The 108,726-nt window shown below is 41.6% G+C and overlaps 1 protein-coding gene across 4 annotated transcripts; it reads right to left on the bottom strand.

Annotated features, from left to right (window-relative positions):
- Positions 1 to 7,023: 7,023 nt before the first annotated feature.
- tmem255a (transmembrane protein 255A) lies at positions 7,024 to 84,886 on the bottom strand. 4 transcript variants are annotated; one of them, XM_072595502.1, is made up of 9 exons: positions 83,949 to 84,886; positions 83,611 to 83,753; positions 80,064 to 80,126; positions 63,925 to 64,014; positions 49,207 to 49,287; positions 34,940 to 35,028; positions 26,178 to 26,337; positions 17,489 to 17,632; positions 7,024 to 9,673 (listed from the first exon to the last, which is right to left on the bottom strand). In XM_072595502.1, the coding sequence occupies exons 1-9, from the start codon at positions 84,001 to 84,003 to the stop codon at positions 9,521 to 9,523; spliced, it is 978 nt and encodes a 325-aa protein (XP_072451603.1). In that variant the 5' UTR covers positions 84,004 to 84,886; the 3' UTR covers positions 7,024 to 9,520. The 4 variants fall into 4 exon arrangements, with proteins under 4 accessions (XP_072451603.1, XP_072451602.1, XP_072451604.1 ...); XM_072595501.1 differs by having other exon boundaries at positions 17,489 to 17,635; positions 83,949 to 84,880; XM_072595503.1 differs by lacking the exon at positions 83,949 to 84,886 and adding an exon at positions 83,824 to 83,871 and having other exon boundaries at positions 17,489 to 17,635.
- Between the last annotated feature and the right edge of the window lie 23,840 nt (positions 84,887 to 108,726).

Raw genomic sequence — 108,726 nt, 5'->3', positions numbered from 1 at the left:
GTTGGTGACTGCACATTTTCAGACTTAACCTCTACAATCTGCAGCATTGGCCATATAATTTGGTTTAACCCCAAGTCGAGTTTCTGATCAGAAGTGTGTGCCATTATTAGGAACGTCTACTTCCACCTTTTAACTCTGCCCCGGCTCAGTTTGCGTGCTGTTGAAATCCTCAAGAATCATGGTTCGTTACTTGCAGCCTTCATTATTTCAATGGTCAGCTTTTCATGTTCTGCCCTCTTTGAAGGGGTTGTTTGAAACTCTGATGATTGTGTCTGACCTTGCACCAAGCAACAATCACTCGTGTACTTGCTGATTTACATTTACCCCAATCAGTATCTTGTTTTTAAAAATTCTCAACCTTATTTTCATATCCCCTCATGGCCTTGCCCCTCTCTATCTCTAATCTCCTACAGCCTTCAGGGCCTGTTTCCACACTGTCAAGTAATCTAATCTAATCTCTATGCTTGCCTAATTCTGGCCTCGTGCTAGCCCCAATTTTGATACTTTTACTGTTAGTGGTCACACATTTAGTTACTGGCCCTAATCTTTGAAATACTTCTCCTACACCTCTCTATTTTGCTTCCTTTCTTTAAGGCACGGCTTCAAACTTACCTCTTGAGCAAGCTCTTGGCCATCTGATGTGACTCAATGTCATACTTTGTTTTACGATGCTTCTCTGAAGTGCCTTTGATTGTTTTATTACATTAAACATGTGATACAAAGTGGATACATTGGTAGCCCTCATTGACATTCTTTCGTTGTATCTGACAATGCAACTGTTCTTCCACTGATAAAACAGTTTTTACTCTATTTCACAGACCTCATGAATTAAAATATTGAATTACAAATTGACTTTGTGCTACCCAGAACTTAATTGTTCATGACATCCTTGCCATTGAAAAAGATGCTTTGATAATCATACAGACTTTTTTCCCAGTCAGGGCTAAATGAGGCTATCAGATGGACTAAATTTCGATCCTAATGTAGCTGTACAAATGCAATGCACATCATTTTCAACTTGAGATCTCAAATTTTATACTGAAAACCTGCGTGTAATCAACTCAGAAAATTGGAGAGATAATTAACCCTATTAATTTTGGCACTTGTTTCAAGGATACATTCACATTTCTTGCTAGAATAAATCAGTTACAACTGAATGCGAGATTGTAATCTCCTTTCTACAAATATCCTCAAATTGGATTCAGAATATTCAGAGGTCAGAAGAGATGTGCATTCTAGCTAGATTGTGCTAGACTAAACAAACAGGGTAATGAGTTCACAGTTTAAGGAACATCAGAATTGGGATAGCCCATTTAGCCTATCCAACCTGTTCCACTATTTGCTGAGTCATAGATTCATAGAGATGTACAGCATGAAAACAGACCCTTCTGTCCAACCCATCCATGCCGACCAGATATCCCAACCCAATCTAGTCCCACCTGCCAGCACTTGGCCCATATCCCTCCAAACCCTTCTTATTCATATACCAATCCAAATGCCTCTTAAATGTTGCAATTGTACCAGCCTCCACCACTTCCTCTGGCAGCTCATTCCATACACGTATCACTCACTGCATGAAAAAGTTGCCCCTTAGGTCTCTTTTATATCTTTCCCCTCTCAGCCTAAACCTATGCCCTCTAGTTCTGGACTCCCTGACCCCAGGGAAAATACTTTGCCTATTTACCCTATCCATGCCCCTCATAATTTTGTAAACCTCTATAAGGTCACCCCTCAGCCTCTGACACTCCAGGGGAAACAGCCCCAGCCTGTTCAGCCTCTCCCTGTAGCTCAAATCCTCCAACCCTGGCAACAGCCTTCTAAATCTTTTCTGAACCCTTTCAGGTTTCACAACATCTTTCCGATAGGAAGGAGACCAGAATTGCATGCAATATTCCAACAGTGGCCTAACCAATGTCCTATACAGCCAAAACATGACCTCCCAACTCCTATACTCAATACTCTGACAAATAAAGGAAAGCATTCCAAATGCCGCCTTCACTATCCTGTGACTCCACTTTCAAGGAGCTATAAACCTGCACTCCAAGGTCTCTTTGTTCAGCAACACTCCCGAGGACCTTACCATTAAGTGTATAAGTCCTGCTAAGATTTGCTTTCCCAATATGCAGCACCTCGCATTTTTCTGAATTAAACTCCATCTGCCACTTCTCAGCCCATTGGCCCATCTGGTCAAGATCCTGTTGTAATCTGAGGTAACCCTCTTCGCCGTCCACTACACCTCCAATTTTGGTGTCATCTGCAAACTTACTAACTGTACCTCTTATTCTCGCATCCAAATCATTTATGTAAATGACAAAAAGTAGAGGGCCCAGCACCTATCCTTGTGGCACTTCACTGGTCACAGGCCTCCAGTCTGAAAAACAACCCTCCACCGCCACCCTCTGTCTTCTACCTTTGAGCCAGTTCTGTATCCAAATGGCTAGTTCTCCCTGTATTCCATGAGATCTAACCTTGCTAATCAGTGATCCATGGGGAACCTTATCGAACACCTTACTGAAGTCCAAATAGATCACATCCACTGCTCTGCCCCCCTCAATCTTCTTTGTTACTTCTTCAAAAAACTCAATCAATTTGGGAGACATGATTTCCCATGCAGAAAGCCATGTTGACTATCCCGAATCAGTCCTTGCCTTTCCAAATACATGTACATTCTGTTCCTCAGGATTCCCTCCAACAACTTGCCCACCACTGAAGTCAGGCTCACCGATCTATAGTTCCCTGGCTTGTCTTTACCGCCCTTTTTAAACAGTGGCACCACGTTTGCCAACCTCCAGTCTTCCGCCACCTCACCTGTGACTATCGATGATACAAAAATCTCAGCAAGAGGCCCAGCAATCACTTCTCTAGCTTCCCACAGAGTTCTCGGGTACACCTGATCAAGTCCTGGAGATTTATCCACTTTTAACCGTTTCAAGACATCCAGCACTTCCTCCTTTGTAATCTGGACATTTTGCAAGATGTGACCATCTATTTTCCTACAGTCTATATCTTCCATATCCTTTTCCACAGTAAATACTGATGCAAAATATTCACTTAGTATCTCCCCCCTTTATCTGTGGCTCCACACAAAGGCCACCTTGCTGATCTTTGAGGGGCCGTATTCTCTCCCTAGTTACCCTTTTGTCCTTAATATATTTGTAAAAACCCTTTGGATTCTCCTTAATTCTATTTGCCAAAGCTATCTCATGTCCCCGTTTTGCCCTCCCGATTTCCCTCTTAAGTATACTCCTACTTTCTTTATACTCTTCTAAGGATTCACTCGATCTATCCTGTCTATGCCTGACATATGCTTCCTTCTTTTTCTTAACCAAACCCTCAATTTCTTTAGTCATCCAGCATTCCCTATACCTACCAGCCTTCCATTTCACCCTAACAGGAATATACTTTCTCTGGACTCTCATTATCTCATTTCTGAAGGCTTCCCATTTTCCAGCCGTCCCTTTACCTGCGAACATCTACAACATTTGTTGTAGCTTTTGAAAGTTCTTGCCTAATTCCGTCAAAATTGGCCTTTCTCCAATTTCGAACTTCTCCATAGCTGATCTGCAGCATAACGCCATATACAGTACCCATCTTCACTCCATATTCTTTAGCCTTTGATTCACAAAAATCTGTCACTTTCAGTTTTGAAATTAATTGATTTAGCAGCAGTTGCTATTTGCAGAGGAGGACAAAATTGCCACCAGCTTGTGTTAAGAAGAGTTTCCTGAGAGACTGTGCTCAATTTAAAAAAAAATTGTGCATCCTAAATCCAGAAATAGTTCGTCTTTATCTACTCTGACAATCTGTATTAAATTGTGTGGCCAATGCTGCAGATTGTGGAAGTTAAGTCTGAAAATGTGCAGTCACCCATCCAGCAATGACTATAAAAGGCAGAAGCATTGCACGCATTTCTTCACCACAGAATATCACCAATTGGTTTCCAGAATGCTACCCTGTTAGCCTTAGAAACTTTGATATCATCACCCAGTATATTTCAAAATTCTAGGAAATCCTATTCTAGTTTGTGGAATCGTTCCTGTCATTCAACATTTTGTGCATTCTTTCCTGAGGTGTGGTGACCAGAACTGTGCACAGTACATCAAATGTGGTATAACTAGGGCTTCATATAACTGAAGGCATGACTTCTAATACATGGTATTCAAAGCAAAGAGAAGGGTTTCAACCCAGCGTTTTGGAGAAGAGAATATTAAGATCCTTTGTCTATTATAGCCTTTTCAAGGAGGTAATCCAGTGGTTCAGTCAAACGTGATTCCACCTGGTCCAGTCTACTTCAGTGGCAGCTTTGAAACAAGTTTTCACTGATTTTACAGAAGGAGAACTAGCATGAGCTGTAACCATTAGATTTTAAAACAAAACTGCTCGAGTTTAAGAAGAATATGCACTAAAATATTTGATGGATCACGGAATCACAAAAGCGTTATGGTGCAGGAGGCCATTCAATGCATTGTGTCTGCACAGACTCTTTAAAATGAGCATCATTATCTCGTGCCAATCGCCTACCTTTCTCCCATATCCCTGCACATTATTTCTATCCAAATAATCATCCAATACCCTCTTGAATGTATCAGTTGAATGTGCCTCCACCAGACTTCCACACAGTGCATTCTATACCTTAACTAGTTGCGGTGTGAAAAAAAGACTTTTCTCACGTCACATTTGCTCCTCTTGCACATCATTTTAAATCTAGTCCTTTCCTTCCTGTTCCTTTTATGAGCAGGAACAGTTTCTCTCTATCCAGCCCACTCATGATTTTGACATTTTTAAAAAAATTAGAATTCCTCTCTCCAAACAGAACAGTCCCAACCTCTTCAATGTACCCTCATAAATAGTTCTATGGATGAGAAATTTCACTCTTGAAAATTGCTTCTGGACTCTCCCCAATGCTTTCACTTCCTTCCTGTAATGTGGTCCCAGAACTGTACTCATAACTCCAGTTGAGGTTTAATAAGTGTCTTACACAAATTTAACATCTCCTTGCCCTTATACTTTATGCTCCTATTAATAAAGCCAAAGATACCATATGCTTTCTTAACTGCTCTCTCCACCTATCCTGCCACCTTCAATGATCTGTGCACATGTACAGATCGTTAATACAAGCACATCAGGTAAAGCAAGGGTCCCAATAACAATCCCTGGTGAACTCCACAACAAATGTTCCTCCAGCCCCAAAAACGCGCATTGGCCATTTCTTTGTTTCCGATTACTCAGTCAATTTTGTATCCATGTTGCTACTATCCCTTTTATTCCATGATGTATAAATTTTCTCATGTCTGTCTGTGGCAATGTAACAACTGCCTTCGGGAAGTTAAAGAACATCACATCAATGTGTTACCCTCATTATGTCCCCAAAGATAATTATAATTATTTCTGGAAGCTTACCCATCACTGAAGGTAAACTGATTGGTCTATAATTTCTGGGTTTATTCTCTTTCTTGAACATGGCCATAATGATTGTAATTCTCCTGTCTTCTGATACCTCCATGGCGTCTAGGGAAGAATTATGGTCAGTGTCCCTGCGAGTAACACTCACACTTCCTTCAATATTCTTAGGTGTGTCTTGTCTGATCCTGATGCCTTGTCAACTTTAAGTACCAACAGTCCATTCAAGACTTCTTCCTTAACAATGCTGAACTCCTCTAGTGAGAGTTACTTTTTTTGTCACAGAGTCCTGCTCTTGTCATCATGGTCTGGTTAGCATCCACCTCTGGCAAAGAAAGACGCAAAGAACAAATTAACACCTGAGCTATGCCCCTACCTCTATGTGGAAATCCCCTTTTTGAGCTTTAATCAGCCCTACTCCCCTTTTGATTACCTTTAATATTTATATGCCCACAGAAGATTTTGGAGCACCCCTATATGTTGGCTGCCAGTCATTTCTCAGTTTCTCTTGCTTTTTTTAATCTAGTCTCTGAATTATCTGTATTCCTCTTTGTTCTCAATTCCATCCTCTAACTGACATCTGTAATAAGCACACTTTTTCTTCTTTATCTTTATTTCTATCTCCTTTGTTATTCATGGAGTTCTGGGTTTGTTTGTTCTACTTTTCCCATTTGAAGGAAAGTACCACAACTGTACCAAACCATCCTCTCTTCAAAGGCAGACCATTGTTCAATTAGTTTTTCCTGCCAAACTCTTGTTGTAGTCTGTCCTGTCCAGCTCTGCTCTTGCCCCATTGAAGTCAGCTCTTCAACTAATCTTTCTTCACCCTGGACTGATGAATGTAATTCTCCACCATTATCTTGAAACTTACAATACAATGATCACTGTCTCCTTAGTAATCCTCATTCCCAATAGCCAGGTCCAACGATTGTTTTTGTGGGCTGGACCCATACTACTGTAGGAAACTCTCCTGGATACAATCTCAGAACACTTATCCCTTCCTGCCCTTGCACTATGACTGTCCCAGTGTATACTTGGGTAACTGAAGTTGCCCATTAAAATTTGTGCATAACATTGGCATCTGGAATTTCCCTGCACATTTGTTTCTCCATATCCTTACCATTAGCTGGTGGTTTACAGATACACCTAGCAATGTAATTGTACCCTTTTTGTTCCTTATTTTTAATCAATTGACCTGTGACATCTTTCTCTTGCACTACAATGCTCTCCTGAAATAATCCTGCCTTCTGGCCTCCTTTCCTATCTTATTTGAATACCAGGTCGCTTATCATTACAACATCATATTTCCACTTAGCAATCTCTGCCTATAATTCCCCAATCTTGTTTGCTATATTCAATTTATTTGCATACATGTACAGTAACACATGTGGTTTGCTCCATCATTCAATGAGATCAATGCTAATCTGATATTCCTCAATTTCAGTTTTTGTCTTTTCTCCATAGTCCTTGATTCCCTTACTGATTTAGAAATCTATCTCAGCCTTGAGTATTATTTTTAAAAAACAGTTTTGGAGGCTCTCCGTGGCAAAGAATTCCACAGGTTCATTACCCTCTTAGAGAAGAAGAAATTCCTCTGTATACGTTGCATAATCAAATAACCAGAAGGTGACTAGGAACTTTATTCACTGGGCCTGGGTTTATACATTTTGTAGAGCTTTTTAGCCACTTCTTACTGGAGAGATAAATTTCAATGCAAATAGAACTCCTGTCAAAATTTCAACCACACATGCAAGAATACCACAAATTCCCACAGTATTCTATGTTGGAACTCAGGTGAACTGGCACCAATTTTTCTTAGAAAGAGTGCTTTTACGTAAGCTGTTTTAAGTTCATAGCTGCACAGTTGGATAACTCAACATGGTAAACACAGCGAGCAGCAAGAGTCTTAGGGATGATGTTGGGAAACAAAACAATGCATTCAATAAAATAATGATTTTTTAAAAAGAAATCTAATAGTGCAATCCATTAAGATTTGAAGCCATTACACAAAAGGTGATTTTTTTTTTGGATTATGATAAGAAATGAAAACTTAAGTTCAAATAGATGTCATCAAGCTCCAATTTTGTTTCCAAAAAACAATCTGAAATACAAAAACCATTCATTCACCTCACACACCCCAGTGAGTTTTCTTACTGCAATTTGCATCTTCCATCTTTATTGCAGTTGGGACCATCTAACTTTGCAAAGTGGTTTGACCCGGGATTCCCAATTAATCCTTTACCGCTACAACACATCCCATATATGCATATCTTTACTCATTTGCATTTGCTCTTTCAAGGATCTGTGTATTTGATTCTTTCTCTGCTTATTCTTTCCCCCCGCCCCACCAATGTCCTTCCAATAAACATATTCTCCTAACCTCGGTTTTCAGTCAAAATGAATTAACATACATTTATTCAGCTTAAATTACATCTGACAGCTTTTTTGACTGCATCTTCCTGAAGATATGTACTTTTTGCCAACTTTCTACTTATGTACCACAAATTCAAAAGTTACTGAAAACAAAAGATTTACTTATATCAAGGACAAAGATGGATCCATAGCTAACAAGTGGGTACCCCACTGAAATTTTAACAGTCCCTGCATTTTTCCGACCAGCTGTTTATGGGATTCATCTGGTTGTATGCAAAGTGAACTTAACTCTGCTAATTCTTCACGTGGTCTAAAGCCCAAGAACTTTAGAACTCTGAAGAATATGCTCCACAAATCCTGTGAACTTTGCTACCCCACAATTATTCATAATTGCAACTCTTTCTTATCTTTCAAATGGTAGTTAGACTAGAGGCAACTCTGATATATAAATGTTCAGTGAAGTGCACACAAGCCCCTCTATGTCCGTGCATGGTTTTAAAATTATTTCATGACCGTCAAACACATTCCAATCCATTTATTTTCCAATGGATAAAGCAGCAGTCATTGTTAAATAGAATATTTCCTTATCTTCCCTCAAAATGTCACAAGGTCAATGCAATATTCAAGCACCAGGAATCTGAATTCCAATAGTTGTGCTCTGTAAACAGACATTAGAGACTGTGCACTGATAATCCAACTTTCTGTTCTTATCTAAGTCTTTCTACATGGTTAAGGGAAGGTAGTTTACATCCATCTATAGCTGGCTTGAGATGAAACTGGTAACCAGAACCACATTTGTTCTCAGGCTTAATTTTCTCCCTCCCCTTCAATCTTAAAGGCACTCCCTCTTTGCAAGCATGTGCCGACTGCATCTTGCCCATTGATCATGACACATGTGAACCATGAGCCATAAAGACCACAAGAAACAGGAAGAGGAGTAGGCTCTTGAGCCTTGACACATTCTCATCAAATGTCCTCCCACACTGACTTCCAGCAGGATGCAATCAGTAATTAGAACTTCCCCAATTCTTAGTGAAGGGCCACTCAGTTCAGATCAAATGGAATATTAAAATGCCTTGCAGCAGAAAACACCTTACTCAGCACTGAAAGGGGAACCAAACTCTCTGTGAACCTTGCTATGACATAGTCACCTAATGCTCCACCAGTTTGAGATATGAAAATGGGCCTCTAAATGGATCTATTTCATAAGAGCAGTGCTGAAATATTTATCTGGACATTTACCTAAAATATGCACAGAAACTGCTAAAAAGTAGAGATTTCAACCAGTAAAAAAACTACCAAAAAGGTAACAGTATACTACAACGCTAAAATTGATCATTTCCTTTTAAATTATATATTTGCACAGCTTAATTGATAAATTAGCAACATAGGAAGATAGGAACAAGGGTAGACCATTCAGCCTCTTACTTCTGTTCGACCATTTAATTTGATTGTGGTTGATCTGACAGTGCTGATGGGTTTGTAGCTTTCCAAAGTTTTGTTTTTGTAATTACAACCTAAAGTATAAGTGCATCATTTTCCAACAAATTAGGATTAACATACCCTTAACAAGTAGCAGAATGATATGCTTTTGGTTTCTTTTTAACAGAAGAGTTTCTACAAACACATCACTGTGTGTAAGAGTATGCATATGGAGATCATAAAGTGATCTGGGTGGATGATGCCTTTGCAATGAAGGTCTCCAAAAAGATCAAAGTCTGTGACGATGATGAAAACAAGTCGAGATCTATGGTGTGTAGGGTGGCGGCTTTTCATCAGGTGGGAAGTACGCTGGTGAGTAGCGAGGAGGAGTGTTTGGCGGCCACATGTAACTTGAAGCAGACTGTGAAATAGACTGTGAATCATCAGATGGCGTGGAGGCTGAGAATATACTGGGATGCTGGTAAAGAGAAATAGTAGACATTAAATGAGTCAGTACAGAGTACACCCTAATATCTGTGACTGTTTTGTTTACATGCTATTTACCAGCAAATTGTCTCATATTATGTGAACATACACATACACAATTTTTTATGACAATGATGCCTTTCAATTTAACATGATTAGACACTTGTTTCAAAGACTAATCACTAGCATCCATAATTTGATAAAATGTGCCTTTAAAAAAAAACAAACGGCATTTCTTGGAAATACAATTCAATAGATAAAATGAGTTGTTATGAAATCCAAACACAGACTCCAAAGCGAGGTATTGTTTACTGGTATGAACATTTTGAAACATTAATTCTTTAAGAACACATTTCCTGTTGCCCCCACCTGGATAATCTGTAGATTATGGAGATTTGTTGTCAGACAAAGTAAGGATGAATGTGTTTGTCTGGTTCACTCTCAGGTTTCACACACTCCCCCTCTCCTAGGTGCACTTTCTCTAATCCTCCCATCCTATGCTCTCACTCCCCCATCCTACTCTCTACCCCTCTCCCAGGTGCTCAATTCCTGCTCTTCACTCTCTTGCTCACCCACACCTTCTGCCCCCACATTGACTTTCCCACCCATCCTGGGGAGGTGATGACCTACTGATATTATCATCAGACAGGCAGCAGGGTGGCTCAGTGGTTAGCACTGTTGCCTCACAGCACCAGGAACCTGGGTTCGATTCCAGCCTCGGGCGACTGTCTGTGTGCAGTTTGCACATTCTCCCTGTGTCTGTGTGGGTTCCCTGAGGGTGCTCCGGTTTCCACCCACAATCCAAAGATGTGCAGGTTAGGTGAATTGGCCATGCTAAATTACCCATAGAGTTAGATGCATTAGTCAGGGGTAAATGTAGGGGAATGGGTCTGGGTGGGTTACTCTTCGGAAGGTCGGTGTGGACTTGTTGGGCCGAATGGCCCGTTTCCATACTGTAGGGAATCTAATCTAATCCAGAGATCCTGGAACTGTCCTAGGGACCCAGGCTGGAAACCAGCTATGGATTCAATAAATCTGGAACTAAGAGTCTAATCATGACCATAAGACCATTGTCAATTCTTGGAAAAAACCCACCTGGATCACAAGTGTTCTTTTGGGAAGGAAGCTGCCACCCTTACCTGGTCTGGCCTAGATGTGATTCCTTACAATTACAGATGGGCAATAAATGCTGGCTTAGCCATAGAATCATACAGCACTGAAACAGACCCTTAGATCCAACTTGTCCGTGCCGACCAGGTTTCCTAAACTAAATTGTCCCATATCCCTCTAAACCATTCCTATTCATGTACCTATCCAAAAGTCTTTTAAATATTGTAACTGTATCTGCATCTACAACACTCATGTCCCATGAATGAATAAAAAATATCATTGGTCCTCTGTCCCTTGCTCGCACTCCTGCCCACGCTGTCTGCTCCTTACTCACTTATCTCCCCATACTTGCTCGCAGCCCTGTGGCTTTTGAATCTGTTCTATGATTTTGACCGCCTTCTTCAGAGAGCCAGTGTCAGCGTAGGGAGGAGCGAGCTGCCTCCTCCAATGTGAAACTTCTTTGCCCCTGGCTGGCACTCTGTCCTGACCAGCTTCTTCACTAGCAGACTTTCCACTGCCACTGCACACACGCCTCAGGCTGAATAAAGAAGTGGTGGATGTAGGTTTGCTCACTGAGCTAGAAGGTTCATTTCGAGACATTTCACCACCCTACCAGGTAACATCTTCAGTGGGCACCTGGGCTAAGCACTGTTGATTATTCCTACTTTCTGTTTATATATTTGGGTTGGTGATGTCATTTCCTGTGGTGACATCATTTGCTGTGGCTGATGTCATTTCCTGTTTTTTCTCCAGGGGGTGGGTGATGGGGTCTAACTTGATGTATTTGTTGATAGAGTTCTGGTTGGAATGCCACAAAACGTCTGGAAATGAACCTTCCAACTCAGCGAGCAAACCCATATCCAGAACCTCAACCTGAGCTACAAATCTTTTCAAAACTCGCTGAATAAAGAAGTGCTCAATGCTCTTCCAATCAGAAGCCAATTTTCTCCTGCATTTACTGCTGAAAGATTGAGGCTCAGCTATGTTTCTGCAGAACTTTACACTTGTACATCCTGTATTTTAAACCAGATGGTAAGCCAGATTGGATGCCTTGGCAGGGCACAAGCTTGGACTACTCCCTTTACTCAGAGCCTTCCCCAGGAATACCTTCTCTGCAGTCATATGGTGCAAGCTCCAGTTAATCCTCCAGATGAGACACTTGAGGCTCTTCTTTAGTAGCTAAGTGCACGAAAAGATACAAGAAGACTGAACTACTTTTTGACAAAAAAAGTGAAGGGAGGAAAGAAACACTGCAGTGTAGTTTTGACTTTTAGAATGACAAAGTTAGAATTTATAGGAGCATAAATACACAACAGCTCAATCTGCAGACTGGAAAGAAAAAAAACAGGCTAAAGTTTCATTATAAACTTACCATAACAATCAATTCAAATTTGTTAAGAGGTGGTCTAGTGGTAAGGTTTTAAATGATTAAAAGCTTGTAGCACAATAGATGGCACAAAGTCCAACAATACTGTGCGTTTGGAACTAACATCACAATGTAACATGGTTCACTTTTAGGGAGTGGAACTCACCATGCTGTAAATGGTAGAGTCAACTAACTTACATAGGCCGAGGACTAAGGATGTGTGTGTATAACTACCATTAGCCTCAGGTTACTTGGAAAACATCCAAACCCAAAAGGGTTCTGAAGGGAGTGTAGGGTTTTGTCTGGAAACTGCAGGGAAACTTGATACAGCAGAAATGGATATAAAACTTGTCAATGTCCAAATAATCATGGCAGCCTTAAATGACAAGGGTTGCTGCCCAACCCATGTAGAAGACTGGGATTTTCTTTCTTTGCCTTTCCTAGAGGAAATACTTTATTTTCCAATGTCCCTTTGTAGTGCAAAATTGATTCACTTAAGTGTGTATGGTCTTTTTAAATCCCCACCACCCACCACTGCAGGTCTGTTTCAGTGAATTTATTTTGGGCAGTCACAATACAAAGCTTTTTAGAGAGCTGTAGTAAGGCTATTGTTATGATGCCGAGAGGGTGCATTAGAATTTACTTTCATATAACTTCATTTCTCCTTTACTATGCATGGGTCCTGAAGTCTGTCCATGATGGAAACTAGTGAGCTGACATGGTAGGTAAAAGGTCAAAGGTGATTGACATATTGGATGAATTGGCACTCCTTTGGCATAAGGGCTCGAGAGGTTAAAGTGATGGGTACAGGGCATAGGTTAGGACAGATGCTATAAAGGGCAATGAGTATTGGGTAGAGGGACATAGGAAGTATGAGGGGTCATGGGGTGTAGTTAAGGAAGCATCAGAAGTGGCATAGGTTTAGCACAGATGGAGCTTAGAGGATGAGGAGAAATCGGTGAGCAGTGAGAACAGTTTTTGGTTTCATTTTGTTTTATTTACAGCACAGTCCCAGTGCAGAGAGGCTGGCTTTGCACTCAACCCACACCTGCAGCTGTCAGTTTCTATTCTCATTCAGGGGCTCGCCAGGCCTCCTCCCTCGGAATCCAACCATCCCGGAACAGTTTTTTCTCAGCTTGAGTTCGCAAGGATGGTGTAAAAATCATACCCAGAAGGTCAAAGTTGGGAACCTGACAAATTGTATTTTCTGGTACAGCAATAATGTACTATCTAACTGAGGTTTAGTTTAACCACAAAGTTTTACTTCTTTGATTCAGAAGAAACTTTATAACTAAATGAAACTGTAACTTAGTCAACCTTTAACAGGAACAGTGGCTGTCGATTAGTTGTACATGATGACCTGTAGAGGTTCTCATCCCTGGAAGCAGAACCAGACATTGCAACATGGGGGTGGCTCAAAAAAGGATTACAAAAATAAGCAGCACAGTGCATTATGACAAGTGTAAAATCTGGAAAATCATTGAGCGTGAATTGGAGAGAGGAAAGGAACTGATGTTTAATGCCAGCAATAATTGTGTTCACAATGAGTCAATATTTAAAGTAGTCTAGCTATATCCAGATTTAGATAAATTTCTTGGCTTATAGTTTTCAGTTTTTGAGTAAGTTGACTGAATAGGTTAAACAAGTGTTATTTACGGATGGCATTGGAAGCGATATGCAGCAATGACAGCATGTGAGAGTTTGTAGAGAGTACTGTGATCCCCCACAACACAATGCCTACAGTGTAGATAGAAGCCATTCAGTCCATTGAGCCTGCAACTAACATTTGAAGAGCATCACACCCAGACTCACCTCCCACCCTACTCTTGTAATGCTGCATTTACTGTGGCTAATCCTTCTAGCCTGGAAATTACAATTTGGCATGGCCAATCCACCTAACCTACACATCTTTGGACTGAGAGGGGAAACTGGAGCACACTGAGGAAACCCATGCAGCCAACTAACCATTGTGGCACTGTGTCACCCCTACATCTAAGCTATGTGTCTGTATTGCTACAAACCTCAGCTAGGACTAATTGAACCGCAGATGTTGTGGGGCATTAGAGAGGAGAAAAGTTAACTGTACACTGTTCCTATCCTAGGAGGAAGTCAGACCCAATATTAGAGTGGTGCTGGAAAAGCACAATAGGTCAGGCAGCATCTGAGGAGCAGGAAAATCGACGTTTACCCAAAACGTCAATTTTCCTGTTCCTCGGATGGTGTCTGACCTACTGTGCTTTTCCAGCACCACACTAATCTTGACTCTAATCTCCAGCATCTGCATTCCGCACTTTCACCTAGTCATACCCAATAGGCTGGAAGTGGTACAGATCTGGTTAGTAGCCTAAGCCAGAGGCTGTGACAACCAGAGGTAGCGATACCCTAGATTCATTAGAGGAGGATAGTTGATCATTGTCCTTAACCAACAGGTTCTTGCTGTCTATATGGAAGATGAAAGAGTCTGCACGGTGGATGAGCAAACTGAACACGACACCATGGGACTGCAGGCCATTCAATGGGGTCTGCGGCTGTACAGGACATTGGTTAGGCCACTGTTGGAATATTGCATGCAATTCTGGTCTCCTTCCTATTGGAAAGATGTTGTGAAACTTGAAAGGGTTCAGAAAAGATTTACAAGGATGTTGCCAGGGTTGGAGGATTTGAGCTATAGGGAGAGGCTGAGCAGGCTGGGGCTGTTTTCCCTGGAGCGTTGGAGGCTGAGGGGTGACCTTATAGAGGTTTATAAATCATGAGGGGCATGGATAGGGTAAATAGGCAAAGTATTTTCCCTGGGGTCTGGGAGTCCAGAACTAGAGGGCATAGGTTTAGGGTGAGAGGGGAAAGATATAAAAGAGACCCAAGAGGCAGCTTTTTCAAACATAGGGTGGTATGTGTATGGAATGAGCTGCAGAAGAAGTGGAGGAGGTTGGTACAATTGCAACATTTAAGAGGCATTTGGATGGGTAAATGAATAGGAAAGGTTTGGAGGGATATGGGCTGGGTGCTGGCAGGTGGGACTAGATTGGGTTAGGATATCTGGTTGGCATGGACAGGTTGGAAGGGTCTGTTTCCATACTGTACATTTCTATGACACTATGACTCTATAATTTGATAGTGATGGGAGACAGTATAGTAAGGGGATAGATTTTGTTCTCTGTAGCCAAGACTAAGAGTTCCAAAAGTTGCGCTGCCTAAAGACAGGTCATTGGCTCATTGTCGGGTCAGAGTTAAAGACATTTCATTGCAGTTGGAAGAGAAAAAAAAATAGGAGAATGAGATGGATCCAGTTGTCATGGACCACATAGGAAGCAATGGCAGAAGCAGAATTAGGAATGAGGTGTTGTTGAGGGAGTTTGACAACGTCTGTCTCTATTGTATGAGCCCAAAGTGAACTCAACGACAGCAGAATGGGAAACAAAAAACATTCCTGCCTGAAACTGATAAAAGACAGTTTGTAGGATTATTTTAATTTTGCTGCTGAGAAACTATTTTTAAAAACTGCTTTAGTTAAAGCTGATCATTGGAAATTTATTCTTGTATTCCAGCCCAGAAGTCTGGCGAAAGTCTGATAATAGGGTAGGTAACTCGCCCATTAAACAGAATTACTAGTTGAACTTTGAGCCATCTATATTGATCTTCATTTTCCTAGTATTCTGCACTCACATTATATTGGGAAAGGAATACATTTTCTGCCAGCAAGCAATTTTTTTTTGAAATTTAGTGAGTACTTAAGGAAGGGTTGAACTTTGGAATTTCTGACTTGTGCTCAAATTACCATCATCTACAGCAGATATACAACTCTTGGCACCAAACCTAATACAGTTTCAGGTGCAGAATACCATGCCAGAGACAACAGAGCTCAACTGTTAATCGGTAAAGGACTGTTACCATTACTTTTCCAGCACCACACTCTCCATTCTAATTGGCAAAGGACTGTTACCATTACAGTGTTGATTAATTTTGGCATAAATTTTGTGCAGGTCATGTTGCATGCTCTGGAACTGAAAAGACATGAGAAACATCCAGTAGAGGGCCTCGGGTCTTAAATACATGAGTCTGATAAGCCTAGTCCAAGTTGCAATTCTTGATGGGTGGACTCCACAGTACTTGACATAATAATTTACTGTGGAATTCAGGACAGCAGTGTCCATGATCCTATCTTCAATCAACACCTTTATATTCTGACATACCATATCAAGTGCCTACTTTCCTTCCCTATGAAGCCTGCGTACAAGCCGATCTTAACAGGACTACATCTTAGGAAAATGCAAACAACATGATGAAGAACATTCTGGTGCATATGGCTTACTGCCATCATTGATTATGTTTACCTGTTGGGGATGCCTGCATTTCTGTCAGCTTAAAACAATGCCAAAACCTTTGGCATCTAAAAGGTGTGGACTGCCTCAAGACAGGTCATTGGCTCATTGTCAATTATTGCTTTGTTCTGATCCACTTTCTTAGCAGCTTTTCTTCATGGTGGCTTGCCATTGCTTACCACCTCCTTCAAGACAGAGTAGGATGAAGTGACAGGTCCAATTCTACCTCTGCCAGGATGGGAACTGCACCTACACTGCTGGCGTTACCATATATAACAAAAATTTGGAATCCACCTGAATGCTAAGTTTAACAATCTGGAGTTGAAAGAGATCACCTGAAATGATCAAACCTGAAGCAATGAACTTAGACACTGAAGAAAGAAAGATGTCCTGGTGACAGAGCTGATTAGGAAAAGCCATCAGAACACCAAAAACTCAGGACATCTGAAATATTTGCTGTTGTTGAGGATGCAAGGCATCAATTAAAGCAACCATGGTCTCAGGTTAAAACGTTGTACCTCAGAGAAACCCCAAGAACATTAAAACTGTACAATCTTTTCATTTTCCTTTTGTTTGGACATTAACCCTTCTAATTTTGTACCTGTGTTTGCTTAACACAACATCTTTATTTTTCTTGGAGCAGATAATGAAGTTGTTCTTTATTTCACTCAAGGAAACCTTGTGATTGACACCTTCCTGATATTTTAGACATTTGACAACTATATGTTTTATTAGAGAGCGGGATAGCGGTGTACAAGAAGTTTAAAAGAGTGTTCCAGCCAACCAAGGAGGTTGTAAAGAGGGAATATAATTCACCTATTCTCACAAAGCCACACTATTAGGAACCATAGCTAGCCACCTAGTTAACTAAGCTAAATGTACCCCACAACAAAAGACTACCATGATTTAAAGAACACACGTTTAGCATATGTCACATTTCATTTAATTAGTCAAGGAATGGAAGATGATGCAGTGATTTCAATCCAACAATTTTGATATCTAAGTACTGTACCTGAATATCATATGGGCTGTAAGGTGGCAGATGCGGAGGCCCAGGATAGAAGTTTGTGTAGGCCAGTACCTGCTGTCCAGGATCATACATTATGGGTGGAGTTGGAGGTTCAGGTGCGTACGTGATCTGAGAAGCAGTTGGTGTCTGCTGGAGTAAGATCAGAGAAAGACACATATAACCAGTTGGGTGCAACAGGAGTGAAGTAATTCTGCAACCACAAATACCCTTTACACTTAATCTCTTCAGTGAAGCAGTTCTCAGGCTGTTTTGGATGTAAACTTGTTTTAATAAAAGATTCAAATTTTGTGCTATTCACTGGAGGTGTAAATATTTTAGCTGTGAAAATTGACCATACAAAGACCATCACAGCTGGGAGTACCATTAATCCACAATGCCATTGTTAGAAAAATAATGGACTTAGGCAGTTAGCTGTGGATGTTCTTTCAAAGGGAGTGCTCCCACAATGTCACTCAGTGTATAATAAATGTTTAAGTACTCTGACTGTGCACATAGATTTAAGAGCATGAGAAATTGTTTCAACTTCAAGTTTCATAACCGTAATTGAGAACTAAATTTTGAAATTGCGCATACAAGAAAATGAAAATTCCTGTCTCCTGCCCACACATCCCGGCTGACACACATTCTGAACTGCACAAACATCATGAGCTGAATGGCCTCCTCCTGTGTGGTAAGTAGTTTATCTCTCTGGAGATACTAGCTGCTGTATGGTTACTCATCCCAAACAGACACTCCTCAAAACATTTCAGCATGGGCTGTACACTTCTTAGGACGAATGAGTCAACAGTGAGTAAGGACGAGTCTCCTGACAATTTTCAACTTACAATTTCATAGTTCATCGAGGGTTGAGACTACATGAAACACACCAAGTGCTGTCCTATATAGAATGAAGTGGTCAACAATCCTGGGACCTTGCTGGTTGTGTATATCACTTCCAAGTGCAACAAGTTCTATTGAGAATACTTCATGCTGAAGGAGTCTGGGTATAGCTAATTATATACCATCTATACTGACTATAGCACTGGATGCTTAAGAAATCAATCCCATGCTTCCAACCTTCTTGCCATCTGACCAGAGGGACTGATGTTGGAAAGTGGTTATATGATTAACTTTTAAAGGTACATGTGGATTGCTAATGTCAAACGTCACTTTATATGGTGAGGATGGGGGGAATAGCATTATAGGCAGTCCAACTACTATCCTTTTAATGTCTACACAAATGGTGAGCCCTTTGTGGATAAAGGGAATTGGGTGCCAGGAGCCTGTATAATGTATTGTACAAAATCAAGATGTATCTAATGGACTTTGCTGGATTGGTTGCCAGATAGTGATGATGGAGTCCCGGATGACATTTCCTGAGCTCAGGGGTATGGCACCATTATCGAGGTGGTCAGTGGCATCGTAATACTGTAGAAAAACGTGCAATTTTTGAAAAGTATCTTCACATATGCCACTTATAAATATTGCAATTTTGATTTTTTTTCCCACAAGAATATGAATTAAGAGCAGAGGTCATTGAGCCCACTCCTAATTCAATATTGTACTTGCCTTCTGAGTCACTTGCCAGACATACAGACTAACGTCTCATTATTCATATACCTGGACGCCCAAATCTCTGAGTTCCTGAATATTCAAGCTGTTTATGCCCAGGGGTAACACAATCTGGACAATAACAAGGCCTGGGATGACAAGTGCCAAGTATCAGTCACACACAAGTACCAGACAATAGTCATTTCTAACAAGACAGAATCTAACCATCACCCCACAACATTCAATGTATCTCCATCACTATCCACTATCAATGTCCTGGGGGTTACTATTGACCAGCAACTAAACTGGACTAGTCACACAAGTGCTGTGCTTACAAGAGCAGGTCAGAGGCTAGGAATCATGCAGTGAATAACCCATCTCCTGACTTGCCAAAGCTGGTCCACCATCTACAAGGAACAAGTCAGGAGTGTGACGGAATATTCCTCACTTCCCTGGATGTATGTAGCTCTAATAATACTCAAGATGTTTGACATCATCCAGGACAAAGCAGTTTGCATGATTGGTACCACATTCTCAAACATTCACTCTCTCCAACACTGATGCCCCATCAGCAGCAGGATCTATCAAAGGCGCAGTAGAAATTTACTGACAGCACCTTCCAAACCTATACCTACTACTATCCAGAAGGACAAAGGCAGCAGATACATGGAAACACCACCATCTACAAATTCCCCTTCAAGCCACTCACCTTCCAGCCCTGGAATGATAATTGCTGTTCCTTCACTGTTGCTGGGTCAAAATGCTGGAACTCCCTCCTTAATGGAATTTTGTGTCTAACTATACCAAATGGACTGCAGCAGATCAAGCACTCCTCTAATCATCACTTTCCCAAGGGCAATTAGGGACAGGAAATAAATGCTGGCCCAGACAATGATGCCGACATCCAGTTTGTGGGAAAAAAACCCTAAAGTTCTGTAGTTTAATCTACATTCAAATAATATACTGCTTTTCTCTTTATCCTGTAAAATGAACAATTTACAATTTCTCACATTATAATTCACCTGCCACATCTCTTTGTAGATTTGTTTATCTTGTGTCAACTGCTTAAATTTCCTACCAATCTTTGTGATATCCACAAATTTTGCTATCATACTTTTAGTCCCTTCATCCTAGTCATTGATTTAACTTGCATTCAACATATCATAACCTTGAACCTCAGAAGGTAAGGACAGGCACAAGTCCACGATGAGATGTCTTGTCAGGACTGAGTAGCATTTAGCCTGTATGAGAGCTCATTTGTTTTGGAATGGATTCTATAACCAGGTCAGAATTACTGTTTCAAAACCATAAGTAGCAAATGGCCCCACACCAGTTATTGCATCATCAGAATTCATTTTCAGCATAAATCAGGCTAGGTGGAGACTTTTTTTTCAGGAAACAAAAAAAATCAAAGAAACCACATCAGAAGACACATTCTCCTAAAAGCCAAATAAATTTCAAAGTGTTCACTCAATGTAACTCCTAATTACACCATCCGTTGCCAAGGTAATCCTTGTAGAGGTAAGTAATAACAACTGTCCATTTTCACATGGCTGTAGAACTCTGAAGCCAGTATGATAAAGAGATTTAGTGAAGGTTGAAGCTCTGTAATATATCATTACTAACACTGCACAGATTAATTGTGTCTCACTGAGACATGTGATCACCTCGAGAATACAGTGTATGGTTTTGGTCTCTTTATTTCAAAAGTGATATGACTGCATTGGAAACAGTTCAGCGAAGGTTCACTCAATTTATTTCTTGGATAAATGGCTAGTTTTTGAAGAAAGGTTGTAGAATTTGGACCTTTACTGGTTTGTCTCATCTATCCATATTTAGGGGGTTGGTCAGCTCAGTTGGCTGGACAGCTGGCTTGTCTACAGCATGAGTTCATTTCCCATCCTGGCTGGGGTTACCATAAAGGAGTCTCCTTCTCAACCTCTCCCCCTGCCTTAGGTATTTAAACCACCACCAGTCATCTCCCTGTACTGAGACAGCAACCCTATGATAACTTTTACCTTTATACACGTATAGAAGATTGAGAGGTGATCTTATGAAAACGTGTGAGATCCCAAGGGGATTTGAAATGGTGGATACCAGTAGGTTCTTCTGGAGGGGACTAGAACTAGGGAACACAGTTTAACTTTGTGAACACACAAATTAAGAGGAATAGTCCACTGCGCCCACTCGAACCTGCTGTGCCATTTAATAAGATCATGGCTGATCAGATTACACCACATTACTACCGATCTTTGATTAATTTTCACCTTGTTTTTTTATCAAGAATCTATCTGCCTCTGCCTTAAGAACTCTCACCACCTTCTCAAGAAGAGAGTTCCAAAGATTCACAGCACTTAGATCTGCTTAAAAGGGTGACACCTTATTTTTAAAAAGTGAATTTAAATTCTTTTGTGGGAGAATCTTTCTTATATGCACCCTGACATGACCTTACAGGATCAATCAAGTGGTTTCTTACTTTTTTGCACTCCAGTAGATACAACCCTCATCTGTCCAACATTGCCTCATCAGCCAACTCACCCATTCCAGGTAATTTTCTAGTTAATCTTTTCAATGCTTCGAACACATTTAGATCTCTCCTTAAAGAGACCAATGTTCCCCTTTACTGGGTTTCCTGTAAGCTGGTCTATCTTCTATCAAGTGCAACACTACACCATTAGCTTTTATTTTCCATAATAACTTTTGACATGGTGTTTTATCAAATGCATTCTAGAACTCCAAGTACAATATGGGGAGCCAATGGCCTAATGCTTTTGTGGCTAGGCTGTTAATCAAAGGATCTAGGTATAATGTCCTCGGGACCTGGATTTGAATCGCACCAGAATCTGGAATTAGGAATCTCATGATGACCACAAGACTATTGCAGAGTGTCAGAAAAACCCATCTACTTCACTAATGTCCTTTAGGGAAGGAAACTGCCACCCTTACCCAGTCTGGCCTACATGTAACTCCAGACTTACATTAATGTGACTGACTCTTAACTGCCCTCTGGGCAATTAGGATGGGCAATAAATGCTGGCGTAACCAGTATCATCCTCATCCCCTGAATGAATTTTTTAAAAAATCCACCTTTATCCAAAGCACAATAATTTAAAGAATGAGGAGGAATGTTTTCTCTCAGAAGGGCATTAATTTGTGGGATTCTCTTCCTCAGAAAGCAGTAGAGATTTGATTGTAAAGTTTAAGGTGGACTTCGATTTTATGATAGACAATGTAATAAAGTGGGTGACAGAGACAAAAAGATGGAGTTGAGACCACAAGCAGATTAACCATCTTCATAATGAATGGCAAAGTGTTAAATGGACTATTCCTGCTCCTATGTTCTTATGCAATAATACATATTATGGAACTAACACTCTGGAAGTGTCTTGTTTCGGCATTTTACAAACATTTCAAGTTTTCCTCTTTGCAAGGTGCAGATGCCTGCTGAGGCAGCATTCCAAGAATTCTCTGGTAAATCAGTGAAGTTGTCACTCCATGTAGGAACAGCAGCAGATCACTAAGTCCCTTGAGTTTCTTCCAACATTCAACTTGTCATGGCTGATCTATGCTCCTAACTTAAGTCTGAACAACTTAAATATTGGTGAGTATTAACAACCATATTTTTTGAGGAGAGAATTCTAGATTTCCTCTTTTTGTAAATACAAACCCAAACCCATGTGTGGGTTTCATTTCATACAGTCAGATAATGGGGTAGCAGTTCTGTTTGCATTAATAATCATCCACTAATCAGCTTCTTGTCGAGACCACTGAAGAGAAATTTACTTCTTTATTCTTTCATGAGATGTGGGTGTAGATGGCCGGGCCAGAATTTATTGCCCTGTTGCTGTCTGTTTGATGTAGGTAGACCTACCATACTGCTAGGGAGAGAGCTCCAGAATTTTGACCCAGCGTCACTGAAGGAATGGCGTTATATTTCCATGCCTGGATGATGAGTACCATGGAGGGAAACTTTCAAGTGGTAGTGTTCCCATACCTCTGTTGCCCTTGTCCTTTTAGATGGAAGTGGTTGTGGGATTGGAAGGTGCTGTTCGAGGAGCCTTCATGAATATCTGTAGTGCATCTTGTAGATAGTACACATTGCTGCTACTGAGTATCGATGAAGGGACTGAATGTTTGAGGCTGTGGTGCTAATCAAGCTGGCTGCTTTGTCCTAGATGGTGTCAAACTTCTTGAATATCGTTGGAGCTGCACCCACTCCTGATGTGAACATTGTACATGGTGGACAGGGTTTTGGGGCAAGATTCCTAGCCTCTGACCTCCCACAGGATTTATATGACTAATCCAGTTCAGTTTCTGGTCAATGGTAACCCCGAGGATCTTCATATTGAGGGATTCAGTGATGGTGACCCCATTTTACATCAAATGGTGAAGGTCAGATTCTCTCTTGTTAGAAAGGGTAATTGCCTGGCACTTGAGGCACAAATGTTACTTGTCACTTTTCAGCCGAAGTCTGGATATTATTCAGGTCATGCATGGACATAGTATCTGAGGAGTCATGATTGGTGCTGAACATTGTGCAATCATCAGCTGACATCACCACTTCTGACCTTATGATGGAAGGAATGTTGCTGATAAAGCAGGTTAGGCCTAGGACACTACCTCGAGGAACTCTTGCAGAATTGTCCCGGAGCGGAGATGACTGACTTCCAACTGCCACAACCATTTTCTTTTATGCCAGATATGACTCCAATTGGACAGTTTTCCTCCTGATTCCCACTGTCTCCAGTTGGGAGCAAACGTCCAAGTTCTTTGACGTCTCTAGGGACACATAAGCCCCAGTTTAAATCTGTTCCTTCCCATCAACGAAATCAGTACAGAATCTGGAATTAATGACTTAATGCTGACCTGCATGGCTACTCAAAGTGACTTGCTAACCTCATAGGACTCTGTTACAACTCTAATCACATAATATCAGCAGAGATGCCATTTCAATTTTCTAATACAATTCCAATTAGAATGCTTTGTGTCTTCTCAGGGAGTCCTGGGCCTGGAAACTGATTTGGGTAACCAGACTGTTCTGAAGAAGGGTCACTGCACTGGGAACTTTCTCTCTTCACAGATCTTGGCAGGCCTGCTGAATTTCTCCAGCTGTTCCTGCTTATATTTCCACTATCCACAGTTCTTTGTTTATTTTACTGTTAATCAAGTAATGTTTTCCCAGGGGCTCAGGTGTATCAACAGAGTAATGACTTCTGGGCTCTCAGCTAAGCCTTATTGTGTTAAGAGCTTTCTGCTATCAATATTGTAAAAGTTTGGATGGTTGTCACTGTTACTGTCCTGTAATAAAATAAACCTTTCGTTTTAAAATATGCAAAGTTATAATTGAATGATTTTGTAGAAGTTTATTTTCAGGTACACTATTGTCACCAGAGGTTTAATTAATTCTGTACAGTGGTAGGTTAATGATATAGACATTTGGCATAGGGGACATGAGGGGCTTGGTTGGGGGAGTGGAGTGGAAGGGCTTAGCACAGCAAAAGGGAAAGAGGAGGAGTTCTCAACTTATCCTTCATGCAAGTGATGGCTAACAACACCTCTATGGTGATGGAGACCATGCCCCCTTTGAAAATCAGCCCCATCTCCATGAAAACTGCACAGCGAATTCTGCCATAGCAGTTGAATTTTTAAAGTTTAATGATGACCATGAAATCATTGCTGATTGTCAGGAAAGGCCCATCTTGTTCACTGGTATCTTTTAGGCAAGCAAATCTGCCATCCTTACCTGGTCTGGCCTACGTGTGATTCCAGACCTACAGCAACGTGACTGACTCTTAACTGCCTTCTGCCCAATTAGGAATGGGTAATGGTGCTGATCCAGCCAGTATGACACTAACATCCCATGAATGAATAATAAAAATGGTAAGGCCATGCCTTTCTCCATAATGGAGCTGGCCAGGTGGGTAGTGCCAGGTGAAGTCTTGTGCCCTGAACCATTTGCACCCTTAAATGATACTCCTGAAAACTGAAAACCCCAGGAGTGGGATCAGGAAGCATAAATTGACATCCATTTTTGAATGGTTCTGGAGTTATTCCTTCCTGGCAAAAATCCAGGCAATACCTCTGACACAATGATGATCAGCAAGAGAATCAGAGCTTAAAGTTCACTTTGAAAAAAAGAGGGAGAATATCAACACATATCCTTTCGGTCAACTTCACCTCAATTTTTAAGAAAAACATGCTATGAAACTGTAAGATTTTCTATTGCACAAAAGTTATGGCCCCGCCCCCATCAAGTAGTATTAAGTACAATGATAGCTAAAGTTTTCTTTTCATGGTAAGGGTTTAGTTAATTCAAACAAAGTAATAAATAATTTCGATGGTTTCTTAATCCAACAATGAATTCCTTTGCATTACTCACACATTCTTAATCACGATAAGATGAAATTCCAGAGGATTACTTAGGCACAAAATAATGCACAATTGCAAAAAGAACGAGACATCAGAGGGACTCAGCCAGAATGACTGCTGAAGTATTCCCTCTGGAGAAACACAGAAAAAATGGCCATTAATTTCCAAGATCATTACGAACCTTTTCCAGGTTCCAGCTACAGGGCAGTGTTACAGCACATCTGTGAGCTTATTACCTTCTTGCTTGCTGATTTAACAAGAACGAACTTGGATTTATGTAGCACCCTTCATAACAATGGGACATCCCTAATTCCTTAAAACCAATGAAGTACTTTTAAGATGTAGAAATACAGGAAATGCCATGTCAAATTGTACACAGGAAATTCCTTCAAACTGCAATGTGACCCAAAACGTGATATCTTGTTTCAGTGTATTGACTGGGGCACGAATATTGACCATGATAATGAGGAGAATTCCTATGCTCCTCTTCATAACAGTACCATGTAATTCTTTACATCCATGTTTTAAGACATGGTTTAAGGTCTTATGTAGAGGACAGCAACTCAGTGTAGCCTCCCTCAACACTGGTTCAGGAAGGATCAGCCAAGATTATCTGTTCAGTATACTGGAGGGAGATCTTCCACTGTCTCTTCTCTAAGAAAGAGAAAGGCAAGTTTTTATTTACTCCTATCTCACAAAACAAAGTGACATTAATGCAGAGAATATGACATTATTCCAAATTAATTTTTGACAATCATAGAAAATTCAGTACCATATCTTTAAAGGATCCAAGGACTGCTGCTGTGATAATCCCAAGAAACAAGCCCACAATGTTGAGGATCGTCGACGACCACAGCAAGTGGTACAGGTGGATAACCTCTTGGCAACTTCCGACATCATTATATTCGTAGTAGCCACCCAACGTTTCTCGGCTGCGTTAAGAGAATAAAACAAGATGAGACTATCTGAAGAATGATGCTCTCTCCCTGCGTGCCATGCACCATCAAATGTCCTCCGACCCAACCAAAAGGAGGAGATAGTAAATTCTTCCAGAAGTAATGAGGAAAATTGTACTATACTGGCGATCCAGCTAAATGCTTTGGAAACACAAGTTCCTGAAGGGCTGCATGGTGGCTCAGTGGTTAGCACTGCTGCCTTACAGAGTTCGATTCCTGCTTCGGGCAACTGCATGTGGAGTTTGCATATTCTCCCCATGTGTGGGTTTGCTCCGGTTTCCTCCCACAGTCCAAAGATGTGCAGGTCAGCTAAATTGGCCGTGCTAAATTGCCCATAGTGTAAGGTGCATTAGTCAGGAGTAAATAGAGAGTAGGGGAATGGGTCTAGGTAGGTTACTCTTCAGAGGGTCAGTGTGGAATTGTTGGGCCAAATGGCCTGTTTTTATGCTGTAGGGAATCTAATTTAACCTAAATCCCAGAATAGGAAGTTAGTAAATTAAATGAAAAGCTCTGGAAATTAAAGTTAGTCTTTAGCAACAATGATCGTGACAACAAACAATGATTTTTATAAGATCTCAGCTGGTTCTTTAATGTCCTTTAGGGAAGTATATCTACTGTTCTGACCTGGTCTCGTCTAAAGGTGACTCCAGACAATGCGATTGACTCTTAACTGCCCTCTGAAGTGACCCGAGCAAGCCATTTAGTTTCAAGGGCAATGGGGATCGGACAATACCACCCACATCCTGTGAATGAATCAACCAAAATATTTGCCAGCAATGCCCACATCCTATTAAAACAAACATAATTAAATTTGCCACTTAGCTGCCAAGCAGGGCGTGCAATTAGATCAGTTATTTCATTCAGTGATACATATCTAGTTCAGGTGGCTGGTTTGGAGTTAGAAGCAAGCAAACCAAGCTTCCAGAGCTTGAGCTGTCAAACTGCCAGTATTCGTTTGCAGCAAGTGGAACATCAATTTCTTCCCTAAAAATGAAAGCAAAGCACTGTGGATCTGGAATATTAAATGACCGAGAAACAAGAGTCATTATTCTCAAAACATTAATTAGGCTTCTCGCCCCACAAATGCTGGCAGACATATTGAGTTTCTCCAGCACTTTTCTGTTTTTATGTCAATTGCTTTCTTTTAAAAAAAAATGGTTAGGGAAAGAAACTAACTGGTTTGACAAGTATATTTGTAATTCCCTCTTGTTCAACTCATCCTTCACGTAGCCAGACCATCAAATTTACAAAACACAAAGATAACAGCTGAAGCATTAGGATCAATCTGTCACTAGTTGTAAAACTGGTTATACAGCGCAACATCTAAAGTTAGAGGAAAGCCACTGTTCTTCCCTTGGTCCATCGCTCCACTGGTCACAGTATAAAATTTAAATGTTTTGCCCAGTTACCAATATTGTCAATTATATGCTTTAGATATATTAGGTTTGGAATAAGAAAGCTCATCAAAAGGTTTCCTTAACAAACAACAGGATTAGCTCTACAAAGATATAAAGCTGATTATACTTCTTGTTATTTCAATTTGTATTAAAGATCGAAATAACAACGTATAAAATATCTACCATTTGAAGAAACCCCAACACATGGATACACTCCAATTAAAAACGAAGAACAGAGATTAATTTTGAGGAAAACAAATTCCACCAATGATTGGTGGTTTTTGACAGAAATAAGGAATGAAATGCTCAAGATGGCTTTGAATGGAAATCCTGTCACACACAGGCGGAAGGCACTAACCACAGGCAGCTGTCACTGGGCCCTTTTTTCACAGTTTGTTCAGGAGATGTCAAGAATTCAAAGGCTTTTCAGGTCTCACACCAGACTCTCCAAAAGGGTGTTCTTAAAAAGGCAGAGAGTGAACTGCTGGCATCTCTCTCAGCAAGATGTAGTTCAACTGAACTCCAAATTATATCCAAAACAAAGTCAGAGCATATTACTTTAAACATTCTAAGTTCCAAGAGTTCTCTTTAAAAGTGAAGTCCCAATGAGCTTCCAGTGACTCCCTTTCAAAATCAAGCAAATTCAGGGATCCAATAAACCACTGTCCACAATTCCTTTTTAAAATAATTCTTCAAAAATTATCAATAATGGAGCATCTTCGTAACAGATTCCTTTGAGTTAGGGACAGTCCCAGCTCTCCAAAGATACTGTATTACAATCCAAACAGAAAGTATATGCGTCTTCACTTGAAAGTGTAAACGCCTTCTAATATGTGGAATTTTCTTTGAAAGATACTGGGTTCAATTAATCACTGAGTATTAAAACCTATGCACAGTGCACAGAGATGTAGAATAAAATCTGTTTTGGCACACACACAACATGGGTGCTGGGGAAAAATAAGCACTACTGCAGTTAGGCGGTAGTGTGGGGGGGGGGGGGGGGAAAGTGGGGGGAGAAAACAGGATGTCGCAGGTTCTGCTCAAAAAAAAGAAAAAAAAAATCTGTATTACCAGGAGGGTTTGGGAAATGTGGTGGGAAGGAAAATGATCAAAGAATGTAGATTACTGTGTAAAAGAGATAATTCTGCTTTTGTCAAATAAGATACAAAAATGGTATCAATACCGAATAAAGGGTGACCTTACAAAGATTTTTAAAATCATGAGGGGCATGGATAGGGTAAATAGACAAGGTCTTTTCCCTGGGGGTGAGGGAGTTCAGAACTAGAGGGTATAGGTTTAAAGTGAGAGGGGAAACATTTAAAAGGGACATAAGGGGCAATGTTTTCATGCAAAGGGTGGTGCATGTATGGGGTGAGCTGCTAGAGGAATGTGGAGGCCAATACAATTACAGCATTTAAAAGGCATCTGGATGGGTGTATGAATAGGAAGGATTTGGAGAGATATGGGTCAAGGGCTGGCAAATGGAACTAGATTAGTTTTGGATATCTGGTCAACATGGACAGTTGGACTGAAGGGTCTGTTTCCGTGCTGTACATCTCTATGACTGTAGGTTAATGATTGCATCAATGATGACATAGCCTAAACTGTGTGGTGTTAAGTATAATACCACTTTTGTGTTTATGCTCTTAGCAACAAGAAATGTTTCTTTTTTTTTGTATTCTCAGACTCTAAGAGGTTGCACCTTTTTGTTTATTTTACCTTTGCACCAATGCATTCATGACCAGGCAGCAGAGGAAATGAGGAATTCCTGTTTTATGTTTGCTAACTCTACAATCGCCAGAAATATAGAGTACAGGGGAATGTATTTCAGTGACTTAAAGTCAGCAGCCCCTTCTCTGTCCATTCCACCAGGAGGACATTGTTCCTAAAATGCAGTTCAGCCAAGATGATGCTCATAGCTTCACTAACAGAGCGGTCAGATGAAGGAAGCCAATTTTTCCATGAACAGCATGCAATTCACCTAATGATGTGTTTTGTACAATTAATTGGTCAGAAATTGCTGAGATAATAATGTTTATTAATTTACAATCAATAAACTCTACAAAATTTAAAATATGATTATTAATTCCTAACAGGAAAGTTGAGGCCAAAACATTGAATGTTTTCAAGGAGGAGGGTAGGTAATATTTTTAGGATTGAAGATATTAAATGGCTTAGGAGAAAGCAGGAACAAGGGACTGACTTAAATGATCAGCCATGAACATATTGAATGGAAGGGCAAGTTCAAAGGATTAAATGGTCTATTCCTGCTCCAATTTTCTGTGTTTCTATGTTTCTGTGTAAATCCACCTGTTTTCAACAATATTGTAATGTCATGTGATGAATAAACCCCCCAATGAATGCCACTCACTGTGATGTGCCATGATAAAAACCCTAGCATAAATTTCTCGAGAGGTCTCTGCAATTCCACCACTGTCAATACCAATATTGAAGAAATCTCTCATTGCAATGATTCAAGAAGGCAGCTCACCTTCTGAAAGGGCAACTAGGGACGGGCTATTACTGCTGGCTCAGCCAGTGATGCACTGGTCACACGAGTGAAAGACAGCATTTCCACCTGGAGACACCTGAGTAATGATAAAGCAGTTTGCATGTGCCTCTGAAATTGTCTCACTGTTTTCTTAACAGAGTTCCTGAGTTGGAACAGCAGGCATGCTGGTCAGGGTTGAGTAACGTATGTAATGTTGTCAGGGATGATGTATTAGAAACTTCATGCATTACCTTCAGCTGGGCAGAGAGAAATAGCTGAGTTTTTAATCCTTTCCTGGACATGATTCCTGCAGTTATTTGGCTCCCTCACCAGACTAAATACATTATCGCTCAGGTCGGACGTATAAAAAAGGGTTAAAGAGCTCAGCTGGCCCTGTTGCAAGTTATCACTGGCATTATGCACTGTTCAATACAACCCTATATCAAAAATCCACCAACTCTTGCATATTCACAACAGAAAGAGCAATTATTCATTGTGGCAATCTCAACTTCTGTCAAGACACTTTCTGCAGGTCACACTCCCTATATATCTTTATTTTAGATGTTTTTACTGGACATGCTGCACTGAAACAATGCTCAAGATAAGGTGGAAAAACTGGGATCTGATTTACCATAATTAATGAGCAGGGTTTGAGTGAATACAGTAAAGTATTCATGAGAGAGAATAACAGTAGAAGCCACATCTCTAAGGCTTTAAAATGTATTGCATTATAAATATTCCCTCCAAGCTACATGGCTTTGCAACAATCTGGATGTTTCCACACACGGGGGTGGCGGGGGGCAGCATAGTGGCTCAGTGGTTAGCACAGCTGCGTCAAAGCGGCAGGGACCCGAGTTCAATTCCCGCCTCAGATGACTGTCTGTGTGGAGTTTGCACATTCTCCCAGTGTCTGCGCGGGCTTCCTCCAGGTGCTTCGGTTTCCTCCCACAATCCAAAGATGTGCAGGTCAGGCGAATTGGCCACGCTAAATTGTCTACAGTGTCAGGTGCATTAGTCAGGGGTAAATATAAGGTAGGGGAATGGGTCTGGGTGGGTTACTCTTTGGAGGGTCGGTTAGACTTGTTGGGCTTAAGGGCCTGTTTCCATACTGCAGGGAATCTAATCAATTACAAATCAGTCCCCTTAAATTATTGTCAGCGCACAACCACACAGTAGCACACAATAATCCCATCCACCTAAATAAATGGACAGTAAGGAAAAGAATCAGAGGGAATGTTTCATAATCCAATACTGTAAATAAATTATTATTCGACAAGGAAAGAGCCTTTTCCTGCTGAGCAGTCAGTGGGAAAAGCAACTGTTGTAGCTTTTTAAAAATGTTGTCCCTGGGTTCCTAATTAATGAAAATTGGTTTGGGATGTAACAATGTCATCTATTTGTATTTCTAAAAAGGATTTTCAACAAAGTGCCGCATGAGGGACTCTGTGCTAAAATTAAGGGTAATGGTGTCAGGGGATATCACAAGATAGATTGCAGATCAGCCAGAGGTGATTTGAAATCAAATGATTTTCCCCCAGTAGGTTCCAGCCTCTCCTGAGGTTCACAAGTGATCTGTGCCAGGTCACCTTCTGTTCATTAACAATTCGGAGCAGAACACAAAGTGATGTTACTAAATTACATCCCTATTCACTAGAGGAGTGGATGCTGCCAATGACACAGCAAACGAGAAGGTAGATAAGAAACTGAATTGGTGAAAAATAGATAAAGAGAAACACCAAAGTTGAAAAGTAACCTTTTCAGGATGGGATTCATCACAGGTTAGTGAGGAACACAAGGGTGGGATATTGGAGGCTCAGGTCATAATCTTACAATTTTCCTGAGGCACGGGGAGCTGCGCCAAATGATTGGAGAATTTTAAATGTTACACCGCTCTTCAGAAAGTGTGGGCTAAACCTGGCAACGTGTTACGCAGCTGGACATGTCAATGGGCAAACGCTTGGAGACAATAATTAATGACAAAATTGACTGTCACATGGAAGAGCGAGTGTTAATAAATGACAGCCAGCTCAGATTTGTAAAAGGTAAATTGTGTTTGATGAACCTGCTTGAGTTCTTCGATGAGTAATGGAGACAATTTCATGAGATTCAAGTCACTGATGAGGTATATTATCAAAAAGTTTTTGTCAAAAGTAGCACGTAATGGAATAATTGGCTTGTCAGCAAAACATGCGTTCCAGACAATGTTTATGTGTGATGAACAATTGATTTGAATTTTAGGTTTTTTTAAGAAAAGGTCCCAGGACCAAGTCCAAAACTTCTCCAAAAAAAAAAGGGGAGGTGTATCAAATGTTGCCTCTAAATAATTTTTAACCACTGGTAGAAAGGCATCATGAATGCAATATTTCAATGATGTGCAATTAGAGACATGTTTGCAGGGCTAGTGCGCTAGAACAGAATAGTGGATTAATTGGATTGCTTCACAGACAACATGAAATGAACTAAATGAACACCTCCAGTGTTATTATGATTCTACAATGTAAGCATATTCTCCTTTCCAGCAGGAATTTGAAGGGCAATTTAATAGAACAGTTCAATGAAGGGTTTTTCTGAGAGTAAAAAGGCTAATGTGCTTCCAGTGGCAGAAACGTTGCTAAATCGTCAATAGATTTATGGTACTTGGCACAAGAACCAGGTGTAAGATGAAGAGTTATTTTAAATGCAGTTGATTGTTAGCTGGAATGCACTGAAAAGTATGATAAAATCAGAGTCACTTGAAAATTGGTAAATACAAGGAAAGGGGGGAAATTTATCAGCCTCTGGAAAAAGAAAGTGGGACTGATGGTTGTCTTTATGAAACAGCTGGGACAGACAAAATGACTCAGTTGTATCTGTTCCTGGCCAGTTTAACGCTATGCAAACTTTAGAGGAGGATATTGATTACAAATAGATTGGCACTGTCTGTGGAAGTGGGCCCAAAGATCAGTAATTAATTGTGCAGATCTGTACTGTAAATACATGTCGTATAAGTATGTTCCTAGATGTGCAGAATTCAGAGCTGGAGGATAATGATTGGACGAAAGTCAAAGATGACAGGACCGTTTGCAACTACCCCAAAATGTTCACGCTCAAAGCCAGACAGCCAGAGGTTGATGGCTACTGGGTTGGTATTGTTTCGTATTAAACTAGGATCAGGTCAATGAAAGGCATCATCTGAGACATCATCTGAAGAGCTGTATTCTCTGTTCCCTCTACTTCAATGGGGCCATTTTAATTCTGGCTTACTGAAGAACAATAAAAATGATTGTTTCTGTAAGTGCACTGAATTATAGAAATTGACTTGATGCCTTGGATGTGGATTTGTTAGACAGGTTATAAATCTGGATTGGATTCATATCTGCAAAGGTATTAAAAAGGCATTGCGAGCATTCAGCAGGAGAGACTGTATGAGGCAAATGGGATGAGTAGAATTGGGGAAAGTGGAGCAGAGGGAAGAGAGGATGAGAATACAAGCATGAGTGCAATAAAAAGTGAGGCAAGTGTGAATGGATTGGTGTTTTTTTTCATCCACTGTACATAAAACAACATATCTATTCTGCAAAACAAACTCAATTTAGGAACAAAAACAGGAAGTGCTAAGGACCAGCAGGTCCAGCAGCATCTGTGGAGAGAGAATCAGAGTTAACATTCTTCAGATTTGTACCAGACTTGAAACGTTAACTCGGTTTCTCTCTCCACAGATGCTGCTGGACCTGCTGAGTTTCTCCACCACTTCATTTTTTTTTCAGGTTTCCAGCGTCCACAGTATTTTGTTTTTATTTCTAGTTTAGAAGTAGCTTACAATGGCCTACCTTTCATACCCTCAGGACAAAATGCTTCTCAGTTAATAATATTTGACGGACTATGTAGGCAAACACAGCAGTCAATGTGTATACAGCACATAGAGTTACCGTCTTCTCAGTTGGCTTTGGTCATGTAGGTTGAAGGACAAACTGCAGCTAGAACAAAATTAGATCTCTCCTTGATCTGTTACACTGGGATCCCTGAAACACTCGTTTCAACATTTCAAATTGGCCACTGTAGCATTCCTCAACATTGCCGTTAATGTCAGCTTGAATGAAGTGCACGCTTTTGATTGTGAAGGTTGAATCTACAGCCTTGGCAAAACCCTCACATTATCATGGCCTGGTCCTGGACTTGAAAGCTGACCACCATGGTCCCAGGTGGAGCTGGGAAATTGGTGAGGCCTCCTACTGGCACCTGATTAAATCTCACCCTGGCACCAATCTTGCCTCAGGTTAAGGCATTAAATTATGCTCAATGTTTGAGTTCTATGACCCTTCCTCAGAAGCTGCCTGACCTGCTGAGCATTTTCCACATTTTCTATCTTCATTTCAGATTTCTAGAATCTGACGTGTGGTGATGTGTGTGTGGAGTGAAGGAACTTAGGTAAACGCTCAGGGATGGCTCAGAGGTCTGGAGGTCTGAAGGTGTGTGTGTGTGTGTGTGTGTGTGTGAGAGAGAGAGAATGAGAGAGAAGTGTTGTCAGATTGGGCACTAATATCAGTTAGTGAGTATAGGGTTGAATGGGACTTAGTACATACGTTTGGGAGTTGTTCCGTTTGATGCATTAGACTGAAAAAGTCAGTGATAAACAGAGAACGGTTAACTCATGTCAAAGCAGAAATTAATTTAAAATGTATAAACCAAGAGATTTTAAAATGAAACCCACCTGCCACATTTATAAAGGTCACAACAGTAACAGGTATTGCTCTTTATTTTCAGCACGCAGGGAGCACGTGACTGACTCGGGCACATCACCTAATGAAAAGAAGAAATCCAGTCACCTGACACTGTGCAATAAAACTTCATTTCTCTACTTAACCTGAAAGGTTCAGTTACTTTATTGTGGCTTTTATTGGACCTTAAAGTATGAGTGACCAATTCATTTCTTTCTGTTGAGCTCTGCCATGCTGTAGACTTTGAGCCTGAAGTATAAGAAGAAATAGGAGCACGAGTGGATGAAAGCTTCTTTAGTTTCCTCCGCTATTCAATAAAATCATGACCAATCTGATTGTAGCCTTAGCTCAATCTCAACTCCTGACTTATCCCATGCAGTTAGAGTCCAAAGCCTATCAACGGCATTCTTGAATACTCTCACCGATTGAGCGTTCACAGCATTCTGGGGAAAGAGAATTCTAAAGATTCACAAACCTCAGTAAAGAAACGTCTCTTGACCTTAACCCAAAATGGCCGATTCTTTATCCTGAGATTATGTCTCTTGTGCTAGGCTCACCAGCCACGGGAAGTGACCATCTCAGCATCTTTTATGTTTCAATAAAACCATCGATCATTCTCAAAAACACGAGAGGACAGTCACTTTCTATGCAATCTCTCCTCATTGGACATGTCTCTCGTTCGAGAAATCAGTCTAACTAAACTTTCCCTCTTTTGATAAGAATACGTTGCTCCAGGTGTGGTCTCACCAAAGCCTTGTGCAGTTACAAAAAGACTTCCTCACTGTTGTTCTCCAATCCTCCTGCAAAGAAAGGTCAACATACCATCTGTCTTCCTAAGCACTTGGTGTACCTGTACACTAACCCTGTGATTGTTGTGCAAGCACGCCCGAACTCTCTGATCACCAACGGTCAATACAAACTTAAAAAGCCTCTCAAGCTGGAGATCTGAAATAAATGGGAACAATGCCAGAAGCACTCAGCACAACAGGCAGTGCCTGGGTACGAAACAAAGTTAATATTTCAGGTTGATGACCTTTCATCAGGAGGTGCCACCCACTGCTCGCGCTCAGGGGTTGAGAGCTTGAGGAGTATCATAGATGCAGAAGAGGCCCTTTGGCCCACCAAGGTTGCACCAAGAAAAATTCTACTCTAAATTTACACTAGCCCCACGTTCCAGCTCTGGGTCCAATAGCCTTGAATGTTTCAACAGTTCAAGTGCTTGTTCGTGTACATCTTTTAAAGGTTTCAGGTTTCCTGCCTCTCCAACTCTCCCAGGCAGTGCAGTCCAGATTCCCACCACCCTCTGGCTGAATAAGCTTCTCCTCAAATCCCTTCTAAACCTCCTGCTTTTCACCTGAAAATATGTGCCCCTTGGTTATTGACCCTTCAACCATGGGGAATAGCTGTTTCTAATACAGCCCTGTCCCTCATAATCTTTTACACCTCAATCAGGTCTCCCTCAGCCTTCTCTGTTCTAAAGAAAACAACCTAGGCTTATCCAGCCTCTCTTCATGGCTCAACTGCTCCACTCCTGGCAACATCCTCGTGAATGCCCCCTTCAACTCCCTCCAGTTCAATCACAATCTTCCTACACTGCAGAGACTAGAACTGCATATAGTTCTCCAAGTATAGCCAAACCAAAGTTTTGTATAGCTCTTTCATAGCTCCCTTCTCTTATAACCTGTGCCATAATTGATAATGAGGCATGCTGGACATTTAGCTTTAACTATCTTATTAACCTGCCACCTTTAGGAAATCTATGGACAAGTACACAGGGACTCAGTGGTTAGCACTGCTGCCTCACAGGGCCAGTGACCCGGGTTTGATTCCAGCCTCAGGTGACTACCTGTGTGGAGTTTGCACATTCTCCCAGTGTCTGTATGGGTTTCCTCCAGGTGCTCTGGTTTCCTCCCAGAATCCAAAGATGTGCAGGTTAGGTGAATTGGCCATGCTAAATTGCCCATAGTGTCCAGGCATGTGTAGGTTAGATGTCAGGGGGAAATATAGGGGAAAAATTGGGGAGCGGGTGTGGGTGGGTTGCTCTTTGGAGGGACAGTGTGGACTTGTTGGGCTGAAGGGCCTGTTTCCACACTGTAAGATTCTAAGAGATCCCTCTGTTCCTCTCAATTTTGTGGTGCTTGAGGGTATGCAGTGCATATGGGCAGCAGCCAGAGGCTCTGATACACCTTAGAACATAGAACAGTACAGCACAGAACAGGCCCTTCAGCCCACAATGTTGTGCCGACCACTGATCCTCATGTAAGGTAAACCTAATATACGAACTCTCAAATTTCTGTCACCATATGCATGTCCAGCAGTCTCTTAAATGTCCCCAATGACCTCGCTTCCACAACTGCTGCTGACAACGCATTCCATGCTCTCTCAACTCTCTGCGTAAAGAACCCGCCTCTGACATCCCCTTTATACTTTCCGCCAAACAGCTTAAAACTATGACCCCTCATGTTAACAATTTCTGCCCTGGGAAAAGTATCTGGCTATCAACTCTATCTATGCCTCTCATTATCTTGTACACCTCAATTAGGTCCCCTCTCTTCCTTCTTTTTTCCAATGAAAAAAGTCCGTGCTCAGTCAATTTCTCTTTGTAAGATAAGCCCTCCATTCCAGGCAGCATCCTGGTAAACCTCCTCTGAACTCTTTCCAAAGCATCCACATTTTCCCTATAATAGGCCGACCAGAACTGGACACAGTATTCCAAGTACGGTCTAACCAAAGTTTTACAGAGCTGCAACAAGATTTCATGGCTCTTAAACTCAATTCCCCCTGTTAATGAAAGCCAAAACACCATATGCTTTCTTAACAACCCTGCCCACTTGGGTGGCAATTTTAAGGGATCTATGTACTATCACACCAAGATCCCGCTGTTCCTCCACACTGCCAAGAATCCGGTCTTTAATCCTGTACTCAACTTTCAAGTTCGACCTTCCAAAATGCATCACTTCGCATTTATTCAGGTTGAACTCCATCTGCCACCTCTCAGCCCATCTCTGCATCCTGTCAATGTCATGCTGCAGCCTACAACAGTCCTCTATACTGTCAATGACACCTCCAACCTTTGTGTTGTCTGCAAACTTGCTGACCCATCCTTCAATCTCCTCATCCAAGTCATTAATAAAAATTACAAAGAGTCGAGGCCCAAGAACAGAGCCCCATGGAACACCACTCACCACTGACTTCCAGGCAGAATACTTTCCTTCAACTACCACTCGTTGTCTTCTGTCGATCAGCCAATTCTGCATCCAGACAGCTAAATTTCCTTGTATCCCATTGCTCCTGACCTTCTGAACGAGCCTACCGTGGGGAACCTTATCAAATGCCTTGATAAAGTCCACATACACCACATCCACCGCTCGACCCTCATCAACTTGTCTAGTCACATCCTCAAAGAACTCGATAAGGTTTGTGAGGCATGACCTGCCCCTCACAAAGCCCTGCTGACTACATTTAATCAAGCCATGCTCTTCCAGATGGTCATAAATCCTATCCCTCAGAATCCTTTCTAACACCTGGCAGACGACAGATGTGAGACTGACTGGTCTGTAATTGCCGGGGATTTCCCTATTTCCTTTCTTGAAGGGAGGAATTACATTTGCCTCCCTCCAGTCCTCAGGTACGACTCCGGTGGAGAGCGAGGATGCAAAGATCTTTGTAAGCAGCGAAGCAATCATATTTCTCGGTTCCCAAAGCAGCCGAGGACAAATCTGGTCTGGCCCTGGGGACTTGTCAATCTTAATGTTTGACAACATTTTTAGCACATCAGCTTCCTAATCTCTATCCGTTCCAGCGTGCTTACCTGCTCCTCAATGATTTCAGTCACTACAAGGTCCTTTTCTTTAGTAAAGACAGAAACATTTAGGGCTTCCCCTACCTCCTCAGATTCTATACACAAGCTCCCTATGCTATCCCTGATCGGCACTACTCTTTCTTTGATCATTCTCTTATTCCGCACATACATGCCTTTGGATTCTCCCTAATCCTTCCTGCCAAGCCTTTTTGTGCCCCTTCCTGGCTTTCCTCAGACCACTTTTGAGCTCCTTCCTCGCCTGCCTGCAATCCTCTAGAGCTGAGCAAGACCCTTGCTTCCTCCACCTTACGTAAGCTGCCTTCTTTCTTTTGACGAGAAGCTCCTCCACTCTCTTCATCCAAGGTTCCTTTATCTTACCCCTTCTTGCCTGTCTCAGAGGAACACATTTATGCATCACTCATAACAACTGTTCCTTAAACAGTCTCCACATGTCTATAGTGCCCTTTCCATGGAACAATTGCTCCCAGTCCCTGCTTCCCAACTCACGTCTGATAGTATCATAGTTTCCTTTTCCCCAATTAAATATCCTTCCATTGTGCCTGCTTCTCTCCTTCTCCATAGCTATGTAGAATGTGAGGCAGCTGTGGTCACTATCACCAAAATGCTCTACCACCGCAAGATCTGACACCTGCCCCGGCTCATTGCCGAGCATCAAATCCAAAATGGCCTCTCCCCTTGTCGGCCTGTCAATGTACTGAGTTAGGAAACTCTCTTGAACACACCTTACAAAAACAGCTCCTTCCAAACCATCTGCTTGAAGGAGGTTCCAATCAATACTGGGAAAGTTAAAGTCACCCATTACAACAACCCTACTACATTCACACTTTTCCAAAATCTGCTGACCTATGCCTTCTTCAATCTCCCTGCTGCTATTGGGGGGCCTGTAGTAAACCCTTAATGACGTGACTGCTCCCAATTTCCACCCATACTGACTCAGTAGGCAGACCCTCCTCGACAATGGTAACTTCTGTAGCTGTGATACCCTCTCTGATTAGCAGTGCTACACCCCTCCTCTTTTTCTCCCCCACCCTATTCTTTTTAAATGTTCTAAACCCTGGAACATCCAGCAACCATTCCTGCTCCCGAGAAATTCATGTCTCTGTTATGGCCACAACATCATAGCACCAGGTACTGATCCATGCTCTAAGCTCATCACTGATACTCCTTGCATTAAAGCAAACACACTTTAACCGATCCCTTGGTTCTTTCCCAGGAAACTCCTTCCCACTGGCTGCGCTACCTCTTGCTATTGCCTCATCTCCATCAACTCTCACCACCGGTACATAGCTCAGGTTCCCACCCCCCTGCCATATTAGTTTAAACCCTCCTGAACAACTCAAGCAAACCTTCCACCCAGGACATTGGTCCCCTTCAAGTTCAGATGCAACCCGTCCTTCTTGTACAGGTCCCACCTTCCCTAGAAGACATCCCAATTATCTACATATCTGAAGCCCTCCCTCCTACACCAGTTGCGCAGCCACGAGTTAAGCTGCGCCCACTCCCTGTTCCTCGCCTCGCTATCTCGTGGCACCAGTAGTAAACCCGAGAACACTACTCTGTTCATCCTGCTCTGCAGCTTTCACCCTAACTCCCTGAAATCACTTTTATATCCTCGATCCTTTTCCTGGCTATATCATTGTTGCCAATGTGGAACCAGTAACATCGAAAAAGGGCGAGATTTTACAGTCACAAAATTTGTCAAGATTAGAAATGAATAGAACAGATTGATAAAGATGGTAAACACAGGATTACTCCCAGTGCTATGTGCTAGTCAATATGGGAGATAATGCAGGTGAATGTGTGCCTGAGAATTGGTGTGGAAGGGGATTTCTGGGGCACCAGTTCTGGAGCTGGAGAGACCTACACAAGCCAGACAAGGTTGCACCTGAACAGTGAGGAGACAAGTCCTCAAGGAGAGGTTAACTAGTGCTGAGTGAGAATGGGCATTGCTGGCTGGACCAACATTTACTGTCCATCTCTTGAGATGGTGGTGGTGAACTGCCTCCTTGAACTGCTGTATTCCAAAAGGCTTGGGGTACAGCCATTGTACCTTTAGACAGGGAGTTCCAGGATTTTGACCCAGCAACAGAGAAGAAATGACGATATAGTTCCAACAGTGAAGAAATGACGATATAGTTCCAAGCTAGATGATATGTGACCTGAAGGGAATCTTGCTAGTGGTAGTGTTCCCATAGAGCTACTTCCCTTATGCAATAAGAGCAGGAATTAAAACAAGGAAGCAGCAAAGAAAACTAACATTATGTTGGAAGGTACATGTGTTAATGAATCTGCACGTGAGGAATGGTACCAGGAAGATTCACAAGCAGTATGCAAAGATTGCCACGTGGAATTATGATATAACTGCTAGAACATGGGCTTGATATAAACATTCGCAGTAAGGGAAATTAACACTCCTGGCTTTTCTACATTCTGGAATGGCAGGAATTGAAGACGGAAAGGTGGGAGATGACACCAGTAATGGATAACACTGCATTCTCTGGAGGGATGATAGGCTAGAGGCTTCAAAAGCTAATCATATTTATTTAGAGAGTTAAGGAACAGGAAAAAAAATGCCAGTGACAATGGTGCACATGCACTTGATGCTGTCACATGTTTGGTTGCTCACATTAGTGAGCCAGTTACTGCCTGCAGCTCAGGGAGTCATTCTGCCTGTTGTTCACCCACTCCCTCCAGCCTCTGCAGGACTCTTCTCCCTTATCACACGCAGGAAAATCTTATTTTATCCAAATATGGCAATTTCCTTCTCTAGGTTGACCTACTTCTCTTGAGCATTTTCCTCAGCTTTAATAACTTGAAATATGACACTTTATTGTACATAGATTTATCATGTAGAGTCATAGATTTGTTAATAGCCCCTCAATATCTGCACAGGAAATCACTGCCCGACCAACTAAAATCTGGATCTTTCTTCTGAAATATTTTTTCATGTCTAACATGATAATGTATTAACACACAAAATCAATGTAAGAATTGTTTACATAAAGGATGCAGAGCACCTATTTCTGCGACCATGTGCTAAAATGTTACATTAAAGAACCATCCCTTCTTCTGACTTTGTTATATCTTTGCCATCTTCGGTGCAGGAAGCTGGTTTTGACTTCTCAGGCACTGTAACCACAGCTACAGGAAGTGCGCCCTCTGCAATTGTAGCATCACCAAACTCAGCTGACTCTTCTCCCTCTTGCTCCCAATTTCTCTCCTTTCCCCTTGATGTTCTTGCTCCTGAAAGCTCGCTGTCCTGATTTCGAATCATCGCTTCTGTCCCACTTCCAACTCGACCTTGTTCTGTCAGCATGACAGTGAGGGGGCCAGTGTTATAAACAGGTGGTGAGTGGGGCTGGTTAAAGAGGTGGTGAAAGGAAAAGGCAGCAAGGAGTTGGATTGGAGTAGCAAGATCCGTCCAACAAGGAAGATGTGAAGTTGTGAATAGGCCTGAGCGGATGCTGTGAAAATGGGGACCATTCACAATGCAGGCAAGCTGCTTATGGTAAGTCACCATGATGTGACTATAATGACTTACATATGTGCATCTGCACATGTGGGAAGTGCTCCCCCTGGTGAGAGCATGTCAATAAATGCAGCTCTTTTGTTTTAAATACAAGCAGATCAGAAGTAGAGATCACAAGAATACAAACCATAACAAAAGGTTTTAAGACTGATTTGCCCCCAGTAAAATCTATTTTTCAATAGCAAGAGAAAGTATTTCATTATAACAGTTCTTGTGAATCAGTGACTATGTAGAGAATATCATGTAGCAGTTTTCAATATGAACCAGGGTAGGTACACATATTTCTTCTTTAACATGCATTTCATCAGCGTGTATTGACTATAACGCAATTGATGAATTGTGGACATCGTTTGCATAACACAAACTTTTTGCTGAATGGGTATAGTAGATTTTCCATATCGTGATCTTCTACAGAGCGATTTAGATTAGATTCCCTATCATGCAGAAACAGGCCCTTCGGCCCAACAAGTCCACACCGACCCTCTGAAGAGTAACCCACCCAGACCCATTCCCCTACTCATGCACCTATCACTATGGCGATAGGTGAGTAGTGATCACTATGGGCAATTTGGCATGCACAACTTTGGATTGGGGAAGGAAACCGGAGCAAACCCACGCAGACACGGGGAGAATGTGCAAATTCCACATAGACAGTTACCCGAGACGGGAATTGAACCCGGGTTCCTGGCGCTGTGAGGCAGCAGTGTTAACCACTGAGTCACCGTGATATCTATAGCAGTTTTCCATAACTTGATTTTCTACAGTGCGAGGCTGCAGAGGAGCACAACTGTCACGTTATAGCAGAACGACCTGTACACTATCGGAAGGAATTTAGTCCATCACTAGAGCTCCAACTGAAAAACGCTAGCTGTTGTAATGGCACTTCTGTGGCCTTACCCATTGTTCTATTAGAAATGTTCTTTACAACAGCTCATCTGGTCCCTTTTTAAATGATAGTTGTGATTTTCAGATTGTATTTGGAGAGGAGGCCCAACACTTCTGAAATGAGATCTGGGAATGTTTTAGTCTTCAGGGGAAACTCTATAAACTGCTGACAGGAAAATGACAAAAATAAACTTCCTATTCGCAATCCTTCAGAACCAGGAGCATGGTCATACCATCCAGGTGTGGGGCTAATCTACAGTCGATGATTCCAGCTACTGAAAATAGACATGGATTAATGTCACTGGCGTCTCTCGATTGCAGGAAGTTTACATCTCTTTGGACACCTAAACACATGACACAACTCCCCCTTATCAGTGTCCATAACACACAAAAAAACTTTCACCCAAAGTTGAAGCACCATGATGGAATCTCTCAGTGAACCTTCAACTTGGGTTTCACTGCAAGTACACCTTCCAGTAACAATCCCACCTACTTGCTACTTACCAGCAGATAGCTTTTGGATCAAAGAATGGGTAATACTGGGAATGTTTTATGATTAATTCCATCTTTCAAATGGCAGCCTTTGATCTACTATGCTGAGACTGCTGCATACTAGACAGGATCAGGAAAAGCCAGGGTCTCTGGCCACCACTGGCAGCTTCAGTACAAACCCCTTTTGAACTTACGAGTCATGCAGCACGGAAATAGACTCTTCTCTCCAACTAATCCATGCCGACCATAATCCCAAAACTAAACTAGTCCCATATCCCTCCAAATCTTCCCTATTTAACTTGTGGAGAGGAGTGGTCCCTCTACAGACTAAGTGGCAAGCTAGTCACCTTAAACTCAGCAAATTAGGTGGTTACCTCTTGGCTTTGGAGATTTACTTTCACTGAATGAATAACAGTATGCATGTAAAAACTGATCAGTGGAGACAAGGCCTTCTTAATCGGCTCAGGTAATTTTTGGTTGCAGAGCTGCCAGTTAAGATTAGTTTAAAAAGAATCCGACCCCAAGTCAGACACAGGATTCAAAGATTCCAGGGTACAGGTGACCTGAGAGAGTTTGCTTTATGGTATCTCTCCCCATTAGTGTGGCAAACGATGCTGAGTTATATTCAATCGGAAACAAACAAGCCATTCAACTCACTTGATCTGTCAGCTTCCTCCCACTCCTCTTTATTTCCCTATTAGCATGTTCCTCTATTCTTTCTTCTCTCACCTGGTTATGTAATGTCCCCTTAAATCCATCTCTGACATTCGGGTTATCCATAGTGTGTGACAGCGAGTTCCGCACTTGAACCACTCTTTTGAATTCTCTTGAATTCCCTATTGGATTTATATCACGTTGATGACTCACTAGTTTGGTGAATCACCCACATGTCGAAACACTTACTCTACATGTATCCTCTCAAACCCCATCGTAATTTCAAAGATATTTCCTGTCACTTCTCAGATTTCTCCTTCTACTGGGTAAACAATGTATAGTGATTCTGCCACAATACAAGCCTTGTTCAATCGGTAGTGATTCACTTGCCTTTAAAGTGACACTTTACATAAGCGACATATCTATACAACATGCAGAAGGCATCAGATGAGACGGAAAGAGCGCTGAGAGATTCACACTTAGGTAATTGAGCAAATTAATGCTATCATTAAACTTTCATAAATATCTTTGAATTCAAACGCTAAATTGACCTTCACCATAATTGTGTTAAACATCATGCAACACCAAGTTAGAGTCCAACAAGTTTATTTGGAAGCAGTAGTATTCATGGCACTGCTCCTTCATCAGGTAGATTCCTGATGAAGGGTTTATGCCCGAAACGTCGATTCTCCTGCTCCTCAGATGCTGCCTGACCTGCTGTGCTCTTCCAGCACCACACTCTTGACTCTGAAATCTCCAGCATCTGCATTCTTCACTTCCTCCTGATTTTTAAACTTTGTCCACCCCTGTCCAACACCGGCTCCTCCACCTCATAATTATTTTATCATCTCTGCCTCAATAGATGCCATGGTAAAACATCCCAAAGCTCACGATTAGTTGCAAATTTTACCATAAATTTTCCCTTTGTAAGGATACAGATTCATCAGCAAAAACAAACTTTCACTATTTACCTTTTCAAACAGGTAATTAGCATCTCCAATAAAACAGAGAATGTAATTATCTCCCTTTGACATTCAATTGCATTTCATGTTTAAATCCTTCACAATTAATATCTTGGGGGCTATCCTTGACCAACACTGAACTGAACCAACATATAACTACTGTAGCTACAAGGGTATGTCAGAGACAGTGAATTCTGTAGTGAATAACTCACTTCCTGACTCCCCAAAGACTGTCAACCATCTACAAACACAGATCAGGAGTACGATGGAATACTCTCCACTTGCCTGGATGAGTCCAGCTCCAACAATATTTAAGAAGTTTGACACCATCCTGGACAAAACAGCCCACTTGCTTGGCATCATCCCATCTACCAGCTTCAATATTCATTTACTTCACCATTGAAACACAGTAGCAGCAGTGTATACTATCCACAAGATACACTCCTGCTACTCACCAAGGCCCCTTAGACAGCACCTGGGACTGCTACCACCTAGATGGACAAGGACCGCAGATACATGGGAACACCCTTCAATGCACCCACCAGCCAGACTTGGAAATATATCGCTGTCACTCCACAGTTGTTGAATCAAAGTCCTGGCACACTCTTGTAACAGCGTTGTGGATGTACGTACACCACATGGACTGCACCAATTCAAGGTGGCAGCTCACCACCACCACCACCACCACCTTTTCTAGGGCAATTAGGGATGGGCAATAAAATGCTAGTCCAGCCAGCGATGCCCATATCCTGTGAAAGAATAAAGTAATCAATACTCATCCTTTCCAAAAAAAATTCTGAAGAAACGCACAATTGCTGTAACTATAATCTCTCACTCTGAGCCTCGTCCCAGTGAATTTACATAGAAGACTGATATCCTTCTGCAAATGGGGTATTTAAACCTGCACAGAGTACTCTAGCCAAATCAATGTCTTATACAAATGCTCCCTTATATTCTTGCTTTCAATTCAATGTCCTACATACAAGGGCAATCAAAATAGGATCGGTTATAAAGGCAATACAGATGTAACCTGATTACATTAAAAGGTGTCATCTTTTTGATAAGATGCTCAACCAAGGACCTCAAGTCAACCCTCGAGTACATCACTGTGATGTGTAAATGGCTCCAGGGATGTATAAATGCTGGTCTCGTCTCCTATGATGTATTAAGACTATAAATGAAATACTTAATACTTAACATCAACTGCATTATTTCTTTTTTTTAATCTCAACTGTTTTCTCCTTGTCTTCCTGTTAAATCAATAATTTCTTTACTCTCAAGTACATTGTCTCCCAATTATTTACTCCAACTCGCTAATTTCTAGCTGTTACTTCATGCTTGAAGCCCCTTCGAATAAGCCCACAGACCCTAAACCAACTGTGCCCCACTTAGCAATGAAGGGTCACTAAGGCCTTTGTAACCCTAGCTGACCCATTCCATCTTTCCATTAACTCTGCTTCCCAGTAAATCACCAAGAGCAGGGCTGAGTTGGCACCCTGGCTTTAAATGAAATTTGATTTATTGGTGACAACTCCATGTCCCCTTACTGAAACCTTATTGTCTGGCTACACTTTCATTATTTGCTCTACCCAAGAACACCAGGATGTTGATGTGGAATTCATCACCAAAACCAGCTTAGCATCTCCTCCTCCATTCTCAGAAACCCTATTTTCCTTGAAAGGGTTCACCTGGTTGCTTCCTTCATTTAATCAGGTGGAAGCCTAATAAGTTATGAACTTACTGCCTTCTTTTAATGCATCCTATCTTTTAAAAAAACAAAATTGGTTTAAATTATCACAAGAGCAACCCCAAAATTTGCACCAAGGTATCTTTGGTGCCTGAGCTTTTGAACTGAGCAATTTCTCCATTTCAATCTCCATCTTACGGCCTTGTGTATCTTTGAGTTTACTGCTGTCCTTAAACCCCTCTGCACTTATTCATACACTTTTCCTTGGCATCTTCATCTTCCACGAGCCTCTCTGCTTCCATAATCTTTCACAAATTGATCTTGTCATATTCCTCACTTTCCTCAGCCCTGTAACCTTTGCAATCCCAACTTTCATCAATACATCACAGGAAGTCACTCAAGTCGCTTTGACTTTTTGGGCCAAAGGGCCTGATTCCACACTGTAGGGAATCTAATCTAAATGCACTTTCAAATTTCCAAACTGCTAATCTCTAGCTCCTCTCTTTACCATTGGTTTGTTGGAACATCAGCCAACTCAACCTGCACCTTTGATGCTCTTGTCGCCAACAAAACAATTAGGTCAGAGTGTAATGACAGAGGAGGCTATGGCTCATAGACTGACAACAAGCCATATGGGAGATGGGTAGGGATTATGAAATGGTATGGATGGGGCATAGAGTGTGTGTGGAGCATTAGAAGGTATAAATGATGACAGTTTTTTGTTCTTTTCACAGCTGTGATGATGTTCCCCCTCATGTTTCTGAGTGGACAGGGGACTAGGATCATTATGTACACCAGAAATTAAACTCTAAACATCACTTCCTTGTTCCCTTCACCTTCTCCAGGAATTACAGCTGTGAGGTGTATCAGTCCCTGGTGTTGAGGCCATGTCCTCACCTGCTTCTACTGCTTCCCCTTGCTGACAAAACCAAAAGGTCCTCGAGGGCCCTGCTGCTATCCAACTCCAAACTAAGTTGTTCCCATGGCCACTCAGACTCACTTTATTCCAAATCACTGAGAAATGGCAGATGGAGTTCAACCTGGAAAAATGCGAAGTGATGCATTTTGGAAGGTTGAACTCGAATGCTGAATATAGGATTAAAGACAGGATTCATGGCAGTGTGGAGGAACAGAGGGATCTGAGTGTGCAAGTACATAGATCCCTCAAAGTTGCCACCCAAGTGGATAGGGTTGTTAAGAAAGCATATGGTGTTTTGGCTTTCATTAACAGTGGTATCGAGTTTAAGAGCCGTGAGGTTTTGCTGCAGATCTACAAGTCCCTGGTGAGACCACACTTGGAATATTGTGTCCAGTTCTGGTTGCCCTACTATAGGGAAGATACAGAGGCTTTGGAGAGGGTGCAAAGAAGGTTTACCAGGATGCTGCCTAGTTTGGAGGGCTTGCCTTATGAAGAAAGGCTGAATAAGCTCGGACTTTTCTCTCTGGAGAGAAGGAGGAAGAGAGGAGACCTGATTGAGGTGTACAAAATAATGAGAGGAATAGATAGAGTCAATAGCCAGAGACTTTTCACCAGGGCAGGATTGACTGGTACAAGAAGTCATAGTTTGAAGATATTGAGAGAAAGGTATAAAAGAGACATCAGAGGAGGTTCTTTACGCAGAAGAGTTGTGAATGCATGGAATGCGTTGCCAGTTGACGTGGTGGAAGCAAAGTTACTCGGGACATTCAAGCGACTGCTGGACATGCACATGGATAGCAGTGAGTTGAGGGGTGCGTAGGTTAAGTTACTATATTTTACATTAGGATTAAATCTCGGCACAACATCGTGGGCCTAAGAGCCTCTTCTGTGCTGTACGTTTCTATGTTCTATAATGGCAGTAATCCACTGGCAGGAAGCTAACCCACCAGATGAGGAGTGCAATAAGCAAACCCTGGCTTGTCTGCACGCAGTGGGGAACAGGTGTCCTTATTAAAAGACACCTCTAGCATCATTAAGTATCTGAAATGGCACATGATCTGGTGGGTCTTCCCAAAAGGAAAGGATGTAGGGGCACCTTGTCTGCTCTTCAGCCAGCAGCAGGGATACAGCGGGTTAGACTAAAATGAAGGGTAGGAAATAAACTGAAGAAATGGGAAGCTTTTACAAAATCGGTACACACGCTTGTGGGCTTTCAGGTTTGTTAAATGTGAGCTGCATCCAAGAGCAACATTGAGCATTCAGAAATATCGACACAGTAACAATACTGAGCCACCAAGGGCTAACATACCTCTGCATTGTAGTCATCTGAAGGATGAGAGGTATCACTGGAATAATACTGACATCTCCCTGCATGGAAGGGTTTGATATCCTGTCGCAAAAGAAGGCAACGTTACTACTTTATAATGTAATGGAGATCGGCTCAACTCTCGTCACGTGAAACAGACAAGACTTTGAAGAACAAATTTAATTTCAATCTTTTCAACAACAGCATCAAATAGATTGTTTCAGTGTGTAGAATGGGACTGAAAGGTTATACACGTTGCGAACCAATCAACACTGTTTCATCCTGCATGACAAATTCTTGAGATAGTTGGAATTTTGGCATTCTTACATCTGTCCTAATGTGTGCAAAATTTCAGTAATAGGTCTCTCTTTTCAATGATATTCAATAATATCAAAATTTAATACTTCTTTGCTAGCGGTTAGGAAGTCAAATTCTATATAGTTGTAGTATTGGTTTCTGTATCCAAGTACATGCTATAAACTGAGTGCAATGAGGGCTCACCAGACTAATCCCTGGGATGACTGGGCTGTTTTATGAGGAGAAAATGAGGAAATTGGGCCTGTTTTCTTGAATTTCAAAGAAAACAAAGTGATCTTATTGAAACTTGCAAAATTCATACAAGGTTTGACAGGGTAGATGTAGGTAAAATGTTTTCCCTGGCTGGTGAGTCTAGAATCAAAGGAGATAATCTCAGGATAGAAAGTAGGCCATTTAAACTGAGATGAGAAGGATTGTTTTCCCTCCACTCAGAGGGTGGTGAATCTTTAGAATTCTCTACTCCAGAGAGCTGTGGAAATTCAGTCACTGAGCAGGGTCCAGGCAGAAATCGATGGATTTTGTAAGATTAATGACATTGAGGGACATGGAGATAGCACACTGAGGGAGATGATCAGCCATGATGTGATTAAATGTTAGAGTAGGCTTGATGGTCTGAAAGGTCCACTTTTGTTCCAACAAAATGTAAGAGAGCCAAACCCAGACTATCGGATATTTTCCCTTGTGTGCTGAAAGAACATGTTTGATGTGAACACCTGGAACTTTCCACAGCGGCACTGACTACTCGGATCTACCTCCCCCACCCTGAAGGTTCTGGTCAGGATGTCCCAACTTTCACATTGTCCTGGGATCTTATTTCCTAACGTTGTGATGGCTAGAAGTGAACAAACACTTAAGACCAGAAGACATAGGAGTGGAAGTAAGGCCATTCAGCCCACCCAGTCCACTCCAATCATGGCAGTTGGGCATTCCAACTCCACTTACCCATACTCCCCCTATAGCCCTTAATTCCTTGCGAGATCAAGAATTTGTCATTCTCTACCATGAAGACATTTAACGTCCCGGTCTCTACTGCATTCTGTGGCAAAGAATTCCACAGGCCCATCACTCTCTGGCTGAAGAAATGTCTCCTAATTCCCATTCTAAACTGACCCCCTCTAATTCTAAAGCTGTGCCCACAGGTCCTAGTCTCCCCACCTAACGGAAACAATTTCCCAGCGTCCACCCTTTCTAAGCCAATCATTATCTTTTAAGTTTCTATTAGATCGCCCCTCAACCTTCTAAACTCTAATGAATACAATCCCAGGATCCTCAGCTGATCATATGTTAGGCCTGCCATTCCAGGGATCATCTGTGTGAATGTCCGCTGGACATACCCCAGTGCCAGTATGTCCTTCCTGAGGTATGGGGCCCAAAATTGGATGCAGTATTCTAAATGGGGCCTAATTAGAGCTTTAAAAAGTGTCAGAAGCACATCACTGCTTTTATATTCCGATTGTCTTGAGATAAATGACAACATTACATTCGCTATCTTAATCATGGAGTCAAACTGCAAGTTAACCTTTCGAGAATCCTGGACCAGCACTTCCAGATCCCTTTGTATTTTGGCTTTAAGAGTTTTCTGACTGTTTAGAAAATAGTCCATGCCTGTATTCTTTTTTCCAAAGTGCAAGACATCGCATTTGCTCATGTTGAATTTCATCAGCCATATCCTGGACCACTCTCCTAAGTGGTCCAAATCTTTCTGCAGCCTCCCCATCTCCTTAGTACTGCCTGCCTGTCCACCTAACTTCGTAGCATTGGCGAACTTCACCAGAATGCTGCTCAGTTGTCAAAATGTCCATGGAAACCCCACTCTCAATGTTCAACATTGTTCATTACAGCTGAAGGCAGAAATCCTTTTGAGAGGGAGGGAAGAAATGAGACCCATAAACTGAGCAGGCAGCAAAGGAAGGACAGAAATATTAGCTTCATCTCTGCGTGGGGCACTTGTGAAGTACCAATTTAAGTTGAGTGTTGGTGGGGCACAGTGGCAGGAAGAAAAGACAAATAGGGAGTGTATTTCAGACAGTTTTCGCGATCAGTATGATGTGGATCCAGTCAGGAATCAGACTATTTGAATCTGGTGGTGTGTAATGAGGCAGGTTTAATAAGTGACACTAGAATAAAAGATTCCCTTAGAAAAGACAGTCACCATAAAATGGCAGAATTTAACATTCTGTTTAAGAGGAAAGAACTTGGGTCAGAAACAAATGTGTAAATTTAAATAAGGCTAATTACAAAAGGAGTGTGGTCAGGTCTGGAGTGAACTGGGAAAGACATTGAGTAACAAAGATGGTTGAGGAATAATGATAGACATTTAAGAAATTCATTCTGGGCTTACAGCAAAGATATGTTCCAGTAAGTAAACAGGATTCCAGAAAGAATCTAGAAAGGGGATAATCAAGCATGATAAAACAGGAAGTTAAGGATAGTATCAAATTTAAAAGAAAAGTGTCAAAAATTAGCAGTAAACAAAAGGATGGGTGAACTTTTAAAAGCCAGCAAACAACGATGAAAGAGAAAAAAAAAGGGAGAAAATAAACTTTGAAGTAAATTTTCAATGAATATTAAGACAGACAACAATAGCTTCTTTAGAGAAGCCAAATTGAACACAGTCCATTAGAGAAAGAGACTGGAGAAATGAAAATACTTTGCATCAGTCTTCACAATAGACTAATAGCATTTCAAAATGACTAAATAATCAAAGGACAAAAGAAGGTGAGGAAATAAGTACAATGACTATCATTAGAGAAAAAAAATGGTGGGAAACAAATGGACTGAAGAGCAATAGGTCCCCTCAATCTGATAGGATGCACCCTAGAGTATAAAAGGAAGTAGGTATGGAGTTAGTGGAAGGTAGTAATCTTCCAAGAATCCTTCGATTCTGGAAAACGTCCCAGAGGATTGGAAAACTGCCTATGTTACACCTTTATTTAAAATGGGACAGAGATTTTAAAAAGGTAACGATAGGCCAGTTAGCTTAACATCTGTTTTTGGGAAAACTTTAGAGTCTGTTATAAAGGATGTAACAACAGGGCATTTAGAGAACCATAATATGATCAAGCAGAGGCAGCATGGCTTCATGAAGGGGAAGTCTTTGAGGAGGTAACAAGCAGGACAGATAGTAGTTACAGTTTACCAACCTGAAAACTAGCTACTGGATTGGTGGTGCTGGAAGAGCACAGCAGTTCAGGCAGCATCCAAGGAGCTTCGAAATCGACGCCCGAAACATCGATTTCGAAGCTCCTTGGATGCTGCCTGAACTGCTGTGCTCTTCCAGCACCACTAATCCAGAATCTGGTTTCCAGCATCTGCAGTCATTGTTTTTACCTTGTAACTACTAGCTAGCCCACAATTTCATTACAATATATATGATTGACTATTGCCGAGTTTGCGGATGACACAAATGGAAAGGTGGTACTGATTGGAATTTAGAAGAATGAGAGGCAATCTCATTGAGACATAGAAGATTCTTAGAGGAGTTGATGCAGAAAGGTGGTTTCCCCCTGTGGGAAAGTCTAGGACCTGAGGGCATCATCTCAGAATACGGGCTTGCACATTTAAAGCAGAGACGAGGGAGAATTTCTTCTATCAAAGTGTTGTGAATTTATGGAATCCTTTACCACAGAAGCTGTTAAAGCTGGGTCATTGAGTCTATTCAAGGCTGATTTGGATAGATTTTTAAATCAGTAAGAGAATCAAGGGAAAGGGCAGGAAAGTGGAGTTAAGGATGATCAGATCAGCAATGGTATCACTGAATTGCCAGAGCAGATTCAGTGGGGCTGAATGGTCTCCCTCTGCTTCTACATGTTCTGGTCCTAGGAGGAAGAATGCCAACACCCACGCAGATGGATGGAGGGATAGCAAACAGGAGATTGTTGGAATAATTAAAATCTGGGTTGGAGTGGCTTGCAGAAAATCCAAAGCGGTTTAATTTTCCTCATTATTCAAGTTGTAAGCTTGTTAGTTGTGAGGAACAGAAGTACTGTAAGTGACCAGAATACATGGCTAACAGATATGGACATGGTAAGGTAACTTCATTTACAAACTGATAACTGCTATGTACAGTCACAAATGGCCTCAAACCACCCATACATGATTCACATCTCTTTTTCAGATATAGCGAGTGAAATGGGCAATGGAAGTTAGAAAAAATGTCATTGTCCCTTTCTTCCTCCTCTATTTTAGATAATATAACACTTACTTTATTGAGCATTCCAAAATATTGGAGGACGCACTAGCGTATCAAAAATCACAAGCTTCTGGAGGATGCAACATACTCCAAGATCTCTCACAAAGTTAGCGACTATGTCTTCAGCACTTCAAGCTTCTTTTGTGAAAGTGGGTTTATTTCTAAGATCGGACAAATATGGAGCATGCAGTAGCAACAGATTAAGCTCCAAGACTGTGTCTTGCTGATCATCTAGTAATTTCCACAAATTATGAACTCATATTGAAGGTTGGTTTTAAAGTGGTCAGCTGTTTCAAAACTACCAGTCAGCTCGAGTGTTAAACTTAGGGTGGAATTTCCAATTGTCAGTACCCCCTGGATTGGTACAGCTCAATTTATGCTCTAAACTATAACTTCTGTTGATTATAGGGTAGCACAGGGGTTATCACTGCTGCATCACAGCTCCAGGGACCCAGGTTCAATTCCCACCTCTGGCAACTGACTGTATGGAGATTGCACATTCTCCCAGTGTCTGCATGGGTTTCCTCCGGGTGCTCTGGTTTCTTCCCACAATCAAACGATGTGCAGGTCAGGTGAATTGGTCATGCTAAATTGCCCATAGTATTCGGTAAATTAGTCAGGGGTAAATATAGGGTAGGGGAATGGGTCTGGGTGGGTTACTCTTCAGAGGGTCAGTGTGGACTTGTTGGGCCAAATGGCCTGTTTCCATACCATAGGGGATCTAATCAGAATGCAGCGTAATGCCAAATTCAGGAGAATCCTCTGTAGCACCAGTAAGATCATTGCAATTCCAGTCAGCTTATTATCTGGAAAAATTTAGGAAATGGATCTAGACTTCCACAATTTTATCTTGCATCGGACCTTACCATCAAAGAAGCAACTATTTCATCAAAGGGGTATAGTCTTAAAATGAAAGCTGAGATAGTTGGGGGGCAATATCAGACATCTTCACACAAAAAGACAGAAGAAGTCCTTAGAATGATTACCAGATTTCAGCTAAATGACCATCTTGCTAGCTTAGGAGAAAACTACAGATGTTTGCTGATTTGAGTTTTACAACCAGAGATAGAAACAGAGGCCTGAAAGAGCCATGGTGATGTTAAAGCAGATCCTAATAGTCAGGGCTGGAGAGCAGTCCTGAGGTGCTTAGAAGTCAATAAGAACACTCCAGAAGCAGAAAGCTGTGTGAGTATCAGAGAGGAAGACATCTTAAAAGGATGTTGAAGACATAAGTTTAGGGAACCCATGTGAAGTAAGTGAGTTAAGTCAGTAGTTTGATTTAAGGGTCTCAAGGAGAATTGTGAAATGAAGAAAGTAATATCGAGTGAATGTACAGCAAAGTGCCAAAACAAAACCATGCCAGTTGAGTGAGAAGCTTTAGCGTCAAGAAGAGTCACACTTCCCTCAGGTTTTAGTGTCTGTAAGGGTATTACTGGTACAAAAGGGATGGAAATCTCTTTCTGATGTTTGGAGTGAGATTACTCCAATGATTCGTGTATAGTGTCGTATAGTTTGTTCAGTTTTTCTTTTGCATAACACACTTGTATGTTCTCCTGTTAAAAGTATGTTGACAACCTCTTGTAAATATGTTCAGTTACTGACCTCCACAGTAATCAAAAAGTAAAACTAAAACTATAGTCTACCAAGGTAGCTTTCACTCTGAAATTGGACTTTTCCAATAAGATCACCAACTAGGCTTATAACATAACAAAAATCTTGTACAATTTACACCAAGAAATGGAACATGTTATACTTTTGAGCTCAGAAAGAGGATGATATTAGTTCTCAATACTTTTTCAAAGAAAACTCAAAGATGCTTTATAGATAAATGAAAAGCAAGAGGATAACAAAGAAAGCAAAAGGTCTATAAGAGACCAAAATAGACCAAGATGGGGAGATGATCTAGTCTAACTTCAGTGTTTATCCCACTCAACATTTCACACTTTCCTTAAGCCACAACATCTGTTCCTCATGACAAATGCAAGGTACCGAGGAACAGATGTTGTGGTTTAAGGAAAGTGTGAAATGTTGAGTGGGATAAACATAGTGAAGGAGGAAATATTAAAGAGGTTTGGAGCTTGTGTGAAATATATCCCAGGCTGCAAAGAGAAGGGACAAAATAGTGGAACCTGACCAATATAAGAAAATAAGACACAGGAGCAGAAATTAGGCCATTCAGCCCATCAAGTCTGCTCCGCTATTCAATCATGGCCGATACGTTTCCTTACCCCATTCTCCTGCTTTTTCCCCCGTAACCCTTGATCCCCTTGACAATAAAGAACCTATCTATCTCAGCCTTAAATATACTCAGTGAACTGACTTCACCAGCCTTCTGTGGCAACGAATTCCATAGATTCACTACTCTCTGGCTGAAGAAGTTTCTCCTTATCTCCATTCGAAAAGGTCTTCCCTTTACTCTGAGGCTGTCCCTTTGGGACATAGTTACTCCTACCAAAGGAAACACCTTCCCAAAATCCACTCTGTCCAGGCCATTCAGTATTCTGTATGTTTCATTTAGATCCTCCTTCATCCTTCTAAACGCCACTGAATATAGACTTAGAGACCTCAAACATTCCTTAAATGTTAAGCTGTTCATTCCTGGGACCATTCTCGTGAATCTCTTCTGAACGTGCTCCAGAGCCAATACGTCATTCTTGAGATGTGGGGCCCAAAACTGTGCACAATACTCCAAATGTGGTCTGACCAGAGCCTTACAGAGCCTCAGAAGTACATCCCTGCTTTTATATTCAAGTCCTCTCAAAATAGATGCCATCATTGCATTTGCCTTCCGAATTACTGACTCAGCCTGCAAGTTTACCTTGAGAGAATCCTGGACTAGAAATTCCAAGTCTCTTTGCACTTCAGACTTCTGAATTTTCTCCTCATTTAGGAAATAGTCCATGCCTCTATTCTTCCTACCAAAGTGCATGACCTCACACTTGCTCAGTTGCAGGCATGGTGCTTGAGGACTATTTGTGTTATCCATTTGGTTAAATGGGGAGATGACCTAGTCTAACTTCAGTGTTTATTGGAAAAAAATCTGAGGGACTGTATTACTCACCATTCAGAAAGTCACAGATTAATCAAAAATAATTAGTACGGATTTAATAAGGGAAGGTCACATCTAATGGTGTTGATTTTTTTTGCATAAAGAGTGATGAGGGTTGTACAATTCTTATGGTCAGCACAGATTCAATCAAATTTTTTGACAAGGTCCGAGATGACAGGCTGGTCAAAAGAGTAAAAGCCTATATGGGTGGAGGAAAAGTGGCAAGTTGGATCCAAAATTATAGGAAGTAACGAGTAACAGTCAATGGGCATTTTTGGGAGTGGATATTAATGTTTGAGATTTCAGCATAGGAGACATAATTTGAATGTTTGCAGACGATTTTTAAAAATGACTATGATTTAATGAGGCAGAAAATTACAGTAAAATAAAACAAAGAACTGCCGATGTTGAAGATCCGAAACAAATGAAAACAGAAACAGACGGAGAAACTCAGCAGGTCTGGCAACATCTGTGGAGAGAAAGCAGAGTTAACATCGAGTCCACTGACCCTTATTCAGCAATTGTTTTTGTTTGTATCAGAAAAACCTATAGGAAGGTACCAACGGTCAGCACAGCAAAGAAATGGCAAATGGAATTCAGAGAAGAATAAGGTAACTCATTAGGGAGGATAAACAAGGCAAGAGAATATACAGCAAGTGGTTGGATACTGAGAAGTTGAGGAGCTGATTGCACGTACACAAATCCTGGAAGGTTATGCCAGGTAAACATGCTGGTTATGAAGGCCTACAGAATTATTTCATTCATTGGAGGAGCGATAGAGTTTCAAAGCAGGGAAGTTATGCTATCAAACAAATTAGGCCACATCTAGAGTACTGTGTCCAGTTCTGATCACATTGTAGGGAAGATACGTGAAAGACAGTACAGAGTTTTACGATAGACTACAGAAGTTGAGTCTTTTTCTTCAGAATGTAAATCCTTTTTCTTCAGAATGAAAGGAGATAAACTGAGGTGCACAAAAATGATTCAGACAGCTGTCAGTAAATGTCAGGTGATATACTTCGATGAAAAATAAGTTATACTTGGAATGGAGAAAGAACTATGTAATGTACAACCAAAGGATTTGAAAGCTCAGAGTCACAACACACTAAAAAAAAAGCATCCCAAATTGCTAAGGCCATTTAAAAATGCACTCAAGGAACACCAGTCATAGAGATGTACAGCACGGAAACAGACCCTTCGGTCCAACACGTCCATGCGGACCAGATATCCCAACCCAATCTAATCCCACCTGCCAGCACCCGGCCCATATCCCTCCCAACCTTTCCTATTCATATATCCCTCCAGATACCTTAAAATGTCTCAATTGTACCAGCATCCCACCACTTCCTCTGGCAGCTCATTCCAGACACGTACCGCCCTCTGTGTGAAAACGTTGTCCCTCAGGTCTCTTTTATATCTTTCCCCTCTCACCCTAAACCTAAGCCTTCTAGTTCTGGACTCCCCCACCCCAGGGAAACGACTTTGTCTATTTATCCTATCCATGCCCCTCATCATTTTATAAATCCCTATAAAGGTCAGCCCTTGGCCTCCGACGCTCCCAGGAAAACAGCCCCAGCCTGTTCAGCCTCTCCCTATAACACACATCTTCCAACACTGGCAACATCCATGTAAATCTTTTCTGAACCATTTCAAGTTTCATAACAACTTTCCGATAGAAAGAAGACCAGAACTGCATGCAATATTCCAACAGTGGCCTAACCAATGTCCTGTACAGCTGCAACATGACCTCCCAACTCCTGTACTCAATACTCTGACCAATAAAGGAAAGCGTACCAAACGCCTTCTTCACTATCCTATCTACCTGCGACTCCACTTTCAAGGAGCTATGTACGTGCACTCCAAGGTCTCTTTGTTCAGCAACACCCCTGAGGACCTTACCATTAAGTGTATAAGTCCTATTAAAATTTGCTTTCACAAAATGCAGCACCTCACATTTATCTAGATTAAACTCCATCTGCCACTTCTCAGCCCATTGGCCCATCTGATCAAGATCCCGTTGTAATCTAAGGTGACCTTCTTTACTGTCCACTACACCTCCAATTTTGGTGTCATAAGCAAATTTACTAACTATATCTTATGCTCACATCCAAATAATTTTTCTAAATGCCCAAAAGTAGAGGGTCCAGCACCGATCCTTGTGGCATTCCACTGGTCACAGGCCTACTGTCTGAAAACAATCCTCCACCACCACCTTCTGTCTTCTACCTTTGAGCCATTTCTGTATGCAAATGGTGAGTTCTCCCTGTATTATAGAGTCGTAGAGTCAGAGATGTACAGACATTCTGTCCAACATGTCCATGCCAACCAGATATCCCAACCCAATCTAGTCCCACCTGCCAGCACCCGGCCCATATCCCTCCAGACCCTTCCTGTTCATATACCCATCCAAATGCCTCTTAAATGTTGCAATTGTACCAGCCACCATCATTTCCTCTGGCAGCTCATTCTATACAGGTACCACCCTCTGTGTGAAAACGTTGCCCCAAAGTCTCTTTTATATCTTTCTCCTTTCACCCTAAACCTATGCCCTCGAGTTCTGAACTCCCCGACCCCAGGAAAAAGACTCTGCCTACTTACCCTATCCGTGCCCCTCATAATTTTGTAAATCTCTATAACGTCACCCCTCAGCCTCCGACGCTCCAGGGAAAACAGACCCAGCCTGTTCAGCCGCTCCCTAAAGCTCAAATCCTCCAACCCTGGCAACACCCTTGTAAATCTCTCTGAACCCTTTCAGGTTTCACAACATCTTTGCAATGGGAAGGAAACCAGAAGAATTGCATGCAATATTCCAACAGTGGCCTAACCAATGTCCTGTATAGCCGCAACATGACCTCCCAACCCCTATACTCAATACTCTGACCAATAAAAGGAAAGCATATCAAACGTCTTCTTCACTATCCTATCTACCTGTGATTTCACTTTCAAGGAGCTGTGAACCTGCACTCCAAGGTCTCTTTGTTCAGCAACACTCCCTAGGACCTTACCATTAAGGCGTATAAGTCCTGCTAAGATTTGCTTTCCCAAAAAAGCAGCACCTCGCCTTTATCTGAATTAAACTCCATCTGCCACTTCTCAGCCCATTGGCCCATCTGATCAAGATCCTGTTGTAATCTGATGTAACCCTCTTCTCTGTCCACTGCACCTCCAATTTTGGTATCATCTGCAAAAAAAATTGCAAAAACTGTACCTCTTATGCTCGCATCCAAATCATTTATGTAAATGATAAAAAGTAGAGGACCCAGCACCGATCCTTGTGGCACTCCACTGGTCACAGGCCTCCAGTCTGAAAAACAATACTCCACCACCACCCTCTGTCTTCTACCTTTGAGCCAGTTCTGTATCCAAATGCCTAGTTCTCCCTGTATTCCATGAGATCTAACCTTGCTAATCAGTCTCCCATGGGGAACTTTGTCGAACACCTTATTGAAGTCCATTTAGATCACATCTGCTGCTCTGCCCTCATCAATCCTCTTTGTTACTTCTTCAAAAAGCTCAATCAAGTTTGTGAGACATGATTTCCCATGCACAAAGCCATGTTGACTATCCCTAATCAGTCCTTGCCTTTCCAAATACATGTATATGCTGTCCCTCAGGATTCCCTCCAACAACTTGCCCATCACCAAGGTCAGGCTCACCGGTCTATAGTTCCCTGGCTTGTCTTTACCGCCTTGCTAAGCGGTTTCGCATGGGGAACCTTGTCGAACGCCTTACTGAAGTCCATATAGATCACATCTACTACTCTGCCCTCATCAATCCTCTTTGTTACCTCTTCAAAAAACTTAATCAAGTTTGTGAGACATGATGGTAATCCAAGATGGAGGACAGGAAAAATTTCTGGCTGTAACAGCTGTTCCTTTTTGGAGGTTTTTTTAAATATATCAAATGGCAAAATGTTTAGAATATTAAAATACAGATTCAGAAGTGAATCTAAACAAACCTTTAGCAAGACCACAATTAGAGTGTTACATGGGAAGGATGCTGATATCAGAGAGGGGGTTTGGTTGAGATTCACTAGGGTGCTGGCTGGCAGGCGCTATTGATATGGGCACCGGAGTGGAGCAACTTAAATGCTTTTCTCTGTATTTTTTGCAAAAATACAAGGGACAGTAAATTATTATTCTACAAATATGAAGATTCAAAAATATTTGGTAATTTTTTACAAGAAAAGGGACAATTTGAAGAAGGTGTTTCAAATTATGAAAATGTAAGGGAGGGACTAATATAGATGGAAAGTAGCTTTGCAGTGACTGAAGGTTCTAAACAAAAGAGACAAAATAAAGAAGATTAAATTGAAGTATTTCAGACAAAGAAGAGGGAAAATGGCCGTTTACACATAGGAGTGTGAGGCACCTTGAAATGGAAGCACAGACCATGACAACTTTACGTATTGATAATTGGGGGGGGCTAGAAAAGAACATGGCAGGAGCTTAGGGTTATGCTGCTTGTGTGGAACATAATCACTAAGGAGTAAGGGCCTGTAATGGAGCTACCATTTTTAGGAAATCCAATCCAAAAAAAGGAAGAGTACCTGAAGCTTTCATGAATACTGTGCAATGGAACTTCAAGACTGACAAAAAGAGTATTTCGCTATTGCTTTCTTCTCAATCCAAAGACACATTCAGCCCAATAAATAGCCTACCTATGCCTGGACATTAACTCAAAACCTTCAATTTTGGCATAGGGAGAAGCTGAATAGGCTGGAGCTATTTTCCCTGGAGCATCAAAGATGAAGGGTGATCTTATTGAGGTTTATAAAATCATGAGGGGCATGGAGAAGATGAATAGCCAACATCTTTTCCCCAGGGTAGGGGAGTCCAAACGTAGAGGGCATAGATTTAAGGTGAGAGGAGAAAGATATAGAATGGACCTATATGGCAACTTTTTCATGCAGAGGGTGATGCCTGTATGGAATTAACTGCCAGAGAACGTGGTGGAGGCTGATACAATTACAACATTTAAAAGGCATCTGAATGAGTACAAGAAGAGGATGAGTTTAGTGGGATATGGGCCAAACGCTGACAAATGGGACCAAATGTAGGATATCTGGTCAGCATGGACGAGTAGGACCGAAGGGTGTGTTTCTGTGCCATACATCTCTGACTCTATGAGAAGCCATTTCTCCAATGATATTGAATTTAGCTGAGGTTAGGATTCAAAAGGTGACATTACGAGTGGAAACTCAGATTACTGCTAAAGATTTGAGAGCCATCATTTAAAAAAAAAATGAGAATGTAAGCATTGCAGGTAAAGTCAGCATCTGTAACTTATTGCCAGAAACTGAACGGCTTGCTTAACCATTTCTGAATGCTGTTAAGAGTCAGTCACATTGCTGTGGCTCTGGAGACACATATGGGTCAGACCAGGAAGTTACATTGTCTAAAGGGCATTCACAACCAGATGGCTTTTTAAATGACAAAAAAAAGTGATAGTTTCATGGCCAACATCATCGAGGTTAGCTCTCAATCCATACATTTCATTAATTTTGTTTCATTCACTTGTGAGTCATGCTTGTCACTGGCTGGCTAGCACTAATTGAATTTAACTTTCACCAGTTGCCATGGTGAGATTTGAACGCATCCACCAGAGTATTAGGCTGGGCCTGTGAAGTTACCAGCTCAACTACATTACCATTATTCCAGCATTTCCCTTCAGTGAGCAGTTTGTTAATTGACCTTCCTGCAACTGTATTAATGGCCCTTTGTAAAAAGCAAAGCAAGTTTCGCCTTTAAAATGAAGTGACTAAGTAGGTGAATAATCATTGGACAGTACTTGAATGAAGGGATCCACTTTTTGTTCAGAAGACAAACTGTTCAACTTAAAAGATTAAAAAGAACTAATTTAGAATAAAATAACAGAAAAGAGTGAATGTCCATACAACAGATTCATAAAAGCAGAATTTTGAAAGTCTCTGTTTGGGCTCAGAAATAAAATTGTGCATGTGCAAAAGGCAGAATACAACCACAGAATACTTACCCTAGACTTCTTCATTTCCATAATTTACATGAAAAAAAACAAATCAAGAGCAGGAGTAGGCCACTCAGTCACTCTAGCCTGCTCTACCATTCAATAAAATAGTGGCTGATCGGAGTGTAACTTCAAATCCAAATTCTTGCCTATCCCTGATAATCTTTCACCCTGTTGGTCCACAAGAATCTAAACATATCTGGCTCAAAAAAAATACTTCCAGGACTCTGCTTCTACCACCCTTTCAGGGAGAAAGTTCCAAAGTGTCACGACCCTTGAAGAATAAATTTGCCTCATCTTTGTTTCAAAAGTTAAAAATCACACAACACTATGTTATGGTCCAATAGATTTATTTGGAAGTACAAGCTTTTGGAGCGCTGCCCCTTCATCAGGTAGCTACCTGATGAATGAGCAGCACTCCAAAAGCTAGTGCTTGTAAACAAACCTGTTGGACTATAATCTGGTGTTGTGCAATGTTTTAACTTTGTCCACCGTCGTCCAACACTGGCACCTTCACACCTTTATTTCAAATGAGCAGCCCCAGATTTTGAAACAGCTAACTGCTCAGTTCTATATTCCTCAAGAAGGGGAGACATCCATCCTCTCAAGAGCCTTCAGGATTTTGTACGTTTCAATCAACTTGCAACTTATTCTTCAAAACTCTGGCAAATACAAGCCAAACCTATCCAACCTTTCCTTGCAAGACAACCCGCTCGTTCCAAGTATTTGTTTAGTTCACCTCTTCTGAACTGCCTCCAAAGCATTTATATGCTTCCTTAAATATGGTGAGCAAGAATGTGCCTAATATTCCAGTGGGGGTCGATCAGAGCCTTGTATAATTGAAGCATAATCTCCATACTTTTGTATTCAATTCCCATTTATCTCCATCTCGTCTACAAATTACCACCAGAAATGCTGCACAAACCACGCATTCCTGGAACAAGACTCTCTCAAGTAATCCTGTAAATTTGGAAATATACATGTATTATGTAAAGTTATTTTTTCTGGTGATTGTCCTTATGAATTCATGTTAGGATTCTTCAGCAGTAAGTGCCTAAAGATCATTAGAAGACAGATATGTTTCAAGTGCTTTAAACACAAGATATTATGGAAGCAAACACTGGTAACAATGCATCTCTTTGGCAAAACAACACCAGTAGAAAGAAATTATACTCACGATGTGTCTGGCAGCAAATACACCATCTACAATGGCACAACAGAAAGATGCTACTACACCAAAACTGATGAACACGATCGATGCCACCAGCTACAAAACAGAACGTACATTATTACACAAAAAAAAAATCCCTGCCTGGGTAGAACATTCAAATACTAAAACAACTTTTATGCTTTGTTTTGGAAAACACAACGAAATGGATTGCATGACCATTTGAAACACTGCCTTGAATACACTGAAAAAAAAGTTAACCATTTCAGTAGTTAGGTGAAAAGAAAGGGGACCACAAATGGGGACATTGCCAATCAAATGATCTGTGACATTGTATGTATTTCAATAAATGCCATTTGTAACTTGTGCTCAAACAGACAATGCATGTGTAAAATTATTAATCTGATAAATTGTAGATACACTGACAATGTTGTTAGGAAGGAGATTACAGGAATTTGACCTAATGACAAGTGAAGGAGAAGCAATATTTTTCCAAGTCAGGATGGTGAGTGGCTTGGAGGGAAACTTACAGGTGGTGGTGTTCCTGGATATTTGTTGTCTTTGTTCTTCTGGACATGTCATGGGGTTAGAAGACACTGAGGGAGCCTTGCTAAGTTATTGCATTGCATTCCTGTAAATGGTACACACTGCGGCCATTGTCCATCATTATTGGAGTGAGTGAATGTAAACATATTCAATGGCACATGAATCAAATGGAGTGCTTTGTCCTGGCTGGTGCTGACTCTCTTGAATGTTGTTGGAGCTACAGTCTCCAGGCAAATGGAGAGTATTCCATCTCAGTCCCGATTTGTGCCTTTAGATGGTGACAGACTTTACAAAGCTGAGATGTGAGAGTTGCTCGTCACATAATCCCCAGCCTCTGAGCTGCTCTTGAAGTGAAAATATTTATATGGCTGGTCCAGTTCAGTTTCTAGTCAATGGAAACCCCCAGGAGATTGATAGTGGCAGATTCAGTGACAGCAAAGCCATTAAATACCAAGGAGTGAGGGTTTGATTCTCCCTTCTTGGAAACAGTCATTGCCTGGCACTTAAGTGATTTGAATATTACGTGTCCCTTTTCAGCCCAAGCCTGAATGTTATACAGGTGTTGCTGTATGACAGCATGGACTACTTCAGTATTTGAGGAGTGGTAAAGGGTCCAAACATCCCCCACATCTGTTCATACGATGGAGGAAAGGCCATTCAGACCAATGCACCAATGCCAGATCTTTGAAGAGGAGATTTATCCAATTAGCCCTACTGCTTCAGAATAATCCTGCAAATGTTCCCTTACAGTCAACTTAAGGCAGATACTTTCAAGAATAGTGTGAAAGCACAAAATTCTAAGTGTTTAGAGCATAAAGCTGTACTCCTTAAATCAATGATTAGTTCTAAGACTGGAATCTATCAAATATCTGTGTTATCTACACTCAGCCCATTTCCAACATTTGGTGGCGGCAGTTCAATTGAGGCATTTAAGATAGCAGTGGTAATTATTTGAATAGAAGTGATGTGCGGAAAAGACAGGAGATTGGCACTGAGTAACAGAATCAGTGCAAGCACAATGGGCTGAATGGCCTGCTTCCATGCCATAACAATTCTGTGACTTAGTGTTCTGCGCTTGAACTATCAGTCGGTGAAGAGATCCCTCGCACAGGTCGTTATCATGGTCGGGACAGATTAAGTTACCTAATGCACAATCAACAGAATTAAATCAGAAAGCAGCACTTATTCTGAATGAACGGACTGTCTCGACAGCCAGATAAATACATCGAAAACAAAGACATACAGACAGCTACATTTGACTCAAAAGTATTTGGCATGACCAAAAGTTGTATTATCTTCAAATGGAAAAGTCTCTGGTTGTGACTTGTAGTAATGCTACAGCAGTGTAATTGATGATAAATTGATCTGAATTGCTAATTCCGTTTCTCTCTCCACAGATACCACCACACCTGAGTATTTCCAGTTTATATTTCAGACTTCCAACATCTGTAGTACTTTGCTTTTGTCAAGGGAGTATTAGCCTGGTACAAACAGCAATGATTGAGACGAGGTTACATAATTTATACTGTTTCTAATTCACCTTGAAGTGAAGCCTAATGGCTTAACTATTACCTCAGCGTCCACATGAGGACCTTAAGTTCACCACTTAACCTAATGGATTTAAAGAGGCTATGTTTGAATCTTGGAGAAGTTCCAGTCCTTGATTTCATACCTTACTTTGCACTAATCGGTGCAAGTATTTAAAAGGGGTTAGTTGTGTGCGCATGGAACGACCATGTCCGAAAGCTCTGCATTTATAATGAGCGAACAGCTAATCAGGGCAGAACCAGAGAGAGGAGTATTACCACATCCACAAGACATAGAGGGAAAGAAACGTGGTTCGTAAACCAAAAAGATCAAATCTTCACTGGTCTATCGATGTGTTATCAATGAAAAACAAAAATCAACCTTGTTCTTGGCCTTCTATTAATTCTGATCATATATAATTTCCTCCAAAAGAAGAGGGCATGGCCTAGTGGTATTATCGCTGGACTGTTAATCCAGAGACCCAGGTAATGTTCCAGGGAGCTGGGTTCATATCCCTCCATGGCAGATGGTGGAATTTGTATTTAATAAAAATCTGGAATTATAAGTCTAATGATGACTATGAAGCATCTGTCTGGGGTGGGGGGTGGAGGGTGGGGGGGAGAAAAAAGAACCCATCTGGTTCATTAATGTCTTTTAGGGAAGGAAACTGCCATCCTTATCTGGTCTGGACTGCATGTGATTCGAGACCCACAACAATGTAATTAACTCTTAACTGCTCTCTGGGATGGACAATGAATGCTTGCCTAGCCAGCGATGCACTTATCCTGTAAATGAATCAAAACAAAAAAAGTCCTCTGAAGTGCATTTTTACTTAGTTGATTGTGACACTGATATCCTCCAAATGGGTTCATTGTCAAACCCTCTCTTTTACCATTTTATCAGAAAGGGTTCCATTAGGATAGCAGGCACCATGGACAATGAAAGTGTATTTGTCTCAGGAATACTAAGGGAACATTGAGTCATAGTTTGATGCATGTTATTGCTGCACCATGGAGGTCTGAAAATAATTTAGTGAACATGACAAAAGTACTGGATTGTGTGGCTTCTATTAGGACCTCCGTTAAGTGCATGGCAGGTGCAAATTTAATTTGATTAAGTTATGAAGACCATAGGCATCAGTGCTGCACAGAGATATGTGTAAATGCAAATCTTTGGGCCAGATGTGATAATAGGGAGATTGCAGCACACTTGATAGGGATTCCTGTTGATGAGTTACACTAATTGCCCAGAGGGCAGTTAAGAGTTAACCACATTGCTGTGGGTCTGGAGTCACACGTGGGCCAGACCAGGTGAGGACGACACATTCCTTCCCTAAAGGGCAGTGAACCAGATAGGTTGTTTCCCCTCAACAATCAACAATGGATTCATGGTCATCATTAGACTCTTATTTCCAGATTTTACTGAGTTCAAGTTACACCATCTACCATGGTGGGATTCGAACCCACATCCCCAGAACATTACCTGGGTCTCTGGATTAACAGTCTAGAGGTAAGGCCACTAGGCTATTGCCTTTCCAAATGTTAGATAAATCCAGTACTGGGTTGAATAAAATCCAGTATTTAATTAATGTCACATAAATGTCTCTGAATATCCCTTGCTTTGTTGGAAATGTTGCTGGGAAGCTTGCCAACAGTGCATAGAAGGCAAAATGCTAATGGTGTGATGGAATATTCCACATTTGTGTCGATGAGTGCAGCTCCAATACTCAAGCTGCCTGACACCATCCTGGACAAAGCAGCCCACTTGACTGGCACTACATCCACAAACAACCAATCCCTCCACCACCGAAGCTCAGTAGCAGTGTGTAATATTTAGAGTGCACTGCAGAAATTCACCAATAGTCCAGCTACAGCACCTTCCAAACTCATGACCTTTACCATTTAGAAGGGCAAGAACAGAGGATACATGGGAACACTACCACCTGCAAATTCCCCTCCCAGCCACTTCACCACCTTAATTGTAAATATTATTATCATTCCTCCAGTGTCCTTTGCGGGGTTGGGGACGTCTGGGATTCCCCACAACAGCTTAATGGACCTACCTACAGCAGTCATTTGCATTGAATTAAGGCGGCAGCTCACTATCACTTTCTGCAGGGTAGTTAGGAACTGGCAATAAATCCTGAAACAGCCAGCAATGCCCTTGTTCTACTAGCAAACCTTTTAAAAAAAAACAACAGTATTGAAAACCACTGCGATGCTACATCATCATATAGTGTAGGTTCTGAACTTATCCATACAACACAATTGATTCCGTGAGAATTTAAACTGTGGATTCACCTGCAAATCACAGGTTTAATCGGTGTGACTCTTTAAATGTCACTGATAGGAACAGCCAAAGTTGGGTTTCATCAGACAGTTGCCCAGACACTACTGAACTTATCAGTATCAAATATGGGAGACAAGCAGGCATTGCCTGGAGGAGCAGCGAGCAACAATGTGAGCAATTTAACTCAGCCCAAGGCCTGAAGCAGCAGTGAGTGTATGACTGGGATTGGGAGGCTTTCAGGAAACAATGGCTTGGGGAGGAGAGAAATGACAGTCGAGCTGGGCTAGATGGATAACTGAGTGAATGAATAATTGGGGACTGGGTGAATGGGAAGATAGTAGGTGAGTGACTTGGCAGATTGCTGTGTGGGTGAGTGACTGGGGCATTCGTGAGTGGGTCACAGTGGGGCAGTTGTGTGAGTGAAAGCACAGGAAAACCACTTCCATGTGAATTCCACCAAATTGTGGGTGCCCCATCAGAGGCAAACCAAGGTCAGTGTTAATTAAACTCAACTCCTGCCCCCCTCCGTCTGACTGGCCCGAGTATTTCCTCTCTGTGTAGCTGCTTCTTAAACAAAAAGAATTTGGTTAGTTACCTCTGTTGCTTAGCGTTTTAAAAAATGGACAGTTCTTTAATTAATTGGTCATTTTAATCATTGCTTTATTGCTTTCAATTTTGCTTTCTGAAGTTAATGTTTACTGTTGTGGTAAATTTTCTGAAATTAGCTTGTTTTCCACATGTTCCCTCCCGCCCCAGCTCACCAAGTGAAAGAAAGATTGAAATGTGGAAAGTTTGGGCAATTCTGTCCTGAAAAACAATTACAAATTGAAGGAATGAGATTTTACATTTGTAAAAGTTATTTTTAATTCGGTTCCACTAAGGTGATTTGGCAGTAGTTAACATAAATCTATCATTTAATGGGTACGTAACACTGAAATGTATACTAGTAATTACAAAAGTTTACACATCGAAGATTTTGCTGCAGAAATTTCACACTGTTCAATGTATTGGAATATCATGTCAGAAAAGGAAGTACTGTCTTTGTACAGCTTCCAAAATGGCTTCTGTTTATTTGTCACTCAGTCACTGGCTGGGCCAGCAAACATTGCCCACTTTTTGATGCTTGAGTAAAAGTGTTTCCTTCTTGAACCACTGCCATCTATGGGGTGCAGAGACACTAGTGCTGCTCATGAGGAAGTTCCAGAGTTTTTACCCAGTGTCAATGAAGGAGTGGTGATGTATTTACAAGTCAGGATGGTGCTTGGCTTGGAAGGGAACTTACAGGTGGTGGTGTTCCCATTTACTTGCTGCCCTTGTCCTCCTAAGCACAAGATGTCATGGGTTTGGAAGATGCTGTTCAAGGAGGCTTGGTGCCTTTCTGTTGTGCATCTTGTATATGGCACACACTACTGTTACTATGTGTAAAGTGGAGGAAGTGGATTTGGTGCGAATCAAGCAAGCTGCATTGTCCTGGATGGTATCAAGCTTCTTGAGTGTTGTTGGAGCTTCATGCATCCAGACAAGTGGGGAGTGTTCCATCACATTCCTGAATTCTGCCTCGTAGATGACAGACAGCTTTGGGGAAATCAGGTGACTTACTTGCTGCAACATTCCTAGTCTCTCTTGTAGTCACTGTATTCATGTGGCTCACCCAATTTAGTTTCAAGTCAAAGGTAATCCCCAGGATGAGACAGTGGGGAATTCAGCAATGGTTCTGCCATTGAAGGTCAAAGATTGTTAGATACACTCTTGTTTTATATGGTCATTGCTGGGCACATGGTGCAAATATTACTTGTCATTTGACAACCCAGTACTGACCTGCCCTTTTGCACTTTGCCCCCTCAGCCAGAGATACCATATGAAAACATACCCTTACAGTCCAACCAATTCATGCCGAATATACTTCCAAACTAAACTCATCTCACCTATGTGCTCCTCACCTATTTCCCTCCAAGTCTTTCCTATTCATGTACTTACCTTTTAAGTGTTGTAACTGTACTCACATCTACCACTTCCTCATGCCAGATGCAAACTACCCTCTGTATAAAAAAAAACATTGCCCCCATCTCTTTTTTTAAATCTCTCTCATCTTAAAAATGTGCCCCCTTGTCTTGATTTCCCTAGGATGTGGGATAAGACAACTACTATTAACTATCTATACCTCATTATTTTATACACTTCTATCAGGTCACCTCTCAACAGACTTGTATTACTGACATTTGCTGTGCTGCATAGCACAGACAATGAAAATCAGGAAGCTTGCTATAGTCATCAGTGGACCTCAGCCAAGTCAAGGGGCTAACGTCTCTCAGGGGGTCCTGGCACGGTTAAGGCAACCTCTTGTACTAGCCCAGGCCTTGTTTGGGGCCAGCGGTCTCAGGATTCCCTCCTCATAGGAATGAGGAGCTGAATCATGGACAGCACACCAACCTTCTTGGCTCTTTTTGCCCTATAATGGGCTTCTTTTCCAAAGAAATGAGAGAGAGGCAGGTATAATGGAAGATGAAAGTGGGTGACAAAGTTATTGCTTTTGGTGAAAACGGGTAAGTGTTCCAAGAGAGTAAGGTGGCAGCAGAGGGCGTGGAAGGTTAGTGGTGTTGCAGATGGGGGTAGGGTCAAGGAGAGTGGGAAGATATTGCATGCAATAGCGATGGTAGGAGAGACAGTGTGCGGAATCAGAGGGAAGGTTGGTGGAGTGGAAAGGGTAATTGACAATGGGCACAATCAGCTTCTAAAGATGGTGACTCTGCCATGAATGCTGGTCAATTCTGGGATATCCAGTGACTGGCCTGTTACTCCAGGAATGGCATGCACTATTAACAGGATGGAAATCAGATGGGATACCTGCCATAGGGTCCGGAACAGCAATTGATAGTGAGTTTGGTAAGATTTAGAGAGAAAACTCACTCACTTACTTGGCCAAATTTGGGGGGGGGGGGGGGGGGGGGCGGAAAATCACTCGACTCAGAACAATATGCACTTAGTCAAAAAAACCCCAAAGATTCAGCACCACATGTCCTTTTTGGTTTGATTTGTTGGTCTTTTTGACCTCTTTATCCCTTCACATGGCAACCATCTGAATGCAATCAACCATTCACATCTCTTTTGGACACAACATTTGTTTCTAGAAGGAGTTAGGTTAGTTCAGTTGACTGGGTGGCAAGTTTGCAATACAGAGTGATACCATCAGCACAGATTCAATTCCAGCACTGAGTGAGTTTACCATGAAGGTCCTGTGCTCTCGATCTCACCTGACGTATGGTGACCCTCTGATTAAACTACCACCAGTTGTCTCCATTAAATAGGAGATGAGTTCTCTGGGGCTATTCCAGCTTCACCATACTATGTGTTACCACTCACTTTTGTTATTTACTCTCTTCTGCACTCCATCCTACCACTGACTCAAACAACCTACATTTCTACCCCTCGATAGTTCTGTTGGAATGTCATCTCAGCCTGAAACATTTAACTCGGTTTCTGTCCATGACTGCTGCCTGACCTTCTGAGTTTGTCCAGCAATTTTGTTTTCCATTTAGACAATAGACAATAAAACAATCTTCTCAGAAGTTCTTAATTCTTCGCTTAATGTAATTCAGCCACTCCAGTCCAGTGACAGTACTGGTGTCTTTCTAACAATGTAGGAGGTTGCCTAGGTATACCTCTCCCACAAAAAGCTGGACAAATCCAATCCAGAAATATATCATCCATCCATCTACGCTGAAATCAACAGCAAGGTGTTGAAATGTGTCATTGACAGCTCCGTCAAGTGGCACTTATGCAGCAATAAACGTTCTTAGAATTTTTTGTTCACTCATGGGATCTGGGCATCACTGAATGTGCCAGCCTTTGATTCAAGCATGGCCAGAATTTCAGAGGGGAGGGGAGAGTGACTGCATTTGACATCAAGGCAATCTTTGATTGAAGGTAACATTGCAGAATTCAGCAAAACTGAAATGAATTGGAGGTTGGGTGGGGGCGAAATCTCTGTACTGATTGGAATCATAACCAGCACAAAAGGAAGATGGTTGTGATTGGGATAGTGCATCGTTGCAGATTGCTAAATCTCATTCATTGCTCCTCATATACTGAAGCAGCGCGTCCCACATTCAGGAAGACCTGGACAATGTCCAGATTTGGGATGAAATGCAAGTAGTAACATTCACGCCAGGAAATGACCATTTTCAACAAGGTAGAATCCAACCATATGCTCTTCTCATTCAGTGGTGTTGCTATCGTGGGAACTCCCATCATCACATCGTGGGGGCGTAAACTAGGAACTGAACTTGACTAGCCACATATAATCATGGCTACAAAAATAGGTTAAATGTTGAGAATTCTGCAGAAAGCAACTCCCATTCTGACTCCTCAGACCCTGTCCACCATCTACAAGGCACAATGTGAGGGAACAAACTCCACTTTCCAGGATGTATAGACCCAGCCACACAAGAGGCTTGATGTCATTAGGGACAGAGCAATCAACCTGATCGGCATCCCATCTCATCCCATCCCTTCAATGTTCACTCTCTCCACCACCAATGTACAGTGACAGCAGGTTGGACCATCTACGAGATGCAATGCAGCAACTCACCAAGATCCTTAAAATGATACCTTCCAAAAAACAACCTCTACCACTTCAAGTTTCCTTCAAGTCAGATATCACCCTGGCTCAGAAATACATCACCATTCCTTCTCCAGGGCAACTGACGATGGGCAACAAACGCTGGCCTAGCCGGCAAAACCCAGATTTCATAATTATTTTTTAAAAAGTGCCTTATGAACCACCAAAAAAATCTCAACCATACACAATACTGACAACCTTCATAGAGAGCTGCGTCAGAATCCCTGTGGCAGGTGAAATGTCTCCTATTAATAGCTTTAATGAAAAAAAAACAATTTTGCCTTCAATGTGATTCTATTTTCAGAAGTCATTTCATCCCCTAGGTTTCTTAATCAGCTCTGCTCCATTTAATGCACACTAATTTTTTGTTTCCTTGCTACAACGTTAATTATCTTACATTTAACTACAGTGAAAGCTGTTCCAACCTCCTTCTGTCCCAGTTATCTAAGCAATCTTACTTTTGTAAAAGATCCAAATCCTTTTAATTGGCATTGTGGTATTCTTCATTATATGATCTGCTTCCTAACTTTGGTATCATTTGTAAATTTGGATATATGTCAACATTCACACATCTAAATGATTCATACATATTAAAATACCAAGGATCACAAGCCTAATCAAATTAATGTCTTTAATCTCTCTAATTAATCTATTTTCAACTTGAGGAATTCCCACTAATGTTTAGCTTTCATTTTGTTTTCTCAAACCATGGTCTGTTTGGTGTTACACTTTGCATTCTATTCTGTTTCACTTCACCTTGGCCATTACCACAATGTGAAACCTTATCAAACACTTTTTCTCAATCAAATACATAATATTGTTTGCACCTTCACTTTCTTAATGATCATGGATGTCATTCAACCAAAGTGGGCAGATTGCTTTCATGAATCCAAAGAGATCATCTTTGTTAACAATTTGAATTTTCATAGTATCATAAGCAAGAACTCTGGACCTATCTCAAAATGGCCGTTAAACCACATTCCAAGATTCCAATTGGCCCAATTCAAGCTGGCAGAGCAACAGGTTCAGGTTACAAACTTGCATGTTGCTCTCTCAACCTGGCCAGCTCCACTGCAGGGATGGGCATCTTACTGCACCCACCCTGACCATTTTCCTGGAGTCAAATCAGCCTCCCCATGTTTCCTGACTCATGGCCTATCTGAGAAGGATTCAGGATGTTTTTGAAAGACAAGGACGCAAGGTCCTACCTACATCCTCTCCATGACAACTCTTGCCCCCACCCTATTCCTTTCCTGTCTTCCATTGCTATTCACTATATATACTTTGTATATATTAATGAGCTGAATGGTTACAATGTGTTGAAATACTTTAAAAAAACCCCAGTTCAGAATTGTCTCTAACAAAAATGCATAATGAGGCTTGACTATGAGTTCAAGCTTTATTGCACAAGATAAAGGAATGTCAAGTGCTTATAGTTTCTGTTATTGATACTCTAAAAGGTCTGCTTGATTGACAATTTTATAGGATTATTTTCAACTGCTTTTCTAAACAAAAATGGATACTGTTAATTCTCGCAAATTCCATGTTCTTCTATGCAGGCTCAAAGAAAAACACATTTTGTAGATCAACCTGACAGATTTATTATAATATCTGTATTAGTCAAAGCCTAAGAGAATCTGTGCAGTGAGACTTAACAACTACTAATGTAAGAATGGAATTTCTTTAATAACTGATAAAAATTCTGAAGGCGATGTTGATGGTACGCAGCTACATCTGCTTCACTGATTGGGTTATGGAACAAAAGAAGCTACTTTTCCTGTGACAACTGTTGATGGAACTCCTACCTTCATTTCAAAGGGTTGCAAGCACACTTATGTCTTTAAGCAGAGATCTCTCACAACAGAAGGAATTGCATCAATAAAGCATTTTACAGAGAAATACTCTAATAAAATGCTAAACAGATTAGCATTAGCTGGTTCATGCTACACAACTTTAAAACTAATTCTACAAGTCTGGTTTACAAGTTCAAGGCTTTGTTGCTCATTATTTACAGCAGTAGCATCAGAGATCATAGAGATGTACAGCACGGAAACAGACCCTTCGGTCCAAATCATCCATGCCGACCAGATATCGCAACCCAATCTAGTCTCACCTACCAGCAACTGGCCCATATCCCTCAGAACCCTTCCTATTCATATATCCGTTCAGATGCCTTTTGAACGTTGCAATTGTACCAGCCTCCACCACTTCCTCTGGCAGCTCATTCCATATACGTACCACCCTGTGTGTGAAAACATTGCCCCTCAGGTCTCTTAGATCTTTCCCCTCTCACCCTAAACCTATGCCTTGTAGTTCTGTACTCCCCCACCCCAGGGAAAAGACTTTGTCTATTTATCCTATCCATGCCCCTCATCATTTTATAAATCTCTAGAACGTCACCTCTCAGCCTCTGACATTCCAGCGAAATTAGCCCTAGCCTATTCAACCTCTCCCTATAGCTCAAATCCTCCAACCCTGGCAACATCCTCGTAAATCCTTTCTGAATTCTTTCAGGTTTCACACCATCTTTCCGATAGGAAGGAGACCAGAATTGCACGCAATATTCCAACTGTGGCCTCACCAATATCATGTACTCAACACTCTGACCAATAAAGGAAAGTATACCAAACACCTTCTTCACTAGCCTATCTACCTGCCACTCCACTTTCAAGGAGCTATGAACCTGTACTCCAAGGTCTCTTTGTTCAGCAACACTCCCTAGGACCTTACCATTAAGTGTATAAGTCCTGCTAAGATTTGCTTTCCCAAAATGCAGCACCTTGCTGTTATCTGAATTAATCTCCATCTGCCACTTCTCAGCCCATTGGCCCATCTGATCAAGATTCTGTTGTAATCGGAGGTAACCTTCTTCGCTATCCACTACACCTCCAGTTTTGGTGTCATCTGCAAACTTGCTAATTGTACCTCTTATGCTCACATCTAGTAAATCCACTTGTGGAAATAAAACATACATTCATTGAGCATTCCTTATGTACACAAGAACAACAGAAATAGTAGCAATAGACCATTCAGCCCATCAAGTCCTGCCCAGCATTCTACAAGATAATGGTTGATTCACAATTCTTCTTTTATACTATGACCTCATAAATACTTAACTCTCAGATACTTCAAAAGTCTATTCGCCTCTTCTTAAAATGCTTTCAGTGACTTAACCTCCACAATGTTCTGGGGTAAATAAATATCAGATATTCACCACTCAGAAGAAATTCCTTCAAATCTGAATATTAAATGAGTGTCCCCTTATTCTACAACTATGGTCCCTATTTCGAGATTCCCTAACTAGTGAAGGCACCTTCCCAACATCTAACCTGTTAAGCCCTCTCCAACTGAAGAAATTCCTCCTCATCTCCGTTCTAAAGGAGTCCCTTCATTCTGAGGCTGTGTTCTCAGGTCCTAATCTCTGTGGCAATATCTTCTCCACATCCACTCTATCCAGGCTTCTCGGTATTCTGTGAATTCCAAATCAGAAGTCCCCATATCCTACCCAGTGTCCTCAACCATTCATATGACTAGCCTTTCATTTCAGGATCATTCTTGTAAACCTCCTCGAGACCCCATCCAATGCTTTCCCTAGATACAAGGCCCAAAACGGCTCAGAATATTCCAAATGCAATCTCAGCAGAGCTTTACACTGCCTCAGCAGTATGTCCCTACTCTTGTATTCCAGCCCTCTCAAAATAAATGCAAATATTTCATTTGCCTTCCTATCCACCAACTGAACCTGCATGTTAACCTTGAGAGGCCTGAACTAGAACTCCTAAGTGTCTTTGTGCTTCAAATTTCCAAAGCTTTTCTCCATTTAGAAAAACGTCTACGCCTCTATTCTACCAAATGTACAGTCTCACACTTTCCCACATTGTATTCCATCTGCCACTCCTTTGCCCACTCTCCTAACCCATCCCTACTGCCTCAGAACTACCTGTCACTCCATTCTTGTGTCACCTGCAAACTTAGCAACAATGCCCTTCGTTCCTTTGTCCAGACTATTAATGTCTAACATGAATACATTTGTTCCCACATGGATCCCTGAAGAACTCGACTCGTCACTGGTTGCTATCATGAAAAAGACACCTTTAATCTACTCTCTGCCAGTCAGCCAAACCTCTAGCCATGCCAGTACATTCCACTAACATAATACTTAGATCTGCTCATGTGCCTCTTTTTCAAAGGCCTTCTGGAAATCTAGATACATCATGCGTACTAGCTCTCTTTTGAGAATTCTAACAGGTTTGTCAGGCGTGACTTCTGTTTAATGAAGCTGTACTGACTTAATCCTATTTTACCCTGCACTTCCAATTACTTGAAAAGCGCAGCAGGTCAGGCAGCATCCAAGGAGCAGGAGAATCGACGTTTCGGGCATGAGCCCTTCTTCAGGAATAAGGAAAGTGTGCCAAGTCTGCTGTAAAATCTTAATGATTGAGGTCAGGCTAAATGGCCAATAGTTTCCTGTCTTCTGCCTCCCTTCCTTTTTAAATTGAAGTGTTACGTTATCCATTTTCCAGTCCTCTGGGATCTTCCCTGACTCCAGTGATTCCTGAAAGATCACCAATACCTTCACAATTTCCTTAGCTATCTCCTTCAGAACTCTGGGGTGTAGTCCATCAGGTCTGGGTGGTTTATCCATATTCAGAGTTCTCAGCTTCCCCAGCACCCTCTCCTCAGTGATGGCCTTTCCCAATCAATTTTCACTCCATTTATTAGCTTTTTTAAGTCATCTGCTCCTGTTTTCTAAAAGATTCCCTATCGTCTGGCCTGCAGCTAGCTTTCATCACTTTGTATGCCTTAGTTTTTGTTTGGATTCTCTCCTTGAACAGCTTTGTTAATCAAGGGTGGGCCACCTCTTTCATTTTAAAGTCATAGAGACGTACAACATAGAAACAGGCCCTTTGGTCCAACTTTTCCATGCCGACCAGATATCTTAAATAGATCTAGTCCCATTTGCTAGCATTTGTCCCATAGCCTGCTAAACCCTTTCTATTCATATATCCATCCAGATGCCTTTTAAAGTGTTGCAATTGTACCAGTCTTCATCACTTCCTCTGGCAGCTAATTCCATACACACATCACCCTCTGCATGAAAAAGTTGCTCCTTAGGTCCCTTTTATATCTTTCCCCTCTCACCCTCAACCTATTCCCACTAGTTTTGGACAATACTACCCTGGAGAAATGACCTTGGCTATTCACTCTATCCATGCCCTCCAGAATTCTATAAACTTCTATAAGGTCATCCCTCAGCCTCCGTCGCTCCAGGGAAAATAGCACCAGCCTATTTTAGGCAACAAATATGTCTCTCCCTATAGCTCAAAACCTCCAATTCTGGCAACATCCTTGTAAATGTTTTCTGAACACTTTCCAGTTTCGCATCTTTCCTATAGCTAAGAGACCAGAATTAAACACAATAATCCAAAATTGGCATCACCAATATCTTGTACAGCTGCAATATGACCTCCCAGCTCCTCTCCTCAATGCTCTTACCAATAAAGGGAACTCACCAAATGTCTTCTTCACTATCCCATTTACCTGAGACTCCACTTTCAAGGACTATGAACCTGCACTCCAAGGTCTCTTTGTTCGGAACACACCCCAGACCTCACCATTAAATATGTAAATGTTGCTCTAGTTTGCCTTACCAGAGTGCAGCACCTCACATTTATCTAAATTAAACTCCATCTGCCACTCCTCAATCCACTGGCCCATCTGATCAAAGTCCCGTTGTACTCAGAGATAATTTTCTTGGCTGTCCACTTCACCAATTCTGACCAGAAGATGATTTTGCTTAGCATTATGGAACTCCTGCTTAAATGTCTGCCATTTCTCATCTATTCATCATCTCTTAATCCACTTCCATAGCCAACTTTAGACAACAAATATGTTGTAAGCTTAGTGTTTAACATTAAGCATTGTGTACTGTACAGAAAGTAAATAATCAGGTAAGTTGACTTCAGTGGTGTTTGTTCAGGACTGCCTGTTGGCCAGTGCTCTGTGAGAACACCAACGATCTTCCTTAAAACATGCCATGATTTGACTCTTACATTAACCTGCAAGGAACAGACAGGGTTTTGATCTAACACCTTATTTAAAGGATGGCATCTCCTCAAGCTATGCAGAAATATTAACTTGGATTATTCGTTCAAATGCCTGAAGTAGGTCTTGGGGTCATGACACAATGACTCAAAACAAAGGATTACGCCACTGAGTTGTCCAAGACTAAGTGAGCTGCTAAACTCATGAGAGCTTTAAGTAATTTTAAAATCATATTTATTTTATCCGACTACCTGGCAACATTTTGATGAAGATTTCTCATGCATTTGGGTCTACAATTTAAAACAGCTCCATAATCACAAGTCAAATGTCATCAAAAGAGCGCTGTCTCTGAACAAATGCCTATGGTACATGGCACTTCCCTCTTCAGACTGAAGGAAGAGAATGCCACCTTGGTCTTTGCTGGCGAACTTTCTAGCAACTCACCAAACAACTACATGTCAGATGGTAGGTGGGTTGGCACATTGACCCAAAATGTTAGGTCTTAAGAGGGGCAACATTAAAAATGCGATAGGAAATAAATAAAAGTTGCTATCTGCTTCTCACTATTTGAAAAGCTCGAAGCAGAAGTCTTACTTTGTTACAAGTCTTGCTGAAGCAACAGACAGCATATTAAACACAATTGAGGTAGTGAAAAGACAACTATATTTATAACTCAAGCAAAATTCCTTCAGTCTAGCCTGGTGAGTCCTTAAACTACAATCCATTAAATTGAGTGTCATCACTTTGCTTCACTTCTGACTCTCTTACACCAATCATATTTAATACTCATTGACTAGTTAATTGAAAATAACAACAGAAAGATCTGCAGATGCTTAATAAAAATCAGAAATTGCTGGACAAGCTCAGCAGGTCTGGCAGCATCTGTAGAGAGAAATCAGAGTTAATGTTTTGGGTCAATTCACTCTTATTCAGAACCTGACAACATTTTGCTGTTGACTAGTTTGACCAGTTAATCCATTTTTATATTGAGATATTGGAAAAAGACAACTACTGATAAACACTTTCACTCATGCATATTTCTATATTTTACAGGGCCTGAAGGATAAATATGCTACAGCTGAAGACCACGCAGCAGGATTCCATTAGAAGATCCTTCACTTACCATCTGTCTTTTATTTTCAAGCAGATTTGCCCCAATCAGTCCAAGAAATGATCCAAAGCCAAGCTGAAATGATCCAAAACCAAATGAAAATTATTCAGTGCAAAAACTAACGAAACCACTACATTTTAAAAATTCACACTGCCTTGTTGATATTGCCTGCATTTTCTGATGTTCCTGAATTTTCAAAAAAAAAATTCCACTCTTTCAGAAAATCAAAATGAATAAGGTCACAAATTCAGTACTGAAAGAGAAATCAAGTGCAAGTTTATTTTGAAATCTACTTAGGACTTTTTAGAAAATTAAAGACTTGTAGAAATACACTTCCCTTAATGAATTATACTTAGATGTATTACAGTGTCAAAGTGACCAAAAAAAAGTGCCCCGCCCATACCATTTTCAGTTTCCCTTTAGCGTCCACCTCAATTTTACAACTTTTTCCATTTCTGTTTCATAGTTACTGCACCTCACATGTCATTTGTATGGTTCTCTCTGCAAGAGGCATCTAATCCCCATTTCAAACCTCCCCAATGACTTGAATGCATTTAGAAAGTCACTGTATGGGGACACACTGAACTACTGGGCTTCTAGAGGCACTGCACACATGAAAAAGACAAAACATTTCCTATGGGGGAATAATATAGCTTACCATTTCAACATAATTTTCACCAACTTGCTATCTGAGTGAAAACTGAATCAAAATACAAATGTATTTTTTTCCTGATTTTTTAAAAATCATTTCAGATTTTCATTCTGTTCAAAAGGATAGAATCTCTGTCAATATTCTATACCACCTGAGTTTCACTATTTATTATGAAATACAGAGAAAGGTACAACTACATCACTATCATGGGAGTGTGAACGGACATAATGTTTCCATGCTAAGATCATATATCACACAAGCAGCATAAGCTGCAGCTCTGCCACATTGCAGGTCATCAGATGTTGCCAGACATCACTTGTAAATCCAGCTCTCAACAGTATTGCTAAATTTGGGCATTAGCGAGACAGGGTGTCAGTAAATATCCCCATTAGCCCTCTGGGTAGGCATCATTCCTTTGAGCCCGCTGTGCCCCCTATAATGCTTCACAAACTATCCTATTACTGCAGGCTCAGTCCACAGCCAGCAAACCACTGGATGTCCACAGCAAATGTGCCACAGGAAATTGCAGCCAGAGTTACAGATTTTCCATTCACAGGCCCCCAACATAATCCCACAAACATAGCTTCCTGACAGCAGTGAAAACCATAGGTCAGCCTTTACCAGCTGATGAAGTGCCTCACCATCCCTCTTTCTGATGGATCCTCTACACTCCACTATCACCACATGAATATTAATTGACACCCCATAATCGCTGTATTCATATTTTTCTCACATGGCCACTTAAACTAGGGCTGGATTTTACACTCCTCCACCAGTATGTTTGAAGGCAGGGAGGCTTGTAAAATTCATTAAGCAGCCTGCCTTCCTGCCTCAGGCGACTGGGTGGAGTTTGCACATTCTCCCAGTGTCTGCGTGGGTTTCCTCCAGGTGCTCCGGTTTCCTCCCACAATCCAAAAATGTGCAGGTTAGGTGAATTGGCCATGCTAAATTGCCTGTAGCGTTGGGTGAAGGGGTAAATGTATGAGTATGGGTCTGGGTGGTATACGCTTCGACGGGTCGGTGTGGACTTGTTGGGCCGAAGGGCCTGTTTCCACACTGTAAGTAATTTAATCTAATCTAATCTAATATCTGTTTAAAACTTTTCAAGGGTGGCACCAGGTGAGCCACTTGCATTTGGCCCTATTGAGATCCTTAAGTGGCCAATTGATGATAGCATAAAGACCTCATCGCAGTGCCAGTGGACTTTTATGTAGTGAGGGAAGGCCCCTTCATGTAGGAGATCTGACAGCAATAGCTATGTGGTCTGCTAGAGAGCAATGGGGCGGGGGCGAGAAAGAGATCTCTTTTGGTCCCAAGCACATCAAGAAATAACTCTTCTCTCTGTATTCTTGAACTTGGCTATCTCCTTAAGCCACCTCTGGGAGATCTCAGACCCAGACTTATCAGGACTCCTCAGCATTGGGAACTGCCAGTAGTTTCAGCAGCAGCCACTGCCCCTAGCTGGCACTGCTAGGACTAAAGCTCCTGGATATCCCATTGGGCAGCTTCTCCTAGACATGGTCCAGGGAAAGGAGCAGAAATCTCACCTTCATGCTAATCCCAGGCAAGCTCATCTCTTACTGTCTTTACTGTAGTTAAGAGTGCAATAGGTGGATGGAGGGATGAAAGTGATAGGTCAGAGAGGTGGGAAGGAAGATTGGCAGGTAGGACAGGTCATGAGGATGCTGCTGAGCTGGCAGGTTGGAACTGGGGTAAGGTGGAGGGAGGGGAAAGAGGAAACTGGCGAAGCTTCAGGGCAGAGGTGGTGACCTGGGGGTTGCAGAGAGAGACTCACAGATCTTTGCAGAGAGAGGAGAACTTCTTCAAGGTAGGCATCCTTGCAAGAGGATTCGCAGTAAGGTTAAAATCAACTAGGTGAAAGGGAGGACTGCCAATCTTACCACCTCTCTGACCTATCACCTTTACCACCCCCCCTATCCACTCTCAGTTACTTTCTCCAAGCCCCACCCCCCTCCCATTTATCTTTCCACCCCAGAGACTCCCAGCCTCATTCCTGATGAAGGGCTTTTGCCCAAAATGTAGACTTTCCTGCTGCTCGGATGCTGCCTGACCTGCTGTGCTTTTCCAGCACCACTCTAGCCTTGTCTCTGATCTCCAGCATCTAGAGTCCTCACTTTCACCTACACGCTTGGTGTTAATCTAGATTCACCACAGCAATAAATCAAATCACAAACAAAATCATAAGGGTCGCCTCCATATTCTGTCTTGTCCATTACTCAACAATTCAGCTTTCTCTTCCAACACTCATAGGTTGCAACCTTCAACAAAAGGTATCACATTTATCCAACTACACTACCAGACTATCCTTTCCCGGTAAGTCAAAAACCCAGCAGCTGAACTGCTCTGGGACTCCACTATAACATTATACAGTCTTGGAAAGATTACAACACCAATAGCCCATCTGTTATTGCATCTAACTCCATCTCCCCTACTTCCCCTTAAAATGCATCTTCCCCATCTGCCTCACTCCTCCACGTTGTAGCAACTCTCACACCCTAACCATTCTCTGGGTTGAAAAGATTTCTCCTGAACAGATTTATGAATTATATCATGACAGGGCACTGAAGTACAAATTTTCAAATTAAGTCATTAAAGTTAGGTCATATAAAAACAGCAGTGTCAAGGTGATCATGAAAGGCAAAAACAAAATCCTCGCCAGATTTAAGTGCCAGAAACACTCGGCACTGTAAAGACAAGCGAAGTTCTATTCACACTTTAAAACAGAACACACACTGCTGTTAGACCTGACTCTGTGACAGTTAAACAAAAACAGAGTAACAGCCAGCGACGATTGTTAAAAATCAGAGTTCATGAATTAGATATTGACAATCAATTGGAAAGTATTGAAATAAACAGAACCTTCCTTCCTAAAAAGAGTTTACTCACAATGACGCCCGGGTAATATCCTCCAACTGAAACATTCAGTGTTCTTGTAGTGGCTGCCAAGCCGACAGTTAGAATCAACACTGAGGCGATGAGGAGGGCACTGCTCACCAGGAGAGAAGCTTTCTTCCTCTTATTGAACAGCCCTGTGTAAAAGATACAGCGGTCAGATCCTGTTAGAGACACAGAGAGAGAGAGAGAGAAAACACCCCAAACCTGGAAGGATAGGTAATGACAACATGTTCGTAAAACACACACAGGCAGGGTATGCATGTGGGCAACGAGATGGTGAGTTAAGTCTAATTCCCCGTGGCAATGGACAACGCTGGCTGTTGGCTTACCCACGGAGTCATGCAGGGTCAATGCACTCTGCTGCTGACTCAGTGGCCGTTGCATCCTGAGTGCTCTGACCGCACCTCTCCTCAAGCTTCCACAAATGCAGCACAGTCAGGCCATGTTGCACTTTCCGCTCGCTCGCTCTCTCTCTCCCTCCCTCCACTCAGACGCCTGTGTCCTTCCCTCCTCCAGGAGAATAGGAATTGCTGCCTGCACGGTTCGATCCCACCCACAGCTGCTCACTGCTACACTGCCTGTGGGCGTCAGCGCATGCGTCAGGGTTCCCTTGGCGTTGAGCCCCCCCACATTTCAGCCCAACCCCTGGGCTCCGGGCTTGAAACGGGCACGATATTGAACTCTACGCCACTTCACTCTGCCCGCTGCTTCCCCCCCTCTACTGTCCCAGGGTGAAAGCAGACAAAGGAACCGCCTCCCTCTAAACCTAAACTCAAGAACATTGTCAATCAGGTGATACAGCCACCCCGCGCCTGTTTATTGCAGGAATGGAACTGATCAATTCAATGTGAGGCAAGTGCAATCAGAAATGACAATGGGGGAGACGGAGCGGATGTTTGGAAATGAAACCATATCCGGGAACATTTTTGCAAGCTCGCTAACTCCAGATCTCTTCAAAAGCACACGGCGATGTTTCTGCAAAATTAGCAGAAATAATATTGTCCTCAGGATGTATGTGCATCCTGAGGGCAATTTATTGCATATCCTTCAGTTGTCCTGGCTCGCAGCTGCTTCGGTTTCTCCTTGAACGTTGCAGTCCTTGATGTTTCCATCAACACGTGAATTGGGGAATTCCAGGATATTGACCCAGCCGGGATGCAGGGACAGCAGCGGAACTCCAACACCGGGGAAACTTGGAGGTCACGGTGTTCCCACAACATTGCCGAGCCCTGTCCTTGTCAGCAAAACGATTTGCTGCTGAAGTAACATTGGTGGAGTGCGGCAGCGCACCCTTTGTACATTTCACACAGTGCAACTTTCGAAGTGACAGTGCATTCCAGATCACTGACAATGCTTTTACTCTCAAATGGCCGTTCTCGTAATTTAATTCCATGATGAATTATTGTTCTACAACATTTTAACCTGCCCCACAGTAACGTGGTGAGAATAGAAAGGTCACCAATCAATCAAACCATTGTATCCTGCATTTTGGGAAACATTACAGCTAAGCATACGCAGGCCAGTGGTGAAAATTATAGAACCGTAGAAACTTACAATATAGCAATAGGCTATTCGGCCCATCGTTTCCAACCCTATAAATAATCAATTCAGAGCAGGAGTAGGCCACTCACTCCCTTAAGCCTACTCCACCATTCAGTAAGATTCTGGCCATTCTGATTCCTCCACAATTCCTGTAGGACTCATAAGTTTTCACAACCTTGCTTATCAACAATTTAACTCTACCTTAAAAGTATTTAGATGAAACCAAAATACTTGGGAGTGACTATAACCAGAAATCCGTCCTAGTCAGAGGGAAATTGGGAAACAAACTTGGAAGGAGATCTCAGCTATCTGTAAGAATAATAGGGTAGTTATGGTTGGGGATTTTAACTTTCCAAACATCGACTGGGACTGCCGTAGTGATAAAGGTTTAGATGGAGAGGAATTTCTTGTGTGTACAAGACAATTTTCTGATTCAGTATGTGGATGTACCGACTAGAGAAGGTGCAAAACTAGACCTACTCTTGGGAAATAAGGCAGGTGACTGAGGTGTCAATGGGGGAGTACTTTGAGGCCAGCGACCATAATTCTATTTGTTTTAAAATAGTGATGGAAAAGGATAGACCAGATCTAAAAGTTGAAGTTCTAAATTGGAGAAAGGCCAATTTTGACAGTATTAGGCAAGAACTTTCAAAAGCTGATTGGAGGCAGATGTTCGCAGGTAAAGGGACGGCTGGAAAATGGGAAGCCTTCAGAAATGAGATAACAAGGGTCCAGAGAAAGTATATTCCTGTCAGGGTGAAATAGAAGGCTGGTAGGCATAGGGGATGCTGGATGACTAAAGAAATTGAGGGTTTGGTTAAGAAAAAGAAGGACGCATATGTCAGGTATAGACAGGATAGATCGAGTGAATCCTTAGAAGAGTATAAAGGAAGTAGGAGTATACTTAAGAGGGAAATCAGGAGGGCAAAAAGGGGACATGAGATAGCTTTGGCAAATAGAATTAAAGAGAATCCAAAGGGTTTTTACAAATATATTAAGGACAAAAGGGTAACTAGGGAGAGAATAGGGCCCCTCAAGGATCAGCAAGGCAGCCTTTCTGTGGAGCCACAGAAAATGGGAGAGGAACTAAATGAATAGTTTGCATCAGTATTTACTGTGGAAAAGGATATGGAAGATATAGACTATAGGGAAATAAATGGTGACATCTTGCAAAATGTCCAGATTATACAGAGGAGGAAGTGCTGGATGTCTTGAAATGTTTAAAGTTGGATAAAGCCCCAGGACCTGATCAGGTGTACCCAAGAACTCTGTGGGAAGCTAGACAAGTGACTGCTGCGCTTCTTGCTGAGATATTTGTATCATCAATAGTCATGGGTGAGGTGCCGGAAGACTGGAGGTTGGCAAACGTGGTGCCACTGTTTAAAAAGGGTGGTTAGGACTAGCCAGGGAACTATAGACCAGTGAGCCTGACCTCGGTGGTGGGCAAGTTGTTGGAGAGAATCCTGAAGGACAGGATGTACATGTATTTGGAAAGGCAAGGACTGATTAGGGATAGTCAACATGGCTTTGTGCGTGGGAAATCATGTCTCACAAACTTGATTGAGTTTTTTGAAGAAGTAACAAAGAGGATTGATGAGGGCAGAGCAGTAGATATGATCTATATTGACTTCAGTAAGGCGTTTGACATGGTTCCCCATGGGAGACTGATTAGTAAAGTTAGATCTCATGGAATACAGAAAGAATTATCCATTTGGATACAGAACTGGCTCGAAGGTAGAAGACAGAGGGTGGTCGTGGAGGGTTGTTTTTCAGACTGGAGGCCTGTGACCAGTGGAGTGCCACAAGGATCGGTGCTGGGTCCTCTACTTTTTGTCATTTACATAAATGATTTGGATGCGAGCATAAGAGGTACAGTTAGTTTGCAGATGACACCAAAATTGGAGGTGCAGTGGACAGCGAAAAGGGTTACCTCAGATTACAACAGGATCTAGACCAGATGGGCCAATGGGCTGAGAAGTGGCAGATGGAGTTTAATTCAGATAAATGCGAGGTGCTGCATTTTGGGAAAGCAAATCTTAGCAGGACTTATACACTTAATGGTAAAGTCTTCAAGAGTGTTGCTGAAAAAAGAGACCTTGGAGTGCAGGTTCATAGCTCCTTGAAAGTGGAGTTGCAGGTAGATAGGATAGTGAAGAAGGCGTTTGGTATGCTTTCCTTTATTCGTTAGAGTATTGTGTACAGGAGCTGGGAGGTCATGTTGTGGCTGTACAGGACATTGGTTAGGCCACTGTTGGAATATTGCATGCAATTCTGGTCTCCTTCCTATCGAAAAGATATTGTGAAACTTGAAAGGGTTCAGAAAAGATTTACAAGGATATTGTCAGGGTTGGAGGATCTGAGCTACAGGGAGAGGCTGAACATGCTGGGGCTGTTTTCCCTGGAGCGTCGGAGGCTGAGGGGTGACCTTATAGAGGTTTACAAAATTATGAGGGGCATGGATAAGATAAATAGGCAAAGTCTTTTCTCTGGGGTTGGGGAGTCCAGAACTAGATGGCATAAGTTTAGGGCGAGAGGGGAAAGATATAACAGAGACCTAAGGGGCAACATTTTCACGCAGAGGGTGGCACGTGTATGGAATGCGTTGCCAGAGGATGTGATGGAGGCTGGTACAATTGCAACATTTAAGAGGCATTTGGATGGGTATATGAATAGGAAGGGTTTGGAAGGATATGGGCCAGGTGCTGGCAGGTGGGACTAGATTGGGTTAGGATATCTGGTCGGCATGAACGGGTTGGACCGAAGGGTCTTTTTCCATGCTGTACATCTCTATGACTCTATGACATAGGTATGACAAACAAAAAGACATAGGTATGACAAACAACCCCTCTTCTTCCTCAGGTGGCTAAGGAAATTTGGTATGTTTATACAGCCCCTCATCAACTTTTACAGATGCACCATGGAAAGCATTCTATCTGGATGCATCCCTGCTTGGTACAGCAACTGCTCTGTCCAGGTCTGTAAGAAACTTACAGGAAGTTGTGAACACTGTCCAGATAATCACAGAAGCCAACCTCCAATCCATGGACTCCATCTACACTTTCTGTTGTTGCGTAAAGGCAGCCTACATCATCAAAGACACTCCCACCCTGTTTATAGTCTCTTCATACCTCTTCTGTCAGGCAGAAGATACAAAAGCTTAAACACATGTACCAACAGGCTCAAGAAAAGCTTCTTTCCAGTGGTATTAGAACGTTGAATGGACCTCTCAAATTTCAAATCTAATGTCGATCGTGCTTTTGCATACCTCCTGTGCAGCCATGACTTTGTATGCCTAGCTCTGTTAGAGTTGTACAGCATGGAAACAGACCCTTTGGTCCAACCAATACATGCTGACCATAATCCCAATCTAGACTAATCCCACCTGCCTGCATTTGGCCCATATCTCTCTATGTACTTATCCATGTACTCATCTAAATGTCTTTTAAATGTTGTATCTGTAGCTGCATCCACCACTTCCTCTTGTGACAATAATAAATCAAATCAAATCAAATATAGCAGATACATGAAATCTGAAACAAAGACAATGCTTAAAAGGTCTGGCAGCATCTGTGGAGACAGAAACAGAGTTAACATTTTGAGTATGGCATGACTTATTCAGAACTGAAAGGCGCTAGAAGTTTTTTTGAATATATATTTGGCAGAGATAGAGGAGGAACAAGAAGGCAGATGGTGGTGAGGCCCAGTGCAAAAAAAAGGGGGTTAATAATGGTGACAAAGATGTAGAATGAGTGTTCATTAAGTTGTGAAAGGGAGTCCTCTCGATTAACAGCAACATAAACAGGACATAAACAAGTCAAGACTACGTTGTGATGGGGAGAGGGAGAAGAGAATGTAAGTAAAATGAAGAACAGACAAAATGAGGTTGGTTTATGAAGTTATGGAATTCACTGCTGAGACTGAGTGCTGAAGCAGAAACGGTGTTGTTCTTTGAGTTTTCATTGTGCTTCTTTGGAATTTTGCAACAGGCCATCAACTTTAACAATGCAACTATCTCATTAGCCCTTTTTTAAAATCCTAGAATGAAGACCATCAGGATCTGGTGATTTGTCAGCCAACAGCTCCAACAATTTTCTCAATACCACTTCCCCACTGATTGTAATTTTTTCCAGTACCTCCCTTTCTTCCTTCCATTTTTGGATTTAAAGCTATTGCTGGCATCTTAATTTTATCCTTAGTTGTGAAAGTTGATGAAAAATACCATTTCCTTATTTCTATTAATTCCCCAAACTTCATCTATGTCAGATTATAAAGTTTAGAGGAGAAATAGAGAAAACAGCAAAGAGGCTGGTGTAGCATTACTGATTATAAACAGAATCACTTCTATAGTGACGGTGGATGTAATGAGGAGAAAGCACCCAGTAGAGACTTTATAGGTGGAACTGAGGAACAGGAAAGGAACTAAAACAGTAGATGTCATATATGGATCACCTGGTAGCAGTTCAGAGTGCTAGGCTGTATACATGCTGAGATGAGGCAATTATGTAGCAAAGGCAGGGTAGTATTAATGGGGGATTTTAATTTTAACATAGACTGGGAGAGACAGACAAGCACCTGCTAGGAAGGTTATAGATTTCTAGAGTGTGCCCGGGATAGTTTCCCACGTCAATACCTCTTGGATGTGACAAGGGAACAAGCAATCTAATAATGAGCAATGAGCCTGATTTATTAGTGACCTAGCTGTTCATGAACATTTGTCAAATAGTGATCATAACATGACTGAATTTCATGTGAGCATTTGTAAGAGATAAGCAAAGATCGATTACTAGAAATTTGGATTTATATAAGGAAATCTGTAATAGGATGAGGCAGAGACTGTCCACAGTAAACTTGGAAGCTCTGTTAATAAATAAAACAAATATGTGGAATAGTGGATGATATTCAGAGAAATATTTAATGTGATTCAGAAGCAGTTTATATCCATGAGTAGGAAAAAGCAGCCTTCTTAAAATTCATTCATGGGATGTGGCTATCACTGGCATGGCCAGTGTTTATTATCCATCCTTAATTACCCAGGAGGGAGTTACAAGTCAACCTCATTGTTGTGGGTCTGGAGTCACATTTGGCCAGACCAGGTAATGATGACAGTTTCCCTCTCTGAAGGACCTTAGTGAACCAGATAGGTTTTTCCAACAATTGGCAATTGATTCATGGCCATCATTAGACTCTTAATTCCAGATTTTTTTGTTGAATTCAAAATCTACCATCTGCCATGATGGGATTTGAACCCTGGTCTCCAGAACATTATTTGGGTCTCTGGTTTAAGAGTTCAGCAAGAAATCCACTGGGCCGTTGCCTCCCCCTTGGATGCCTAAGGAGGTGAGTGACAATGAAAGAGTTTATAAAAATGGAAAGAACAGTATAGACCCCACAGGATGGGGCAACAAAGCATCTTATTAGAGCACCCAGAAAAAGATTATAAAAAGAAATGTGCAAGGGACATAAAGGACAAAGAGGAGAAATTTTATAATTATATAAAGGGACAGCGGCTGGCTGAGAGTACTATTGATCCACTGAAGGCTGAGAATGGGGATATTGTCAGTGACCATGAGAAAATTGTAGACATGCTGAACAATTATTTTTCTTCAGTATTCACAGCAGGAAAGGAAAATAGCCAAAAGTCCCAAAGAAATTAAGAAAGGATTAGGGACTGAGTCTAAATAAAATGAACTTAAATAAATCATCATTAATGGGGAATTAATGGAATTGAAGAAAGACAAATCCCAGCACCTCAGGATGGTTTCCAAGGTGTTAAAGGGGGTATGACGGCACATTGCCAATGCTCTAATAGTAATCTTTCAGTGTTCCCTGGACCTGGAAGTTATATCTCTGGTTTGGAAATTTGGTCTTTAAGAAGAGTGTCAGAGGGAAACGAGGGAATTAGCCTAACATCTATGGAAGGGAAATTGCTGGAGTCTATAATCAAGGATAGGGTAACTGGGATTACCTCAAAAAATCTCAGTTAATCAGGGAGAGTCAGCATAGATTCAAAAAGGGCATGTCATGCCTGACAAACCTCATAGAGATTTTTGAAGATGTGACAAAGTTGTGGACAGAGGTAACTCGATGGACGTTTTTTATATGGACTTGCCGAAGGTTTTTGATGAAGTCCCACACAGTAGATTGTTAGCTAAAGTAAAAGCCCATGGAATTACTGACATGGATAGGAAATTTGCCAAGAGACTGGAAACAGAGTTGGAATAATGGATAAGTACTCAAATTGGCACAACATGACTTGTGGCATCCCACAGCGATCCAGGTTTGGGCCTCAATTATTCACAATATTCATTAGCAACTTGGCTAATGGCATAAAATGTCAAATATCCAAAATTGCTGATGACACAAAATTGGACAGTATTACAGACAGTGGTGATGACAGCATAAAATTACAACAGGATATTGATAGATTAGGTGAGTGGGCAAATGGATTTTAATATAAGTAAGTGTGAAGTTATCCATTTTGGACCAAAAAAAGGATAGATTAGGGTATTCTTTAGAAGACATAAAGTTAAGTACAGTGGATGTCCAACAAGACTTTGGGGTTCTGGTGTATAGCTCTTTAAAATGGCATGAACAGATGCCAGAAATAGTCAAGGAGGTAATGAAATATTGACCTTCATATGTAAAGAATTCAAGTATATGGTTGCAGACATTATGGTGCAGTGATACAAATCTCCAGTTAGAGCCCTCTTAAAGTACTGTGAGCAGATCTGGGTACCACACTTTAGGGAGGATGTTTTGGCCCTTGAGGGAGTTCAATGCAGGTTTAGAAGGATGATGCCTGCACTTCAGGGTTTAAATTGTGAGAGAGATTAGGCAAATTAAGACTTTGTTCTCTTGAATTTAGAAGGTTAAAGGAGAATGTAATTGAGGTCTTCAGGATACTGTACTAACAGGGAGAGATGGGGTAGATGAAAATAAACTGTTTCCATGGGTAGACAATTCTAGAATTAGGAAGCAATTCTAAGCATTAGGGCCAGGTCATTCAGGAGAGATGTTAGAAAGCAGTCCTATAATGCAAAGAGTAGTGGTAGTTTGGAACTATCTTCTTCAAATGAAGGTCGATGTTAATTCGATTGTTAAATTCAAATCTGAGATAGACAATTTTTTATTAAGCAAGAGGATCAAAGGATATGGGCCTAAGGCAGACCAATGGAGTTTGGCCATGGATCAGCCATGATCTTATTGAATAGCGGAACAGGCTGGAGGGGCTGAATGACCTAGTCCTGTTCCCATGATCTTCACACTCACTTTCTTAACTTTTCTAAAATATGCCAATAGAAACACATGTTTTTAATTTTCTAGCTGGCTTTCCCTCATACCTAATTATTCCCTCCTTTTTTTATTTTTTAAATCAATCGTGTTCGATCGAATATGGTGACCTTCCAAGGTATTCTAACAAGAAAATTAGATGCCAACTGATTCCTCTAGTTTTTCAAATGAAAATAAAAAATTTTGCAAGAGAAGATAAAATCGATATGTGCATGCTGCATTATAAAAGCAATATTTAACAAGTTCTATATTCCACACTATTCTTGAAAACCCGAAAAAATTCATTAAGGTGGACACGTGGACTTCTTTGTTCTCATAATTCATTACAACAAAAGGAATGTGTTCGAGGACATCCAACAATTCTTTAGATAAGCATTTCCTGTTGTAAAGCATTTCAAAGTGACCTGCATCAACCCATTTTATTTTTGAAATAAAGATTTTTTATATGCATGAAATCAATGCATAATTGGTTTTCCATGACACTTTGATGAGTGAACATTTTCCCAGAACAAATAGTTATCAACATTCTGTAGGTATATTTTTCTTTCCCAGTTGCTCATTATATAGGAAAATATTTGATAGTCATATCTATTGCTTCTACTAGCGCAAGTGTCTCTGCAGCTAAGGTGCTTTTAACCACTATTTTTTTAAAAATTCCAAAGTTAAGGGACAACATTTATCATTTTCTTTCCTCAATAAAATGATAATGAATCTTGCTATGCACAAATAACTGTCGGAAGATTAGAGTGTGAGATGTCATTAAAAACAACCAATTCCATTTCTTTTGGGTCACCTAAGGTTGGAAATTTGAACGTACAATGTTCTAAACTTAACTTCTTCAATGTCTTATTTGTCTTCAGCACTTAGCCAATAGTAGCATATTTCAACATGGTGCTTAATTCTAACACACAACAGCATTCACTAGATCTAGTTTGTGTGCATAGCCAGTTGAAATGCCCAACTAAACTTGGTATTCAGTTTACTTTTTCCTTGGTTGTAGAGTCTTTATTTTATCTGGATCTAGCCCAATTTATCTGGATCTTTTTAACTTTTTCTAGGTAAGAATGTTCATTCAGGGTTATTCCCAACTTAGCCTGTTTAATATCTAATTTTCTATATCTAAAAGTTCCTAAAGCCTGACTTCTAATTTTATATTCCTTTATAATTTTATCTATCACTCATGTTTCAAATGCTTTGGATCCTCCTGCATGGAATTATCCATGTAGATTAAGAAGGTGCCCACCAGTTTTTATAGAGTCATATAGTCATAAAGCATGGAAACAGACCCTTTAGCGCAATTAGTCCATGCTGACCATGTTCCTAGCTAAACTAGTCCCACCTGCATGCCCTTGGCCCATATCCCACCAAACCTTTCCTATGCATGTACTTATCAAAATGTCTTTTAAACATTATAACTGTATCTGCATCCATCACTTCCTCTGGGAGTTCATTCCACATATGAACCACTCTCTTTGTAAAAAGGTTGCCCCTCATGTCCTTTTTAAATCTTTCTTCTCTCACCTTAAAAAAATGCCCTCTAGTTTTAAATTTCCCCACCTTAGGGAAAAGACCTTTGCTATTCACCTTATCTATGCCCATCATGATTTTATAAGGTCAATGCTCAACCTCCTATACTCTAGTGAAAAAGTACCAGCCTATCTAGCCTGTTTTTATAACTCAAACCTTTCATTCCTGGCAACATCCTGGTAAACCTTTACTGAACCTTCTCCAATTTAATAATATCCTCCCTATAACAAAGTGATCAGAACTGCATACAATGCTCCACAGGAGGCCTCTCGGACGTCCTGAACAATCTCAACATAACAGGTCAACATGATGGTTCAGTGGTTAGCATGGCTGCCTCACAGCACCAGGGAGCCGGGTTCGATTCCAGCCTCGGGTGACTGTCTGTGTAGAGTTTGCACATTCTCCCTCTGTCTGCGTGGGTTTCCTCCCATAATCCAAAGAGGTGCAGGTTAGGTGAATTGGCCATGCTAAATTACCCATAGTATTCAGGAATGCGTAGGTTCGGTCAGGGGTAAACTTAGGGTAGGAGAACGGGTCTGAGAGGTTACTGCTTGGAGGGTCGGTGTGGACTTGTTTGGCCAAATGGCCTTTTCCACAATGTAGGGATTTTATGAACTGTCATATTCAAAGGTCCGAATAACTTCTCTTTTCCTAAACAAAATGATGGATCTGCTTTTAGCAAAATACAACCAGGTTTTAACAGAAGATCTAACTGAAAAATATTACACCATGGATCTGGATGCATCATTTACTGCAGACACCTACTTAATCCTTTCCCTTCTATACCTGCAGCTTCTTGGTGATTTTAAAATTGTTCGCTTTGTAAAAATGCTGCTTTGACATCAATGGATTTATGTTCCTATGAATGAATTGCCCGGAAGTGCTAGGAAAATCCTCAGTCACTTTTCCAGTTGTTGAGGAGATTACATTCACTTCCTGGTCACTCACTCAGTTCTTTTCAGAACCCTGAGCTATATATTCTGGCCTTAACTTTATACAAACCATTAGGAAGTATTTTCTTTGCACATATCCATCTATATGTTTCAAAATCTTCCCAGCCTATCACATTATTTATGCTTCTTTCATAACTTCCCATCTACCTTGTTGGCTGAAACTAGAATTCCCCTCTCACCAAAGTTCTTACTTTTTCTGGTGATTTTCTCTGTAAACTATTGCTATAGTTTGAAAATAATCAGTTTATTTTCCTTTACATCCTTATCCCTAGATGCCATCCATATTTGACTTTCTGCTTACAAGTGGCAAGCCTAGTTAACAGAATACAGTAATGACCCAAATGTGTCAATTGCAAATCTACAGATCTTCCAAAGACAATCACTTTTTTGTGTTCCATATCCAATTTAATTTAAAAGTTCTGTCATGGGATTATAGGCGTCACTGGCTAGCCAGCATTAATTGCCCATTCCTAGTTGCCCTTGTGAAGGTGATAATGAGCTGCCTACTTCAACCTCTGCAGCTGTTTGAGCCTTTTTAATTGATACTAACTTAATAGCAAAGGTATTTCACTAGACCTGTGCTTATGAGATGACTTATCCCAATCTTGCATCAAATTTATTCTTTTTACAGTGATTTCAATGTGTTTTCATCACAGAATCTAAATGAGAAGATCTGTCATATTCTTTGACCTTGTTTCAGAACTTCTTACACAAAATAAAATCGATGTAACACTTCACTCCACATAGTATGGATGTACAACCATTATTTAGAATTGTGCAATTGAATGAATCTGCTACTCACACTCATTATAGGACTGTGGGTTCTGGTGACCAATAAGATTCCTTCTGATTGCTCAGTATTGCCTTTCTCTTGTTCCATAGCTTCCATGTCATTTTTTTCATATTCCTCAAATTCCATTTTGAGTAATGTGATGCATAATAATATTTTGAGTCACATCTGAAGCATCTATCCACTACTCCTTGGTTATTCCTGGGGTTCACCCTTTTATAATTGCCCAATTCCTGTCACTTGATAGAGCTGGCAAAAAAATTTCAAATCTTATTGTTCTGAATTGTGATTAGTCTGTTGTATAACAGCTTGGGTCTCATGTTTGACCAATCTTAATATGGTGCTAGCATTACATTCTGCATTTTTTGAAGTCACTGCTGATGTTCCCCTTTGTGTCACGGACTACAGATGTACAGCACGGAACTTCGCTCCAACCCGTCCATGCCGACCAGATATCCCAACCCAATCTAGTCCCACCTGCTAGTACTTGGCCCTTTTCCCTCTAAACCCTTCTTATTCATAAACCCATCCAGATGCCTTTTAAATGTTGCAATTGTACCAACCTCCACCACTTCCTCTGGCAGCTCATTCCATACACGTACCACCCTCTGCATGAAAAAATTGCCCTCTGGTCCTTTTTCTATCTTGCCCCTCTCAGCCTAAACCTATGCCCTCTACGTCTGGACTTTCCCAGCCCAGGGAAAAGACTTTGTCTATTTATCCGATCCATGCCCCTCATGATTTTATAATATCTCTATGAGGTCACCCCTTCAGCCTCCCACTGTCCAGGGAAAACAGTCCCAGCGGCAAGGCCAGAACATATAACTCAGGGTTCTGAGATGAACTGAGTGAGTGACCAGGAAGTGAATGTAATCTCCTCAACAACTGGAAAAGTGACTCTGAGGATTTTCCTAGCACCTCTGGCAATTCAGCCATAGGAACATAAATCCATTGATGTCAAAGCAGCATTTTTGCAAAGTGAACAATTTTAAAGACACCAAGAAGCTGCAGGTATAGAGTCATAGAGTCATAGAGATGTACAGCATGGAAACAGACCCTTCGCTCCAACCTGTCCATGCCGACCAGACATCCCAACCCAATCTAGTCCCACCTGCCAGCACCCGGCCCATATCCCTCCAAACCCTTCCTATTCATATACCCATCCAAATGCTTCTTAAATGTTGCAATTGTAACAGCCTCCACCACATCCTCTGGCAGCCCATTCCATACACATAACCACCCTCTGTGTGAAAAGGTTGCCCCTTAGGACACTTTTATATCTTTTCCCTCTCACCCTAAACCTATGCCCTCTAGTTCTGGACTCCCCGACCCCAGGGAAAAAACTTTGCCTATTTATCCTATCCATGCCCCTCATAATTTTGTAAACCTCTGTAAATCTCAGCCTCCGATGCTCCAGGGAAAACAGCCCCAGCCTGTTCAGCCTCTCCCTATAGCTCAGATCCTCCAACCGTGGCAACATCCTTGTAAATCTTTTCTGAACCCTTTCAAGTTTCACAACATCTTTCCGATAGGAAGGAGACCAGAATTGCACGCAATATTCCAACAGTGGCCTAAACAATGTCCTGTACAGCCGCAACATGACCTCTCAACTCTTGTACTCAATACTCTGACCAATAAAGGAAAGCATACCAAACGCCTTCTTCACTATCCTATCTACCTGTGACTCCACTTTCATCTGGAAATGAATGGCAAAAATATTTTTGAGAATTTTAGACATCTGATTTTGGAGCATACCTAGCTCGTTGAATCTAACTCCTGTTAGGAGCAGGAGCCTATGTCTGATTTCCTCATACAATTCAATAATATGAAGGCAACATGTAAGGATGTGGAATTGCTGAAAGCAGGCACATAGTCAACTAACCTCTATGTTGCATTCTTCGATGGAAATATCAAATTTCCTGAACTCATGAAATTCTGGCCAAGCTTTGTAGGCATTCACAAAGTCATCTTTCATATAACATTTATCCATAAAGCTTTGGAGGATGTTGAAAGCTGCATCATTATCCAGCTGCTCAACTTCTAATTCCAAATAAACACTTCATAGCTGCTCTTGCCTCTGCTAAGAAGAAAATGTGTAGAATCATTCTTTGTTTTCTCCTCAACAGAGATGGAATTCATGTCCATGCATTGACCTTACTCTTTTAAACAACAAGGTAAAAACAATGACTGCAGATGCTGGAAACCAGATTCTGGATTAGTGGTGCTGGAAGAGCACAGCAGTTCAGGCAGCATCCAAGTAGCTTCGAAATCGACGTTTCGGGCAAAAGCCCTTCATCAGGAATAAAGGCAGTGAGCCTGAAGCATGGAGAGATAAGCTAGAGGAAAGTGGGGGTGGGGAGAAAGTAGCATAGAGTACAATGGGTGAGTGGGGGTGGGCAATGAAGGTGATAGGTCAGGGAGGAGAGGGTGGAGTGGATAGGTGGAAAAGGAGATAGGCAGGTAGGACAAGTCCGGACAAGTCATGGGGACAGTTACTGAGCTGGAAGTTTAGAACTTGGGTGCGGTGGAGGAAGGGGAAATGAGGAAGTCCACATCGATGCCCTGGGGTTGAAGTGTTCCGAGGCGGAAGATGAGACGTTCTTCCTCCAGGCGTCTGGTGGTGAGGGAGTGGCGGTGAAGGAGGCCCAGGACCTCCATGTCCTCGGCAGAGTGGGAGGGGGAGTTGAAATGTTGGGCCACGGGGCGGTGTGGTTGATTGGTGCGGGTGTCCCGGAGATGTTCCCTAAAGTGCTCTGCTAGGAGGCGCCCAGTCTCCCCAATGTAGAGGAGACCGCATCGGGACCAACCGACAACAAACTCGCATTCCTGGACGTCACAGTCAAAAGAAAGGACAACGGAGAACTACAAACCTGCATGTACAGAAAACTGACAAACACTAACCAAATACTCAACTACACCAGCAACCATCCCAACACACTCAAATGAAGCTGTATCAGAACACTATTCCAACGAGCCATCTCACACTGCAGCACGGACGAACTTCGGAAAACAGAGGAGAACCACCTATACAACGTATTCAAGAAAAATGGATACTCAAAAAATACAGTCCGCAGATTTCTCAAGAATAAACCATGACAAGCAGACCAAACACAGCCAGAAACCCTAACCACCTTACCATACATCAAAGAAGTCTCAGAAATGACAGCCAGACTGCTAAGACCCCTCGGAATCCTAGTAGCACACAAACCCACCAACACTCTCAAACAAAAACTAACAAACTTAAAAGACCCAGTACAACCCATGGACAAAACCAACGTCATCTACAAAATTCCATGCAGGGACTGCCACAAACACCACGTAGAACACAAAGGAAGAAAGTTAGCCACCAGGATACACGAACACCAGCTAGCCACAAAAAGACACGACCCTCTCTCCCTCGTAGCCCTACACACGGATGAAATAAACCACCAATTCGACTGGGACAACACATCTATCCTGAGACAGGCTAAGCAAAGACATGCCAGAGAATTCCTAGAGGCCTGGCACTCCAACCACAACACCATAAACAAACACATAGATCTAGATACCATCTATCAACCCCTCAGCAAACGAACAGGAAATGACATCACCACAATCCCCAGGAACCCATCCAGGACAAACATATAACTACAAAGCAGGAGACAATAGCTTCGCTTCACTTGGAGGTCACCACTGATGATGTTACCTAGCCAGGTAATGAAACATCTGGATATCAAACCTATAGCTCAGTGAGCAAACCTACACCCTAAACCTCTACCTGAGCTACAAACCTTCACAAACTTTGCAAATTCCATGTATGTCCAATGAGAAGGACATGGTTGAATCCAGAGAGGGATAAGTTGATATTCTGGGACAAGTCGATATAAAAAAGGAGGTGTTGAGTGTTTTGAAAATACTAAAGTATACAAGACCCATGATCTCCTGGGATCTATCCCAGAATGCTGAGGAAGGCAGGTGAGGAAATTGCTAGGGCCTTGTACGAAATCTTTGTATCCTCTTTACTCATAGGAAAGCCCCAGGGGACTGGAGAATAATCAATGTTATTCTTTTGTTTAAGAAGGTGTCACAAAGGTAGTCCCTTTTTTTCCTAAAAGTTGTTCCTTTGCTCAAGGAGACTCTGTCCTTGATTTTTTTCAGAGGGTAAGAAACCAGGCTGGGCTCCGATCAGTCTGGTTTGGAACAGAGATGAAAAGGATTTTGAGAGGCCTTTTGTTTATATGTAAACAGATGAGACTTCAGGGCAAAGTGGCCATGTTTTAGAAGTGACCTGTACAATGAAAGGGGAGTGGTCAGCTGTCTGCTGAGCTGAGCAATTTTAGTTCAGTCTTGACCTAGTTGGAAGTTCAACAGGGAGCTGTGTTGAAACTCGCTCTCTCTTTTCTGCCCTTCAACTTCAACCTGTCAGCACGTGTTCCATTTATATTGGGTTTTAAAGGGAGTTTGCTTATTGGGACTGTTATGTATATTCAGAACAGCATAATTAATTCTATTTTAGATAGACTGAGTTCTGTAGGGGTTCTTTGTGTTTCATTGTGTAATTTTGTGAATAATTCTTTGTCTGTTTTAAAATCTATTAATTAACCTTGCTAACTTAATCTAGATAATTTTCACTGTACACTTACCGAAACAAATTGCAAAGTTATGGTATGAGCAGCCTGCTTAAGAATCTTTGAATGGTCTGGCTTAGTCCATAACAAAGGGCATCAGGGATAACCTGAGACATTACAGGCCAGTGAGCCTTATGTCAGTGGTAGGAAAATTATTGGAGCAGATCTTTAAGTATAGGATTCACACCCATTTGGAAAAATATGGACTTATTAGCGATAAGAAGCATGGCTTTGTGCAAGGGAGATCAGATTTAACAAACTTGTCTGATTTTTGAGGAATTGTCAAAGATGATTCATGAGGGCAGGAAAGTAGATGTTGTCCACATGGACTTTAGCAAGGCCTTAAACAAGATCTCTCATACTATGGTGAAATCACATAATATTTGCAGTGACTGTATTTGGAAAGGCAAGGACTGATTCGGGATAGTCAACATGGCTTTCTGCGTGGGAAATCATGTCTCACAAACTTGATTGAGTTTTTTGAAGAAGTAACAAAGAAGATTGATGAGGGCAGAGCAGTAGATGTGATCTATATGGACTTCAGTAAGACGTCGACAAGGTTCCCCATGGGAGACTGATTAGCAAGGTTAGATCTCATGGAATACAGAGAGAACTAGCCATTTGGATACAGAACTGGCTCAAAGGTAGAAGACAGAGGGTGGCGTTGGAGGGTTGTTTTTCAGACTGGAGGCCTGTGACCAGTGGAGTGCCACAAGGATTGGTGCTGGACCCTCTACTTTTTGTCATTTACATAAATGATTTGGATGCGAGCATAAGAGGTACAGTTAGTAAATTTGCAGATTACACCAAAATTGGAGGTGTAGTGGACATCCCCTGCTATTCTATATCTGCCTATATTTCATGCAAAATGAAACTTTTCACTGTACTTAGGTACATATGACAACAATAACTCAAATCAAAATGGAGACTTGGCAGTGAATGGAAAATGAGATTTAATCCAGATAAATGTGAGGTGATACATTTTGGAAGATCTGATGTAGGAGGAAAGTATATAGTAAATGGTAGAACCTAAGAAGCATTTGTATGTAGAGGGTTCTAGTCATACAAATCCACTGAAAGTGGTAACACAAGTGAATAAGGTGATCAAGAAGGTGTATGGCATGCTCCTTTCATCAGATAGGGGTGATTAATAGTAAGTTTGACAGATCATGCTGCTGCTGTACAAAACTTTAGTTAGGCCACATTTGGAATATTGCATATAGTTCTGGTTACCACGCTAACAGAAGGATGTGTAGACTTGAGAGAGGGTACAGAAAATGTTTACCAAGGTATTTCCTGGCGTGGAGGGTATTACTGATGAGGAAAGAGTGTACAAATTCTGTTTCATTTCACTTCAACATTACAGGCTGGGGGCAACTTGATCGAGGTTTAGAAAATTATGAGAGGGATGGATACAATGGATAATTGTAGTCTTTTACGCAGGGTAAAAATGTCAATTACCAGGCGACATAGGTTTAAGGTAAAAGTGTTTAAAGGAGACATGACAGGCAAGTGTTTTTACACAGAAGCTGGGAAATGCAGGAATGTACTGCAAGAGGAAGTGGTGGAGGCAGATACAATAGCAACTTCTAAGATGCATCTTGACAGATGTATGCAAAGGCAGGGAATAGAAGGATATGGACCATGTAGAGATAAAAGGTTTTTAGTTAAGAAGTCTCTCATGGTGATATCTTATAGGGTTCTGCCCATGTTGGCTATGACAAGAAATCTTGAAAAATCCTATGGGAAGTCCAGTGAGATCTTTCTTGATCAGAGTGGTGCTGGAAAAGCACAGCAGGTCAGGCAGCATCCGAGGAGCAGGAAAATCGATGTTTTGGGCAAAAGCCCTTCATTAGGAATAGAGACTATTCCTGGTGAAGGGCTTTTGCCCGAAACATTGATTTTCCTGCTCCTCGGATGCTGCCTGACTTGCTGTGCTTTTCCAGCACCACTCTGATCTAAACTCTGGCTTCCAGCATTTGCAGTCCTCACTTTTGCCTAGATCTTTCTAGATGTCAGGCATAACTAACTGCTTTTACCTACAGAGTTCCCAATGTCAAGATGAGATTCCCGCCTGGCAGCTGTGCAATGCCTATTGTTGTCGGCCTTGTTAACATACAGCTTTCTATCCTACTACCTACCGTGAGGAGATTAGACATGAAGAATTGTGGACATAAAGGTCAGAGCTCACCGCTTACTTCTCCAGCCAGGATGGAGGTGGAAGCCCAGGCTACATATGAAGTGTCCTGGGAGAAGACTTCTGAGGGGTTTCTCTTTTTCTCCAACAGTGACGTGCCTACTGGCACCACCCTGTGAGGGAGATGTACCTGGAGTGAGCTCAAGATCCCTATCAATTTGCTGTAGGTGCTGAGGACCAATGATTAATGTGATGGAGTGCAAGTCTGTTTGCATACCCAGCATTCCCTGAGACAGCTGAACCTTCCTATCCATGGAGGCTGCCATTCTGTCACTGGACGCAGCCAGATAATTGCATCCTTCGGTCCCCGTTGTGTAACTGGACATTTGCAGCTTCCAGTCTCTGAGGGCCCTAATCTTAGACAGCTGGCAGTTTCTCAGGGGATGTGTCATGGGCACCTACAAAACAGACCCCACTTCGATGGATTGTCCCCATTGGACAATGGCCAACCTCTCAGAAGTGGCATGGCACCTCTCCAATCCACTTCAAGACTGCACTTCGCATCAACAGCAATTATTTCACTGCTGCTATGTGTCTGCAGGAGAAAACACCCAGCTCTCAGATTGAGCCGGGGTGCATCATTTGTTCTATTAGTGCTCACTCACTTAGCATTTTGCTTCTTAGTGTAAAATTAAAGGCAGGCACTGGTCTTGCTGTCAGCAGTCCCTTGTTCACTGGGGGTAACTATCTTGGTGTTTCATTTAATTCATTCATAGAATGTAGGCATCACTGGCTAGACCAGCATTTATTGACCATCCCTAATTGAGACCCACTTTGCCGTGGGTCTGGAGTCCCATATAGGCCTGACCAAGTGAGGAAGGCAGATTGCCTTCCTTGAAGGACATTCATGAGCCAGCTGTGTTTTCCTGACAAGTGACAATGGTTTCATGGTCATCGATAGATTCTTAACTCCATATTTTTTTTAATCGGATTCAAATTTCACCATCTGCCGTGGTGAGATTCAACCCAGATCCCCAGAGCATTAGCTGAGTTTCTGGATCTATAGTGCAGTGATAATACGACTAGGCCATTGCGTCCCCTTCCTGTATAGCACCAACCTACACCAAACACCTGCACCATGTGCCAGCAGCTTTTACACAGTAAATGCACTACCTGTGCTGCAAGCAAATGTCATGTCTCAGAGTCTAAGAGGAAATGTTCTCACTTAAATCAGTCAGGGGGCCCCTGCACAGTCATTAAAGGTCAGTCTCCTAGATCAGTCCATGGACTCGGCCACAATTAGTGTCACTATCTTACCGAGGCAAAATGTGCCATGCCGGATTACAAAATGCCACACCACAGCTCCTGCAAGATATGCTTGTGATTGTGGTACCAGAGGTCATCAAATTGCATCACTGGGTTAAAATCCAAGAATCCCTCCCTAAGGACATTGTGGGTCAACCTACAGCATATGGACTGCAGTGGTTCATGAAGTCAGCCACCCACCACCTTCTCAAGGGCAACTAAGGATGGGCAATAAATGCTGGCCAGCCAGCACCCATGTCCCATGGATGAACAAAAAAAGGAAGAAATGATTTGTATCCCTCTGGTCTTGTTGTCTAGAGGAATTAAGGGCTACGGGGAGAACACTGGCAAGTGGAGCTGAAATGCGCATCAGCCATGATTGAATGGCGGAGTGGACCCGATGGGCCAAATGGCCTTACTTCCACTCCCATGTCTTATGGTCTTATGGTCTTATGGTCTGGGTATTCTGCTTTAGGAGGCAAGATGAACTAGGTTAGGATTGTTTTCGCCGGAGTTTGGACAAATGAGGGGGGAGTCTCATAGAAACTTCTAACTGGACTAGACAGGGTAGATGCAAGGAGGATGTTCCCGATGGTGGGTGCATCCAGAACCAGGGGTTACAGTCTGAGGATTCAGGGTGTACCATTTAGAATGGAGATGAGGAGACATTTCTTCACCCAAAGAGTGGTGGGCCTGTGGAATTCATTCCCATAGGAAGTAGTTGATGCCAAAACATTGAATGTATTCAAAAAGCAACTAGATATAGTACTTGGGGTGAATGGGGTCGAAGGTTATGGGGAGAAAGCAGAATTAGGCCATAGACTTGGATGATCAGCCATGATCGTGATGAATGGCAGAACAGGCTCAAAGGGCCAAATGGCCTTTTCCTGCTCCTATCTTCTATGTTTCTATGTTTCAGAATGTACAATGTCAAGGAAGTGATAGATGGTCACCTCTATGTAGCAGACATAATATACAAAATTCTCTGCTTCAGTTAAGCAAGGAATGTATCCTCTCTCAAAAGAGTGAATAAATGGCATTACTTTCAGCATGTTAGTGATATCCAGTCTACTTTGGATACACACTGACTTCAACTGCAATATCAATGCAGCTGGATAATTTGGAAGGGCTCAACACCACATCGAGTGTCCTGATGTAAACTGCAAAAATTGCAAGTTACACAATGTGTTCAGCAAGTCTGCAGATGGAATGCTATCCTGATACACCTGGTGAAGGCCAGATGGATGCTTCGGCAGCCTGTAGATGGCGTCCTGAGCTGATACAACTGGACAAGGCCAGGTGGGTTGGTATTTTCCTGTTTGTAAGTATCACTGATGTCAATCCAGTCTTCATGCTGTGGCTTGCTGTTGTGTAAAAGAAGACCAGAGAATTACAGGTGTTCATAGACCTATGCAGTAAATTGTTGACCCCAGAAAGTATAAAGAAATGTGAAGAAATTATAAAGATTGGAGAATCAAAACTGATGGTAAGGTACCTAAATAGGAAAGGTTTGGAAGGATTTGGGCCAAGCATAGGCAGCTGGGACTAGTTTAGTTTGGTTACAGGGAGGGCATGGACTTGTTGGACAGAAGGGGCTGTTTCCATGCTATATACCTCTATGATTCGCTGACTCGATATGTTGATGCAGGCTTAATGAGCCAAAGGGCTTGTTCCTGTGCTGTCCTGTTATTTGTTTTTTTTGTTCTTTAACCTCCCAGCTTCACATTTAGACAACCATCCCCTGCTATTCGCAAATCTTGGAGCCTATTTGTGAAGCACATACCGAAGCCAAAACACTTTGGAATGCTCCTTTATTCCTGACAATAAAGCACGTTTCTCCATTCCAATAAGCCAATCCCTCTCTGTATAGATTTTCTTCAAATACATTTTAATCAACTTGCCCAATAAGTTTCCCTTTTACCTATAATTCCAAGGTATTCAGTATCCTATTAACAAGATTCATTGCTAACACCTGAAAACCATTGCAACTGCTGAGGCTCCTGCACTCTCTCCCTCTGGGTCCCCTTAACTAACGAACTATAGTCACACCGTCCCTTCCCTGACCAGAGGCCAAACCAGAAGATGTCAGCTTGAGGGGTGTGATGTCGATGAGTAAACATCCATCACATTCTCCAGCTTTTGATCTATTGCTTGTAGGTTACAGCCCAAAGTACACAACAGCCCTGAGATGTTAATAAGACAGATTTTGCAAGGTTGACTAGGTCAATTGCCTAAGTCTTGTTTGGTTAATTTCTTATGGATTGGCCCAATGACTTCATTATTTCTGCATATAGTAGTGACTGATAATAGCTAAATTACTTGGGTGGACACTAAATGCCAGCCATCCAGGATGGGACTGGAGTCAATTGTAGACCATAAAGTCATACATCATGGAAACAGACTCTTTGGTCCAATTAGTCAAAGCTGACCATATTCCCAAACTAAACTAGTCTCACCCGCATCTCTCCAAACCTTATCTATTCACGCACTTATCCAAATTTCTTTTAAATGTTGTAATTGTACCTACATTGACCACTTCCTCTGGCAGTTCATTCCACACATGAACTACCCTCTGTGTAAAAAGGTTATCCCTCATGTCTTTTTAAAATATTTCTCCTCTCACCTTCAAAATATGCCCCCTAGTTTTGACCTCCTCCATCTTAGGGAAAAGACTCTTGTCATTCACCTTATCTATGCCTTACATGATTTCATAAGCTTTAATTAAATCTTCCCTCAAGCCCCTATGTTCCAATGAAAAAAGTTTCAGTCTTTCCAGTCTATTTTTACAATCAAACCCTTCATTCCCAGCAACATCATGGTAAATATTTTTGAACCCTCTCTCATTTAATAATATCCTTTCTATAATATGGTGACAAGAACTGCACACAGTACTTCAGAAGAGGCCTCACCAATGTCCTGTACAACTTCAACATAACGTCCCAAGTTCTACACTCAAAGGCCTGAGCAATGAAGGCAAGTATGCTAAATGCCTTTTTAACCACCTTGTCTATATATGATACAAATTTCAATGAATTATGTATCTCAGCCCCTAGGTCTCTCTGTTCTACAACACTACTCAGGGCCTTACCTTTAATTGTATCAGTCCTTGTTTGTATTACCAAAATGCAATATCTCAAACTTATCCCAATTAAACTCCATCCGCCAGTCCTCGGCCCTTTGACCCAATTGTTCAATACCTCTACCTAATCTTAGATAACTTTCTTCATGTCCACTATACCACCAATTTTGGTGTCGACTTCCAAAAGCGCTTCAATGATACCCTTAAGACCTCATTGGCAAAGTGCAGCATTCCCATAGACACCTGGGAATCACTGGTCCAAGATCGTCCAAAGTGGAGGAGGAGCATTTGGGAAGGTGTTGAACACTTCGAGATTTGCCGTCGGGAACAAACGGAAGCCAGGCAAAAGCAGCGAAAGGAATGCACTGCCACACCAATGCCTCATCTACCCCTTCCCATCACCACCACCTGTCCCAGGTGTAATAAAGCCTGCAGTAGCTGCATCAGTCTTTGCAGCTACCTATGGACTCACCCTGAGAGTGGAAGAGAGTCATCCTCGTCTGCGAGGGACTGCCGATGATGATGATGATTTTTGGTGTCATCTGCAAACTTGGTAACCATGCCTTCTATATTCTCATCCAAATCATTTATATAAATGGCAGACAAAAATGGACCCAGCACTAATCCTTGCAGTACACCACTGGTCACAAACCTTCAGTCTGAAAACAATTCTCCACCACCACCATTTGTCTCCTACCATTAAATCAATTTTGTATCTAATTGGCAAGCTCACCCTGAATCCCATATGATCTAACTTTACTAATTAGTCTAGCATGCGCAACCTTGTCAAAGGTTTTACTAAGTAAATAAAGTCGCCCTCATCAATCTTTTTCATTACTTAGTTTAAAAACTCAATCAAGTTTGTGAGACATTATTTTCTTCACACAAAACCATGCTGACTATCCTTAATCAACCCTTGCCTCTCCAAATGCTTGTAAATCCTATCTTTCAGAATCACCTCTAACAACATACCCACCACCAATGTAAGACTTCCAGGTCTATAATTTCCAGGCTTCTTAAACAATGGCACAACATTAACCACCCTCCAGTCCTCTAGCACCTCACTTGTGTTATAGATGAAACAAATACCTCTGCTAGAGGCCCACAATTTCCTCCCTAACCTCCCATATACTTGATCAGGTCCTGGAGATTTATCTACCTTAATATTTGCTGAGACCTGCGACACTTCCTCTTCTGTAATGTGGACTGTTTTCCAAACATCAATATTTATTTCCCTGAGTTGTCTAGCCTCATTTTCTTTCCCAACAATGAAAACTGACACAAAATGTTCATTTAACATCTCTCCCATCTCCTGAGGTTCAACATAAAGGCAACCTCATTGATCTTTAAGTGGTCCTACTCTCTCTCTGGTTACTCAATTGCTCTTTATGTATTTGTAGAATCTTTTTGGATTATCTTTAACCTTATCTGCCATTGCTCTCTTATATCGCCTTTTTGCCCTCCTGATTTCCTTCTTAAGAATGCCCCTACACTGTCCATGCTCTTCAAGAGATTCAGTTGGTCCCAGTTATCCAAATTTAATATATGATGCTTTTTTCGTGTGACTAGAAATTCAATATCTTTATGTATAAATTGTTCCCTAATCCTACCAGCCTTGCCTTTCACCCTAATAGGAACATAATGCTTCTGAACTCTCGTGATCACTCTTTTGAAATTTTCCCATTTGTCAGTCGTCTCTTTACTGCAAACAGTCAACTTCAATCAACGTTTGAAAGTTCTTGTTTCATACTCTTAAAATTTGCCTCATTCCAATTGAGAACTTTACGTTTTATTGCAGACTTATCCTTTTCCATAACTATTTAAAAATTAATAGTATTATGATCACTAGTCCCAAAGTGATCCCAACTAAAACATTT

The sequence above is a fragment of the Chiloscyllium punctatum genome, chromosome 25 (genome assembly GCF_047496795.1).
Source record: "Chiloscyllium punctatum isolate Juve2018m chromosome 25, sChiPun1.3, whole genome shotgun sequence".
Classification (NCBI taxonomy): Eukaryota; Metazoa; Chordata; class Chondrichthyes; order Orectolobiformes; family Hemiscylliidae; genus Chiloscyllium; species Chiloscyllium punctatum.
Note: the sequence above shows the minus strand (reverse complement) of the source record. Positions and strands in the feature narration are given on the sequence as shown.

Excerpts from the sequence above, each read along its gene's own strand:
- tmem255a (XM_072595501.1), bottom strand. The coding sequence starts at position 84,003 with ATGCAACGGCCACTGAGTCAGCAGCAGAGTGCATTGACCCTGCATGAC. Across the intron at positions 80,127-83,610 it reads GATATTACCCGGGCGTCATT|CTTGGCTTTGGATCATTTCT; the intron begins GTGAGTAAACTC and ends GGATCATTTCAG. Across the intron at positions 17,636-26,177 it reads TTGGATCCTTTAAAGATATG|CAGACACCAACTGCTTCTCA; the intron begins GTACTGAATTTT and ends ATCTTACTCCAG.